The 116,244-nt window shown below is 42.8% G+C and overlaps 2 protein-coding genes across 2 annotated transcripts; both read right to left on the bottom strand.

Moving 5' to 3' along the window:
- Positions 1-2,002: 2,002 nt before the first annotated feature.
- LOC146074741 (hematopoietic lineage cell-specific protein-like) lies at positions 2,003-69,510 on the bottom strand. The gene is made up of 16 exons (XM_083183184.1): positions 69,393-69,510; positions 64,231-64,314; positions 44,162-44,235; positions 42,360-42,489; positions 40,681-40,791; positions 36,642-36,696; positions 35,307-35,362; positions 32,284-32,338; positions 30,698-30,808; positions 27,686-27,741; positions 26,635-26,704; positions 19,618-19,760; positions 13,413-13,523; positions 13,023-13,323; positions 4,840-4,911; positions 2,003-2,909 (listed from the first exon to the last, which is right to left on the bottom strand). Exons 2-16 carry the CDS (start codon positions 64,312-64,314, stop codon positions 2,773-2,775), a joined length of 1,566 nt encoding a protein of 521 aa, XP_083039310.1. The 5' UTR covers positions 69,393-69,510; the 3' UTR covers positions 2,003-2,772.
- A 7,906-nt stretch (positions 69,511-77,416) lies between these two features.
- Positions 77,417-115,952, bottom strand: GOLGB1 (golgin B1). The gene is made up of 16 exons (XM_083183183.1): positions 115,776-115,952; positions 113,539-113,642; positions 111,706-111,873; positions 106,717-106,830; positions 104,003-104,305; positions 103,080-103,190; positions 101,576-102,587; positions 99,588-99,649; positions 92,418-97,534; positions 90,010-91,774; positions 87,221-87,361; positions 86,720-86,851; positions 85,991-86,085; positions 83,039-83,164; positions 81,205-81,298; positions 77,417-78,450 (listed from the first exon to the last, which is right to left on the bottom strand). Exons 2-16 carry the CDS (start codon positions 113,623-113,625, stop codon positions 78,319-78,321), a joined length of 9,459 nt encoding a protein of 3,152 aa, XP_083039309.1. The 5' UTR covers positions 113,626-113,642; positions 115,776-115,952; the 3' UTR covers positions 77,417-78,318.
- Between the last annotated feature and the right edge of the window lie 292 nt (positions 115,953-116,244).

Here is a 116,244-nt window from a genome sequence, read left to right as displayed (position 1 = left end):
TATTATAATGTAATCTGGGGGAGATGCATTGTTTTTGTCTTGGTGCCAGCTCCCCATAGGAGCATATTGTGTCCCTGCCTTTAACGTATGCCATGTAATTTTACACTCTCAAACCATTCACCTCCTCAAAGTTGCGATTTGCATTGCTGAGGTATAGTTACTGCGTGGACAATAAGGGGAGACTTAAGTGGGAGGTTTGCCTCACAGATAGAGATCATTTGAAGCCGGATTGGATTTGTGAGGCAACATTTTTTTTAATTGATGTGTAATTTTTTTTAGCCTTTTTTGAGGTGTGAGGCACTACTTTATAAGCGGGTGATAGTTGTGTACAGGATAATGTGTGGATTGGCTTTGGAGAATTGAGCTGTGCATGAAGGTATGAGGCATTGACATATAAGTGGGGGAAGGGAGTTGGGCAGGGAGGTGTGGGGCACTATGTTATAGGTGGGTGAAGAGATGTGGGCATTGAAGTGTGAGGTACTAGGTTCTAGGAGGGGTAAATGGAGGTTAGCAAGGAGGTGAAAGACACTTGTGTGATGGGAGCTGTGCATGCAGGTGTGAGGCACTATGTTATAGGTGGGTGAAGGCAGGTAGGCAGGGAGGATTTGAGGCACTGGCATATAAGGTTGGCGAAGGGGGGTGGACAGTGAGGTATGACGTACGAGGTGGGCAAAGTGGGCAGGGAGTATATAAGGCAAGGAATATATAATTCAGGATATAAGGCACTACGCATGTCTGCAAAATACATAGTGAGTAAAACTGATTTTATGAAATGTGAAAAAGAAACATAGCAAACATTTATGTTTCAACATTCATCCTCTTAATGCCACCCATACATGGTGCTATATACTGGTGCGATGCAATGCGGGCTCCCACACGCATCACATCACACAGCCTAGAAAGCATGTACTGCTGTATGTTTTGAACTACATTGCATCACAATGTTAACTTAACACTTTACTGCCTCTAATTAAATCCCCCCATATCCCACCTATGAGTGGTCTGCTGGAAGGTCTGTTTGACCTTCTAGCAGATCGGTGGGGATCATCACATTTTTTGTAAAATTCATTGGAGCACATAGGGAAGTAATTCAGGATTGGGACCTTTCCTATCAATGATCCTGTTTAAAACAGGTGATGGCAATCATACATTAAGATGGACGTCCAGGAGCAGAACATTGTGTCTCTCCTGGAGGGGGTCATGTTGGGAGGTATGCAGGCAATGTGCAGCCTTAACAGCCTATTAATTGATCAGGCAATGTAAATGACTTCTACTCTCCATCTAATGTCCTGTCAGATTCATGTTTTACCTTGTTTCTCTGTGAAACGTGATTCACAACTCCAGGCACACACACACACACACACTCACACTCACACACACGTACACATTATCATCTACAGTATATATACTGTATGTCTAGTGTCTGTTCGGCTCTGAAACACTGCCATCTATTGGAAGCAAGTGAAACTACATCTACTAGCTTTGGAAGCATTTGCTTCGATCGGGCTTAATATTATATGTATATACTATTATATACAGGTTGAGTATCCCTTATCCAAATATACATTATCCAAATTATTCCAAAAACCATAGTCTCCAAAATGTACTTTTATTTTTTATTTTGTGCTAAAAACCTACTGGGTACATTTGTAACTGGCACTACTGGGTACATCTGTAACTGGCACTACTGGCTACATCTGCAACTGGCACTACTGGGGAAATAACATGTAACTGGCACTAAATATGTGCAAGGACATGATTGCTTGGCATTCAAATTCAGTATCTGAGATAGGACACAAACTTTGTTTCATTTTTAAAAACCTTGTTTCATGCACAAATAAAATATATTTGTGTGTATTTCATGTGTTTGATGTGTTTATACAACATAAATGCAACATACGTCATTCAAGTATAAAAATATCCCAAACTACGGAATAATCCGTTATCCAAAATTCTTCTGGTCCCGAGCATTTTGGATAAGGGATACTCAACCTGTGTATATATAGACCAGCATATAGTAGGATTTTTTTTAGGAATGAAAGTGGATGTTGTAGATTGGGTTATGTCTACCATATGTAGAGTGCTAGGTGTATTATATAACTAAACGGTCATGAAACATGTGGAATCTTACTAAACAGTTTTGAAAGAACAGCGTTTTATTGAGGAGTATTGCAAATTTACTATTGATTGATTTATATTTCACATACAGAGCTAGCAGTTTGCTTCATTATAAATGCAAAATAATTTAGATTAGAGCTATACATTCATCATCTGATATTGTGGAGAGATTCAGAAAGTGGTAAGAAATCTCCAGGTTTTTTTTAAAGCGGCAATCAATTTCACCTCAAAATCAAAGTGGTCTTGCAGTATAAATGATTGCCGCTTTAAAATAAATTTCTTACCAAATCTCTCATCCTATTAAATTTCCCCCTAAATTTCTATTATGTTCTGAATCTCTCTACATTTGCCGCTGGTGTACATAACAATACCTCACTCTCATGCGCTAAAAGTGTAACAAAGCAATATATTCAAGGAAAAATAGAATACCATACTTCCCAAAATGACGCATTTCAGGAGGGACAGAGTACTCTGTTCCTGTTCTTCCTACTTAATTTGTGATTTCTGTCACCTGTGTCAGACTAGTTATTTGATAAGGAAGGTGTGTATAACACAGGTGATAGCAATTATTATTTGGGAGAAAGGTCCAGGAACAGAGCATTTTGTCCCTCCTGGAATGGGTGATATACTGTACGTAACAGCAAATTCAATGTATCACTGTAAAATCTCCACGTAATTTGCAGGGAAAAGACCCCGTTGACCTCTGCAGGATCCAGTCCACCAACCCTCGTCCAGCTTTTCAATATCAGTGATTAGATCCTGAGGTTCAAATGAGATCTCATCATCTCCACCTGTGAATCACAAACCCCGATAATATGACACAGAAAAATCAATGTTTGACACATACATGTTCTCATTACCAGACACAAATCATTACAAAATATCAGAAACTTAATAATGAAATCATCCTTGCATCCTTTGCGAGTAAAGTGTGGTGTCCACATGGGCAATAGTTTCTGCTGTCAATAAAGAGAATCTTTTTCTGTGGCGGCATCCCAACCGAGGACGGGGATGCCCATAGCCCCCCGTCCTTTCCCTTCCCTCCCCTCACAGCACGAACACCTTGGCGAGTGAGATACTTACCAAGAGATACTCACAAACCCCCTGAGATACTCACAAACACCCTGTGCATACGCACAGGGGGTTTGTAAATGCTCAGGCCCCCCACCATCCAAAATGAACCATAATTCGGACCCGTACTAAGTGGTCTAAATCGCCATTTTGTCTGTTAGTTATAAATGCAGACTGCTCTGAACAGGGAACTATAATTATGACTACAGAGGTGCCCTTTTACATTGAGCGTGTTACGCCATATGACTCGAGACACCCAGTGTGACTGATAAGCTCCTGGACGATTAACCTACAGTATTTTTCTTTAATAGTAACATTGCAAGAGCAGTAAAAAGCTGCACACAGTGTATGAGAGATGCTAGACTGCAACTTTAATTGCACAGGAATCGGTAAAGCACACTTTCAAAGATGGGCAGCAGGGATGGTGTAATGATTAGCATTACTGCCAGAGGCGTAACTACTTTTTTTGCGCCCCCCCCGCCGGACATTTCGGGCGCCCCCCCCCCCCCCCCCGAAATATTAACCCCCTCCTTACCCGTCCCCATTGCTGCCGGTGCTTCTGCCTCTAACCCGACACGCAGATCTGTGTCGGGTGACGGGCGGTCCCCGGCTCCGGCTGCAGTGCTAATATAATAACAGACACTCGGAAAATGGCTGCCCCCATACAGCATTATCTGTATGTCGGGTTAGAGGCAGCGGCGCCGGCGGCAATGGGGTAAGGAGGGGGAGGGCAGGAGTCGGGAGCCGGGACCAGGTGGTAACTATAGTCCCGCAGACCCCCCAGGCGCCCACAGCTGCCTAGCGCCTCCCCGCCACCGCGGGGGCTGCGGGACTATAGTTACGCCACTGATTACTGCCTCACAGCGCTGAGGTCATGGGTTCGAGCCCCACCATGGCCCTAATTGTGGGGTGTTTGTATATTCTCCCCGTACTTGCATGGGTTTACTCCGCGTACTCTGGTTTCCTCCACAATCCCATAATATACTGGTAGGTTAATTGGCTCCCATAAAAATTAACCCTTGAATGTCTGTGTGTGAGTGTACATGTGTTAGGGAATATAGATTGTAAGCTCCACTGGGACTGATGTGAGTGTTCAAATATTCTCTGTAAAGCGCTGTGGGATATGTGTGCGCTATATAAGAAACTGCTAATAAATAAATAAATAAATAAATCTCCCTTCACCGTTTACCGATCATAAGTGATCGGTAGTGAATCTGTGCCTTTATTTAATACAAAAATGATCCATTCCTAAACAACAGGGGTTATTTAGACCTAATCGCTGCTCTGCTTAATTTATTATTACTTGGTACAGTACTGTGTGCATTTCCAACTGAGCTACTATTCAATTAATACTGTGCAATTCCCAGAAGTGTAAAGTAGATTTGCACATGTTCATGTACTACTTGGACAAATAGAAGCATACTGAAAAGCACACATTTTTTTTCTGCTATTAAATTGTCAGAACTCATGGGAACTGACAATTACAGAACCACACATTCTTGTAATCACACAGCCAGAGCCCATAATAACATATCACACAGTGCATTCACACAATATTAGAGATCAGAAATGTACACACAACTTCATAATCAATGTTATACCGATAACCCTGAAATAACACATCATTTCAAGTCACAGTCAATCACTTACCTCCTTCATAGTCATACAAGGCAATAGCAGAAATCGTTGAGGCTCCTGCTTGACTGATATTTTTAGAAGACACTAAAAAAATTGTTGTACAGTAATAGGTTATCTGCTGTCACTTTATGGTTCTAATCACTTACATCAAAACAATCAAAGTAATTGCATTTAGGACAAGAACTGTCAAGAGACCAGTTACTACATCCCATCAGCAGTGCTACAAAAAGGGGCAATTTCCCTACTCAGCAGCTAACCTGGGCCCCAGCCAGGCCCTTCCAACAGGCCTCGGCCCCGGTTATTGTTATCTGCCCCCCTCCCCCCCACCTCTCCCAGCACCCCTGATTGTAAAATATCTAGTGCTTTATATAAATCAAATGACCACAATACCAAGTATTTGGATAAAAACTTATACAGGCGCTATAATGGGCTCTATTTAAATCAGTGGTTGCCAATCCTTTGCTCGAGAGCTACTGATAGCTCGCGGTAGTGATCCGGGTGGCTCGACCACTCTGCAGCTGCCCACCCGTTCCTCCATCGCCTGTCACCGCTTCCCTTCTGAGGGGAGGAGAGCGCATCGCCCTTCTCTCCTTCCCCTCACTTTATCCGTGTGACTGGGCCTCTCAGAGCGCTGGCCATGCCCCCATAGCAGAATAAATGGGGAATGTGGCATGCACAGATTTCCCTTCTCCTCTGCCTCCAGTGTTGGGAGGTATGTATGCGGCATACTGGACATTGCAGTATATGGCATAATGTGTCTAGGGCATTGCGCTATGTGGCATAATGTGTAAAGGGCATTTTTTGATTATTCTGTAGATTTCTTTTTTTTTTTTTTAGTAGCTCTTCAGGTGGTTTATTTTGTCTCGAGGAGCTCACCCCCTCACTATTAAAGGTTGGAGACCACTGGAGATTTAAATAAATGCAATAGAATATTATGAGAGAGACAGCAGGGACAAATGCAAGATTTCCAGAAAGGGTTTTAAAATGTTTCAATTTAGAATGGCTCTGACCTTCAGAAGATTGGCGCTGGAACTTTGATCGATAGGTATGCAGGGACCACTAGCTTGCTACTATTGAATGGGTTTTAAGTTTAGGCACTACTGGGGAGGACTTAAGGTTATACAGCAGGTAGGGGCAGGTTAGGCTGTGGGGAGGGCGGTTAGGTTTAGGTACTTACAAGGGGGGTTAGGCTGTAAAGGGGGGGGGGGGGGTTAGGTTTAGATGGATGTGAAAGCTAGGGTTAGGCACTAGCAGGGAGGGTTAGGGCCGGGCTGTGGAAAGGTAATGGTTGGGCTGCTACAAGGAAGGGATAGGGAGGCGGGGAGAGGATTAGGATGCCATCTGAGCCCCAGTCGGGATGCTTGGGTCAGTTTTATGAACAACGGCATACTCACTGTTGGGAACACTGGCCCTTATTCTGATCGGTGCGGATATTCCCGCATGCGGACGGACCGCCGATGTTGATCGTCTGCGCATGTGCAGAGGTCACTCTGCGCATGTGCAGGCGATTTCGCCGCACGGATTCTTTATACGCCGCACAGGGGGCGTAGAGGGGCGTGAGGGGCTACTTATCCTCATTACCCTATGCATACGCCCCCCGTTTCATGGGCGTTCCCATGCAAACGCGGGGCGTATGCATGGTAATGAGGCCGTGACGCGTGGGTACGGGGCGGGCATCTGACATCGCCGGATGTCAGCTGCCCGCCCCCATACATGTTTTCACACGGACAAGTGTCCGTGTGGTCTTGTGTTGCGGGACCTGGTGGAGCGTGCGGCCCTGCATTCGATGTTCGGCGACCATCGAATGCAGGGGCAGCTCCCAAGACGGAGGAGGCGTATCCCCGTCCAATTTCATGCGGATCGCCACATATCCGCGTACGGACGGCAGGTGGCGATCCGTATGGAAGGCGGGGATTCGCCTGCACGGTTGCGGCCGCATATTCTGATCGGGCCGCACCGATCAGAATAAGGGCCACTGTTATGTATCCCAACAAAACTGCTCTATAAAGGCAGACAAAATTAGAGCTGTTTTTTTGGGGGTGACTTGTATTCAGCAATACAAGTGGGGGGTTTTATCACTGCGCTGGAAATGGGGAAAAAAAGCAGCTCAATAATAAATGGATAAATAGACTTTTGGGGATGAGCGCTAATTACAGTAAAAGGAATAGATGTAAGAGATAAAGAAAAGATCAGAAGTATAGAAAAACACCTGAAAAATTAAAAAATGGTTAAAAATAATGATTACAGCTCCTCTGAGCAAATGTGGATTGTCCGTGGAGTGCGTTAACTATCTGTCCCTACCTCTATTGCCGGGATGGAGCGTGGCGGGTTAGGAGGTCCGTGCGCTGCTGCTGGTGGATGCGCCGCACGTCCTTCCCTTTCCTCCGAGAGCTCCGGTGCCAGGACTGTGTGTGGAGCGTTGGAGAGATGTGCGTGCTCAGGTAGATGGAATTTGCCGCACGCTTCTTCTCAGCTCCCGTCAGTTCGAGCGGTCACCTAGTCACGGCAGTTGTTACTTCAGCTCTGATGTAGCGGAGCTTGTTTCTTGAGGTGGGGAACACACTGGGGGGTCCACGGGTAGCCTCTTCTACGCGTTTCGAGCCTTTAGGCTCTTTTTCAAGAATGGCTAAGTTCTGGTCCAATTACGTTTTTTATTTGGAAAATTTCTCAAAAACTTTATTTGTAAAAACAGGATATGGACAATAAAAATGGTGGGAACCTCATGCACCTTAATTAGGCCAGAGGGTTTTGGAATAAAAATTGGATAAAATGGACAAATTGTCTCAAAAAAGATATAAGGTGTTTATAAAAATAAGAAAAAGAGAGAAAAAGAAAAGGAAGAGAATACATGATTTATATGAAAAATAATGGGCTGTAAATTAAATATTTATAAAAATTATAAAAATGCATTTAACTCGAAGTCGATGTTCATGCCTTGCGGAAGTAAAGTTTTCAGTTCATAGATCCATTTGGTTTCTGTTTGTTTGAGAGACTTGATGTAGTCTCCTCCTCTCCAATGTTGATTGACTTTTTTAATTGTCATGAACTGTAGTCCTGATGGGTCTTTGTTGTGGGTTTGTAAAAAATGATTGGACACACTATGAGTTGTGAGTCCTCGTTTAATATTGTACATATGTTCGGAGATTCTGATTTTTAATTGTCTTTTGGTCTGTCCAATATATTGTAGGCCACACGGGCAGCAAAGAAGATAAATAACTCCCTCTGTTTCGCATGAAATATGTTCTTTTATCTTGTATTCTTTTTTAGTGATGTTTGATGAGAAATTAGTGATGGGTTTGGTTGAAATAATATTTCTGTTTTTACATGCTTTGCAATTTAGGCAGTGGTGGAATCCATTTGTTTGTTTCTTTTTTTGCATGTTTGGTTTTATGAAGCTTGCTACTAGTTCTTGGCGTAGATTTCTTGCTTTCTTGTAAATTATTCTCGATTTTTCCGTTAGAATCGGTCTCAGGTCATCATCCAGTTGCAGTATGTGCCAGTTCTTCTTTAGTATGTTTTCAAATATTTGATGTTCACTGTTGAATTGGGTAATGAAATTGAGGTTATTGTCATTCTTGGGTTTTCTTGTTTGATATTTTATTGTATCTTGGCGATTAAGGTTTTTCACAGACTCTAATTGTTTACGTAGTGTGGTTTCCTTGTATCCTTTTTGTATGAATTTATTTGTGAGTTCTTCAGTTTGTTTCAAAAAGGTTCCTTTATCTGTACAATTTCTGCACAGTCTTCTGTACTGTCCCATTGGTATATTTTTAATCCAGTTCCTGTGGTGGTTACTCTGAACTGGAAGGATATTATTTCCATCAACCGGTTTTGTGTATGTCTTTGTACTGATATTTCCTCCTTTAATTGAAATCTCCAGATCCAGGAATACGATTTTTTCTTTACTCGTGACAGTAGTAAATTGAAGATTAAGTTGGTTTGAGTTCAGGTATTCGCAAAAGTCTTTTAGTTCTTCTTCACTCCCTCCCCACACGAAAATAATATCGTCTATAAATCTCTTACATAGTACTATATTCTTTCGGTGGGTGGTGTTAGGCCATATCCAGTCCTCTTCCCATTTGGAAACAAATAAATTGGCATACGATGGGGCGAAGGGGGTCCCCATCGCAGTGCCGCAGGTCTGAATGTAGAATGTTCCATCGTTCCAGAAATAATTATGTTGTAAGATGAATTCTATCCCTTCAATTATGAAATTGATTTTATTGTTTGGTATTGTGGTTTTTGTAAGGTAATGTAAAGTGTGTTCGCAGCCTTCTTTGTGCCGGATGGAAGTGTACAGAGAGGTAACATCACTTGTACATAAAATATATTCCTCTCTCCATTCAAGGTTTTCTAAAAATTTTAGAATATGTATAGTATCTTTGAGGTAGCTGGGTTGGGTTGAGACTAGGGGTTGAAGGAATGAGTCCAGAAAAACTGAAAAATTTGAAGAGATTGAGTTAATGCCGGAAACAATCGGGTGACCTGGTGGGTGTGTGGAGTTTTTATGTACCTTCGGTAAACAATAAAAAGAGGGGATTTCCGGGTGATTGATTTTAATGAATTTGTGTTCATTTTGATTAATGATTCCCAGTAGGAGGGCTTCATCCAGAATAGCTGTGAGTTTTTCTTGAAATGCGATCGTTGGGTCGCCTGGGAGGGTCTGGTATGTGGATGTGTCTGATAGCAGCCTTGTTATTTCTTTTTCATACATGGTCTTATCTTGAATCACAACTCCTCCTCCTTTGTCGGCTGGTTTGATGACAATAGTTTCATCGTCCCTCAAAGTTTTTAGTGCTTTTCTTTCACCTGATGATAGATTGATTTTTTTATTTGTTTTGTTTGGAATATTGTCAATGTCTTTTTCAACAGATTTCTGAAAAGTTTCTACGTGTGCACTTTTGCAGAAGGTGGGGTTGAAGGTTGATTTAGGTTTGAAAGTGGTAGATTCTTGATTATTTGAAAGTTCTGTTAACGTTTGTGATTTTTTTGCAAAAAAATTTTTTAGGTTTAATTTTCTGATGAATTTATGGGTGTCAATGTATAGATTAAATTTGTCCATCTTTGAGTCTGGCGCAAATTTGAGTCCCTTTTGTAGTAGTGCAGTTTCTTCTTGGCACAGTTCTCTTTTACTGAGGTTGAATATCGTGATTTTGTCTTCAATATTGATTTTTCTTTTTATTTTGGATCCACCAAAATAAAAAAACTTTACTTCCGCAAGGCATGAACATCGACTTCGAGTTAAATGCATTTTTATAATTTTTATAATTATTTAATTTACAGCCCATTATTTTTCATATAAATCATGTATTCTCTTCCTTTTCTTTTTCTCTCTTTTTCTTATTTTTATAAACACCTTATATCTTTTTTGAGACAATTTGTCCATTTTATCCAATTTTTATTCCAAAACCCTCTGGCCTAATTAAGGTGCATGAGGTTCCCACCATTTTTATTGTCCATATCCTGTTTTTACAAATAAAGTTTTTGAGAAATTTTCCAAATAAAAAACGTAATTGGACCAGAACTTAGCCATTCTTGAAAAAGAGCCCAAAGGCTCGAACACGTAGAAGAGGCTACCCGTGGACCCCCCAGTGTGTTCCCCACCTCAAGAAACAAGCTCCGCTACATCAGAGCTGAAGTAACAACTGCCGTGACTAGGAGACCGCTCGAACTGACGGGAGCTGAGAAGAAGCGTGCGGCAATTCCATCTACCTGAGCACGCACATCTCTCCAACGCTCCACACACAGTCCTGGCACCGGAGCTCTCGGAGGAAAGGGAAGGACGTGCGGCGCATCCACCAGCAGCAGCGCACGGACCTCCTAACCCGCCACGCTCCATCCCAGCAATAGAGGTAGGGACAGATAGTTAACGCACTCCACGGACAATCCACATTTGCTCAGAGGAGCTGTAATCATTATTTTTAACCAATTTTTATTTTTCAGGTGTTTTTCTATACTTCTGATCTTTTCTTTATCTCTTACATCTATTCCTTTTATTGTAATTAGCGCTCATCCCCAAAAGTCTATTTGTATTCAGCAATGTTCAAAGTAAATTACAAGTACTCAAATACAGCACATTTGCTGCAAATAAACATAAATAACCTTATTTCTCAAAATAGGTAATGTACTGTACATAATTTTCCCCATAAAATAATAATATTCACAATTGATGCAATAGGATGCACACGCAGCTTCTGCTGATGAAAAGGATATGTGGCATGCCTACAGTATATTCTGTGTATAATTGCAATTGTGCTTGCTTACAAAAGTTTATAGTAAAGTGTTCCTGCAACATTAGGGCCAATCCAGGTTTGCTTGGTAGCTGGGAAGATCGCTGCTTACCGAGTGCCTGAGACGCCACCCGCCTGAACACCCGCCACCCTGCATCCACACATTCCCCTTGTTAACATGTGAGGGGATATCTAATATAAACACATCCCCTTGTATGCCTCCGCTGCAGGAGAAATCATTCGATGGTCGCTGACCATCGAATGATTTCTACTGCCATCACAAATATGTCAGTGGAAACTGATTTGATTTATTTGCGAGCACGCAACACGGGGCGTTCAGCTGACGTCCTGTAATGTCAGCCACCCGACCCAGCAGGCATTGGCCCATAAAACGCTGGGCGTTTCCATGGGCTATCCCCATCCCGGCCCCAATGCTATGCAAGTTGCCAAAGCCATTCGCAAAGGGGAGCTGCATATGCACATAATAGACCATGCACAGACGCGGTCCCCAAAACATCAGGATGGGCCGACCTCGCTAAGTAGCGAGTACACTAGAATCACCCCCATTATTTGGTATGCAGACACAGTCACATACAAAGATATGGGACTCAAGATTGAACTCAATGGATGCAAGTCTTAATTCAGCCTTAACTACTATGTAACCATGTAACTATGTGGCATGCCTATATTATGTGTGTGCTTGTAGCTGCATCTGCATATCAAATTACATTTTTGCATACCAAATTGCATCCGATTCACATGGTGATGCAAATATAATGGAATTACGGGGGAAAGGTGCAAAAATGACATGTACAGTGACATATTTTGAGGGATCAAATATGCATTTTGGATTTTTAAGGTTAGAAATTCTGTAATGTTTATTTGTTTCATATGTGGTGAAATGATGTACTTGTAATTGATTTACATCATTGCTGAATATAACTTATGCAAAAAAAACAGCTCTATTTATGTAACATTTTAGAGCTGTTTTGTGTGAGACTTTCTAACTCTGCTCCCGTTATAACCCTGCTTGCAACTGTTAAATTATATGATGCATTCAAATTAGTTTTGATGCTTCCTGGTCAATAAATCCTGTGAGAAGATGGATCTAATTCGCATTCCGAGCATTAAAGACGCACATCATTACATTGTCACGTTCCGGGAAAAAGCCATAAATTGTGCCTATTTCAGACCTGACTGCAGTTCAAATTTGTTCTCAAAATGGCAAAACCATATGCACTGCAATGTGCAGAGAGAGTTAAGTTTGGTTTATTTTTATTTATTGAGTTATTTTATTTCTGTGCAGGGTAAATACTGGCTGCTTTATTTTTACACTACAATTTAGATTTCAGTTTGACACACACAGGCATGTCAGAAAGAAAGCTGGGAGTGTCTGGGAAAATACTAGGCGTGCCTGAGCTTATTAAAGGAGGGTGTGTGACATCAGCTTCAGGACAGATACTCCGTTTCCATTGCACTGCGGAGTAAGTCTCTAGGTGCTATTCGCTCAGCTGGGTGATCGGGTCTGAATTACCTCCATTGTTTCCAGCCTTTGTAACACTGGATTGTGCTTTAGATGGGCCTGGAGCAGGGGAACGCTTTTATGGTCGTCCCCATGAAAACGCTGGACAGACAGGCAGATGCCTGCTCGGGGCAGGCGGCTGACATCATCAGTGATCTGAGGAGAAAATAAAAGTCAGTTTAGACTGACTTTTATTTCTGAAGGCAGAAGAAATCATTCGATGTTCGGCAACCATCGAATGATATCTCCTGCAAGCCGCCGCATCCGAGTGGAGCGAACACATCTCCTTGCATGGCAGTGAAGGGATTCGGTGCCAGGGGGGTGCTAATGTGCTCCCTAAGCAGCGAACGACCGATGCTTAGCGAGCCAACCTGTATTAGGCCCTATGTACAGTAACTTACTCAAATCTACTTTTTGAATGCCAACATTTTTATTTTCCTCACCTTCTTCTGGCACAATATCCTGTTGAGGTAGTTCTTCATAAAACTCTTCATGGGCTTCATCTGAAGGCTCTATTACAGTCTCATAGTCGTCACTGTCTTCCTCTTGAAATCTTGGAGGGGGATCTGGAATGGCTTCATACATCTCTTCTGTGGCTTGCAGGGAAGTTATGTCTTCATAAGTCTGTTCCTCAGTCTGTTCCTCATCCCACAACTCATTTGGAGGGGGTTCAGTAGTCAACATTATACCAGGGAATTTGGGAGGGACAACAGGAGGTAAGTCATAGTCAGAAACCACTGATATCTAGATGAAATGAAGGCAGTAGAAAATGTGAGTATAACATGAAGATCCCATAGTATAGCAACTCTTGAATTTACAAAAAAAAAACGTACTTCTTCTTCAGTAAGTTTTGTAGACACTGGGAAGACACGGGGACTTGGAGTTGGGACAGGGACAGGGACAGGTTGCTTTTGGTGCTGCTCAAGTTCAGATCTCTGTGGTGCCTACAAAACAAAACAAAAAAAGACATTATATAGTTGGTATATATAGTAATCCCAATTCCCTGATTTGTTTACCTACTCTGCAACTGGTTAATGCTATTGGCAATAGAGCAGATATTGTATATCCCTAAGATACTGTATATACTCTATATATCTTATACCCCAAGATACTGTATATTTAATAAAGTGTAGGTTTCTAGAAGTGGAATTTTTGCCCATAGTAAACAGTCAGTTTCTTTAGATGCATCTATTCTCTCTCCTGTGCTACGTCGTGTTACACATAATGCATGTGCTCCGTGTGAAATGGTACCACCGAGCACCTTTGCATGTCATTTTTTCGCAAAGCAATGTGAATAGGATGCAAAAGCATCTCCTGATGAAAATGGTATGTGGCATGACTATATTCTGTATGTGACTGCTGCTGTATCTATATATGGATTGCTACATTAAAGTGCTTTACTGGAAAACACTGTTGTAGCATATTTTTTTCAATGGTATTTTTATTAGAGGTCAACAGGGGTCACAAATTGGTACAGAAATATTATCAAGATGGCCAAGCATATTCAAGCACATAGTCAGCAAACCAACATGAATATGAAGAAAGAATATACATTATCATTTTATAGATGACCATTAACAAGTTGTGTGCAACACCACAAGACCTGGTTTTAGGATAAATTTTGCTAAACAATAAAACACAATTAAAAGAACTAGAGGTCATGGGGGTAACGGGGTTAGGTGGAGGAGGTGAATGGTGTGGCTAGAACCATTCAGAGAAAAGGGAGGAGAAAAGAGCAGGGAAAGGAAAAGAGAAAAACAGAGATAAGGAAGAAGGAAAGAAAGAAAAGTTTTAGATGAAGGGGGAGATGCCCCCAAAAAAGGATAACCAGGGACTTCACATTTTGTCAAAGGATTTAGAGGAATGTCTGATAATACTTGTAATAAATTCCATTCGATGACCTGTCCAGACCCTGGATATGACAGAGGCAAGGTTGGGTGGAAGGGGCTGTTTCCAATCAGCTGCCAGTTGGCAAGTAGCTTCTGAAAGGATGTGTCTGGTCAGTCTATTCTGGTGGTGTGTAGCCTCAGGTATTGGTAATAATAACAGAAAAAAACAGAGAGAGAGTTGAAGGAGAGAGGAAATTAAATTTCTGACCTCGGACCAGAAACTAGTTAGCCTGGGAAAGAAGGAAAGAACGTTCCCTCCAGCCCGCAACCGCACCAGCATCTGTCCGAGGTCTCAGGGAACATTTTTTAGCTAAACTGGAAGGGACTAAGGGCAGATTTATTAAGCTTGGAGAAGAGATAAACTGGAGATAAAGCGGAGAAAAGGTAAAAGGAGATAAAGCCAATCAACTCCCAACTGTCTTTTTCAAACACAGCTGATTGGATGGTGCGTTATCTCCTTTTACCTTTTCTCCACTTTATCTCCAGTTTATCTCTTCTCCAAGCTTAATAATACCCCTTTTAGACCAAAACGCCGTGTCGCACCCGGCTTTTTGGACCCTGGTTGAAGCCGGGTGTGACCCGGCGTTTAGGGGCATTTACACCGGACGGGCTTAAACGCCCGCACCCCCCTCCCGCCCCTTCCCGGCGCTTGAAGATGACAGCGCGATGTCATCTTCAAGCGTCGATCGATGCCTCCGTACCCGGAACGCTGCTGGGGGCAGCCCAGCACTAAGGTAAGCTGCTAGGCTGCCCCCAGTCCCCGCGCGCACCCCCCGCCATCGGACAGGAGGTGAATGGATGCCGCACACAGGCATCCGTTCACCTCCCTCCCCCGCTGCCGCTGCTGTCTGCAGAGTATAGCAGACAGCAGCGCCGGCTGTCAGTGTCAGACTGACAATCCGTCCAACCTGCGGACGCTGCGGTCCGCAGGTTGGACGTTCCCCATTCATCCCCATTCATGTAAATGGGAGCCGGGTCTTCCGACCCGGCGTTCCCATTTACACCGCCCTCTACCCAGGTCCTAGCCGTGTTCTACCCAGGTCAGGACCTGGGTAGAAGTCCCGTGTAAAGGGACACGGCGTTAGGGATTTACACCGCTGAAGATCCGGGTCTGACCCGCCGCTGACCCGGATTTTTCGGCGGTGTAAAAGGGGTATTAATCTGCCCCTCTGTACCATCTGTAGAGAATCTTATAAGCGTTTTCTTTTATTCTAACACAGATGGAACTAGTAGCTGTTTTTTCTCTAATTTCGGTCCAATCCTCAGAGTCAATTGTCTCACCTAAATTTTGTTCCCAGGCTAGTTCATAGGGGTCACGAGCAGGCTGGGAGGAAAGAGATAGTTCTGAGTAAAGGAAGGAGATGAGGCCAGCAGTGGAAGACTGGTGTAGAGAGAGGGATTCAAATAGTGTTAAAGGGCGGGATGTTAGGCGGGAGCCTACAGTGCTCTGAAAGTTTCTAATCTGTAGGTATTGAAAAACATGTTTTGTGGGAATATTTAGTTTGGCTTGGAGATGGGAAAAAAAGGGGGAACCAGAGATCAGGGGTTAAATTGTTCAGATATCTCACTCCCCCTTTCAACCAAGGTAAAGAAGCTTGTGGTTTCAGACCAGGGGTGACGTCTCTAGAATTAAATAAGGGTATGATTGGTGTTGGGAAGTTGTAGCATTTCTTATGCAGATTCAGCCACAATTGTACACAGAATGCACCATTTCCCCAGTAGTGATTTGTGCTCTTGCATGCAGATGCAGCCGCAGTTGAACACAGAATGCGACATTTTGTGGGGGAGTTGTGCTCACCAGAGCAGAAAGTATTAAAGGAATGGCCGCAGCATGAACGGTGTGTACTTGGGGACACACTGCACCCATTATAAATACACCAGTGTGCCCCCTAGTATTTGCATAAAAAAGAAGCATAATAGTGTACATAGTAAATGCATTATCTTATTTGGACAAAATATAATAATGTAATGAAGAATAAAAAAAGAAATAATAGTTTCATGTGTTGCAGATGTGCCCATACATCTAGCCTCCTACATCTAGCTGCCATGACATATTGTGACCAAGTGTTTTAGGGGAGGGTGTGTGATGTCTGCTCTGGCTCTGATAAATCTGTATTCAGTGTAGCCACCAAGTAAGTCCAGGGCTATGCGGTGCTTGCGATGAGTGGTGACCAGTGAAAAAAATCAATTGCTGGTGAGCATCTCGAATGGATTGGATTGTACATATTCACTCAGCTGCGAATATTTCGCTAGCAGTACACAACTATTTAAACAGCGAGTACATTCAATTTTGCAATGCGGGATTTCTAGCTTTGCGGCAGGCCACTGCAGCGATCAGGTATGAATTAGGCCCACAATAGAGTTGAAAGCTGACAACTGTACACCTACAACTGATCTTGATACCAAAGCTGAGTTACCGTGGCGATGTATGATGTAATCCAGTCACATGTTAAGCCTACTGAGGTGATTAATCTCAACCTGCCTGCATATTACCACTGATACCTATATTTCTAGCTATGTATTATGTATCGCTTTAGCATATATCTCTTTACATCTAACATGTATTTTTATATAATGTCAAATAAGTTTTCTTCACATTGTAAGATGTCATATCATCAGATACAGATGACAACTGAAAGAACTATACCAAGCAGTGACATTAATATCAAAGGCTGTTAATGATATAAGCCAGATGCCATCTATATCATTTTCTATCTTTCTATCTATCTACAGTGCCAGACTGCCCACCAGGGAATGTAGTGGAAGGTGCCCATGGTTAATGGCATGACCAGATCCTAGGGGGTGTGGCCATACACCACAGAGCGATCCAATCACAATTCTCTTGCCGTTTTATACAGGGCGGGTTTTCTTTTTGTCTGGGGATGGCTATCTACTTGCAGTCATCTGCAACTTTGAATATAAGTGATTAGGTCTAAATCTGGTCATTAGCAATATGCTGTAGCAATATGCTGTATTTTAAATGTTATATTCACACAAGAAAACATTAGATCTGTTACCGAACCACTAGCTTTGATTAATAAGAGGGTAAATCTTGGTATAGTTTGTATAGAGAAAAAAAGCATATGCCCTCCTCCAATGTTTGAATTAGTGAATTAGCTATTTGATACACTTTTTTGGCAGCACACTGCAAAATGTTTGGACAGAGCCTGACAGAAGCCTTGAATAAAACTTCCATAGCTCCTTATTGCTTTCTCCAGTTGTATGTTTCACATACAGATGTAGCCGGGCTCATCTTTGCAGGGGATGGCGATTCTAACGCAATCCCCCACCAGCGGCCGGCTACCGCCAAGGGTGCTTGCGTGCCCCGTGGCAACGGAGCTTGGCAGGGGTCCCTGCAGCTTCCCCCGCCTACACCGCTGGTCCCCCTCACCGCCCCGACCTCCTCGCCGCCCCGACCCTCTCCGAACTGGGTAGCGTCTCCCTGAAGCGGAGACGGGCAGGGAGACGCTGCCCAGCCGCCGCGATACTGGGACGCAGGTGCGACGCACACTCGTCCCAGTCTCTATTGCCGGCACTCACCAGTGAAAGGGACCTGGTGAGGGCCGGCCAAGGATGGCAGCGGCTCCATCTGTACCATGTTTTAAATATTTTGCCATAGGCTCTTTTATCGTGTCCTTGCTGTTATAGGTCACTCACATAGGCGCCGAACCTGTGGGTGCTCAAGGGCTTGAGCACCCACATAAATCCATGAGCACCCACGGGCAGCCTGAATCATGCTGCTAGGCCGCGCGTCCGTCCGTCCGTCTGTACGTTTCCTCCTCCCATGGCGATCCGCCCTGGTTCCCTCATATACAGCAGCGCAGCTATGGCGGGAGAGCAGGACTTAAAAAAAAACAAAAAAACGCCAATACAAATGAATGGGAAGCCATTCATTGGCTGAGACTCAGCCAATGAATGGCTATCCATTCATTTGTATGGGCGTTTTTTTTTAAGTCCTGCTTTCCCGCCGCAGCGGCACGGCCGCCTGCATTGCCGGGTGGTTGAGGAGCCGGGGCAGGGTGTCCTGCTGTGCCGGGCGGGTGGGGGGATAAGCTGCTGCTAGATAGACTGAGGACTAGAGCCTAGTGGAAAGGGGGAGTGGTTTGCGCTGTGCTGGACGAGGTCATGCTGTACTGGGCTGGGGGGACGAGGGGAGAACAGCGCATGGAGCCTCCTGTTTGCTTTGAGAGGAGACCGGAACACTGACATGGAAGGTGGGTGCCCACACCATCACTGGGACAGCTGACAGATGTGGACGCACATGCCAGGCTTTCCAGCCCATAGTGGGTGACTGCTGTGAGATTGAGGGTCCGGCCTGGAGAACAAAGTCCTGCTGGCTTCTGAAGCTTCTCTCTGGTGAGCTGGGCTTCATGCAGCAGCAATATTACTATACTGTAATAATAAGTTAAAAAATAATTATTTAGTGTTTTTTTTAGTACAGTATGTGTTTGTCTCAGCTATACAAATGTAATGTTTGCTGCAAATTACTGACTCCCAGGATGCTGACAGCATCCCATATATAACAGGCATTATGGTGTGTGTGTGGCATAATGTGTAATGGGCATTACTGTGTTTAATATAACGTGTAATGGGCATTACAGTGTGTGGCATAACATGTAATAGGCATTATGGCATGTGGTATACTATGTAATGGATGTGCAACGTGTAATCGCCATTATGAAATATTTTGATGTGCGCCTTCGGCACACACTGCCCATGTTATCCCTACTTTAGAAAAAAATTGCGTCCTGGCATAACAAGTAATGGGCATAATGTGTAATGGGCTTCACGGTGTGTGGCATATATGTAATGGGCATTATGGCATGTGGTATACTATGTAATGGGTGTGATGTGTAATCAGCATTATGTTAATTTTTCCTAAAGTGCCCAGGAGGAGATAGTGGGGGCCTTGACAAAGGTCTGGGGGCAGACCGAAACGTTGGCCCCTGGCCCACTGTCATGCACATTGCACTTTATGTTTGTGAACTGCTGAAGATGGATTAAAAAGAAAGAAAAAATATTTATCCATATATGAAGCCTGGTGAGTGTCCTCATTTTCTCTCGTAAGATATATATATATATATATATATATATATATATATATATATTTGTATATATACACAGTACCTCCAGCAATTCCCTGCCTCACCTCTTTTAGTTTTTCCTCTCTTTCCATCTTCTCTCTTTTCTGCCGCCTTGCTCTCTCTTCTTCCGCTTTCAGTCGGTTCTCTTCCTCTGCTGTCTTAGCCATGTTCTCAAAACGAGACCGAAGATTCTGAGCTCCACTTGTCACTGAAACAGGCATGAAATGTATTACTGATAGCAGGTACCAATGTTATTCCCACAACATTAGCCATCCCACCCCCCCATAGAGCTAGCACCACAATACATGTCTCCCACATTAATGCCTGGTTCATTTATTAACATTATTTTATTATTATTTTTACTAATTATTGACTATTTTTGTTTTAGTAACCAGGTCACAGTGACATATCCCATACTTATAATGGAAAATGCAATCTGGGCAAATTTGCCAATTTCTCTTTGATCCATCCTGGTGATACAGCTCAACCATGGGATATAGTAGGGTCAGTAGGAGCCAAGCACATATGCAATGACTTTGAGAGGCAGGCTCCTCCCTCACTGCATCCTGGAAACTACCGTTTCGTTTTAGGTGCCCACCGGAGTGGGTGCGTATGCTGTGGGCTGCTGTCAGCAGCCGTTTTAGAGAGAGTTTAGAGTTTTTTTATTTTACTTTAGCTAGTGCAGGTTTCAGTATAAAGTTTCTGGGGGAAGCTTTTTATACACTGTTTGCAGCGCTGCAGGGGCTGATGGAGGCGCTGCCTGTCAGCTCCCTGTGAGCTGGGTAGAATTCATGCTTTCTACCTGCTCTGCGCTCTGACCCCCAGATTGGAAAGGGGGGTTTCCTGGGCCCTGGGGGACCTGAAGCCGGCCCTCAGTTATTGAGGGGTCTTGGGCGGCAGAACCCCGCTATGGCACCGCCATTTACAAGGGCTTGCCGGTTCATATTCAAATGGAGGACACGCTGGCTACAGGAGCCTGGCTTAGCTAGGCAGTCCCAAGTGATCCCCAGAGGAGGGGGAAGCACTGGGGAACAGAGGACTCAGTGATAGGAGCGGCTGAAGGGGGTAGAGCGTCAATTAGTGTTGTCTCCTCGCTGAAACAGGGACTCTTCCTTGCTGTAGTTTTAGCGCCTTTCTCTTCCACTGCAGAGCTGAACAGGGCTGTGCTTGCTGAGCAAAGAAAACTAAAGTGTGAGTTTCCTCTGGCAGATTCCGCCCGGTGATCGCTGAATCATGTCCAACAGCAGCGGTGCAGATAAATTACTGGGATACTTTATTCTGTATAAACACCTGACATTTTGCACTGTGAGCTGTATTATTATTATTATGGTGGAGAAGTGTGATATTGCTGTTGGTAAAGGGGGGGATGCTGCCATGGTATTAGACTGCAGATTTCGCAGAGTCAGATTAACTAGTGAACAGTTGGGCCAGGGGGATTTGTGCCCCACTTGTGAAGCTGTACCCAGTGGCGCTCCGGTCCAAAGGGCAGAGCAACCAGAGCCTGCGTGGGCAGCTGGTTGGTGAGGGCTCTTAATAGGCAAAAGGTGGATTTATCTGCATCTCTTAGACTGTCTTCCTATTCACAACCCTCCCAGGGTTAACTTCCCCCTCCCCTTGCACAAGGTGTGCATAAGATGTCTGACTATATGGAGCAGTTCCCAAAAGTGCCTGCAGCTGCTTCTGCAAGGCATCCTTTATCTGAGTGTTCTCTCCTCGCTGTAGGATCAGATGAGGAAGAAGGGGAATGTGTTGCTGAGTCTATTTGATGCCAGCAAGAGGTTGTGGACCTCACTGTCCCAGGGGTGGAAGATTTAATTTTGGCAGTGCGCCAGGCTTTAAATTTGGCAGAGGCTGACAAAGTTCAGCAGGAAGGCGTATTTAAAAGGCCAAGGAAGTCTGTGGTTACTTTTCCTACAGTATGTCTGACCTCCTGGTTGAGGCCCGGAAGACCAAGGACAAGAGGGTGGCTATGCCAAAGAGATATGAGGCTTTGTATCCCATGCCGGAGGATCATGTTAAATTTAGTAGATGCACCTGTGGCCCGCCTATACAAGACCACGGCACTCCCAGTCCAAGCCTGAAGATAAGTCCTCCGCATGATGGGTGGCGGACTCCCCATTCTGGGTGGGGGGTCGCCTCCTGCTCTTCCAAGAAGTCTGGTTCGGCTCCACCCAGGATCAATGGGTAAGAACCATTGTATCTCATGATTACAAATTCAACTTGAAGGTAGATCCTCCAAAGCAGTTTATTCCCTCACCAAAGGAAGCGGAGAGGAGAACAGCCCTGTTAGGGGCAGTGTCCTCGCTGGTTCTCAATGGGGTGGTTACTCCAGTTCCGACACAAGAAAGGAAAAAGGGATTTTATTCCTCTCTGTTTCTGGTTCCCAAACCAGACAGGTCCTTCCGACCCATCTTGAACCTGAAATCCCTGAACAAGCATTTGTGGGTAGATCACTTAAAGATGGAATCTCTTTGATCATTCCTGTTCAATATGGAGTCAGGGGAATTTTTGGCGGCAGTAGATATTCAAGATGCCTATCTACACATACCCATTCTGAAGGAACATCAATCTCTCCTGAGATTCTCTGTGGGCTCACAGCATTGGCAGTTTCAGGCTCTACCTTTTGGGCTGGCAACAGCTCCAAGGGTATTTACCAAAGTGATGGCTGTCATGGCAGCGTCCCTCAGATTAAAGGGAATTGTAATTATTCCATATCTCGACGACCTTCTGTTCAAGATGGAGTCGGCTGAATTGTTACAGGAACACATCAAGGTGGCCCTGACGTTTTTTTAGGAGCATGGTTGGATCATAAATTTCAGAAAGTTTCACCTGGTGCCGTCCCAGAGACTGCAGTTTCTGGGCGTGATTTTGTACACTCATCTCCATCGGGTGTTCCTGCCAGAGGAAAAGGCCAGGGCAGTTCAAAGATTGACAGAGCAGATCCTCAAAGAATCTGGTCCATCTGTCTGGATTTGCCTAAAGTTTTTGGGTAAGATGGTGGCCACGTTCGAGACACTGCAGAATGCAAGATTTCATTCCAGGGTGTACCAGTGGAACATTCTGATTTCTTGGTCGGGGAATACTGACACCATGAGGACAGAAAGAATCTCTTTGTCTCAGGAGTCGAGGGAGTCCCTGTTGTGGTGGATGGACATGGACTCTCTGCAGATGGGCAGATCTTTCTTGACTTGGGACTGGCTTTGGGGTTTATGGTCACAGTCGGAAACTCTTCTGCCGATCAATATTTTGGAGCTCAGGGCAGTTCTGAGGGCCCTTTTGCAAGTGGAGTCTGTGTGATACAGGGTTCTCCATTGAGAATTCAGTAAGACAATGCCACAACGGTGGCATACCTGAACCATCAAGGAGGTACTTGCAGCAAGTTGGCAATGCGAAAGACATCTCGGATATTCAATTGGGTGGAGTCCCATGTCCCAGCGTGGTCAGCAGTGTTCATTCTGGGGATCTGGAATGTGAAGGTGGACTTCCTTAAGAAGATTGGAATTGCTGGAAGGGGAGTGGGCTTTACACCCGGAGGTGTTCAAGGATATCACGAGGCGCTGGGGGATTTCGGATGTGGACTTGATGGCCTCTTGACACAACTGTCAAGTCCCCCTGTTTGTTCCTGGGCCAGGAATCCGAGGGCGTGGGCTACGGACGCCATGACAGTGGCTTGGACATTCAGCTTGGCCTACATATTTCCACCTTTACAAAGCTGGCAAGGGTTCTCAAGAAAATTCATCTTAAAGGGTTGCAGGTGATCCTAGTGGCCCCAGACTGGCCCAGGAGGTCCTGGTATTCGGACATTCTCAGATTATCAGTAGCACCTCCATGGCACCTTCCACTTCGGCCAGATCTGCTTCGGTAAGGTCTGTTTCTTCATCAGGACCTACCGCAACTAAATTTGACAGCGTGGCTTTTGAAATCTCCTTGTTAATTTTTTTTCTGATGGAGTAAATCAAACTATGATGAAGGCCAGAAAGGCTGTTTCTTAAAAAAATTACCACAGAGTATGGAAAATATAGATCAGGTGGTGTGAGCGACAAAACGTGCATACGTCTAGATTCAAGCTAGCTAGAGTTCTGCACTTTCTTCAAGATGGGTTTTCTGCAGGATTGAGTCTTCCATCTCTAAAGGTCCAGCTGTCTGCACTTTTATTTAATTTTTTCAGAAAAGGATAGCTTTTTTTACCTGAGGTCCAGTGCTTTCTTCAGGGGGCGGTGCATATTAGACCCCATATTGTCATCCAGTAGCTCCTTGGGACTTGTCCTTGGTGCTATCAGTGTTGGAGAAGCCTTCTTTTGAACCCTAATGTTCAGCGGATCTAAAGTTTTTGTCTTGGAAGCTTACCTTTTTGCTGGCAATAGCTTCAGCCAGGAGAGTGTCGGAATTGGGAGCCTTGTGATATAAGGCTCCTTTCCTAATCTTTCATGAGGATAGAGCTGTTCTGCGAACAGTTCCAAAATTCTTACCAAAAGTGGTCTCTAGTTTCCATTTAAACCAGGAGATTGTGCTTCCAGTGTTTTTCCCTCCTGAGGAGACCAGACATAGGGACAAGTTGATACTTTTGGATGTGGTTCGCGCTTTGCGTGTGTATTTGGACAGAGTGAAGTCTTTTCGGAAGACGGATACCTTGCTGATGCTATATGATGTACATAAGAAAGGGTGGCCGGCCTCTAAGCAGACTATCATGAGATGGTTGAGGTCGGTCATTGCTTATGCCTACACTAAGGTTGGTCGTCCAGTGTAAATGCCCATACCATGAGGTCGTTTGCCTCTTCCTGGACGGTGCGCTATGGGGTTTCAGCAGAGCAGTTGTGCAGGGCTGCCACCTGCTCCTCTGTTCACACATTTACCAAATTTTACAGGTTTCATGAGTTCGTGTCGGAGGATGCTTCATTTGGGCGGGAAGGGATGAGAACTGCAGGCCTGAGCATACTCTCCCAAAGGACCGGCTCTTGAACGTCCCATGGTTGAGCTGTGTCACCAGGATGGATGAAAGAGAAAAGGTGATTTTTGTAAGAACTTACCATTCAAATCCCTTTCTTTGAGTCCATCCTGGTGACACAGCGATCCCTCCCTTTACGCTCAGGTAATGTTATACTGTTTTCTGCTGCATTTCACGAAACCTGGTTAATTATGTTTGATCGTGCATATTAATATGTTCAATGTACTGAGTATTGTATCCTAGTGGGCTTTTGAAGTTGAACTGAAGTTTCCAGGATGCAGTGAGGGAGGAGCCTGCCTCTCTCAAAGTCATAGCATAAGTGCTTGGCTCCTATGGACCCTACTACATCCCATGGTTGACCTGTGTCACCAGGATGGACTCAGAGAAAGGGATTCGAACGTTAAGTTCTTACAAAAATCCCCCCCCCCCACAAAATTCATATTGGCCTCCTCAGGGTCCAGTGATTGGTACTCCAGTGAGGACGGGCTTCTAGACTTCAGTACTCCCTGCTGCTCCTGTGACCCCTGGTATGGTAAAGTGATGCTGCAAGGTGGCAGCTCACTTTAAAGTGCCAGGGGTCAGAGAAGGAGGAATCCCCAATAGTGCCTCGGAGACTTATGGCAAGTAGACTTTCTAGCAAGCTCTGTCCCTGTATGCAATAATTAATACTTCCCTGCCATGTATTCAATTATCGCATTGCAGGTTGGGCCGATATTATCACATTACATTATTAAAGACTCTGAGGATGCAGATAAATCAGCCCCACTCCTAATACTTTATTTCAGTTTAAGAAATGAAGTGTTCAATGCCAACATATGTATTTTTGTTTTTATTATAATTATATTCAAATATACAGTATAGATGCAAGTAATAAAATATATTAATTACAATGTAATGCCAGAAACTAGACAAGAATGTACTGTATGTATCTTACATTTTAGCATGCAAGTACCTGCAACTTGACCTGCAAAGCATCCCTCCCAACTGTCCTGATTTTTGTGACAGGCAGCACTCACCAGGCGCAGCACTCCCAAGCACTCCATGGAGGTCACTTCCCCTCACAGCGCTGCAGGAACAGTCGAGCTGGGGCACCAGGGGCAGTAGAAGCTGCACTTCTAGGAGCTTAATTGACAGGGGCTGCTGTGATTTGACAGCAGCTGGATCTGCTGTCCAATTTCAGCAGCCCCTGTCAATGAAGCACTTCAGTAGTGCCACTTTTACCATTATTTAATTGGCTTTTTTTTATCCCTTTCCCCCGGTGATTCATCCCTTTACACTTACCAGTGGGAAGCACCGCTTATCAGTGCCTCCCAAACTAATTTAAATTTTATAAATTACTACCAAAAACATACAGAAAATACTTATGACACAGAATATGTGTCATAGGTATATTCTTTGTATTATTTGAAACAAAATTACAGGGGAAGCACTGCCTCCCCTGACTGCACGTCCCTGCTCAACGGGGCAGAATGACATGGCCTTAGCAGGGATGGACTAAGGCTGCTGCTGCCAGAGAAAAAGGAAGAGGAGATGCTGCTGTGGTTGTTTGTCATGTTAAGGTGCCCATACACGCTGCGATTTTAGCATGTGTTTTGAACTTTTAAAGTTCAAAACACATCGCATCGGCTTAAATCGTGCAGTGTACCTGCAGGGATACGATGCGCGTCCCCACGGATACAATATTGTAAAGCACAAAAAGTATCTGCAGGCAGTACTTTTTGTGCTTCATTGAATAGCATCGCATCAGTTTTGGAGTACATGTGATGTCCATTAGTAACTATTAACTTTAAAAAAAGAGGCTGAAATCGCATTGCATCACACCCACAAAGTACAATACATTGCATCGCATTGCATCCACTTCAAGTGCCAAAATTGCATGGCAGCTTGAAGTTCAAAACACACAGCACACAAAATCTGTGCGTGTATGGGCACCTTCAGACTTAGTGGTGTGTGTTTGTAAATATGCTGGGTGAGTTAGGGTTAGGCTGTACGTGGGGGTGTAAGCATTAGGCTGCAGGTCGCGTCAGTGTGTTAGATCGCTAACCGCAGGGTGAGGAAGTGCGTCAGTGTGAAAGAGCATGATCATTTAAATTATATATATATATATATATATATATATATATATTTAAAGACTTACTGGCTTCCAGAGGTTGTGTTTTCTCATATGCAGAACTGGGTGATTCAATCTCTCCAAATCCTGCTGCAGACTGTGTGAAAGAATTGAGAGACGGTCACTAGGACAGCATTATCACAGTTATCCCCCAGAGGTTAAGTGTTGTATGTCTTTAAATGTACTGATTTACTGATTTACAAATCCATATCTTTCCAATATCATAACTGTCACTTGTGTAGTTTATACAGTATATTAGTTGTTTATACTTACATAGCGGTTACTATCTTAGCTTTATTTAGAAACCATGGGCTCATTCATTTAGGTATGGATACAAACCCCTTTTTTCCCCCAGTTGTTAAATAAGTGTTTATGTAGGCAAAATTTAGTTGGTAAGACAGCAGCAGCAGTACATATACCCCTACTTCTGCAGAGTGCACAGTAAAGGTCCATACACAATTGGCAATTTTCACCCATTTGAGCGATTTTTCCCCGGGGTGGACAGCTTTCCATAGCGAGATTTTAGGGAAAGCCAACCACTGCCTCGCTCATCTGCTGGCAATACCAGTAGATGAGCGGCCGGGTCAGCGGTGATGCGTGAGCACACACCAGCGTTCACCGGTGATCGCTGCCCCATACACACTGGGTGGCTTTAAAGCTGAAAGCCGTTCAAACGAGTAAACAGAGCTGCTTTCAGCTGAAAGTCACCCACTGTATATGGCCTTTACTTATCATATTTCGGCAGTAGGGGTGATGTAAAGTCTAGAATTACTGTACAGCCTCAGAGCACTGAGGTCAAGTCCCTAACTGTGTGGAGTTTGTGCTTGCATGGGTGTCCTCCCACAATCCCACAATATACTGGTGCACTAGGTTAATTGTCTCCCAATAAATATTAACCTTATTGTGTGCATGTGCATGTGTTTAGGGCAGACTAGATGGGCCAAGTGGTTCGCATCTGACATCACAATATGTAAGATCTATGTTATAGAAACATAAAAATTTGACAGCAGACACATTTTCTCTACACAGTGTCACTTTCTGTAATAATATTTACTGTATAGCTAGCTGCCACACTTACCTTGTCCACGCGGTCAGTCTGTACACCATAACGCCCACCAAACCCTTTGGCATAATCTGCATTAGTAAAAAAACTAAGAAAGTTAAACTGATCATGGTGGCCAGTGTAGCATAAAAACACATATGTTAGTCATATGTGGTTTTTGGAAGATATACAGTACTAGTTTAATTGAACTTCATTAATCATTAAACAGCATATGATTCCATAATAGACAAATACAATTAAATCAGACAAAAAAAGCATTAGTATGACGATCAGCTAATCCATAAAAGTACAGTAATCCTAGCCTACAGTATGCAACAGAAGATACATTATAAAACCCCAGTGATGTCAGAAGAGATATGGCACTTACTCCATGGGTCGCAACAGCTGTATCATGTCCAACATGGCCATTTACAGGTATAGACAAATTGGACAATAAGCCTGTCATTTGACTCGTGTGTGTGTGTGTCCACATTTGGCTGGGCACACTCCTACACTAACGGGAATCATGGCATCAGGGCGATTAACTTATACATTAACTGATGTAATGAACGAGCAGTGGGTTACACATAACATCTTTTGGTTGTACATGGCTTTAAAGTATGCATTCAATTGCTGTGTTATACTCCTATTACTGAGTCATTCCATTGCTGTTCAGTCAGTCCAGGTCAATATTCAATGTGTGTGGCTTAATTGCTCTATATCATGTTAAGCAACAATGTTTAAGTATAATTATATTATATTGTGTGTGTGGCCAACATTAAGTATTTTACAGAACACTACACTATAGAATGGTAATGACTCAAGGGAAGAAACCTTGGAAAGGGATAAGCGAAGAAGCTGCCCATGCAACCAATCATCTATAAAATGACAGTTAGAAGCTGATGGTTGCTATGGACTACATTCTCCACTTTATCGTTCTCCAGTATTTCATCTGTCCTTACTGTAAAATTTTGGATAGTTGTCCCCAACACCCTTGGTACGACTCCCACAGAAATGAGAGAATCCTGGGTCAGAATTGTGGGGGTGGAGTTAAAATGATGTGAATCACAGTAATTGTTGCCTTGCTCTCTTCCTGGAGGACTCGATATACATGGGATTTGCTGTCATAGGACCTAATACCATGGACACCCTGCCCTGCCCCTTAAAGCCCCCAGCTGCTTCTCCCCTGCCAGGGAAGAGCATTAAAATATCAGCAAGTATGACTGAGAAGGATCCAGGTGTGTCTTTGTTATTGGGGCAAAGCAGGCGGTGGCTACTAACAGGGAACCCCAGGGCTCCAAAGTGGACTTGGTTGACTCTGCTCTTCTCATATTAGAAAATAATATGCGTCTCTTTTATAGGTTAGATGGAGGCACACCAATAAAGTGCCACCTCTTCAAACAAAAAAGTATTATTGAACTGCAATACTGTCCACATGTGACTAGACTGATAAGTCAGAGAATGTTATGAGCTACATTAATATTATATATTCCAAGTTCCAAGAAATCATTACTAAAATAAACTTATTCTAGAAATAGAAAAACATGTAAAAATACCTATGATTACATGGCATTGTTATCATGCCATGTAATAATAATAATAATAATAATAATAATAAGCTGGTGTGTCCAGTTTCCTCTGGGCAATGGTTTACTATTTGGAACAATTTTCCCTTTGGAAACTGAATTTCAGAACATGCCTGCTTAGTGGTCACCGGTCACATTCCCAAGTGCATATGGCCGGGTACATTGTAAATGGCAGGAGGATGTTTGACCACATAACTCTGAAACGAAGCCTCCATTTACAACTGCAATATATTTCTGGAAAGCTATGGACCTTTAGTGGATTCAGATATATGATGTGCCCTGTTCAGACAACAGCATCACAGAAATATGTCACTTATAAAAATCATCCTTCTGCTATTAAAATTTGGATAATAATAATAATAATAATAAAATATGAATCTACCTTTACAAAATGTACACTTTAGTTTTAAAATAAGAGCAATTGTCAAATAGGGATGTCAGTGATATATTGTATAGTACAGTAATTACAATGGGTGTTTTGGTGGTACAGGATTGAATCAAATTATTTATGATGAAACTGATATGTAAAACCAGTGCTAGTGGATGCCAATCATAACAGTGTGTACAATCAGAAACAGCACCCCGTAAATACAGTAAATCTAAGGATAACCTGTACAAACAATAAACTTATTTTAATATTTTTTTCTCCAAATTTATCAATAAAAAACTTGAATCTGTGAAAACATGCTGATACTCTATGGATATAGTATGTTTCTGTAACTTTGAAGTGTAAAGTAGTGTATTGATCTATGGAGGTTATTCAGATATGATCGCAAATGTGCAATTTTGCAGAGCCCTGTTATGAGATAGTTGCCACACAGAGAGGGTGAATGCAAATGACAAATGAAAATTTCGTAAAACAGTGGCCGGCTGCAAATCCATATTTAAAGGTGCCCATACACTAGTAAGATTTATCTTCAGATCTGGCTGGTTGGAACAAAAACATGGTTATGGATGAGTGACAGTTTGTCAGTTTTCCAGCATTTCCAAGCAAATGGTCAACTGTCATTTGCTCTCATCAATAACCATGTTTTTGTTCCAACCAGCCAGATCCGAAGATAAATCTGCGTGTGTATGGCCACCTTAACTCACTCACAATTAAATGATTTTCCCAGGCAATGCAAATGACTGACCCTTCCACAACTCTGCGGCCGAATCAGGCTGATCCAGGCCAGAGCTGTCACACACCTTCCCTAAAAAAAATGCCTGTGCACGCCTGCGTTTTTCCAGATATTCCCAAAAAAGTCCAGTTACCACCCCAAAATGCCAAATTCCTGTCAGTCAAGTTGCGACAGGATTGCTATTAGAGCGGTCACTGATTTTTTTTCGCTCTTTGACCTCGCACATTTATATTATGACATTATGTTATGTTCAGACATGTGATAATTGATTGCCATGCCAATGCGCACAGCAGCGATCTGGTCTGAACCAGGCCCTGTCATTGGTTAGGGAGATCTGCTACCTGTCTGTGACTGGTGTTTCTGTATTTCCTCCTTATGGCTCCAGCTGTGAGCAGCTTTATCTTGACGATCTGTCTGTACCCCAAATTTGCCTCCGAATCCTTGTGAATAATCTATAGAGCCAGAAATGAGAAGGTGAAACAAAAAACAATTGGTAGGAATGTATAATTAAATGATAGCATTCCTGTCTGCCAATTGCACAGGGTGTGTCAACAGTGACCACATGGATATTCATCCTGACTGCCCTGATGATATATTGACTTGATTAACTCCATCCCTGGAGTTCTAGTGGTCTTTTGGCTTATCCCAGCAGCAGTCATGTGAATATCAGTCCTGGCAGAGGCATATGACGCGCTGTGTTCTGGTGAGCATCTCTCCCCTTATACCTAACCTAAGTCCCTAACCATACCCCTAGTGCAGGGCTGGGCAACACCGGCCCTCCAGATGTTAGTGAACTACACATCCCAGGATGCTTTGCATTAGTTTTGCTATGTGGCCATGCTGAAACTGATGCAAGGCATACTGGGATATGTAATTCATCAACATCTGGAGGGCCGGTGTTGCCCAGCCCTGCCCTAGTGCCTAACCCTAACCTGAACCTTTGTCCACATCCTAACCCTTTCTCTCCTGATGGTGCCTAACCATACCTATCTTCATTCTTAGAATGTCAACATTTCACATGGCAACATTTCAGTTGTTGGCATTGTGAACCTTTTGAAAGTTTGAAGCATGTTGACATTCTGAATGTTGACTGGGTCACTAGTATTGACTAAGCCAAAATGTTGTACAACTCACCATATACTATAAAGAAATGCTGTGGCTTCTGTGAGGTAAGAGAAGGCAGCACTCCTGAGAGAGAAACGAGAGATGGAGAAAGAATAGGGGGAGAGAGGTGGGAGAGGGATGACAGAGAGAGATAGATGGACTTGGGGACAGAAAGGAAATGGGTGTGGATTATTAGAGAGACTGTCTAGATATACAATCAATAGGTCAACCAATATTAGTCCAGAGTCAAAAGGTTGACACAGGCAAAAGGTCGACATGAATTGGTACTGATGTCGACCTAAAGTTTGTGTAACCCCTGCTTCGCTCACCATGCTTCAGCCTGGTACCTCGCTTCACTCGGCACACTACCATTCTCAATTGCAAAAAACTCATGTTGAACTTTTCATGTGTCAACCTGTTTCATGTTGACCATAGCTTGTGTCGATCCTTTTGTCAATGTTGACATATTGCATGTCAATATCGATCTAGTGCATGTCAACATTTTGTCTGCGTCGACCCATTCCTTGTAAACCTTTTGGTATCCACCAATTGACTGTCTATCTAGACACTGTAGATCTATCAACCGGAACCAAGAGGAAACAGGAGGACAAGGAGAGAAAAGAAAGAGAAAGAATATAGAATACAGGGAGGTGTAGAAAGAAATGGGGGTCAGAGAAAGAATACAGGGAGGTGGGAGAGAGAAAGGATGGTGGAGGAAATGAAAACCTTGTGCGATATCATAAACCCAGTCAAGGATGGGTCAAAGATATTGACTTTATAATGATTAAAACTTATTGTACTCAGTATGGATGGTACAACTTACCCTGCTGTGATGAGTGTTGCTCTACTTGAGCCTTATATTCAAATCCCACTGCAGACTGAAAAACACAGCAACACAAACAGAGACATGTTGTTAGAGGCTGATTCCTTATAAGTAACAAGGAAAAGCCAAGTGACACACTGTACTTTTAAATTCTACTTTTTATCAAAGTAACAGTAGAGGCTGATTCTGCGTCATATGCAAAGTGGCTGTAGTTGCGGACAGGTGCGGGAGTAAAATTTACTACCATCTGCTAATGCAATTTTCCATTCTACTGATTCGGGGGGTGCCTGCAGACCACTGACATTAAGCTGGCCACCACATTCTTCATCATTAGGATGAACCCTATGCTATATAATATAGATACATCAGAAATTGGCTTCAATTCAGGGTTGCCCCCCCCCCCCCCCCCCCCCCACCTGGAATATGGCCGGTTTCTAAGGGACCCCGCCCCATTTCCCCATGTCCTAGAAATGGAAATATTAGCCCCAAATTCCTTTTAGAGGTCCTGGTCTTAAATATTTGTTTCTAGGAAGTTAGTCCTAGACTGTAACATAATGGGGGTTATTCTGATTCACTCAGAAAGGCACATCGACGAAACCATATGCACTGCAGGTGGGGCTGATGTAACATGTGCAGAGAGAATTAGATTTGGGTGGGGTTTGTACTTCACACTAATATCTATATTGCAGCGTAAAAATAAAGCAACCAGTATTTACCCTGCACAGAAACAATACAACACTCAAATCTAACTCTCTGCACATGTTACATCAGCGCCACCTGCAGTGCATATGGTTCTGGCCATTAGAGAGTGATTGTGCCTTTCCGATTGAATCAGAATAACCCCCAATAGAATAACCCCCATGGCTGTCGTTTAACAAGGACCCTCCCTCATCAGAAGATGTAGTGCGAGTGAGGGGGTAATTAACGATGCACAGGAGCGCACATTGTTAATGATATTCAGTGTACACACCAGGCGATATAGTAAAAGATATTGATCAGAAGGGTCCTTCTGAACTAGATGGCCTAGTATGTATGGGGCTTTATTACATAGGACCTGATTAATGTGAGTAGATAATTCATGGTTTTGGACAGGAAGAAATGTCGCTGTGTGGTGCAACTCTAGAAGATTTATTAAAATATAACCTTTATTCGTATTTGGTTAAAAGTATAGCGAAATAAAAAGACACAAAACATAGAAGACATACATATTTAAAAAAAAAGGATATAAGTTATCCTTACAACGTGGGGCCCCACACTCCTCATTGACAATTTACACTTTAATTGGAGTACATACACTGTCTAGAGGGTATATTAAGTATTAGTTATAAATATGTGGCGGATAGTAAACTAATAGATCCCAGCTGAGTTCAAACTGGATCACCCCAATTATTAGGGAAAGAGCGGTGCAACTCCAACCAAGTTATCAAGGTAGGTATAACACCCTTCAGTTAAGGTATACAGCGTATTAGCAGCGTGAGAATACAATTCAAATAGCCGGTGCTTGTATATGGGGGCACCGGCAGCCGCTCAGTATGCGGTGCTGACACGCTGACTATGCGTATCAATAGCAGCACTGATCCCGCAGTCCCTGGAGTACGGCGTGCTCAATTGTGACACTCCGTCTCACAATCTGCAGGACTGGGTAACAGATCTGATACGCTAAAGTAGGTAGGAGTGCGCCCTCAGCCAACGGGCTGTACGTTCACAAGACCGCTCGGTACCACAATTTTAAACTAGACAGATCAAAATTTTTGTACATTTCAATGGGGATGGGGGAGTGGGGGAAGCCCACGAAGTGTATGGTCAGCGTACGCTTCGCTAATGAGCTTCGTCAGGACCAACCTGTCAGGATCTACTTGTGAGTAGATAACCTCCACCCTGACAGAATGAAAACATGCTTTGTGTAAATTTGCGAGTAAATTTGCGAGTAAATTTGCAATGGATCGCTAACAGGCATCCAATCAGAAATCCATACATCATTGACGGACCATCAAAAGGTTTTTGCAGTCTGTGCAAATGTGAGTAGTTCTGACCAGTGGCGGCTTCAGAGATGTGGCTGCAGCATAGTCCATAGGGTAGACACACCATCTGCCAGTGTGAATGCTGCCAAACATCATCCGCTATTTGAATTTTGAACTATGCTGCAGCCCCACCTCAAGAGCTGCCACTGACTATGACCCTTACACTAATCTGCAGCTGAGACAGACTGAACCAGCACTGATGTCACAGACCCTCCTTTAAAACACTTGGGCATGCCTGATTTTTTTCGGACACATCCGAGAAATAGCAGGTGTTTATCCCCAAATGCCGGCTTCCTGTCAGTCAAGCTCAGTCCGCTTTGTACTTACAAGCCATATGCATTTTATTTTGCCAAATACATCTGCATATTCTCTAATTAGCGATCAATTCTGAATCAGGCCCATAGTACTCATATATTCCAGGCTTGCAACCGTCCCGGAAATGGCTGGGAGGCTCCCAAAAATCGGGTCCGCCTCCAGGCCCCCTGGGAAGTTGGGCAAGTCTCCCATTTGCTGGCCAGAGACCTCGCAGCCCCCCTTCCCCACTGATTCAATAACTGCAAATCGGTGGTCCTCAGAGAGGGGGCGTGGTTAGAATGATGCAGTTGCAGAATTCTGTCCCCTCTCTGTGGCCCGCGACTCACGGAGAATATTCACCTATACTGAATTTTACATGATAAACAGTTAGATGCCTCCAGAAATGTTTTATTTCTAATGTGTTGCCTTAAACTTTAGTTGCTAAATGTATGGACAAATTACCAAAATGACAGTCACTTTTTGAAGTAATACTACAATATGTAGTATAATATTTACATTGCATATCTCCTATGTGAAGTTTACTTTACTTATCTTTTAATATTCCTATGTGACATTTACTTTATTGATTGATACCTTTTTTTCTTATTTACTAATAATTCAGTACCCCACAGCTGTCCTCTCTATCACTGACTAATAACATTACTCATCCGCCCGCCCTAACTGTCAATAATTCAGGACTGTGATCACCTTGTCCACACGTTCTGTCTGAACCCCGTATCGTCCTCCAAATCCTTTGGAATAGTCTGTGTGGAGAAAGAAAGAATTACAGGTGTAAGTAATTCTTGTCTTAAACTTATTTAGTTTCTTTCTGGGTGATTTGGCATTCTTTCATTTGCGCAGTGCAAAGTAAACTGCACAATAGCTACAGACCTACAGCCTACAAATAGATGACAATTACCAACAATATATTGGGTATAGATTATTGGTCAACAGGCAGTTGGTTGACATGGTCTAGGTCGACATTGGCAAAATGTCGACATGGAAATTGTCAACACAGAAGGTCAATACTTTTAACCCCTTACCGCCGCAGCCTGTTTTTGCCTTCCTGACAGAGCCCTTTTTTTCAAATCTGACATGTATCACTTAAGTGGGGATAACTTTTTTTTGTTTTTACTTATCCCAGTGATTTTGAGATTGTTTTCTCGTGACACATTGTACTTCAAGTTAGTGGTAAATTTTGATCGATACAGTCTTTTTTTTTTTGTGAAAAATACCAAAATGTTGTAAAAAAATTGAACATTTTGCAATTTGCAAAATGTTAAATTTTGTGCTTGTGAGACAAATAATCATACCACTCAAAATAGTTAATAACTAACATAGACCATATGTATACTTTATGTTTTAATCATTATTTCAACCTCCTTTTATTTTTTTTGGACACTAGGGGGCAGCAAAGTCAAATTTATACACATAACTCATAAAACGCTGCAATTGGCTGTTCACATTTGAACAGCCAATCGCAACGATCGCCGATGGGGGGGGGGCATCGCTGCCCCCCCTGGGCAATGAGGGATGATGTCTGCTGTCAGGGACAGCAGACATCGTCCCTCTGTCACCGCGTCTATAGACGCGGTGACAGTTTAATGGCATGACGTACATTTATGCCATGTGTCGGGAAGTACATCCCGACCATGACGTAAATGTACGTCAAATGTCGGGAAGGGGTTAATACTGTTTATGTCCACAGTTGTTGACATGGAGATGCATAAGCATGCTCGGTCAGTTGCCTAGGAATCAGCTTAAACCATTTCACACTGTTTAGCCCATCCTCTTACTTCTGTAAAACTAGCCAAATAAAGTTTTGAAGTGGCTTCATAGTGTTAAATGGATTATGTTGCTTCCCGGATGGAGCTGCAAGGTGCCTGATGCACTCAGCACTGGAGATCCTCTGGGTATTGATCCAGCACATATATTACATACATGATAACATATACTGTATATGTGCTTACCAATCCCCCCTGCACTTCATGGTCGGTGCTGCAGCCACCACTGGTAGACACACTGTACACGTCCTTTACTCACCTTGCTGAGAGGAATGTTGCTGTATCTGAGCCTTATAATCAAACCCAACTGCAGACTAAAAAGAAACATCAGACGTCTCATATACAAATAATATTAACAGTATTAGTAATAATTACTAAAGCAATATTAGTAATAATAATAATAGTTGTCTAAACAAACTGACGTGCGGCTTTACACATAGACGTTTAGCAATTGTCGCTGACACAGTTTGTATCTTTGGGCTAGATGTACTGTAATAGGGTGTGATTTCTAAAAAAGGGTCACTTTTAATGCTATACTTGCACATGTAACAAGCTGCGAGAACATGCCAACTCGAATTTAACTCACATTTCCACTACTCGCAGGGTACAATCATGCACTCAGATGTTTCCCTGTTTAAAATATACAACTTGCAAAGTGTAATAGAATTAGAGTTGTAAAATTGCTCAGAAAGAACTCATTTTAAAAATACATAGACTTGCTTCCGATAGGTGAGTTTGACAGAAGCATGCACAGATCAGCGAGATCCTGCACATTTCTGACTGTAGATGTTCTGAAAGAGTTAAAAGACAGAAAATGTCACACACACACCCACTCCCCCGCCCACACACCCATGCACACACACATGCACAAGCATAACCAGCCCCAGCCATACTTGCCTACTTTTAAAAACTAGTTTCAGAGAGATTATAGTTGGTAGTAGAATTTTGTACAGCGCCCCATTGAGGGGGCGTGTCATGCTCCACCCAAAGGGCGTGTCTAGTTCCATGTATGGAGAGATTGTGAACGTGGTACCTAGAAGCGTGGGTGTGTACTGCTACATCTGAAAGGCACGTCATAAAATGACATGTAGATGAGCCCCAAAGCAGTTAGTAAGAGCTACTATACTTACTAAAGTGCTGGTAAATGGTGCTGGGGATTCAATGTAAATGTATCCATCTCATTCCTTTTTTCCCCCAAAATGTAACAGAGTAATGTGGGCTAGGTGAAATGAGGGAGATTGCTAGACTAATGACGGAGAGAGGGAGATTGCTGCTATTTCAGGGAGTCTCCTGCAGAATGCAGGAGGGTAGGCAACTATGGCCCCAGCTCTTTTTAGCCAGTCCTGGGGCCAGATGCACACTAAGCATCAAAAGTGATAAATTGAAGAGTGATAAACAACCAGTCAATCATCTCGTACTTGTCATGTCCCAGACTGTGTTTGAAAAATGTCAGGTAGGAGCTGATTGGCTGGCTGTTTTTCACTCTCCATTTTATCACTTTGAAGTTTAGTGCATCTGGCCCATGGTTCATAAAATATTTATTTTACAGGGGAGCTATGTGATCCAGCAGACCCTTAATTCCCCGCATGCTGGTACTTTAGTTTCTCTAAGTACATGGCATGCGAGGGCAGCAAGGCAGGTGGGGGACAGGTCGGCCGCAACGGGGGGCTGCAGGGACCCCCTTCCCGCTGGTGGGTGGCATGCAGTGGAGTCTGGCAGTGGAGGATCAGGTCGGTAGTGCTGGTGGGCAGGGGGTCCCTGCAGCATATGTAAGATCAGCGGCGGGGTCCCAGTGGCGAATGGGAACTACTAGTTGCCATCCGCTGCAGAGACCCCGCCACTGACTTCACATATGCTGCAGGGACCCCTGCCTGCCAGCGCTATCCGACACTATGCTGCCAGACCCCGCTGCATGCCACCCACCAGCAGGCAGGGGGTCCCTGCAACTATTATCAGGGAGGAGAAAGAGGGATGGCGAGGAGACAGGCACAGAAGCTGTGTTGGTCCCGCTCATGCATATGTAATGAGCAGGACCAAGCGCAGTGAAAATCTAATGAGCGGGTCCCCGCCCCTTTGCTGACATCATGAAAAAAATATATATTTATGTGCTGCATGTTTTTTTAATAAAAATAGCAAGATCCTTCAAATAATAACAAAAAATGATTTTTGGACACCAAAAAAATGAATAGAAAACATTTATTTTAAAAGAACACATTACAGTTCACCAAAAAAAGATGTCCAATGCAAAATGGAGAAATTAAGCGAAAATCATGCTGAAAGCAGTTCTCCATCCTAGCATTGAATACACTCTCGGCGAATTAGAATCAAAACCCCATTGAGATACACCTAGGGTGACCAACCGTCCCGGTTTGCCCGGGACAGTCCTGAGTTTCACCTCATAAATCCCGCGTCCCGGGCAAACCCATCCCGGGACGCGGAAAGTCCCGTTTTAAGCCCCGTTTTATCAAAATAAAATTGTTGGTGTTACTTAGTGACGTGACGCCCGGGGGCCGGGCAGCTCACTGCTCAGCCTCTATCCGGCCGCCGCACAGCATTAGACTTGGAGTGTGGGAGGGGATTGGAAGCTGTTACACCGGCGCCGCCTCCCCATTATTGGTTAGTTCGGCCGCCGCGTGACCGCGTCCCCTACCACTCTCCCAGTAATGCTGTGCAGCCAGCCAGTGCCAACCAGGGAGAGTGCGGCCGTTACTGACCTGCTGCTGCTGCGTGACTGAAGGCGCCGGGCGGTGACCCGGCGACGGCTGCTGGAGCGAGGCTGGAGCCTGAGACTGTCTGTCAGTCAGTCTGCTCTGCCGCGCGACGGTATCTGTCTGCTCTGCTGAATGTGCCCGTGGCTCCCTGTCCCTGCCTGTGTGCGGCCGGGTGAGTCACTCTGACTCTGTGAGAGTCAGTCAAGAATGATAAATCTTTAAAAGTTCTGTAACTGTTCTATATTCTTTCTCATCCCTCCCATTCCCGGCCAGGCCTACCCCCTATTATACTGACTAAGGGCTAATAGGCTATGCTGAAAGTTTTTGCACTGGTCTGGAGTCTGACCCTTAGTATAGGGCAAGGCCTGGGATTGGGAATGGAAATCCCATTATATAATATATAATGCTGCCCCCTAACCCCCGTCTTTCCTGGGGGTGGGGGGGGAGGGGAGGGTTGTCGAGCCCGTGACCCCCTGTCCCGGGTTGGCCCTTTGGAAAGTTGGTCACCCTAGATACACCAGCGACTTGCATGAGTATGAAACGGAGAACTGGTCTGCGAACAGTGAACATTGAATACAGCAAATAACATTTTCGGAGAAAAAAAATCAGTTGATCAGCTGAAAAACAGCCCAGTTCACAAAAAAAAAAAAAAAAGCGGTGAATCAAGAGCATTGAATACTGGCCTTAGTCTACAAATAGGACAGGGCAGGTAAAAGTAAGCAGTTATAGCTCCATACATTTACTCAGAACCATGAAACCATTAAACTGTTTAAAAAAGGCATCAAATAAATATTTTTTTGATGTGAGTGCTTTTAAGATACAACTTGTATCTTAAAAGATCTCACATCAAAAAAATATTTATTTGATGCCTTTTCTAAACAGTTTAATGGTTTCATGGTTCTGAGTAAATGTATGGAGCTATAACTGCAAGTAAAACATCTGTTCCATATAATAAACTGTACTGTATGTGTTTTATATTCTATCTATACCAGTGATGGCTAACATTGACACTCCAGCTGTTGTTGAACTACACATCCCAGCATGCTCTGCTACAGTTTTGCTATTTGGCCATGCTAAAAATTATGTAGGGCTTGCTGGGATGTGTAGTTCAACAACAGCTGGAGTGTCAAGGTTAGCCATCACTGATAAGTGCCTTGGTGATTGATGCATCAAAAATTGAAACAAATTGAGAAATGGACCAATGGAGAAGTTTACTATTGCAACCAATCAGCTTTGACCTAGCATTTATAAAGTACATTCTATAAAATGATTGGTAGAAGGTGTTGTTAGGTTTGCAAAGCATCTTTTTCTCTATTATTTACCAAGGTAATTCTACATTACTGTATAAGACTTGATTTAGACCTGCCCATGGTACAAAATACATAAAGACAGTTTTGAATAATACGCTTAGTAATAACCAATTTAGCTTTGAGCATACACTATCACTTGTGTTGTCTCTGTGGCATTTTTTTTGCCAGGACTGCTAAATAGTCTTAGTCTGGCAATAATAATAATAATGCCATATTTTCTCTTCTGAAGCCCTTTTTTTGGACTTATCTGTATTGTAGTCATCCCACTGCAACTCACCTTATCACACCTCTCCTTCTGCACTCCATATTTGCCCCCGAATCCTTTAGCTGCATCTGTCTGTGAAGAATGCTTTTCCACCTCTGACCTGTAGTCATGCCCCAGAGCACTCTGACAAATAAATAAATGAGAAGGAGCATTGAACAATTAGTGAGGAATTCAATAAATCCCTGTACATTTTACTTAAATAAAAATGTCCATTATCATATTTTGTTTTTGCCCACTTTGTTTTTATCAGGCAATTCTATTGCATCCCATTTTTCTTGTTGCAAACTGTCCCCACTATTGTGCAAAAACACACAGGACCTGGGTTAAGTCCCAAGATCCATGTGTTTTTGTAATCGTGGCCACAAACAAATGGCACTTATCGTGATTTTTTTTCTCTTACCTCCAGGCATGTGAAACAAAGTTCTCAATAGTGCTGGATATTGCGGGTAATTGAATTACCCCATTACTCTGCAATATATGTACATCCATAAACCAAACAGATTATTCTACATTAATCAGCTGTTTCCTATGGGTCTATTTACTAAGCCTAGGACGGAGATAAAGTACCAACCAACCAGTTCCTAGCAGTAATTTTTCATCACAGCCTGTAGGAGCAGTTTGGCTGGTACTTTATCTCTCTGTGTCCAAAACTTAGAAAATAGAGCCCTATATGTCTTTGGTTGAGATAAATCACCTGCTCCCAGACTGTGTAACTCATTATAACATTATAACCTTTGAAATAGTTGGGGTGGGGCTCAAAAGAGTGGGATTTCAAATAATGTTTGGAGAGAGCAATAAGTGGATTCTGTTCAGTAGTGAAAGTCAGCATGGCTACACATACTGTAGCATATCCATTGACTTTTCAAAGACATGGACATTGTGGGATTAATCATAATTCTTGCCCTTGACTACAGTGTATATATCATGTCATTTTCCATGGTTCAATCTGTCAGATATATATAAAGTCTGTAAGTCAGCAGAATGAAATATGAAGACACTTTGTTAAGTGCTCTATCTACCTTTTCCCTTGATGATCTCTGATCCCTTACGTTCTATTAATCCACTGTTATTTTTGAAGCTTCCTATATAGTAGAGTTTTTTTCCTATGGGCTACTAGGCTGTACAAATTTGACTTCCTATGGCAAGTACTACTACAAACAGCCTCAGGGGAGATGAGTTCTCCCTCTGGGACTGACAGTCCCGGCTGTAATAAGCAGAAAATGTGTTTCCAGTAGAAAACCACTCCCTGACTTATTGTCTTCCCTACCCAGCTTGTATGGGCTGCAGCCAATGCAGTCCATAGTTGCGGCAGCCCCACTCCTACACGCAAAATCAAACTGGTTTTGCAGTGTAAATGATTGCTACTTTAAAAAAACTGGAGATTTCTTACCAAATCTCTCACTTTCTGAATCTCTCATCCTATTAAATTTCCCCCAGTATGTTGTTTAAAAATTACATGCGATATGTATGCATTGCGGAAGGTGAGTCATGATTTTTCTGGGGGAGTGTGTAAATTTTCACTCGTGATCCATCCATTGTATGGTAAAACCATTGGTGCAATCGCACATAGCCTAGCAGGGCATAACCTTACAGAGACCTGTGCGTACACATTGTATCAATTACGGAAGAGGACAAATTTGTACACGCGTTACTCATATTTATTATATATACTGTACAGTATATTAACTTACCTTATCCATCCTGTCTTTCTCTGTTCCAAATTGTCCGCCATAACCGTAAGATGCTTTCGGACTATCTTGTAACTCTTTCTTCTTTAGTTGCTCATGCTCTTTAGACACACTGCTTCTCAACTTATTTATACTTGTGAAGAGAAGCAACAATAAGTGAAGAACATTTTACATTGACATTTATATATACGACTATATATTTGATGTATATTTTGTATAATGTTATTTAACCCATTAATATATTTAATCATTTGTTTTTGAATGTCCATTCCTGAGATAATAGTTTGATGTACAGTTAAATGTTTAATATTCTACAAACACTTAGAGGTATATTTAATAAAGATTGATTTTAAATCGATGGAGAGCCATCTAAATCTATGTATTTCGAGGGCTAACACACAGATCTACTGTTTTTTTTGTTTTTTTTTGTGTGTGCAGGGGAGCACCCAGCGTTTTTATGGGGACGGTTATTGCATTGGGATTAAGATGCATTTTGGCAACAAAAAAAAAAGCATTAGCAGAGCTGCACGAGACCTGGCTGCTTACTTACATCAGGCATCTTGTGTGGCATGGAGTATTGAGGCTAGGGACCTTATTCTGGTTTGTATGCAGCTAGTCTGCGGTCACACGGGGACCGACGTTTCTTTAGTGTGCATTTCTGTACATGTGCATACGCAGGGTGCGTGCACCCACAGCGAACATCATGTTCATTGGGTGCACGCAGCCAACATAGCGGGCAGGGGGCGTTAGAGGGGGGATGGGGTGCCGGCCAGCCTCATTACCATCCCAGCATGCATGCATATGTAATTGACTTGAAAGTCACTTTTATATGCGTGCACCTTCCACATCTTTCGATGGTCATGACCATCAAAAGATGTGGGTGTTCCCCGCAGCATGCAAATGTTTATCAACCATTTGCAGCCTGTGCATGGGCACACGCTGCGAGGGGGGTCGGGTGGGGTTTGGTGGACTCGCAAGGCTCCGAATTCACAGCCTTGCGAATCAACCAGAATAACCCCCTAGACTTATGAGGACACATCTGTATGATCTGGTTAATTTGTGAGTGTTGAGAATTTAAAAAAACGGTACTTGTTTCCTAGTACGGCACCAGCGATTTTTATCTTAAGCATCGGGACCAAAAAAATCGCGTCCATCGCATCGCATGCAACCAAATCGCGTGTGATGCGATCAACGCGATGTTTACATTGGAATAAATGTAAAATGGTGGCAAGCGCAGCGAGCCACCAAGCCTGAAGCGTGGCGAGCGCAGCGTGCCCCGCGAGGGGATGCGCATTACTTCACAGGTATTACGCGTCCCCTCGCCATGCTTCGGGTTTGGTGGCTCGCTACATTCGCCACACTATATAAAGTCAACTCCATGCCGACGTGGATAGTGGGGTATGAAAAGGTCGGAGGACGCGTACCACCGCCCCTCGCGGGTTCACTGCGCTCGCCACGCTTCTGGTTGGCGTCAATAGTGCGGTGGCGTTAACAATGGGGGCATACAATGAAAAATGGGGTCTGGGGGCCATTTAACATTGTACCCTATGTAAAATTGCATTGATTGTGTCCATCGCATCGCATGCCATTATAATAGCATGCGATGGACGCGATCAACGCGATTTTCTCTTTGCCGGCAATAAAGGCTGGTAATTGACAGAAAATCGCGTCCATCACGTTGATCGCATACCTTAAGTACCTTAACTTAAGGTATGCAATTAACCCCGACGGGCGCCGTGCTAGGAAACAAGTACCAAAAAACCTTCTTTAACAGAACAATGTGTACATACAGGTATATGACTCACTCTATGTGCTGTGGACGGCCAGATCCTTGAATGGTTTTTGCCCCCCATCGCTGTTCCTCTTCTGAGATGTCATTCTAAGAGAGAGACACATTATAATCAAAAAAATAAAAATGCTTGTGGCAACTACAGATTATATATATATATATATATATATATATATATATATATATATATATATATATATATATAGCATTATATCTACCTTGTTGTATTCAGGTATAATGGCCAAATGATAAGAGAAACTTTGTCAGGAGCCAATTTGTGATGACTAGATGACCTGGACAGAGCATCTCCAAAATACCTTGTGGGTGTTACCGGTATGCAGTGCTTATTATCTACCAAAAGTTGTCCAAGGAAGACCAACAGGTAAACTGATGACCGGATCATTGCTCAATGATGCACTTCGGAAATAAAGGCTAGTCCCAACGGCTAACTAGAAATCTTGCCCCACCCTGCCCAAAAAGTTTCTGGTGCCCCTCCCACCCCCCAAATCCCAATACATTAAGTATATTTTTGATTACCTGCATGCTCGTTGCCAGGGATTACATGTTCATTGCCAGGGGTTGCAAGCTCACAGCATGCCAGCACTCCTGGAATCCACATTTCCAGATAGTGCTGTAGTCGCTGCGCTCCCCTGACAGATGGTAGAGGTGAAGTATGACCTCTAGCATTTGTCTCCAACAAGGTGATGCCCATTTTTACAATGATGTTTTGGCAGATTCCAAGCAGACAACCAGACTCCATTGAATCTGCCGTGATCCTGCACCCCCATGCCGCAGGCTCCCCTGCCACTGCTATGGCTGCAGTGCCTTGCTAAGCCACTGGCTAGTCCATTGGGGCCGATCCCACAGAATAACTACTGCAGCACAATATGCTAAAAAGTTTTTGCTGGCTATGATAGAAAAATATGTAGGCGTTGATAGAGGATTTACGCACAGTATGGAAAAAGAGGTATTTATACTATATATATATATATATTAGGGCGGAGTGAAAAAACTGAAATTGAGAAATTCAAAATCGGCTAGTGTGGAAAAGTTGTGACTTGACTTGAATAAGAAACGTGCAAAAGCATTTTGATCTGAGTCAACATCTTCTGTTCTGGCAAGAGGCCTGAAGTTTCACATTTTTGGTGAAAATTACGAAAACTATGAAGATGCTCCGATCTAGTTAAAATTATGTCAGGATGTCTTAGAGTGGTTCATTAATATACTTTAGCATAGTAAAAGAGAGTACGAGCTTGTCCTAGTGCAAAGTGACTGACTGGCGGGAGAAAAAATCCCTAATAATTGACCCATTTTCATGGTCACAATTGTGAATATTGTGTGTTTTCTCCTGAACGTGTTTATAATAGAAGCACAAATACTCTAAATGGAATTTCGGTGACACTGTGTGAAATATAACACTGCATAATAGCCCTTAATCAGACCTGATCGCAGTACAAATTTGTTCTCAAAATGGGCAAAACAAATGCTGCATTGCAGGTGGGGCAGATGTAACTTGCTGAGAGAGTTAAATTTGGGTGGGGTGTGTTGAAACTGAAATCTAAATTACAGTGTAAAAATAATGCAGCCGGTATTTACCTTGCACAGAAACAAAATAACTCACACAAATCTAAAGGTGGCCATACATCTACAGATCGATTGTCAGATCTGGCTAGTTGGAACAAACAGCTGGTAATATCTGAATGACAGTTTTTCAGCATTTCAAAGCAAATGGTCAACTGTCATTTGCTCTCATCTTTTACCAGGATTTTGTTCCAACCAGACAGATCGGACAATAAATCTGTAGATGTATGGCCACCTTAAATCTCTCTGCACATGTTACATCTGCCCCACCTGCAGTCCAGCATTTTTTTGCCCATTTTGAGAACAAATTTGTACTGCGATCAGGTCTGATTAAGGGCCATTATGCAGTGTTATATTTCACACAGTGTCACTGAAATACATGAAATTGGATTTATGCTGCTCTCTTTGCAGTGCATATACAAAGATAGACAATCCTGTGTATATAAATAAGAAATAACTGTTGCAGTCTGTTATTGAAAAACAGTAACTGTTACAATAAGTATTACAAGTAACAGTGTAAACTGTCTAATGTATCATTTTACATATCACTTCTGTTTATTGACAGAAAAACAGTGTTGCATCCCCTATACTGGGAACATGATTGGGCTGCATTACAGCATATAATTATGCCAAAGATAAACCAATATATTAACTGTTAAATACGTTGAAGTGTATTATGATGTAATAAATTGTAAGCTTGCAGCAGGGCCCTCTAACCCCCAAGTCTGTATGTCATTACCCAGTTTGTTTTATCACTGTCTACTATGGTAAAGCGCAACGGAATCTGCTGAACTATATAAGAAACTGTAAATAAATAAATAAACAAATACATCTAATGTTTAGGGGAAAAAAAAACAAGAACATCGATTCAAAAAATAACAGGTTAATCATTCTATGAGTGGTGTCCAGCAGTACATATATGCCAATCACTGTGTTCATTTCTAGGCAGCAGGGCCGTCTTAACAGCAGTGTGGGCACCTGGGCAAAGCAATGCACTGGGGCCCTTACCCATTCTCCCCTCCTAGGGGTGGGGGGTGGTATCAGCAGCAGCTTTGATGTCCCACGGGTGGCAGGGGGTGCTCTATCTTCCATTCAACATGTAGGACCTGGAGCAGTAACTTCTGCTAATTACTCCTTTACTGCACAGGTGGTGGGAGGGTGAACACTAACGTGTGGAAGGGGGCACTGAGCTGTATGAAGGGTCCCTTGTAAATGACTTCCAGTTAGGTAGGGGGTGTTTTATACACAGGGGACGGTTGGATAATGGAGTGGGCTTAATATTCGTCATTTTCCGGTGGAAGGGCAGCTTGTTTGACTGCAGATATCGCCATTATCTGGAAATAGATTTCTTAGCCTAGTATAAAAACCTAGAGTCCCAACTTTCAGGAGGTGCTGGGAACTTGGGTATCAGAGATCAGGAGCCAGAGCAATCCATTGACAAAAATATAAAACTGTACACCAGACGTTTAGAGCTGGAGCAGGGACCGGCTGCTTGAAGGCTGATATCTCTGGTTCTGGGCATGAAAGAGACAAGTCGCTAGTGTCAGAGAGAACCTGAGAAATATGACTGGAAATTGTAATTAACAGGTCGGATGTGGACTGCTGCTTTGAAGTTGGATATCTGCAGTTCCCCAGGGCCGATTTTCAAAATTCTGGTATCCCTGGAAAAAGGGGATCCTCAGCTATCAACATAGAGCCCTTATACGCCTGGGGCCCCTGGGCAAGTGCCCATTAAGCCCATACAAAAAGACGGCCCTGCTAGGCAGGATTGATCAGCAATACTTATTACAGCATAATGCACTTTAATGTATTTAACTGTTAATATATTGGCATATCTTTGGCATAATTATATGCTGTAATGCAGCTGCAGGTGGGGCAGATGTAACATGTGCAGAGGGAGTTAATGTGGCCATACATCTACAGATTTATTGTCCGATCTGTCTGTTTGGAACAAAATACTGGTAATGGATGAGAGCACTTTGCTTTGAAATGCTGGAAAACTGCCAAAAACTGTCATTCAGATATTACCAGGTATTTGTTCCAACCAGCCAGATCTGACAATCGATCTGTAGATGTATGGCCACCTTTAGATTTGTGTTGAGTTATTTTGTTTCTGTGCAGGGTAAATACCTGCTGCATTATTTTTACACTGCAATTTAGATTTCAGTTTCAACACACCCCACCCAAATTTAACTCTCTCAGCACGTTGCATCTGCCCCACCTGCAATGCAGCATTTGTTTTGCCCATTTTGAGAACAAATTTGTACTGCGATCAGGTCTGATTAAGGGCTATTATGCAGTGTTATATTTCACACAGTGTCAATGAAATTCCATTTAGAGTATTTGTGCTTCTATTATAAACACGTTCAGGAGAAAACACACAATATTCACAATTGTGACAAATGAAAATGGGTCAATTATTAGGGATTTTTTCTCCTGCCAGTCAGTCACTTTGCACTAGGACAAGCTCGTACTGTTTTTTACTATGCTAAAGTATATTAATGAACCACTCTAAGACATCCTGACATAATTATAACTAGATTGGAGCATCTTCATAGGTTTCGTCATTTTCACCTAAAAAGTGAAACTTTAGGCCTCTTGCCAGAACAGAAGATGTTGACTCAGATCAAAATGCTTTTGCACGTTTCTTATTCAGGTCAAGTCACAACTTTCCCACACTAGCCGATTTTGAATTTCTCAATTTCAGTTTTTTCACTCCGCCCTAATATATATATATATATATATATATATATATATATATATATATATATATATATATATATATATATATATATATATATATATATATATATATATATATATATATATACACATAATCAGGGCTATTTTTGTGCAGGCTCCAGCAGGAACTGTGACCCTTATTCTAGTTCACTCTTTCTGACAAAATATTTCTTAGATGGACAAAACCATGTGCACTGCAGGTGTGGCAGGTATAAAACCCCACCCAAATCTAATTATCTCTGCACAAGTAACACCTGCCTCACCCGCAGTGCACATGGTTTTGTCCATCTGAGGAATATTTTGTCAGAAAGAGTGAACTAGAATAAGGGCCACAGTTCCTGCTGGAGCCTGCACAAAAATAGCCCTGCACATAATAACAATACTGAGATATATCAAGGTCTCATACATTCAATATAGCACTTAGTCTTGGTGCTCCCCAGCATCAGCTAATGCAGCAAATACAGTATGCACCGGGAGAGTGCACAGAGAAAGAGCAGATTCCTTTGTGAAAGCACTGTTAATTTTCATAGCATAGTGAGAAAACAATTCAAAATGTAAAATTCTAGATATTGCAGCAAACATATTTAACCTTCATAACGAAATACATTAACACAATCCAAATAGGGTCAATATTCCTGTTGTGAACTTCAAATAGACAGGTTTGTTTAATCAGGGTGATAATATAAAATGGCACATATATAATTAGGGATGTGTGAGTTTGGATTGGGGAATCCGGACACCCCCAATCAGAACTCGCGCTCCAAACTCATTTGGGAATTCCCTCTCAGACTCGCCATCAGATCTTGCAAGATCTGGACCTGTCCAGTCCAGTGATAGTGCTGTCTTGTCCAGTAACTCCAGTAGTGCAGTATAGTCCAGTCCAGGGATAGTGGTGTCTGCTGCACTAGTCCAATCCAGTGAAAGTGCTGTATAGTCCAGTCCAGCGCCATTGATACTGCTGTATAGTCCAGTCCCGTGCCATTGATACTGCTGTATAGTCTAGTCCAGTGCCATTGATACTGCTGTATAGTCCAGTCCAGTGCCATTGATAATTTGATACTGCTGTATAGTCCAGTCCAGTGCCATTGATACTGCTGTATAGTCCAGTGCCATTAATACTGCTGTATAGTCCAGTCCATTGAAAGTGCTGTATAGTCCAGTCCAGTGATACTGTGTGTATAGTCCAGTCCAGTGAAAAAGCTGTATATTCCAGTCCAGTGATACTGTGGGTATAGTCCAGTCCAGTGATATTGCTGCATAAGTCCAGTCCAGTGGCACTGCCATTCAAGGCCATTGGTACGGCTGAAGAACTCCAGTAATACTGCCATTAAAGTCCAGTGATACTGCTACATAAGTCCAGTCCAGTGATATTGCTGCATAAGTCCAGTCCAGTGGTACTGACGTTAAAGTCCATGGGTACTGCTGCATAAGTATAATAATACTGCCGTTAAGTCCAGTCCAGCTTTTTGGCCTAAAAAAAACCTATGGCCCTTATTCTGATCGGTGCGGCCGGATCCGAATATGTGGCCAGGACCGTGCGTGCGAAACCCCGCCTTCCATACGGATCGCCAACTTCGTCCGTACGCGGTAAGAAGCTGGGCGAACGGACCGCACGTGTATTTTTCACGGAATACGCCTCCTCCATCTCAGGGAACCTCCCCCATCATTCGATGGTCGCAGACCATCGAATGCAGGACCGAGTGGTCCACCAGCTCCCGCAACCTCAGACCACACGGACATTTTTCCGTGCAAAAGCAGGGATCTGGGCGGGCAGCTGACATCCGGCGATGTCATATGTCCGCCCCCTACACGTGCGTCACGGCCGCATTACCATACGTACGCCCAGCGTTTGCATGGGAACGCCCATGAAACGCGGGGCGTATGCATATGGTAATGAGCCCAAATAGCCCTTCACGCCCCTCTCCACCCCCTGTTCGTAGTGTTCACATTTCATGCGGGATTTGGCCGTACGCCCCGCTCGCACATGCGCAGAGACGCCTCTGCACATGCGCAGACACAAAACATCGGCGGCACGAACGCACGCGGATATTACCGCACCAACCAGAATAAGGGCCATTGTGAGGTATTCAGGATAGACTGGAAATGAGTGGAAATGCTGCGATTTTAGCGATTTTTATGTTAAAAAAAATACAGATCCAAAACGATGAAATATGAAACGTGAAACACTGAAGGGTGGTGTTTTGAAACAGATCCAGATCCAAAACACTGCTGAAGATACAGACCCAAAACACATTTCACAAAACACTAAAAGTGGCCGGTGCACATCTGTATCACCCCAGAAAGACATACTGGGACTGTTTTTTGGAAGCAATGTATAGGAATGTGTATGTATATCTGTTGTTTTGTTATGAAAAACAACCATGTGCTTTATTTATTCTGTTGCCTCATTTCAGGGACACTCTGGGAACTGCGGTGGTTAACTTCTTCTCTCATGTGTCCACATGTATAGCATGCACTTCCTAGTGCACTGATTGGCACAGGAAGCTGGCTACACATGCACAGGATGAGGTGAGGAGTCTTTGGAAAGTGAAAGTTAAGAGAGGACTGAGTAGGAATGGCCATCACTGCCATTGCCATACCATTACATTGATGGCATTTCATCATCATGTTCTTGTCTTGACTAGTGGCAGCAGCTTCAGCACTTGGAGGAAGTGGTTCTTGTACTATTGGAGCCTCCATATTTTGGTTCTTCATTATCTTTCTGGAGTACAGCCACACACCAGCAGAGACACAGAAAAATGTAAAAGGATTATTATTTACGTCAGTAACCCTTATTGTAAAAAAAATAATAATTATATTTTGCAGCACTGATTATTTTGCAGCACCGGTGTGCACACAGGTGAGGTGAGACTTGTAGTACCCTCTCCCAGCTAACAGTCACAAAGCAGCAGACACAGAAAAATTGAAAAGGATGTTAAGGAATTTATTTAAGTCAGTAACCCTTATTGTCCAAAAAAATTAGATTGATTATTTTGCAGCACCGGTGTGCACACAGGTGAGGTGAAACTTGTAGTACCCTCTCCCAGCTAACAGTCACAAAGCAGCAGACACAGAAAAATTGAAAAGGATTATTAAGAAGTCAGTAACCCCTTTATTATTGTAAAATAAAAATGATATTTAGCAATTTGCACCAAGGTGTGGCCTGCACAGGTGAGGTAAGACTTGTAGTACCCTCTCCTGGCTTACACACACACAGCAGCAGACACAGACAAAATGTAAAGGATTATTAATAAGTCAGTATTATTTATTAACCCCTTTTCTAAAATTAAAATGATATTTTGCAATTTATTTTGCACTGATGTGTGGCCTGCAGAGACTTGTAGTACCCTGTTCCAGCTTAGTCACACAGCAGCAGACACAGAAAAATGTAAAAGGATTTTTATTAAGGAATTTGGTGGTAGGGACTGGGAGTGGGACTGGACACTGGAGGACAGGTAAATCAATTTATATGAGGTTGTTATGTTCACTGTAGGAAAACAGGAAACCGGAAGGGCAACCCAAGGAGGAGATAGAGGGCAGCCGAGAGCAAGGGATTCCACTGGGATATTCTGGAGAACTGGAGTTGGACACTGATGGAGGATCTTCTTGACATCTTCTGGGTTGTCACCCAGTTAAACCCACAGAGCACACCAGCGAGCCTTCTTGCCTATAACAGCCTTGTTCCCTTAAGGCTGGACGCCTCTACCGGTACTAGTATGCTGCCAGGACTTATGTCGACGGGTGGCAGTGTAGGTTTAACCCAGGAGGATTGGTGCAACCTACCGGTGGGAGGAGCAGGGAGAGGACTACACTGGGGGCCTTATTCTGATCGGAGCGGCCAAACGTGCGTACGTTCACAATTACCGCACGCTAGCCGTACGCGGCCGTTAGGGTTAGGTCCACCCACAAATCAGCCGCTTACGTACGGGCAGAAATACCGTAGAAGGGGAGTGGTGTACAAATGAGCGTACGGCAACGTACGCGGCCGGCCCAGCCCTTACACTCCGACAACTGGCGTACGACTGAGCGTACGGCGCCGTCTACGGCCGTCTTTCCTCCGTCTCCCCACCGCCTTCTTGCGGCGATCTGAGCGTACGCCAGCTTGCACGGACGGGTCCCTATTGTTTTCAATGGAAAACTCAGCTTATGTCACCGCTCGTGAGAGTGAGCGTACGTCCGTGCACGCTGGCATACCCTTCACATATATGGACCTGCAAATCTTGCCTCTCAACTACTAATCTGACAATTGATTAATTAATCTATTTGTTATTCACTTATTGTTTTCTATTAACTCAATTGTCTACCTTAATAAAGACCTAATAAAACTACATTTTAAACCACATTACATGTATATTTGTTATGTTCTAATGTGGCATTTTAATCACTATCTATGTGTCCCCATATTGCTGTTACTTTTAAATCAAGTTATGTTGGTGTTTCTGTATATGTACTAAATTATGTCCATAATTAGTTTGTCCAAAATGTGTAACATGTATACCTACCCTGATGTTATGTGTGATGTTTTAATCGAAAAACATTAAACATTCATGCATTTTCACTATGTGTTATTTTACTCAAAAACACACACATTTACACATCAATCATTACCCCTCACCTCAAATTACTAATATAACTTACATTACACATCTGTATGTACCTACCCTTACAAGCCCTCTAACATATTTATTATTAAAAACACAGGCAATTTATAATACAATATAAACTTTTATTTATTACAAACATAATAAGGGGGGGGGGGGGGGATAAAAAAAAATTAAATGCGGGCCTCCAGTAGGCCAAAAAGAAGTTGAAAATAAAAAAGGGTCAGGAAGATCTCCCGAATAAGGGCTGCCACCTCCTCCTGCTGCTGTTCAGTGTCTGTAGTGAAGGGATAAAAAAAAAAATTAATATATAACATAAACAAATGTTTGTTGTATTTGTACATAATAAAAAGTTGTGAGTTATGTGTGAAGGGCACATACATTTTTAAACTACATTGAAGATGGGTCTGCTGTAAACACAGTACTAAAAAAAAATATGTTAACACACACATACTGTACATAGTAAATAACATTAATTCAATTACTCCTTCATCAATGAATGTATGCTGTATCCCAATTGGTACTTTGTTTTTGGGGGACTGTCCTCTAACCTCACAATTAGCCTGTGCTATTTAAGGGTTATGACATTGTTGTGGCTTAAGCACTCCTTACTATTTTAAATTTAGGACATTGCTGTACAAATTATAGGCCTACAGCTATGTTTGTAAAGCATGCATCCGCATGGCCTCACACACTATTACCAAAACAATCTCTACATTTAAGTTGCACCAGTGGCAGATTAAGCCTTTGGGGGGCCCGGGGTACTTTAGAGCGGGGGGCCCCCTTGCACTTGTCATTACTGGCCGCACACTGCATGGCCGAATATTATACTGTCAAAACATAGAGTAAAGGCAGAATAAACTTGGTCAATGGTTACCTGCAGGGGATATATATATATATATATATATATATATATATATATATATAGACAGGGGGTTGGCGGCACTCGGAATAATAATAGACACCATATATATATATATATATACACACACCACATGAAAAGCCTGTGTTTGTCCCTCTGCCCCTTACTCTGGAGGAGACCTCACAGTCCTAGTGCTGCCTCTGATTAAAAACCCTCCTATGACTAAGCTGCTGCTGCTGTTCTCCATGGACCTGAGAAGTATGTAATGAGCTCCACCAATCAGAGCTCAGCACAAACTTCTCAGCCTCTGTCCTCTGGTGCAAAGTGTCATGGGACTTAGTCAACTCCCAGAAATGCACTGCACACTTGTGCAATCAGTGTGCCTTGCCTCCCGATGCTCAGCACCATAAATCATTGTCACATTGGCAGATAGGTGAAGCTGCAGCACTACCCCACCCATGCACAAAACATTTAGCAAAAAAAAAAAAAAACATAACTTAAACATTGTCTTTTTAAAAAAAAAAAATGACAACCACAGGGGGCCCCTAGCTAGAGGGGGTCCCAGGGGCACTGACCCCTTGCGCCTCCATTATAATCTGGCCCTGTGTTGCACATCATGCTGGGAACTGGAGTTACCCAACACCTGGAGCCACATAACTACCACACCACTAATGTCGGATATCTCATTGGATGTACTGTTATGTCAATTATTCAAGGGGTGAGGCATGGCCACACTCAAAAAAACCACCAAGGGGACCCTTGTTCCTGGAGAAGGACAGGACACACCTCATGGTCGCCCTGCAGTGATATGTTGCAACTAATGTTGATGTTGGATACACATATGTGGTTGTTGTGATTGTTTATGTGTAGAAATGTGTAGGTCAACATTAGACACATTATTTACTTACGGCTACTTGAGCCATCCTGGGCGCCGCTGGTTGGCTGTGGAGTGGTTGGGGAAGGCAGGAGCAAGGAGGATGGTCCTGGTCTTTGGCCCGAGGTACTGGGTGTTACTGGGGAGTGGAGAGGTTTGGGGGTGGGTGGTGGAGAGGTGTAGGGGGGTTGGAAATGGGGTGGGGAGGGGGGGGGGTGGGGGTTGTGGAGGGGGTGTGGGTTGTGGAGGGGGGGGGGGGGTTGTGGAGGGGGGGGGGTTGTGGAGGGGGTGGGGGTTGTGGAGGGGGTGGGGGATGGGGAAATTGTGTGGGTGAAAACTGCACCCTGGGTCTCCTCTTCTTCCTCCTCCTCTTCTTCCTCCTCCTCTTCTTCCTCCTCCTCCTCTTCCTCCTCCTCCTCTTCCTCCTCCTCTTTCTTCTCCTCCTCCTCCTCCTCCTCCTCCTCCTCTTCCTCCTCCTCCTCTTCTTCCTCCTCCTCTTCCTCCTCCTCCTCGGCTGCCTGGTCCCGGGCTGCCTGGTCCCGGGCTGCCTGCTCCCGGGCTTCAATGCGTGCCCTTGCCCGTGCTGAAATGTTCATGTTGATGGCATAGAAATCGAAGATTGGGTTTCATAAAAAAGGGGGAAAGAAAAATTCACATTAGTCATGCTCATAACCTTCAAAATTATCATTGCTGTGAAATTTCAGACATTTATCATGCAAACTATTTGATATCCTACACCCAAAAACTGATCAACTACTTAAACCCCCCCTATACACCCCCATATACACCCCCTATACACCCATATACACCCCCATATACACCCATATACACCCCCTATACACCCCCATATACACCCCCTATACACCCATATACACCCCCATATACCCCCCATATACACCCCCATATACACCCATATACACCCCCTATACACCCATATACACCCCCATATACACCCATATACACCCCCATATACACCCATATACACCCCCTATACACCCCCATATACACCCATATACACCCCCATATACACCCATATATACACCCATATACACCCCCATATACACCCCCTATACACCCCCATATACACCCATATACACCCCCATATACACCCCATATACACCCCCATACTCAGGAACATATTTATAAAAAGTACACCAAACATTGCTAAAAAACGCTGACATACTAGTAATCAAAACTTACATCGGGCAATATGGCGGCGAAGGCTGCTGAGTAGAACCGGCTGCCGCCGGCGCAGGTCGGACCAGCGCCGCTCAACCTGGCCCAGGCTTCTGCGGACGCCGGTTGTGGAAAATATCAGGCGGCGGGCAGCATTATACGCCCGCCGCTTGTCCGCATTTGATACATATGGGCCCCTGGGCCCCAGGTGACGATCCATCACTTCCACCAGGGCCAAAAGCTCAGATGTAGAAAAGGGCCTGGCTCTTGTAGAAGTCATATTGGCAATGGCGCAGTTATTAATTGCAGGTACATATATCACTTTTGGTGCTTGCTGATTGGTCGAAAAAATTGTTTGTTTGGTATTAACTTTATTAATCCCTCTTATATTAACAAACTGGATGCGAATAGAAACTTACGCGGACCGTTCCGATATACACACCACAACCAACAGCATGCATTCAATGAAGAGAGAAGTACTGTATTTACAGTGTGCGGAAAATAATACACGCACCCCGTCTACTCCTAACTACGCTGCTTAAAGGGGGCTCAATACACCAATTGCCATGAAGAGAAGTACTGTATATATAGTAAGCGGAAATTAATACACGCAACCGTCTACTTATAACTACGCTGCTTAAAGGGGGCACGATACAGCGATATGCATGGGGAGGAGTACTGTATATACAGTAGGCGGAAAATGATACACGCAACCCTCTACTTATAACTACGCTGCCTAAAGGGCCACAATGCAACATGTTGCTGTATGACAATTTCATACACATTACATATGTAAGGAAAGCATTATAACGTGATGTTTTGAAATGTGACTCACAAAGCATACACGAACTCCAACAGATACCAGCTGACAACACTCATCATTGGAATGACAGGTGCACACATTTCACGATGTAGCCCACAATGCTCCACAACCTGTGTAGATACATATACGGTTGATTGATCAGGTGCATTGAGACCTGCGTAATTTAAGCGGCAATTATCGGCGGGAAATATCGGCGTAAATTTGCATCTACCTTGCGGGGAAAAATATACGCCCCCTTGTTCGTGGCGGGAGATTAACATATAAATATTCAGTCAGATGCAGCCCACAATTGCTGCAAACATGTCTGACTCTGACGATTCAGCAGCAGAGGACGCTCTGCAGAGAGCACAAGCCGAATCCATGCTTCAAGCATTACAGAAGAGGGAAGAGGAGCGGAGAAGGAGGGCCCAAGAGAGGAGTCGCCTGCAAGATCAAGCGGGCCCCTCAGTAACAGGCCCTGGTGAACCTCCACCAGCTCCACAAGGGCCAAGCAGCCAGCCAGAACAAGAGGTTGCATCTCTCCAAACAGGTGTGACCCAGCAGGTGCATGGTGAGAGAGCTGGGGCCACCAGAAAACGTGCTGCAACATCTAGGGTGATGACTGAGCAGGATACCACCACCAGAAGGAGAAACCCTGCATTTGTAGAGGCCGAAATGCGAATTCTCGTGCCCAGGGCACGCGAATGGATTGAATTGGCAACCAGGAAGCCAGGTGCCAGTGCAAGGAGAAACCTTTGGGACAAGATCACAGAGGAAGTGAACCAGGTGTCACCAGTGGTCAGAACTTGGGACGCGGTGAAGAAAAGGTTAGTGTGTTTGTCAGGGCAATTTGTTCAGCAGTCTCCAGCAGGAACTGAGGCCCTTATTCTAGTTCACTCTTTCTGGCCAAATATTTCTTAGATGGACAAAACCATGTGCACTGCAGGTGAGGCAGGTGTTACTTGTGCAGAGATAATCAGATTTGGGTGGGGTTTTACACCTGCCTCACCTGCAGTGCACATGGTTTTGTCCATCAAAGAAATATTTGGCCACACATGGCACAAAAGATCACCCACACTAGGAAATGTCACGTAGCTAGGGGTACCACCTAGTCCCTTTAATTCCGGACACATATTAATTACACAGGTTCTGTGGCTGGCTGACTTCAAGACTCCACTTCACCTAATTTTAAACTGCCACAGAACCTGTGTAAGTAACATGTGTCCAGAATTAAAGGGACTAGGTGGTAACCCTACACGTAGCACAGTGGTGCACATATCTCATGGTGATATTTGTATTTTTAAACTTGTAGGTGGACTGACTTCAAAAGTGCCCTGAAGAGGAAGATGACTGACCGGTACAACCACAGCATGTCCACCGGGAGCGGTCCTATGCCTGACCATTTGGAGTTTACCCCCCTGGAGCTGGACTCCTGTGACGTCATCGATGTGGGGGAGATCAGGGGGATCTCCAATATGGACAGTGAGCTCCCGGTGGAGGTCTTTGCTGCTGCTTTTGATGGTAAGTCACAGTAATGCATTGTATTTAGAAAGATATTTTTTATTGCGTATGTGATGGTGACATTGTTTTCAATTCTTATCCTAGCAGAAGCAGAAAGTCAGGATGTACCGGCAGCATCGGCCTCTGCAGAGCCACAGGTGGAGCAGGTGGTCCAGCCTCCACCAAGACGTCGCCCCCAGCCCCAGCCTCAGGAGACATTGAGTGAGAGCCTGTTGGTGACGCTGGACAGGATCGAGCAGCAAGGGGTGGATGCTGCGATCCGTCAGCAGCAGGTGGCAGATTTTCTGGCGGAGTGGAAGGCCACAAACCAGCTGCAGGTTGAGGCGTTGAACCGCATTAATGAAACTCTGGCGGCTGGCATGCTAAGCATTGGCCAACACCTCAGCCGCCAGAATGAACTTATTGCGGAGCAGCTGTCCACCGCCAGGTCCCTAAGGGACAATCCCCCATCTGCTGCCCCACCCCAAGCTGCTCCCCAACCTTCCACCTCGGCTGACCCTCCTGTGGCGACTAGGGGAAGACGCCGAAAGCCAGCTGACCCAAAGGCCCCTGTCCCCAAGGCCCCATCTAAAAGGGGCAAAAAAGGGCCCAAATGAGACCTGGGTCACTTCCTCTGTGGTTGGAGGCCAAAGGTTTAAATTGCACTGGACATCCGCCTACTGAGTTGCCCATCCATCCATTTGCGTGCCATGGGCATGAAAGTTCGTATTTTGACCTCTACAAATGCAGGTTTTTTTTTTTGGTGGTGTGTATCTTGCTTAGTAGTCACCCTGGTTGTTGCAGTACGTATTCTGGTGTCCCCATTTCTTTCACCATTGCATTTGCAGGGTAACACATGTTTGGAGATATGCAACCTCTTGTTCTGGCTGTTTTATTATTTGTGTGTCTATTTTATTTGTTTTTTTTTTATTTCTCACATTAAAGTGTCAAGCTGTGATGCTGAACAGCAAATAAATTTATTTTACAAATTAAATCTAAATTGTGGTATGTGTCATTTCTTGTGTGAAACAAATACTAGATTTATGTGTACTTACTGACCAGGGTATTTTTGAACATTTGTTGAAGTGTGGTGGAAGTTTCCCATGTGTAACCCTCTCCATGGCCATTCCCATGTTCCTATCCAACTTTTCCCTGCTAATAAGTTTGTGTCAGCACATGTGCAGAGCAACTTAATAGGTGAGAAAGCAGTTTGTGTGCAGGTGAGGTAGCTCCTACAGTAGTAGGTAAAAGCAGGTCCAGAACAATGCTTTCCTCATGGAGTGGGTGAGGCAGACAAACAAGGGTGAAAAGGTACATTTGTGTAGGAATTCATATGTGTCCTCCCTAAAAAAAGATGTGTGAATGGGCCAAACATGATAAATTAGCTTGTGAACAAACATGCATAACTTTTAAAATATATATGATTTGACAGTGTCATAAGCAGATGTAGGAATCCTTTGTTAGAGAGATGAGAGTGCAATAATGTGATTGGTGGCATCTTACATCCAGAGTGTAGTGAAATCCAAATCATAGCAGATGAGATAGTGGTACAGGTCATAATTTGGGGTACTATACAAAGATTGTGTGGAAAATAGTGGTCATGGGCTTCAAACATTGCTGAAACATCCTTTGTAGGTGTTAGATGTGGTTTATGTTATTGTATCCTAAATACAAAACCTATGTTAGTATTAGAGTGAACACGTTGACACATGTCGACTTGTGTAGATTGAGTGTGCTACTGCGTAAAGTCTATGAAAGCAGGTAGTGAATGTGTCTGTTTATCAAATACCTACCTTAGCGTATAAAAAGATTCTTACCTTAAATTAAACAAACCTTTAAATGTGGAGAAGTATAGAAACATAAGCTTCCAATGTGTTTGCGTGCTGCATGTGTGGCTTGCAGGCAGTGAAATCATGGTTTGGAGTTAATAGACTGCAGCATTGCTTATTACATTCAGGTGTATGTGTTTAAGTACTAATCAGCGTTAATTAGCCAACTCAGGCGCACGCTGGCAAGCGGTATCTGTAGGAGTGGTTTTAGCTGGCGGTTGGCGGCCGCCTGTTTGGTGTCCGAAACGAACGGTGCCTTAGTCGATCGTGCGGTAGTAGCACCGCTCATTTCTGGTGCACGCCCCCGTGTACGCCCATATTTACGCCCATTTTCCCTCATTATTTCGGCCGCTCCCATCAACACGCCCCTATGCCGCCCCATTACCCGTACGCTCGCGTACAGGTTTTTTCGCACGTTGAGACAACGGCCGTAAGCGTTGTGGAGTGTTCGCGCCGGCGCATTAGCGTATTTGCACATGCGCAGATCGTGAAAAACCCCGGGACGTACGCGTACGGCCCGGACGCTCCAAGCAGAATAAGGCCCTGAGACACTAACCTAAGAGGCACTAACCTAAGAGGCACTAACAGACAGGGTGTGTGAACACGTGGTGACTACAGGGACTAAGGCAACATGCAATGATTCAGGAAACTGAGAGAAAAACTACCTGAACTGTAAGGAGTGCTGGACAAGTGGATACAAAAAATGTACATACAGTATAGAAAGTAAATAACACACACAGGTTAATACCTGTAATGGCCCTTTAACTGAAGGCCCAAGAAAGTACTTCCCCAAGCAGGGGAGAGTAAACTACAGCAAAGGACCCTGGCACACTAACTATACACAAATCCTCAGACTACTAATGAATTCACCATACAATAGAAGAGGATAATGGATGGGGGTACTTGCGTATTGTAGTGAGAGCCAGGGGCGGATTTAGGGAGGATGGCGCCCCTAGGCACAACAATAATGTTTACTAAGTAGGACAGTTTATAGCGGCAGTATCTGCATGTCCTATCCATTTACACTCTATTTAAGATGGAATATAGTACAGTACAGTGGATATTTTGCAGTTATTGGTACATTTTGGGCTGACAGTACTATCACAGGCATCCAAGTGCCGCCCCCAAACATGTGCCGCCCCTAGGCCGGTGCCTCACGTGCCTAATGGGAAATTCGGCTCTGGTGAGAGCGTACTTGACTTGGGAACAACGGACTGCAAATCACTTTTCAGCAGCAGGACAGGATACCAATGCAGAGCTTGCAAGAGAGCACTCCTGCACAAGACTATAACCGGCGTCTGTGCTGCCTCACAGAAAGAACTATAAAGAAGGCTGCAGGCTCCCAAAATTGGGGTCCACCTCCAGGCCCCCAGGAAAGTGAGCAAGTCTCCCGCATTCACCCCAGCCTCCCACAATCCCCCCTTGGCGCCGGGGGTCAGCAGGGACCCAATGGCATAAATCACGTCATCGTGGCCCTGCCCCCCTTGTAATACCGGCTGTGATCGCAAACGTCCACGCCCCCACACAAGGCTCACACGTTAAACCCACCATTCTTTTATGAGTTTAAGACTGTAGTCAAAAATACTTTTCTTCTAGGGGGGTAGGGGGGGGGGAGGGGTTTGCCTCCCCCTGTATCTGTCCCTGCACTGTACACACTGCCATTGGCGGTGGGGCAAGCAGGAGAGTGAAGTGCAGCACCAGGTCTCCTTCCCTGCAGCAGCACCTTGTTTATTGTCAGCGCTTCCCGCAGACCCCGCCAGCATTGGCTCCCCCGAGCCACCACAGGGTCTGTGGCACCGTAGTTATGCCACTGGTTTAAACCGTGAATTTTTAAAACCAGGACCAGGCTCTTTGAGCCAGGGGCTGGTATTTGCCAGCTGGGGGAACCCCACACCATTTATTTTATTATTATTATTTTTTCTATGTTTTACACACTGAAGCCTGCACAGATCTGACTGATCCATGCAAGCTGCCGATTCGTATTTGCATTTGCCTGCCATATTCACGGCTGCCAAATACTAATACGAATACAAAAAAAATATATAGCTGTTTATGCCATTGGGAAATACAAATCCTGTAAATACGGCAGATTACTAAATTTGCCCTATTCACGAATTGTATTTTTCCGAAAATACGGCCGATGCCGGTCGTATGCAGTCAAACCCGGCATTGGCCATATTTCCATATCTTAGTAAATATGCCCCGCTGTACGTTCAGGAAGGATCAAACTGTAGGATCAAACTGTAACACAATGACAAGTGGCCGACTGGCTGAGCCGCTTGTCATTGTGGCACAGCAGTCCTGACCTGTGCCGCCAGTGAGGAGAGCTTCGTTCATCGCTGGGGAAGCCGAGATTTCCTCCTGTGATGTGAGATGCTGGGCGGCTTGCGGGGCAGAGCCAAAGTGCCAGTCAAAACTGGTGTACTGCTTTGATGGACACTCGTGCATTGGCTCCGCCTCCCCACACTGTGCAGCATCTGACTTCACAGGAGATCCTGGACTGCTGCCCCCGGCTAACAAATCTCTCCTCAGAGGCACTGCATAAGAGATTATATAAGGTAATTTAATTGCGCCCTCTTGGGGGGTGGGGTGTGTCATGGCTCTCAGCCAACCAGTGGTTTCCCATTGATTTCAATTGGACGTTTGAATTCTCTAGCCGCTGCCTCTTCCCCACTGCTCCACTGGTCCTCTGCTCAGGCCTCTCTCTACTGTAGCAGCTGACATTCTACCTCCAACCCTGTACTGCTGACCCCATGACACCCCCTGTATCCAGCCCTCAATATATCCAACCTGCTCTATATCACACACTGTATCTAGCCACACTGTATGCAACCAACACATTAGCCAGACTGTACTGTCGACAACGTTGTCTCCCCTGAACTGAGGACACCACCTCCAACCCTGTACTGCCGACATCACCGACACCCTCTGTCACATTAAATTTATTGTTGGTGTATGCGACCCATACTGTGTCTAACCCGCAATATATCCAATCTGCTCTATATCTCGCACTGTATCTGATGCACTATATCCAGCCCGCACTGTATCTGACCAACGTTATATCCCGCACTGTATCCAACCTGCTCTATATCCATCCTGCATTGCATCCAGCCTTCACTGTATCCAACCAACACTGTATCCATCCCATATTGTATCCAGCATCGTTGTCATGGTATCCAACCCACCATATATCTATGTCACACAACGTATCCAACCCACACTATTCAACTCATGCTGTATCCATCCCACATTGTATCCAGCATCATTGTCATGGTATCCAACCCACCATATATCTATGTCACACCACGTATCCAACCCACACTATCCAACTCATGCTGTATCCATCCCACATTGTATCCAACCTGTTCTATATTGCGCACTGTATCCTCCCACACTGTATCAATCCTGCATTGTATCCGACCTGCTCTATATCCCGCACTGTATCAAACTCACACTATATCCACCCCACACTGTATCCAATACACACTATTTCCCACACTGTATACAACTCGCTTTATATCTCAACTGCACTGTATCCCAAACTATATCTAATCTGCACTGTATCCAAATTACACTGTATCCATCCCACATTGTATCCGGCAAGCAAGGTATCCAACCTATGCTATATCCCATATTGTATCCTACTTGCTGTATCCATCCCTCATTGTATCCACCCTGGACTATATCCTGCAATGTATAAACCACACACTGTATCCATCCTGCATTGTATCCAGCCCACACTGTATCCAACCTGCTTTATATCCCACACTGTATCTAAACCACACTGTATCCCGAACTATATCTAACCTGCACTGTATCCAACTCTCATGATATCCCACACTGTATCCAATTCACTTTGTATCCTGCACTGTATCCAACCCGCTCTGTATCCCACATTGTATCCAACCCCCACTGTAACCTTCATGTGCACTGTCCCTTTGTTCAATTATGGACACACATACACACACACAAGCTTATTCTTGCACAGTGCACCAAAATGTCTATTTACGGCACTGATTGCAGGACCAAAGCTGATTTATCAATGCACCTCGCCTGTTTCACTTCATAAATGTTCTATATTATAGCTATATATCTATATACTGTAATCTAGGACTCACCACAAAGTCTGGATCAGTTTCCCAGTCATCACTTGCTGCATTTTCAGTCACAGACACATTGTGACCCACAGCTGCTTTCCACATCTAATGTAAAAATAAATTGTAATGGTTTTGTTATAGTGGGCTCAGATGGGTGAATGTTGTACTACTGGCATCATTGAACTGTGCAAATGTTAAATATGTATATGACAGCAATCATTCTATTGGTCAATTTTGGCCAGTATACATTGGGAAATGCTTATCATGTTATATTTGCGTTACGAATAAGGGCTGTATGGCACTAACAATTTTCTTTTAAGAACACCTTCCAAGAATACAATTTAGTGTACTATTCATTATTGGATGGCTCCAATGATTAAGCATCAAACTTATTACGAGTTGCAGTGGGGAACACTTATCACTGGAAAAGCAGCTGTCACTGCGATCAGTACAAGCACACCACTGATTTACCAGCTCCTGTTGGTCCAGCAAATCTGTTAATCTGGATCAGGTGCTGGGGAAGAAGTTAGTTAGGATGGGGTGGGGGTGGAAGTAAGTCTGGGGTGGGAGTAAGTCTGGGGAGGGAGTACGTCTGGGGAGGGAGAAAGGGAGGGCTTTATTGAGGCAGCAGAAAGGATCAATGAGACAGCAGAAGGGTTTAGTGATTCTGCAGGGGGTGAGGGGTCTTGCTGTGGGAGGTTTAAGCACTGTAGGAAGGGTGTTAGGCTATGGGTGAACTGCAGGGTAGGAGTAGGCTGTGGGCAGGTGATACTACCAATAATCTCGCACAGTCATGGAACCAAATGTGCCGAATTATCAGTGGTGTACCTGTAATACTTCTACTTCAGTAGCAGCAAAAATTACCAACCTCACTGTATTCTGCATTGCACAAGCTCACGCAGGCAAACAGCCAATGGTTTCACATTGAGGAGGCATGGAGGGATCTGTTCACATCCCCAAACTTTTTCCCATCTGAAAATGGCATTTGTGCTCACCAATGAGTTATCTTAATATAAAGCAGCACTATAGTGTCACAGCACCGCCGCCATGACGCCTACCCATCCGGGTGGTTTGGGGCTCCTTCCTGCCTATGCATCCGTTCATCCATTCTCAGCACAGTGGCTGGCAGTCCATGTCCGTCTCACACTGTTTGGAAGTAGGTCACGGCTAGTTCCCATTTTCTGAATGTAATTTGGACCACATAATCGATGGAATCGATTCCATGTCGCAGTAGCAGCAGCAAAGTCAATGGAACAATAATTTCTTTATCCACGTCACCACCTATTCCTTCTAGTAATGGGTGGTGAACAAAGCTGTCCCGGCTAAGATGGTATGTCCCATTAGCCAGAACATTCACTCAAGATGATATATACTCTTTGGCAGTATGGGTGCCATCATGACCCCCAGTGTCACACGACCGTTGAATCACCATTCTGATCTGGCCAATCGTATTGCTGCTAAGGATTTTTAAACATTGGTCCCAGAATTCCTAGACACCAGAGCAACGCTTTTTGCAGTCTGACTGTGTGCAAATGTCCTGAGCTTCCTTCCAGCAATTCCAGCATTTGGTTCATCTACCGATTCCCTGGTTCCAATATATTCAGCAGGTCTTCAGTCATCCTGTCCAGTTCGTGTAGTAACTCTCTGGTTCCAGTGTATTCTTCAGTTCTTCCAACATCCAATCCACTACATCAGATAATACTCTGCTTCTGAGCCTTCTTCAATTTGCACCACATTCCAGATTCTGGTATCCTACTATCAGAACTAGCATAGAGGACCCAGGCAGGGAGCTGCAACCTGCACCTTGGGTGCTGCAGAAGTTCTTACCTCTTGCAGGGGTTCCTGGGGAAGACTCCACGCCCTTGTTCTGGGTCACGTCAACCTCTATTGCTGGTTTATGTTTCCTACAGTGCATGCATAAGCAACACATCAGACCTGGCTTTCCATTATCAATAGATTGTGCCTGTGTAGTAGGGCCATATGCATGGGCAGTCCATTGATAATCGCCGGCATACAAATTCCCAGCCATGCAATCAGGCCTGAATTAGGCCCATATGTCCCATTGATAATAATGGGGACTGCGATATGCAGCTATAATTTCCATTATGTAGGAGATTTCTGTAAGATTTTCCTGTGTCCTTTTACAGCATAGTGTCAATTCATAAAATTATGCAGAAACTGCATTTCTATATGACAATTAAAGCTTGATAAATATATGACTGTATAGGGAGTATATGATATGGAAAGGGGGAAATACAACCAAAGCCAGTCACACAATACACACAAAATCAGCCATGGCCCTACCAAACCCCTTCCTGACAACACAGCTATTTGTGTACAGTTTCCAATGTGTAAGGGGATGGCATAAAAAAACAGATTGTTCTTCCACCTATTAACTGTGGCAGGGTTTGCCAAACTCTGTCCTCAAGGAATCCTAATGGTCCAGGTTTTAAGGATATCCATGCTTGTACACAGATGGTATAATCAAACTGACTGCAGTACTTATTAAGGCACCTGTACTTGAGCACATATAGCCATACAACCTGGACTGTCAAGGTGCCTTGAGGACAAATTTCGGGAACCACTAAATTATGGGCAGGACTTCCCATTGGGAATAAGTCAATGTAATTATGAGGAGAATGCATTAAATGGTGGCAAATTTCTTATTTCAGACAGCTCAATGTCAAATCTACAAGGAGACAATATAGCAAACTGCCATGAATGGACACCTGAAGTTTGCAAGGCGCCGGCATCCTGATAGCATTTAGGATGCTGGCGCCGGAATTGCATGTAAAAGTACTCCCGGGGAACGGCCGGGGGAGTTCAAAGGAATGGATGTCAAACACAAGTGATTTCCTGAAATCAGGTCAAATTGCACTAGAGTATTGGGGCCTCTAACCTAGATATGTGCAAAAAAGTGTTGGGCGCAATGGGGCTGCTAGGGCATGAAAGTAGTGGAAATAGCTTGGCGCAGTCCTGTGGGTGCTGTCGGTGGTTCTCCATCCACAGAGCATCTATGCTGTGGGTCAGGCACCACTGGTACTGCCCTAGTTACAGCCCTGCTCCATACTTAGCTGCAACATGCTTATTTCACTTCTAGCTGTACAGCGCCTGCTGCAGGAGGAAGTGGCAGCTCTGCTACTTATTTAGCAGGAAATGGCTATGAGTAGATTTCGTCAAACTGGGAGGAACTCAGTCAAAAAGAAACTGTAATCAATATATGTGTTTCTTTTCCTTACCTACTGTACATTATGCACTATGAATACAAGAATATATACATTGCCTTAGATTAGGCATACTTCCCAACATGACCCTCTCCAGAGGGACACAAGCTCTGTTTCTGGACTTCCCTCTTAATTCATGATTACCACCACCTGTGGTGAAACACCTTTCTTATCAATTAAGTTGTTTAAAACAGATGAAGGTAATTATACATTAAGGGGAAAGTCCAGAAACAGAGCACTGTGTCACTCCTGGAGAGAATCATGTTGGGAGGTATGGATTAGGAGATATATGTACTAGCCTTGGAGAGAAATAAAGTACTAGCCAACCAGCTCAACCTATCATTTTCAAACACAGCAGTTAGGCACTGAGTGGTTATTACTTTACCTCTCTCCAAGGCTTAGTACATAGACCCCTGATATTAATAACATGTTCATAAAAATCATCTACAAAAGGTGTGATGACTATTTAATACTTAAGTTGGGTATACATTAGACGATATTGCAAATGATTGAACTTTTGGACAAACGATATAGTGCATACACACTGAGTGATTTCACAAATGAGATCATATTGGCCACACCCAGGAGTTATCTGTTGTTGATGATTCCTCAGATTGAGCTCCATGTACAGAAGACATCGCTAACGACCCGCGGGACTGCGCATCGTTAATGATATAGTACGTACACACTGGACGATACACAGGAAAATGTAGTTATGATACCTCGTTATCATGCATATCACTTGAAATATTGTCTAATGCTGGGGTAGCCAACTCCTGTCCTCGAGAGCTACCAACAGTTAATGTTTTCCAGATCTCCTCATAGAATCACAAGTGATGTAATTAGCTCCACCTGTGGATCTTTTTAAATGTGTCAGTGAGTAATGAGTGCACCTGTGCAGCAGCTAGGTTGTCTGGAAAATGTGAACTGTTAGTAGCTCTCAAGGACTGGAGTTGGCTACCACTGGTCTAATGTGTACGCACCTTTAGCATCTCATGTATTATACTGTATTGTTTAGAAAGTCCCCAATGAGTCTATTGAAAGCGCGCTGAACTCAGAGAAAAATATTTATTACTTTTTAGTTAAATACTACAGTTAATTGTTTTCCTGTGCCCTGAGCACTGTCTTTCGGCACTGGTTTCTATATCCTGATCATGCAGAAAACATGGACTGCAAAGACTGTATTTGAAGACAAAAAATACCAAGGAAATATCAGTTAATATTCCCATCCTTTTCGTTTCTAAAGTGACAACATATTCCACAGTGTTTTATCAATGGGCACAGTACATACAAATATGAAGCACAGAAGGAAATATTCAAAAGGGTGTTTTGAATTGTGTGCTGAGGAAGATTAGGAATCATATGCAGTGTCCAGGTAAATTTCAGGGAGAGGCACCAGTGTCATTGATTTTCTCCAGCTTATATATTTTTTTTGTCGTTTTTTTTATTTCTTATTCCAACCGCATAGTATTTGTCCTGATGTTCTGTATAGAGGTAATTGTTTTATCCCTATTCTTTGTGTTAATATTTAGCAATGGTGTGTATTTACTATTACAATTAAATTGTTTTGTGGTTATGCAAGGTTTGGGACTGCAGTCCTCTCAGTTCACCGAAGTTATTGGATAAACCTGGGGTAGCCAACCCTAGTCCTCGAGAAAACAGTGCATGTTTTGCAGGTCTCCTCACAGAATCACAAGTGAGCTAATTAGCTCCATCTGTGTATCTTTTTAAATGTGTCAGTGATTAATGAGTGCAGCTGTGCAGCAGCTAGGTTGTCTGGAAAATGTGAACTGTTGGTAGCTCTCGTAGGCTAGGGTTGGCTACCACTGGGCTAAACTGTATAATGTGCTTCTGTATAACTGCCAGCATCAATGTGCCTCATACTATTATATTTCAATCTAACACAAGAAAGGACCATTAGTTTACAGAAGAAAAAAGGACCAATACCGTCTGTCTTACCGTTTATGTATTCTTTCTTTTCGCCTAGCGTCTTTATATAAGGATGCGTATTTTCTATGCAGCTCCGATGCTTCTTCTTATGCTATGTACGGTAGGTGGCTGACTGTTCCCTTTCTGCTGATTTCCTGATGTCACAGTTCCGTTCTTTCATTTAATAAAAGCTTTGCTTCCTCTTCTGTGGTTTCTGTCACTGTCCTAAATGAACATATATCTCTTCCCCCAATAAGCCTGTTGCATATCACACACAAACACTTCTAAATAACTCACTATAATAAAGGACATACAAAAGTATATAGAAATAAGAAGGAACGTGTTTAGTCAAACTCTATGAAAAAATCCCAGGCTGCGGGGTCCAGTCGATATGTCTATAGTAATTAGGTCGACAGATGAAAAAGGTCAAGCTTTAGCTTGACATTGACAAAAGATTGACACAAGCAAAAGGTTGACATAGTAAAAGGACGACATGAGTTTTTAATTTTATTTTTTAAACCAACTTGTTCTTACTTTATGATCCAAGTCGGCATAGAGTAACTGTTAGATTATAATAGTGTCCGAAGCATGGCAAGCGCGGTACACTGATATGGTGTCCATGTCGGTAGATTTCAACATATACACGAAAAAACCTGAAAGTCTCATATCAACCTAATTCCCCATACACACGGTTCGATTTGGTGTATTTATCTGTACATTTTTTCTTATATAAGCAAAATCGAATCGGAATCAATGGACATCAACGGGTTTTCAGCCGCATTCGATGCAGATTCGATCCTGATGCGCGGGCCCTGCAACATCGAAATCAAAGCGAAAAATAGACTGTGCAGGCAAGACTATATTCTATAGTACAGTTCTGTACTATACACCGCTTAAGGCCTATCGATCCTTTCCAGCAAGGGTTGTTAAATGTGTCAGTCCAGGGGTGAGCAAAGCTTGCTGTATAATTCTTGGGGTCAACCAAGTGTGTCATATAATTTCTGGGGTGCTGCTAAATCAGCAGTATAGTTCCTGGGGAGCTGCCCTTTTTTATTAAAAGAATAAAAACGTTTTACTCTTTTTATTTACTGCAGGATTGCTGTCATGTGCCGTATACTTCCAGGTGTGCCACATCAGTCAGGTGTTACTATCTGTGCAGTGTAATTCCATGTGTGCCGCCATGTATGCTGTATCAGGTCAGGGGTGCCGCCATCTGTGCCGAATAATTCCAGGCGGAAGTCCAGTCTGCCGTGTACGAATGGTGTAATGGTTAGCATTACTGCATCACAGCGCTGAGGTCATGGGTTCCATTCCCACCATGACCCTAACTGTGCGGAGTTTGTATATTCTCCCCATGTTTGCGTGGGTTTCCTGAGGGGACTCCGGTTTCCTCCCACAATCCAAAAATATACTAGTAGGTTAATTGGCTCCCAACAAAATTAACCCTATAATGTCTGAGTGTGCGTGTACATGTGGTAGGGAATATAGATTGTAAGCTCCACTGGGGCAGGGACTGATGTAAATGTTCAACTATACTCTGTAAAGCGCTGCAGAATCTGTATGCGCTAAGAAAATGTTAATAAATAAATTATTCCTGGGGTGCTGCTAAGTGTGCCATATCAGTGCACGGGTGATGTACCACGTGTCCCGTATCAGTCCAGGGGTAATGCTAAATGTGCAGTATCAGTCCAGTGGTGAAGCTGCTGTGCCGTATCAGTCCTGAGGACCGAGTTTGAGCACCACTGGTCTAGTGTATAGCAAGCAGGTTGCAATTCTAATATATTCCTTGTGGTTTCTTTATACTGTAATCAGATAGAACTATAAAAGTATATTTTCTGCAATTATTAGATCGTCATTGATTTGTTGTATATCTGTTCATATAAAAGGCGTCAGCCATTGTTATTACCAAACGGTACACTCAGCTTAGGACGGCCAAGCCCAAATTGACTTTTCGTTAGATAGCTGGATGTGGTCATTAGATTGATATGGTGAAAAAGTCAGCACAAGCTAAAGACCGACATGTAGTTTTTCAAGATTTTTTTTTAAAAATCCGACTTGTTCACACTTTACCATCCCAATGGGCATAAAGGTATGGTTTCCTACCTGACCCTCTCCTTCAGGGAGAAAATGCTCTGTTCCTGTGCTTACCTGGTGATGTCTGATTGCCAGCACCTGTGGGGAGCTAGGTCATTGATAAGAAAGGTGTTTCACCACAGGTGATGGCAATCACATACATTACCAGGGAAGTCCAGGGACAGAGCATTTTCTCCCTGAAGGAGAGGGTCAAGTAGGCAACCATGCATAAAGGGAGAATAAAATAGTGTGCGCCCTTAGCATGGCGAAGGATCGCAGTACACATGTACATGTCGATCTGTGTCAACAGAGACCAAAAAAAAGTGAAAAAACAAATTGACCCTTTTCCATGTTGACATTTCTTATGTGTTCACCTTTTGACTGTCGACTAATAGTGGTCAACTTTTTGACTGTCGACCTAACAACCCGTACCATAGCTAGCAGGCTACCTTATTAACTATTTTGGATAACAATTAAGTTTTTGTACCTCTGATGTAGTTTATGAAAAGTGGCCAATTGTCCACAGATGTGGGACATTAGGTCGACCAAACTAAAGACGACATGCATTAAGTCGACACATGAAAAAGGTCAACATGGCTTTAGGTGGACAGGGTCATTAGGTCTACACAAGCATTAGGTTGACATTAGGAAGGTCGACAGTCAAAAGATTGACATGGGTTTTTCACTTTTTTTATCCTGAATGTCGACCCAGTCGTCATGGACACCGAAAAAGTGCACTGTGTCCCCTTGATGGCTCGCTACGCTTTCAATGCTTCAGGTTCGGTGCCTCAATAAGCTTGGCACACGATTATATTCTCCCTCCATGTGCTAAAGGATCGTAGGGCATGAAATACCACCTGTCGACATATGTCAGTTAAGGAAAAAAAGTGAAAAATCCATGTCGACCTTTTGACTGTTGACCTTCCCAATGTCAACCTAATGCTTGTGTTGCCCTAATGACCCTGTCGACCTAAACCCATGTCAACATTTTTCATGTGTCGACCTCTAGTGAGTTATCCAAAGACCTCCAGTGACTACCCGAGTGAGTTATCCAAAGACCAAGATCATGCTGTGAATTTGCAGGACAAAAATATTTTTGATTAGGAGTATTCATTTTATTACATTGCAGTGCCCAAACCACAATCAACTCTAGATGTAAATTTATCATAAAAGTACAACAAAAATGTACACAAAGCTACCATGCACTATTACCAGGGCCAATTTAACCAATGGCCAGGCCCTTAAGATTTTGGGATCACTACGGCACGTAAATGTTTCACCCTACTGCAGCTGTTGCTATTCACACATCGGGCCTGATTCTGGTTCACTCACAAAAGCAAACTATTTCTTTAATGGACAAAACCATGTACACTGCAGGGGAGGGGGGGGGGGGGGGGCAGATGTAACATGTGCAGAGAGAGTTGGATTTGGGTGGGGTTTGTACTTCAAACTGATATCTATATTGCCTCCTACTTTAATTAAGCATTTATAAGACGGTTCTCATATATTTTAAAACATTTTGAGTATGTTAGCATTTGATTAATGCACAGGTGAATCAATTGAACAATTAGCAGTCTGCTATAAAACTGAGCACTGAGCTCCCATTCAATACTTGCTCTTGATGAAGCCGGACGAATAAGTGCCGGGAAAACGCGTTGAGCCCACCAATCCATCCACTGACACTCCACCTCCAATTGTGTGACCTGTCCACGTCCCACTGATGTGCCTGCAATTTCTGGACTCCATCTTTTGGGATATGCCTTATTCCTAATTGTTCCAGCCACAAGAGGAAACGTCTAAACGGGAACCTTGAGCCCTTGATATCATAGGGTATTTCTGGACTTTCGTGTCACCCCATATCTGGATCAAACAATCACCAGATGGGATCATTTGATGGTAATATAACAAACCATTTGTCAGTCTTATCCAATTTCAATACACACCTTGCCACATTCTATGCAATCAGTGCTCAATATGGCACCAGAACTCTGTATGTTCAGTTTTTAAAGATATATTATTGTGATATTTTGTGTCATTTGTTTCTATGAATTTTTAGTAATTAAAACACTTTATTTATTTTTTGCGAACCATATTGGCTAAATCATTGGAACAGCCTGTGCTGGCATTTATTTCTGTTTGTTTTTCATAGATATTAGGGCCTGACAACACTATGCCAGCAGCAGTTGATAGCGCACCACCACTTCCAATTTTTTTCAAAACATGGGACATGTTGGAATTTGCAAAGATGTAATGCTCGCACTATAATGGTGGCGTTGTCAAATATCACAAATTCCCAGGAGAGTCTAGGAGGGGTAAGCCAGTGGGCGATTACGTCCCTGAATTTCTTAAAGGAGAGTCTCAGCGGTGTGCCTCTTAAGGAAACCAGTGATACAGAGCGTAGCCTGCCTAGGAATGAGTTGGACTTTGTGAGATGCTACTACTGGTACCGCAGCTATTGTTGCTGCGTAAGGCAATACATATACCCAGTAGTCATTAGTTTGTCCTGTTCCACTTGTCCGCATAGTTCTTATGGCCTCAGTAATTTGCTTTGCAACAGGGTAACCGCTGTCATACTTCCTCACAAAGGTCTGTTGGACAGTCAATTGCTTAGCCAAAGTAGTAGAAGTGGTCTTCCTTACTGGTAAGACGGTCAACACAACAACAGCAGCAGCAGAAGGCGTAGCACTCAAGGATCCTCTGGAGGAATCCCGGTTTGGAGAGTAGTCAGTCATGCCAGTAAGATGGACTGCAGGACTACTTCTTATCCAGATCAAGGAGGAAATGGACAATGAGGGAGTTCATGGTGTGGATTGTAGGTGCTTGGATACAACAGGAAAAACTGGACTGCTTACGCTCTTAGCCAAAGTTTCTAAACTTAAAAATGACATGATGAATGCGCTGTAGATGATGTATAAGGGAGGATGTTCCTAGGTGGTTATCATCCTTACCCCAAGTTACGCTTTTACAAAGTCTACATGTGGTGAGACAGTTGTTGTCTGGATTTGGATAGAAATAATTCCAGACCGAAGAGTTGGATATTTTGGTCTTTTGCCCAGGCATGACAATGGGCTTTTTTTTAAATCCCACAGCCAACATCTGTCTCCACAGGTGCCTGATTCCCAAAAAATTACATCAACATCAGAAACCTCATAGTCAACGTCCTTCTCCGCACCAGATACACGAAATAGCCTTCTCATCCTGGTGTACATACTTAATCTCAAATTATTTATTTATAGTTTCTTATATAAATCGCAGCAGATTCCGTTGCACTTTTCAATTGTAGACAGTGATAAAACAAACAGTAACATCAGACAGACTATGAGGAAGGAGGGCCCTGCTGCAAGATTACAATCTATAAGGGCATAGGAGGGAAACACAAGGACAGGCATCAGTAATAGCATAGCAGTCCCACCAAGTTGCCAGTCCTGAAGAAAAGCTATATGATACATTAGTGCCTCAGAGGGTTATGCGTGTGGAACTTAAATATGATAGGCTTGCCTGAAGAGGTGAATTTTTAGGGAATGCTTGAAAGTTTGGAGGCTAGTGGAGAGTCTTATTGTGTGTGGAAGGGAATTCCATAGGATGGGAGCAGCCCAATGAAAGTCCTGTAATAGTGAATGGGAGCTAGTGATCTGTGCATAGCGGAGTGGTTAAGTTGGGAGATATTTTGTGATAAGTAAAGAGATATAAGCTGGTGCAGTATGGTTAATAGTTTTACATGTGAGTCGAATTCTTTTATATTGAATACGGTAAAATATAGACAACCAATGGAGAGACTGGCAGAGTGGATCAGCAGACGATGAGTGGCTTGCTAGGAAGATCAGCCTAGCAGCAGCATTTAGAATGGATTGCAGTGGCGAGAGTTTGTTCTTGGCAAGTAAGGAGACTATTGCAATAATCAATGCAGGATACAATGAGTCATGGATAAGATAAATTGCTCAATGTCAGCAAATGGACTGTCGGTGCTCCTCTCAGCACTAGCAGAGGGCGTGCAAATGGTGGAAGAAGCCTCCTCCTTTTCTTGTACAGTGTTGGGAAGGTTAGACCTAGATATCGCAACCGCGGAGACACTTGGCCTCTACTTAGGGATTTGTGATATCTGTGCTTTAACAGTTTTTTACATTTTCGAAAGGGAGGAGGGTTTCAATCTTCATGAGAAGCTGAACCACCAGATATGAACATAGGCCAAAGCCTTAGCCTTTCCTTACCACTTAGTGTTGAAAATGGCATACGGTATTGCCAATTTTGAGTCTCTTGTTAAAGGAGTTTCCGTTTTCTTTTTTTTAGTAGTGTATAGCCCCGTACACACGGGGGAGATATATCGCCGGTGCTTACTCCCATCGTGGGCAATATGGTCGCTTAGCGACCATATTTCCCGCGATATTACACAAAATCGCCCCCGTGTGTACACAGCTTTAGATTTATTTTTTTCAGGCCCTCTATTACATTGGGCATCAGCCACTAGCAGATGACGTTGATGGACTTATATTGTCAATGTCATGACTAGTGGCAGCAGCTTCAGCACTAGGAAGTGGATACTGAACTTTAAATTGTGTGTTCTCCTCAATTTCTGTATCAACACGCACCACCGCTGCACTTATATGGCAGCACTCCTGGATTTATATACAGCACTCGTAACAGCTCCAGGACAGTGCGCAAGAGCAGCAGCTCATTTCCATCTACAGTAGCTGGACCGTTGCAGGGCTTCATTAACTACTAGCAATATAACATATCTGCAATGGTTATATTTTCCCTTCCTATTCAAGGATTATACTGTATGTATCTGTTCTAAATAAGATACTCATTCCACTCAATTTCATTAAAAAATATAGAATTTTTATTTATAATTAAAATCTGGACCAACGATACCATATTATTCAAATGTAATTAAATGTAATTCTATATCAATGTCCAAAAGAGAGGGAGAAGATTCAATATCCCAAAGATAACAGGACAGTGCGCACATAAACATACACTCTGCCATTGTACAAATGTGCTCTATACATTAAGGAATGGTAGGAAAGCTGTACAGTGAGAATTATAAAGGGTTTATGGACCAGAGAACCGATTGCAAAGCACTTCAATCAAGTAAGTGGATAGAGGACAGTTTATGTGCACGCATAACACTGAATGATTAAGTGTCAAATCAATATAACAATTAATGAAATATTAGATACACAATTTATACAGTATTTAAAGAGGAGACACTTTTTAACTTTGTATATAAAGAAACATGGCAAGCATGAATACTGTATACACACTGTACACATAGATAAGATTATACATATGCACATTAGGTTAAATATACGTAGACTGACATATGGAAATATTGCAACAACATGATTATGGTTCCAGATCATAAATACATCAAAATAAATGATATGTTTCAGATATGAACAGTTTTGGTTAAAGCCCACAAAGATCTGCTGCTTAAATTACAGAAAGAGGGTGCCCATTCAGTAAAACAAATAGCCAAGTATTCATGCCAGTAGCTTGGATAACGCTCGGTGTCTGTAGGTTTAAAACGATCACCTGGAATACCATCAGAACCTTCTAGGCAGTCTAAGCAATTAGCAATGACAAACGCCATATTGGTCCGATTCACAAACAATAGTCACATCCAGGCAACCAGGCCCGCCATCAGGAATTTTGGGGCCCAGGACTCATTTCCAGTGCGGGCCCCGCCCCCCCCCCCTCTTCACTTGACTAACTGTAATCCGGCTCCTGCTCCCCCATCTCCTCTTCCACTGAGCTGCAACCCAGAGGTCTCTGAGCGCAAGCTTCTTCAACTCAGGATGCCTGTGACCAATTAAAATGCAGCACCAGCTGGTGAGCAAATCAGAGCTCACATACCAGCAGCCACTCTGATTGGCTCAGAAGCCGATGCAGCATTTTAATTGCCCGCTGGCATCCTGGGTTGAATATGCCTGCGCTCTAGGACTTGCTTTGTGCAGCGCAGCGGAGGCAGTCGGGGGGGGGGGTTTGCGGTGGGCAAAACGAGCTGCCCGGGCCTGGGACAGCTTTACCCACAGTACCCCCCTATTGGCGGTCCTGCAGGCAACATGGTACTATCCAGTAAGTTACTCGATGCTGCTCGTTATTCTGACCATTTCATTGATGAACAAATATAATTGGTTATTAGAGATGTGCCTGATGCAGAAATACCGCAACTCTTGTGCATACATTTGCATAAAGTAATCCCTATGTATTTTCTCAAATGTACATGTAAATGGATTGAAATGCTGGATTGCCTCCATTAATAATAAATAAAGTAATTTGCAGTCCTTTCAGAAGATAAAAAAAAATGGAATTGGTTATATTTTACGAAGAGACAGTTACTACACACTTCATTTACAAAAGGCGCAAATCATTTTTCTACTCCCATCTAGTGCAATTGTACTGCACAACCGTTGCAGGGTGAAGGACCACAAATGGCCCCGGAGGGTTATAGAGCAATTGTGAGGTGCCAAGGGGTATAACATCAGACTCTGAAGTTGAGTGAAAGGCAACAAAGGTGACTTGGAGCAGATGTTACATTTCACCTGGATTCCAAGGAGTTGTTGTGAGAAAACATCCCAAGGTTACGGCCTTACTGAGAGGTAGCAATATTATTGCAAGCTGTAAATGTCTTGGAAACTTCCATTGGTTATACTCAACACACACTTCAGCAACTGATGAGCTGTATCCCTGAGCCAGTGTTACAATGTCACACCATGGCTTCAGTGTTGTCACAACACAGGATACATTAAGAAAGAAGAAATACAAAAATAATTTCTTGGCACAAGCTGTGAGCTTATATCTAATCCCGATTAAATGCAGCATGCATGTGGTAATGTCACCCCTCAGCTCCCAGGTGGTATTTGTGAGGCAAGGTATAGGTTTCTCAGAGATGTCCTGTAAAGCACAGCAATAGTAGCACGTGGATGATCAGGACATATATAGAAGTAAGCAGAGGGGTCTTGGTACGAGAGCAGAAGAGAAGTCGTAGTAATCTTCGCAGCGATGAACCTCGGGCCTGTAAACAAACATAGCCAGGGCAATAAGTATGGTACAGTTATATTGGCCAATGGCAGAGTTTAAAGCGAGAAATAAAACAACTGGTACTTGTTACCTAGAACGGCGCCGACGATTTTGATCCTAGGCATCGCAAGGAAAAAAAAAATCGCGTCGGTCGCATCGCATGCGATTTTTTTGGCCGCATGCGATGCGACCAACGCGATTTTCTTTCCTTGCGATGCCTAAAAAAATCGCATGCGATGCGACCGACGCGATTACCGCGATTTTACATAGGGAACAATGTAAAATGGCCCAATTGACCCGATTTCACATAGGGAACAATGTTAAATGGCCCACAGACCCCAAATAGCCACCCTGAAGTGTGAAATGGCCCCCCCAATTGTTAACGCCACCCCACGATCAACGTCAACCCGAAGCGTGGTGAGCGGCGGCGGTACGCGTCCTCCAACCTTTTCATACCCCCACTATCCACGTCGGCGTGGAGTTGAGAATAGAAAGTGTGGCGAGCCCGAAGCATGGCGAGCGCCACGGATACCTTCACAGGTATACGTGTCCCCTCGTGGGCTTCACAGGTATCCGCGTCCGCTCGCCACGCTTCGGGCTCGCCACACTTTCTATTCTCAACTCCACGCCGACGTGGATAGTGGGGGTATGAAAAGGTCAGAGGACGCGTACCGCCGCCGCTCACCACGCTTCGGGTTGACGTTGATCGTGGGGTGGCGTTAACAATTGGGGGGGCCATTTCACACTTCAGGGTGGCTATTTGGGGTCTGTGGGTCATTTAACATTGTTCCCTATGTAAAATCGGGTCAATTGGGCCATTTAACATTGTTCCCTATGTAAATCGCGGTAATTGCGTCGGTCGCATCGCATGCGTTTTTTTGGCCGCATGCGATGCGACGCGACCGACGCGATTTACCTTTTACCATTCATTTCTATGTGAAATCGCGGGCATCGCATCGGTCGCATCGCATGCCATTATAATGGCATGCGATGTACATGCGATGCCCGCGATGGGCGTCGTTCTAGGTAACAAGTACCAAACAACTTTGCAGAATAAAAAGTAAGCAGTAGACTGAGTTGGGTAATATCAGGGGGGATGCTAACAAATTAAAAAGTAATCCAATATAGGCAGGGTCAGATTTAGGGATCAGGCCATCCCTAGGCACAAATATTAACCCCCCCCCCCCCCCCACTGAGTCCGTGTGGGCAGGGGCACCTTATGCAGTGGCAGAGCAGCTCTCAGCTGCGGAAATTGTCTCCCTGCTTGCCTGCCACAGTAGGAGTGCAGGGTTGGAGAGAGCAGCCGCCACTGCCCAGCCCGCACTCATCTGCTGCAGCCTGACCCGGCGAGCAAAGCCCGGGATTACCAGGCTACACACAGCCCGCTCTCCCCGCCTATATTCAGGGCCGGAGAAATCCGGCCCTGAATACAAGATGGCAATATTATATTAAACTTTGCATTTTGTCATGGATTAAGTCTCTGCTGCTCCTCATTGGCTACATGCTTCATCGGCTGTGACATCTCTGCTTCCAGCTTTAGACGTTAGATACCTCAAGCACAGACACAGGGCGATATAATATTAGCCCTGATAAAAAATGTTTCCGATGTTTTACCAAATGTTTTTCTCACATGTCCCAATGAGGCCAACAGTGATGATGATGATTTGAAACTTTGGGGCAGATGTATTAAGCTTTAACAAGAGATAAATGCAAGGGTGATAAGGAGAGATAAATGTCCAGCCAATCAGCTCCTTACTGACTTTTTTCAAACACAGCCTGTAACATGGCAGTTATTGGCTGGATGATTGGCTGGATGTTTATCTCTCCTTATCACCCTTGCATTTATCTCTTGTTAAAGCTTAAAGGCCCCCATACACTATCTGATTTCGGCACTTTAGGTCGATAACCGGGTGAAAATCGTCCCAAAATCGCAGGTGTGTGATATCTGATCCAATCCACGGTCCCGTGCGCATCAGACCAGATCAGGAGGTCGGACGGTTAGCACATAAGATCACGTCCGACCTCCCTGTATGCATATGCCTGCCCACCTGACAGGCATATGCTCTCAGCCAATCAGAGAACGGCCAGTCATTTGACAGGTATTTTAAAAATCTAATACCCGCCACTGCACTGTCCGGGACAGCACTGTGCTGATCACACCGCCCGGCCAGGTCAGCACTCACCGGTGCCGCCAGCTAAGCGCTCAGGGACCCACTGCCCTCCATACTGCTCCCCCTGATGAGGATCACCGCCGGCCCCCTGCCCCTCACTGCCCGCCCCTTGCTCCCCCTGATGAGGATCACGGCCGGCCCCCTGCCCCTCACTGCCCGCCCCTTGCTCCCCCTGATGAGGATCACCGCCCGCCCCCCCCCCCCGACATGTGATAAATCGCAAGCGATTTATCACATGTAAAATTTGGCTCATCAATTGCCAAATTGTATGTGAGCCTCCCAGGGAGCTGCCGGGCAGCTCACAGGAGAATTGGGTCCGACTTGTCCTAAGGACAAGTCGGCCTAATGTATGGGGGCCTTAATACATCTGCCCCTTTATTAGCTAAACCAAGTGATGAACAGACAGAAAATACAATCGGTTTCCTAAAACTGTGCAATAAAAAAAAATCATAGTTATTGGAAGTAGGTAAATATAAAGTTAGAAGTGGAAACAAATTTGGATCATTCATTAGTTTAGAAAAAAAGGAGAATAAAGAGTACAATGGTAGACAGGTACAGATAATGATTCTATTATTCACCTTAGGGCTTGCAGTGTCATGTGGTTCCATTAGTAATGACAGCTCATGTGGCACAACAGGGTCTTGAGATGCCGACCAATCATGTGATGTCACCCTAAATACAAAATAACAATGTAAAAGTTATTTATTAACAGTTTCTTATATAGCGCACACATATATTACGCATCGCTTTACAGAAAGAATAGTTGAACATTCACATCAGTCCCTGCCCCAGTGGAGCTTACAATCTATATTCCCTACCACATATATACACACACACAGACATTCTAGGGTTAATTTGTTGGGAGCCAATTAGGATGATCACAGGGGAAAGGGGAGGGGGAAGAATTCTTTTGCACAGGTCGGTACTCACTGTACCCAGGAATGGCCCCAAAATTTTTATTATGGTGTATTTATACGTAATTATAGTGCTGGGGGTGCTGCCAAAGACAATGATATAGTACAGCAAATGATATTGTACAAGAGACAATCCTTTCTCTTTCCAGTTCTTTGTTGGGAGCCAATTAGCCTACCAGTATATTTTTAGATTGCAGAGGAAACCCACACAAGCACGGGGAGAATATACAAACTCTGCATAGTTAGAGCCATGGTGGAAAATCAAACCCATTACCTCAGTGCTGTGAGGCAGTAATGCTAATCATTACACCATCCGTACTGCCCATAATGACCTGTGTGTCAGAACACTGTACTATGCCTCACATATGCGGCTGTTGACAATCACTAGTCTATTGCTTTTCAATTTGTGTATTGTTGAAAACTAAAGGTGCATTGAAAATTGTAAAACCATCTTTATGTGCTTTTGTAAAAATAATAATATTGAAGCAGTGGCTTGATCATTAAGCATTTGTTGGAGCTCATTTCACCATCTAATATTTAATTTTAATATACATATTTTCTCCTGTCATAGGCTTTTCAGATGTATGAACTATAAAGGACTAGTTAGACACTTTTCAGATAATTCTTTCTAGATAAAATATTGCTTAGTTCTATACTTGTTCGACCTTTACGGTCTCTCATTTGCCTGTTTTCCCCTTTAGTGTTCCCTCTAAATTTTTTCCAAGCATTGAGCTGGAATTCCAGGATACACAATTACAAGTAATAGGATTATAGGATACTATAAATATTGCCGTTATCAATGCTTTTACGATTATTTCCGTCTTTCTGTATGATTTCCTGCTTTTTCAATGCATTTACCATGATTTGCTGGCTTTTTCATTGCAATTACGATGATTTCTAGTCTTTTTTTAATACATTTTACATAGTTTTCAATAGGTTTACTATATTTCTGGCTTTTAACCTTCCCCAGCACACCCAATCACCGTGGGAATCCCACAGCACATAGATTACATTCATGTTTATATGTGCTAAGTGGTGCCCTCCCCCTACACTACATGGGTGGTGCTGCTGCTTGATACTATACATTAAAGAAATAAAAATATAATCTATAATATCTTTATAATCATTCAACCTGTTGCAAATTCCAGTACGCTTATGCTGTGCAAAATGGATTGAACAATCTTCTTGACAAAGTGCACTGAAGTCTTCCTTCAGTATGATTATTTTAAGTAACTGCTTATAAAATTACTGCATATATTTGCAGCATGGACAGTACAATGTTTTTCCAACAAAAATGGTGTTATACAGTAATTATGAGTGGCGAAAGTGCAGCCCAAAATATATACTCCCAAAAATTCACTTTAGAATTTTGCACCTTTGAAGTGTTCTCCCTCAATTTACATTCTTCTCAGTACAATGTTTTTCGCTTGCATTGAGGTTTCAATCTCTTCCCTTCTCCTGGGGTCTCAATCACATTCTTAATGATTTTGTACTGTACCTCTTCAGGTTTTCCTCCATTTCCTGGATCCTGTAATCTGCTTTCTGGCGTTCCTCCCTCAGCTGTTGCTCTAGAACTGCCCTCACTTGTTCTTGCTCTGTATTCTGTTGCTTTAACTCCAGATATCTATGGTTAAAACAGCAAAACAGATTAAAAAAGATAAACATTCTAATTACAGAGTATAAATCACTGTTAATTCTATTGTTCCTCAATATTTTTTATCTTTATGTATATGATACAAAAAGGCATATGCAGCATTAAAATATTAAGCATCAGTACATAGGATAACTATTAACATAATTCTAGAACTGAAGAAAGGGTTGCGTTGCGAGGAATGAGGAAAGGTAGGGTAGAGCAAATCGCTATGGCTAATAAAAGCAAGTAGTAGTAAGGAGCTGGAGGTAAACTAACACTCAATGAAACTGTACCTGACATATGGGCATACAGTCAGCAAGTTGCTAGTGGGAAACAAACTATGTATCTAGACAATTAAGGGCCTTGGGGGGGGGGGGGGGGGGGTACATTATGAAAGGCATGTTTGCAAGTACTTTTGTATAAAACAGTGACATATTTCATGCTTAGTTATAGCAATGCTGTTTATTTGTGTATATGTTTTATATAGAAACATGGAATTAGTCGGCAGATCAGAACCACATCACCCCCTCTATAGTCTGCCCATGTACACGCACAATTACACTCTAGGGTTGATTTTTGTTAGGAGCCATTTAATCATTCAATATATTTTGTGAGGAAACCAGAGAACATGGCGTAAACCCACGCAAGCACAGGGAGAGTACACAAACTGCGCACAGTTCGGGCCATGGTGGGAATCAAACCCATGACCTCAGTACTGCGAGCCAGTAATGTGAACCATTAAACCATCCGCACTACCCAGTTCTGGATTGCCCTCCCTGATTGGCCAAATAGCCCCTCTTGGTTTGTCCTGCCAAAGAAAAACCCACCACTGAAGAGGTTAATATTAAATATTTTTTTTAATTAGGGATTTGAGATGTCCTGCTCAGATTCACACGTATTTAAACCATTTGCTGGAATATCTTGGAGGTACTCGAAAACCCTGTGGTGCTCCTGGCCACCTGGAAAAACAAGTTGCATTGTGCTGCCCATTTACCAAGTGAAAGTGGGCGGTCTGGGTGATAGATGACACAATTGCGGCATAGTGCCCCTGGACCCCCTTTGACAATGCTGGTAATAGCAGCTTTTGCAGTGAAGGGGCAGCAACTGCATCGTCACACCCACTGGCCTGCCCTCTTTCCCACATATTCTCCATTTAGCCAACCAGGCAGCCATGAAGTTGGCACAAATGATTTAAACTGTAGGTTAAGGTGCCCATACACTAGTAAGATTTATCTTCAGATCTGGCTGGTTGGAACAAAAACATGGTTATGGATGAGAGACAGTTTCAGTTTTCCAGCATTTCCAAGCAAATGGTCAACTGTCATTCGCTCTCATCCATAACCATGTTTTTGCTCCAACCAGCCAGATCTAAAGATAAATATGCGTGTGTATGGCCAGTTGTGAATCCATGTGACTAGAGAGGCAGAATGACGGAGTGACAGGGGAGTATGCGTAGGCATAGTACTATTAGCAGCACACTCATGTGCACCTGTACAGTATATCTTTTGATAGAGGCCAGGTGGAAAAACAACGCTTAATTCTGTCGTCCAATGTTAGGGGTTTGCGCATGAGTTTCATGCTTGACAGGGTGTTTTCTCTATGATTGGAGGGGAGGGAGGTGTACCTCTGCGAATGCAGGCCTGTCAATGGTTGCTTGGGGTGAGCGGCTGACGCTACATGACATCAACCCCCATCCTGAATTCGTCGGAAAGTGTACGCTACAAAGTCAGGATAACATTTCTAAACGAACAGTGAAAAATCATTCGATGTTGAGTGACCATTGAATGATTTGTCTCCCGTTCGGCCGCATGCGAGTGGATGTGCATGCGAACGCAGCCGCTCGAATTCTAGTGAGCAGATTCGGCCAACAGAGAGGGGAGGGTGGGCATATGGCGGGGTGCCGTCTCGGTATCGGCTCGCTAGGCTGCGTATATTCATTCCCAAAGTCCAGGAACACACTCCTGACGTATTATTGGATATATCTCTAGATGTGTAGAGTTCTGCATGAGGGTGAAAATATGCTAACCAACTCTAATAGCCCCAAAACACCAAAGGTCTACATTATAGCCAAACCATGGCTGCACAGATGTGGAGTTTGTATGTTCTCTCTGTTAGAATGGGGGGTTTTCTTGGTGCTGCAGGTTCTCCCAAATATCTAAAAGCAAACTGGTAGGTTATATGGCTTCTGTCAATAACTAACCTTAGTTTATACATGTTTATGTGGGAGATTGCAGAGTATTGATTCTAGGGACTAGTGTAAATGGCTACATATTTTCTGAATAGTGCTCTACAATATAAATAAAACAAACACCTATAGTGTTTAGAGCTACATTCAGATCTATCTATACACAAATGCATTGGTCAGATGGAAAGAACTGCTGCATGTAGCAGATTGGGGCTAGTGGAAGGAACTTTAGGGAAATATTTTCATATGTGACAATGCAGCAGCTTTAGAAAAGCATTTATACTACACACACACACACACGTCAGCTGATGCAAAGAAGGTTAAGGGCAGTATCCAATTAGCGAATGGACTCGCTGGTGGCTATGCTATTAGCCCTGATAGCCGGCACTTATCGGTGATTATGCTTTGTGTGCCTTGGGATGTTTTTCTCCCCCCCCCCCCCCCCCCCCCCAAAAAAAAAAACCCGAAACAAAACAGGCTTTAATTGGATATTCCAATAATGACCATCGGTGAAAAATTAGCCTGTTTTTTTGTTTTTTTTTCTCAGGAGGAAAATTATTGTGGCCACTGGAATGTATCCATAAGTAGTGGATATCGTTTTTTTAGCATTGATCATTTTATAAATAGCCCACCTTTGTTCCAGTTCCATCAGTTGTTGATCTGCCTTTGTTTGGGGCTCTTTCTTCTCCTGTGGTGCTCCAGGTGCTGTATCAATTGGTAATGTCTCCTAAAGAACGGTTAACAAAGCAATGTTTAATGGTATCACATTTATTTTCTAGTGGAATATAGCACAGATCACATTACAGCCATGAGTCATAATAAAAATAATTATACTCGATTTATAAGTGTACAGCGACCCTTATAATAACAGATCCATCTAATAAGACTGTACGTGTGGCTTTATTTAATTGAATGGTGAGTAGTAGGGAGTTTCTCTTGTAAGCTGGTATTAGTAACTGTGTGCGTAGAGCAAAAGTACACAACTGATCTATTAAATAGTGCCCAGGCAGCTCCCATTAGGGAATACAAATCTTTGCCAACAGTAAAACCCACCCCATACACTACTGCAAGGTATCGCATGCAAAACCCCACCAACTGCGATACACCGTATTTGTCCCTTTTGCATATGATGTATCATATGCAATGCCATTGACTGCCATAGATGCTGACAAATCCTTGTGGCAGCCATCAGATTGGATCTGGAGGTAAAACACATATGAAGGGCCATTTCATATACGTTTATGGGCACCTCAAGACATTTCCCTGCTCCCAAACAGCTTATTTTTCCCTCTCATTCCAACTGCATTATAGTGATTCCATGGCAGACTGGATTGCTGCTGTAACGTTGTGGCCTTTCTTACCAAATTCTTTTGTTGCATTTCTTGTAGTTGTTGTTCAAAAGAGGAACAGCGGCTGATGGCATCTCTGAGGTTCTGATTGCTGCCACGCAGCTGCACAGACAGAGCATTTTTCTCCTCAAATATCTGAGAGAGCTGCAGAGATAAATTGGGAACTAATGAAATATAATAGTGGATATATAAATATTAAATGTCACACAGTATAAACTCGTTATCAAAATATCACAGCCTTTCATACAACTTACAGCAAACTTATTACCTTTGTTGGCCTTTCTTTATAAATGTACACAGAGAGCAAATCTTTCTTAAAAACATTACTATACCCTCAATCTCCACAATGGTTTACTACTATAAATTATTGCCCAACTTAACTATAAGGGCCATAATTACATAAAATACTGTACTATGTATGCATCAAAACCATGGAATGGGCATTCTTATATCTCATCTGGGAAAAGCCACAAGTAAATGCACTTAGAAATACACAGGAATGTCACTGCTGACCTTGGCATTGAGCTGCTGGATCCGAAGTTCTTTATGGTGCACTTGTGTAAGAGTATCACGGAGCTGAGTATTTAGGTTCTGCACTTCCGCCTGGGAGCTCTGCAACTCTTCCAATATACTGCTGGAACCATCATTGGAGAGCTGAAAGAGAACGTGTGCTCAACTGCTGTGATCTGCTCAACGTGCTATAGATCTACACAAACTATTCCATAGCATGGGGGACTAAAACATTAGTCTGGAATTAAACTCAAACAGACATTCATAAACATTATCCCCACTACTGCCAGGGAGAGACAGTTATATTATTATTTATACATGCAGGAACCGAACCCAAGGAATAAGGGCATGGTAACCATCAGCGAATGCACTGAGCCAAGACAGCCACTGAGGCAGGTAATGATCACCTACAGTGATATAGTTATGCTCAGTGAATTTAATTGGCTGTTGACATTCCAGACGCTGAAGCAGCATTCGTGAAAGCAAATATTTTAATTATGTTGATGTTCATAGTGAAGATCCAAGGGAATTTATAAAGCAACCTGCAGCCCAAGTCTGCCTTCCATGTGGAAGGCAGACGGAAAATTGCACGGCCTTTACGGTATGTTTATATTGCTAGTTACTGTGCATGATCTGTATTCAACAATCCTCTAGCCCAGCACTCATCTGTAAACTATATTATCAGTGTGTCTCTGCCACCACACCTGTATACTGCATTTAACATAAAGTAGTTCTTGCACCATATTACTATACTATATTGTACAGTATCAGACACCTCACTCATGTGTAATGGTGAAAAGCGACATCTGGTGGACAAACATAAGCATTACACTCGCTGGCAACTCCATATGCCGCACTAAACCACAATGGGACACGTTGCAGAAAATTATGCTACCCTGTGACCAGGCACAATGCACCAAGTGTATCAGCCTATGCACCATAGGGAGGATAAGTACTATATCTAAACACATGGGATCATTTTAATGCTCCACTATTTGTGAATAAAATACCTCCAGTGATATACGGATATGAGAATCAGCCAGAATATGATACAATTAAGCTGGGTGCACACTAAACGACATGCAAATAATACAAGCGATACAAACGATGCAGTATATCTCACAATTACCCTTGAACTCCCTAAAACTCCTGGACAAACTACTATATATTGTGTGTACTCACTGTGCAATCATCCAAAACATGTCATGGGGTCGTTTTTAAGAAAGCACATATGACTGTATGGTCCACAATAGGAGAGCAGCTATAAACCAAGTATCCCAGTAGAAGACAGAGACTGGTGTAGGGAAAAGCAAACAAAACTAAAAAGGTGGAGGGCAAAGGAGTATAGTGACAATACAGGTGTCTTCTAGTGATCATTGTATATCACCATATTGTCCACAACATCTGCAAGTACTGTAGGGATCACATGAGATGCAACAGTCAATGATGCAGATGTACTAAGCCTTAAGCCTTTCAGAGGCCTGTAACATGAAAGTGAGGAGCTGATTGGCTGGTACCTCATCTCTATCCACTGTATTGCTCTCCATGGCTTAATACATCGCCTCACCTATCTCTTTAAAATATTGTTTCTCAAGGAATACACAGAAAGGCTACAAGGGGTTACATATAATCTGGAATAATTGCAAATGTAAACTCTACAGAGCAATGGCTTAGCAGCACAGTTATTGGAGGACTGCCACACCAAGGTTTGTGTGTGTGCACACCTTAGTTGGGGCTGGGTAGTACAGGGTGGGGCTTATAGGGGAGGTTTGTTTTGGTTGTTTGAGGGGGAGGTTTATTTTGACTTATACTAATGTTGGACAGAATAACTTAGCTACTATAGTTATTATTGGCATATTACTTTATACTGCAAACCACGTCATTTTAAGCGTAAACATTTCTTTGTTTTCTCTGTGATGCTCTCACAAACCTTACCCGAGTAGGCGCCCTCGGATATCTACATATCCTGTATTACTCTAAAGAAATGCGATTGTATAGCACATTCTGCTTCAATTCTCCCCTTATAATCGTCACCACACTGTATATGCCTAACTTTGTGATTTTGTCTGTTATACTTACCACCTATGCTATATATGTGTGTGTGTGTGTGTGTGTGTGTGTGTGTGTGTGTGTGTGTGTGTGTGTGTGTGTGGGGGGGGGGGGGGGTTGTTTGTTATGTAAAAATTTATAAAAATTATTGAATAAAAAAAAAAGTGTGTGTGTGTGTGTGTGTGTGTGTGTGTGTGTGTGTGTGTGTGTGTGTGTGTGTGTGTGTGTGTGTGTGTGTGTGTGTGTGTGTGTGTGTGTGTGTGTGTGTGTGTGTGCGACCTGCACCAGAGACAAATGATGATGAGTGCTGGGGACTAGGTGGTCCTGTGGCTGTTTGGGGATGGAAATGGATGTGAACTGATCTGAAACACAGTAAGAAACAACAAGAGGGGAACCAAATACTCAATAAAAAAATATAAATAAAAAAAAGGAGAGGAAGGTAACACCAATGTCCGCAACTCCCTGTGTCTGATGTGACTTGTAATACTCACCCTGCAATGAAAAGGGGTTAAACTAGTTGTAGAAGGAGATTTTTTCCTAAAGATTCCTGCTTGTTTGTCCCCATATGGCTGATGGATATGTAATATTAAGTTTAAAAACAAAAGGGCACAGTCTATAAAAGGAAGAGCTGCATGACACCTCATCGGATTTCCGATCAGTGTGTAATAGAATATACAAGGTAATACACAATTTTTTATAAACAAATTTAAAAACCATGACGTTGTGACTGCTAGTTACTGTACCTTATCGCTTTGGTATGAGTTCTGCAAAGTTCTTTCCACTTCCCTGCGTGGAACCTTAAAGTTGTCCTGCAGGCTGCCCATGCTTGTGGACACATTTTGAAGCTCTTGCTGTGACACTTGAAGATCAGAGGCCTTTCTGTTTATTTCCTCTTCCTGCGATTGTAAACTCAAAGTAAGCTCTTTTACTCGCATTTCTATCTTGTGCTGCTGTTCCCTGCTCTCTGACAGCATGACTTTGAGGCTATCCCTTTCTGTCCGTAATGTACTAAGCTCCACATTCAGGGCAGACACTTCCTTGAGCTGCTCCTGTAATCTTTGAATTTCTTCCTGAGCCAAGTCATGACTGTCCTGCAAAGATCTCATGGACCCTCCAAAGGCCTGAAGCTGGGCTTTCAGAGTGGAGTTCTCTTCTCCTGCATTTAGCAGTCGCTGCTCTGCTTCCATTAGGTCCCTTGCAAGCTCTGCTACCCTTTCTTCAGCTGTCTCAGCCTCATTGCGTAATATCCCAGTATCATGCTGTATGCTCCTCATCTTCTTGTTCATTTCATCTTCTGCACTCTGCACTTGCTGTTTGGCCTCTACTTGAATTCGGGAGGTTTCTTCTTTAACTTGTGTCAATTCCTTTTGTATCTGTGAAAGCTCATCTTTCAGCATTTGCATTGCTTGTTCCTCCTGTCCAAGCCGGTGCGCTTGAGCCTCATTCTCAGTTTGTAGTTGAGATACACAGAGCTTCAGGCTGTCAACCTCCACCTGCAGTCCCTCTCTTGCTTTCTTGGTTTCCTCTAGCTCCTGCTGCAGGATCTCTCTTTGACCTTTCTCATGATTTAGCAGCTGCTCTTGGTTAATTTGCTCTTGGCTTAACCTTTCAATCTCCTGTATCTTTTCTCCCAGGAGCTGTTTCAGTTGTGAGTCTTTCAATGAGATGAGCTCTTTCAAGTCCTCCCGGTATCGAGTCAACTGAGCATTCAATTTAGCATTCTGTGCATTTAAGTCATCAGTGCGGCTATGAAGGAATCTCAACTCCTCACGTAATTTGTTGCTCTCCAATGCTGCCTCCTGTATTAACCCATCCTTAGCAAGAATTGCATCAAGATGTCGCTGCTCCAGCTGTTGGTAGTCACTCAACACACATTCTCTCTCTTCCTGCAGGGAGCACATGGATTTTGTGAAGGCATCTAGCTGAGCTTTGCTTTTATCAGCCTCTTCCTTGGTGGCTTTGAACATAGTTTTTAATTTGTCCATCTTCTCTTGCAGCGTTCTTCTTTCCTGCTCAGCCTCTTCAAGTCTCTCTTTTAGTGCCTTGAACTCAACAGCATGTAGATCATGCAGTTGCCCAACTGCTGTACTCACAGCTTCATCACGAGCACTTAGTAACTGCACCACATCTTGCTCTTTCTGCTCCAACTCTAAGTGCAGCTGGTCTACAAGAGTTTTGGAAGCCTGCAAGTCACTTTGGATCTGCTCATTAAGCAATTTCCATTCTTGGACCTCCGCCTCTAATCTTTTTATGGCTGCCAGCATATTCTCCCTTTCAGATTTGAACTCATTCAGTTCTTTCTTTGAAGCTTCAAGAAGGTCAAGCCTATAATTTGCTTCCTCACTGCGCAGTTTCAGCTCCTCCTGGGAGGCACTATGCATATTCTGCTCTTTCTCCAGACAGGATGAAAGTATAGCTTTCTCTTCCAATAGGGAATCTCGCACTTTAACAAGAACCTCCATCTCACTCTTCCCTGTTGCAATCAGTTCCTTATTCTCTGATTGAAGTCTGGTAATAAAAAAGGACGTTATTAGAATCAAATGACCAGAAGACGGAGAAGTTTATGTTTTTTTTTTTGTTTAAATTCTGCCCCTGAATACGTAGTCTCCCGTATCATTTGGATTTCGGCAAATGTAACAAAAGGTTACAGAATGTCAGCTACAAGGGAACATTTGCAGGGCTCAAAGGTAGAATGGTACAGGGAGAGGCTGCAACAACATGGATAAGGAGGGGAGATGCACACTTAAAAAGAGGTCCAGAAGCTAACAATGTAAACAAATTAAATTAAATAGATCTTTAGCCTATTAAAAAGGTATGTTAAAAACCATTCTGTGGACTCAAACACTTACATGACCTATGACTGGATGGTTTAATGCAAAATTTCTATATAGATTACACTTTGTTTTCATGTTTTAAATGCAACTTTTGAAAGCCTGACTATAACCCTCTTATGTAAATAAATGGTATCTACAAATTTATCGTTGAAGGGAGGAGCCCAAAATGTATATGAATACTTTTCTTGCCAATAGTTACTATTGCCATTAGTATTGGAAACTTTGTTTACATGTACAGTATCACTGTAAGAGGGAAGCAATATATATTATACAACATCTATACATATTGTTGGATTGTGTGTATTTGGCATGCTTACCTGGTTACTTCAATTTTTAATTCTTCAATTTGCGATGTGATGTTCAGCATCTCATTTTTAAGGTTCATGCATTCTTTTTCCTTATCACCGATCTCAACGTCCTTTTTCTGCATAGTGTCAGATAATTTCTCGCTCCACTTTTTGGACTCTTCAATAACACGGTCTCTGTCATTTTGTAGAGAGCACATGCTACGAGTGAAGGCTGCCAACTTAGCTATATTCTGATTTAAGTTTCCCTGTAGATCCTTCAGTTCCTGGTTCTTTTCATCCAAAGAGCTCTGCAAGTTGGCAATAGTTCCCTCAAGTTTTTCTTTTTCTCCTTGAAGCAAAAGTATCTTCTCCTGGAAATTCTCCATTTGCTTCAGATGTTTGTCACTCTCCTGCTCAAGTCTCTTTTCCATATCCTCATCTTTCTTTTTCAACATTAATGTTGCATTGTCAGTTACTGCACGCATTTCATCCTTCAGTTTTTTGTTTTCAGCCAAGACTCTTGCAGCCTCACTCTGCGTGTCATCAAGCAGCACACGAAGGGATGCTAGATCAGCCTGTGCTTTCTCTGTATTTGCCATGGCTTTAGCTACCCTATCATTAGAGGCCACTTTTTCTTTCTCACACTCATTGTTCACAAATTCTAGGGCTTTAATAGCTCTTTCCAACCCACTAATAGTCTCTTGGTACTGGATACAATCTTTCTGTAGATGTCGGACCTCTTGCTGCTTCTCTTTGAGTAACTCTTGAAGCTCCTTAGATTGGGTTTTCCTACCCTTTTCACCCTGATGCACAGATTTCAACTTCTCCAGGTATTCTTTCTGTACTTCTGAAAGTACTTCCGCTTTTTGCCTTTCAAGCTGCCGCCTTTCCTCCTCCAAGTGGAGATGAACGAGTTCTAGCTCTTGCTGCAAACTGTCATTTTTTATCTGCAAGTCAATGGCATCTTGCTGGAAGTTCCCAATGCTTCCATTAAGCTCTGCCATCTGATTCATCAACCGCTCTTCCAGTTCATCCTTCTCCAGCTCAAGCTCTAGTTTTAGTCGGTTTTCTTTTGCCAGGTCTTTTACAACTACTTGGTATTTTGTTTCCAAATCTGCAATTTCTTTCTCCATTTTCTGAACCTCAACTTGAGTACTTGCCAGTTGAGTCTCCAACCTTAGTTTATCCTCCTTAAAAGCACAGATTTCTTCATTCATACTTTCAATTTCATGTTCTTTTATCTTTGTACTTTTTTCTAGTTTTAGGATACATTCTTCAAGCTGTGCAATTTTTTCTTGTTTTTCTGTCTGCTGTTTTCCTTCATTCTCTGGGACAAGCTGTAGAGCAGTCTGACTTTCGCTATTTAGCTCTTCATTTTCTTTGGGTGGTGGACAATCTACCTCAACAGCTTCATGTTTTCCGATCACTTCCTTTTGGACTTCTGATCTATGCTCTTCCTGGATCTTCTGCAGATCCAACTCAGCATTTTTTAATTGGAGCTTTAACATTTTAATTTCTTGAGCTAGATCATTTTTTTCAGACTTGACTACTTCTAGCTGCAATAAGAGATTATTATTTTCTGAGTGGACCTTCTCTGACTCCTCTTTCAGCGGGACACTTTCTACCTGAGCTGAACCATACATTTGTTCCTTGTTTGTTTGCTGCAATTCTCCCCGTAATCTGTCATTTTCTTCTTCCAACTCAAGTATCTTTTGCTGCTTTGATTTAGCGAACTTCCTCATCTTTTCCTTCATACCTTCATTCTCTTGTTCTGCCTCTTCCAGCTGCTTCTCCACCTCTTTCTTTTCAGCTTCCGCACTTTTCATCAAACTAAAGATATCTTGTTTCTCCTTTCTCACCGTTTCTACAGCACGCTTCATCCTATCTGTTTCATTGCTCACATTCTCATAGGACTGCAGTAGTGTCTCATACTCTTTCTGCAAGTCAGACAGTTTTTCCTTCCACTCCGATGTCTGTGAGTTTTGTGATATTCCCAAATATTCCAACTCTTTCCTTAATTCCTCTTTTTCTTGTGTGATACCCGCCAAAGCTAGTTTCAAACTTTCACATGAAGCTTCCAAATTCTGGTTTTCCAATAAGCATTTGTCAACTTCCATAATTAACTTGTCACGTTCTTCTTTATGGGTAGATAATGAGTTTACTAAGGTGTCTCTTTCAGTACTCAGTTGGGTTATTGAACCCTCTGCTATTTGAAGTCTGTGTGACAATTCCTCCTTCTGATTCTTCAGATAATCCAACTGACTTTTCAATGCCTTACTTTCCTTTAGTGCTTCTTTTCGGGAGATCAGTGCAGCTTGAAGCTTTCTCTGAAGTAACTGCTTGCCTTGTGATTCTTCTACATCTTGATCATGCTTCTGCTGTACTTCAAGAACTTGTACTTCAAGCTTTCTATGTTGTTCCTCGTATTCTTTAGCTTGATACTCTAGCTGAGTTTTCAGAGACAAGATTACTTCCTCTTTTTCTACCAATAATCTATTAACATTCTGGAGAGCTACATTTTGCTCTTCCAAATGCTGCTGAAGATGTCCAACCTCCTCAGTCTTACTAGATAACTCATCTTTTATATTTCCTTTTGTAACGTCTTGTAGAGAAGTAATTTCTGCTTTGCTCCCTTCCAGCTCTATTTTCAGAGTACAAGCTTGTGCTTCTAAATCCTGACATTTTTCTCTCTCATGATTTAATTGTCCAGTCAGATCATCCACTGTATCTTGTAGGTGCGAAACCTCTTTCAAACATTCATTAAGTTTCTCTTCTAGCTGCAAGGCTGTTAACTCCAGTTCATTTCTCTGGATTTGAAAAAGCTCTAACTGCGTCTGGTAGCTTTTCAAGGTCATATCTGAAGGCGACTTGTCAACAATAGAGTCTTCCACATCTGCAGGCGAAAACTCTACCCAGTCCTTTCCCCAATGTGATTCTTCCATGTTATCACCATTTAGTCCTTCTGATATTTTAGGCATAGCATCTTCTGGCTTTCCTGATTGATGGTGTTGCTCAGTCTGTATCCCTCTCTCTTCAAGAAGTCTCATGTGATCGTGAGGTGACATTTGCTTTTTCTCTAATGTGTTGTACCTTTCTTGCAAGATATTAAATTCTTCTTTCTGCTGTTTAAGCTGCTCACGATGATGACGATCTTTCTCTTGAGCTTTTTTAATAGTGTCCCTGCGAGAGTTCACTGCCTCTTGAATTTTCTTCTGTAGGTTTTCTTTGTCATGCTCAAGGTCAGTTATTCTGTTCTCAAGTTGAAGTTTTGTATCAACTTGATCCTTATCATTCATGCCCATAGGATCTGACTTTTCAGATTCTGCTGCCAAATTTTGTATATGCTCTTTGTTTAATGACTCAATCTGTTTTGACTTGTCACTTAGCTCTACTGTTAATTCTTCAATCAAAGTTTGAAGCTGCTCTTTAACTGCAGTTTTTTCAGCTAGTTCACTAAGGATATTTTCCAATGCAGATTCCTTTTCAGCCAGTTGGCTTTTCAGTACCTCTTCTTGAATGTTTTGCTCAAATACCTCTTGGCCAATGGATTTATCTTCATCAGCACTTCCAACCAAGCACTCGTTTTCAAGTTCAGCTGTATTTGTTACCATGCCTTGCTCCAGTATGGATACTTTCTTTGTCAGTTCCTTTCTGCTGACTAGTGCTGCCTGTAATTTTCTCTTCAGCTGCTCAATCTCTTTCCTGTAAGACTCTAGCTCTTTCTCATTTAAACCAGAGTCAATGTCAATTTGTTGTGGTCCATTTTTGAAGGATTGCAGCTGATGCTCTAATGCACTCTTCTCTCCCTGCAAACAATCAACGGCTTCCAAGCTACTCTGATGTTTCTCTGCCAAAAGTTGTAACTGCTGAATAAAGTCATGGCTCTGGGATTCTAGCTGGGTCTGAAGCTCCTGGTGTTCCTTCTGTTTCTGCAGGATTTCAAGTTTTTGATCTTGTAGTTGGATTTGCAACATTTCTTGCTCTTCCTGAACAGATTTAACAATTTCTTGGCTTTGCACATAATTGGAAGTTACAATTTGTAACTGACTATTCAGCTCACTAAGCTCTCTTTGAACAGACTCCAACATTTCTTGAAGTTGAGATTTCTCTTTACTTATATTTTCTAATTGTAGACGAATTTCTACATTTTCACTATTTAATTTCTCGAGTGATTCTTCCAACGTTCCACTTTGATTTTGGATGGCTGAACTCAACTGTTCTTTTAGAGCCTTGATCTCTTTCCCCATGGAATGTTTTTCTTCATTTAGTAGAACCACCTTATCAGATAGGCTGTGGCTAATCTCTGCGACCTGATGATCCTTTTCGGCTAGACTTTGCTGTAGGCTTACCACCTCTGTCGTTTTCTGAGAAAGTAGCTCTTGAAGCGAGACCGTTTGAAGCTCATTATTAGCAAGTGCCTCCGATAGCCTCTCCTCTTTGCTTTGACTTACGTCAAGCATTTCCTTTAGGCTTTTGATGTGTCTTTCCTGATCTTCCAACTGGGTATCCTGTAGTTTTGAAACCGCATTTTGCTCAGATAGTACCAAATTCAGATTATCCAAATCTTTTTGCAGAGCACCAATTTTTGAGTCTTTACACTTTGACTCATTCTCCAAACTATTTACTTGTTCTAAAAGTATATTCTGACTTTCATAGTTGGTAAACTGTTGCTTTTCTATCTCTGCTAAATCACTTCTGTTCGGAGGCACCTCATCCACAGGAGCCTGGTCTTTTTCCAGAGTCTGAAGCTTTAGGGCTATCGCCTCTTTCTCAGAGGTTACAGCCTCTAGTTGATTTTGAAGAACGGTAACCAATTCTTTCATAGATAGGACTTCAGACTCTCCATGTATCTCAACATTGTCCTTGTTCAATGTCATTAAAGTAGCATTCATTTTGATATCAGAAGTGTCATGATCCTGGATTGTGTGAACAGGCTCTTCTAGTGTTTTCTCAAAGGGTGTATATTGGTTTGGAGCACCTTCCACAGAAAGTTGTCCTTTTAGCTTGTTAACTTCTTCTTGTGTATCAATTAAATCCATCATGAGGAAAGACAGTTGTTTTTCCTTTACTTCTTCCACAGCAAAATCAAGAACAATTTCCTGAGACAGCGTATGTGTTTGCTCTTCAAGTAGCGTGGACTGCAGTGTCTAAAAGAGAACAAGTTTGCAATCATTGGGATGAAAAAAAAATATTTTGTAATAATGCAGAAAATCAAAAACCATCTACAAAAAGCAGAAAAGCAGTGACTTATATAAATAAAATAAATCACTGTGTGCTCTTCTCATTTGTCATCGTGACCAAAAATATTTACTACCGTGTAGCTATCTTTAGGTATTCAGTACATGCCTTTATGCATGAGGCCAACAAGCACTGAAAATGTAGCATGAAAGGGAAATAAATAGACTAAATAATTATTCACAAATCAGCTATTTAAGCTATCACACTGTATGCAGTGGTTTCAACAAGTGCTTAAAATGCTTAAGGCAGCAATGCCTCAAAGGATATATAGCAAATTACGCTACAATTCGCGAATTTAAACACTATTCTTTTTTTAAAATCAGTATTACCTAAGCAGAAAGAAAAATACTGCAGTTGCATTTAGAGTGCTAGAGCAGCACCTGCTGGCCATTAGATGGGTTAAACTTTTACACAGCCAGTGTTTTGGGACACAATTATAGTCACGGTGATACAGTATAGAAAAACAGAAGCTAAATAAACAGTATGCATATAATATGTGAAAAATATTTGATGCTGCACTTACATTTTCAGATTTTTATGATATTTTTCACAATCATTTAAACAAGTGTGCCAAGCAAAGGTGTAACTACCATAGGTGCAATGTGTGCAGCTGCTATGGGGACCATCTTTACTGTCTAAGTAATATGTTTTACATACATTCAATACCATCAGTCACTAAATAAGGGGCCCTTACAAACTTTTGCTATAGGGCCTACAAATATCTAGTTACGCTCCTGGTGCCATGCAAAAATAATAGGCATATTACACAATGGAACCATATTAAAATGGTAGGTAGCAGCGGAAGTATAGACAAGACACGGTCTTGTTTTTTACTCAAGTGAACGACATTCCATAGATCAATGTGTCACATGGGAATACTGTGTTTGGATAATTTGCATATAATGGTAAAATGTATTATTTTGCTGATCCTCCTCTAAATGCCTATTATATGAGCAGGTATTTGATACAAATGCCATTTCATATCTCTTAGGAGGGTATTGAGTCTGGGATCCCAACAGCCAGAACCCCAGCAGTTTTAGATGGATCTGACAGTAACTCGACAGTCAGAATTCAATGTTCTGAGTGTTGGAAAGTCCGTAAATTGTCAGAAACTGTCGCAGTTCGTCAGAAAAAGGCTGTGAATTTGACAATTTGCTTCCATTTCCGATAAAACAGATCAGACTTTAAAAAAGATGTATCTGACAGCCATCAATATGGTCATTAACGGCAGCATTAAATGTTGGGATATAGCTGAACAGATTTATTACCCCCCTTAATCTTTATATATGCCATCCCTCTATTACTAGCCGTGCACGTCTATATTTAACACTAGATGACATGCCCATTTAGAGTAAAGAACTTAAATCAGCAGTGATGAAGGGGTGTTATTATCATGCCCTACACTTTAAATGAGATTTTAGAAAATATAGATATTGTTAATGAACCCAACACATATTTTAGCTTTTTTTTTTTACCTAAAATCAAACTATCATTGATGTATTTAGTTTTGCCATAAAAACCCCCTCTTAACAAGTCCCAACCCTTTCTTACTACCTCTCACAGACCAGTTAGAGAAGCCATGTTTTCCCCACTGACAGACTACTCCTATAGTGGCAGCTACAAGTTTCCCCAGCTGTGTGGCTGCGATAATACTTTATCGCTGTACCTTTTTTGTTACTGCATCCACCATCTGGCCTACGCACTGGAGAAAGGATTTGGTACAGTCCTTGGGGGAGCACCTTACACAGATGCAAATATTGGCTTTACACATAGTTTCATTAAATGACTGCAGAAATAGGGTCCTTATTCTGGTTGATTTGCGAGTCCCCCAAACGCCTCCTGCTGCCCGCACGGTTGCCTGATTTAGAATAACCCCCTAAGTCTCTTTATGGATCACTAGAAGTCTACATAAGAGAGACGTTACAAATACAGCTAAAGGTTTCTAGGGCAATCCTTTCTCACCTGCTGACCATCCACCGATTCCTGGCACTGCTCTGTAGATAATGGGATAGGAGAGTCTTCCCCTGAAGAAGAAAACATACCATATCATATGACATAACAATAAAACAAAAGCGTTCTAGCTATTTGTGGGGTACATGAAGCCTGCACAGTTAAAATCTAAATGTATTTGCGCCCCTTACATTGCATCATGGTTTGTTCAAGTAAGTTACTTTGTTGATTTTTTTTAAAATCAGAATCAGGCCCTATGTGCACAAATGTGCTGTCATCAATAGCAACTTGATAAAAATGGAAAAAACAGATACTAAGATATCTGAATAGGGCGCCTGTATTATAACTGCCTTGTCAAGCTGCAACAATAAGAAGGGGTGTCAAAACCTTATAGGTAAAATAATATATAAAACAAAGATAGTTGCGCTACACAGTAAGGTCAGGTTGTGCAATAATTGGCTAAATAGCCTAAAAGTAAACGAAAACTAAAAAAAAAAAAAATATGTGTGAATAGCTGCAATGAGTTGTGCGCATTTATATAGGGTTTTTCATAGTCACCTCATTTCCTTGTGTGTCCCATTCTTTTTGGGCCCAAAAAGGTGTAATTTGTCCCGATGTTGGGTATTGTGTAATGTCCCTCCAAGATACTTCCTCCAATCAGTGTAGGGGGGTGGCATTTCTGGGCTGGGCGGCAGCGCGTCACTGGGGGCGTCGGTGCTCAGCAGCACAGAGCCAGTCCCCGTACTGCCGCCAGCGTCGGTGATCAGCAGCACAGAGCCGGTCCCCATACTGACGCCGGCGTTGGTGCTCGTCAACACAGAGCCAGTAACCATACTGACCCCGGTGCCGGTGCTCTGCTCAGCGGTACTCAATACTGATGCCGGGAGGAGGCAGCACTTGGAGCTGACAGTGCTGCCTTCTCCATACTGTAAACGGGACACGGGTCGCTCGACCCAGGCACCCGTTCACACTGCACTTGACACGGGTCAGAGTCGTGTTCAACCCTGGTCACTACCAGGGTTGGACTCCCGTGTTGCTCAACCCGTGATGGCCCTTTCAGACCGCACCTCGACCCGAGTTGGGGCCGCAAGAACACGGCAATAACACGGGTCTAGAGTGCGGTCTGAAAGCGGTATTAGAGAGGTGGCATGTATGGATCCTGCAATCCGGGACAACACAAGTGGGTTTGACTGCCACTGCAGTTTAAAAGAGGCACTTGGAGACGCAGACAAGGAGAAGTAAGTTGTGGCAGCGATTCTGGTGTACCAATAACCAACGCGTTTCGCTGCTCATGCAGCTTTTTCCAAGGCAACTTGAACCCATGACTTCAGATAATTCATCTTTGCGGAGGAATGCCAACTCCCACACTTTGACTGGAGGAAGTATCTTGGAGGGACATTACACAATACCCAACATTGGGACGAATTACACCTTTTTGGGCCAAAAAACATTGGAACACACAAGGAGATGAGGTGACTGAAAAACCCTATATAAAAATGCACACAACTCATTGCAACTATTCTTTTTATATTAATTATATATAATTGTTTTTTATGTTGTTGTTTATTTTTAGGCTGTTTAGCCAATATTTTTAAAAAGTGTTAAGCAATAAATGTTATTTTTCTTAATTATTGCATAACCTGGATTTACTGTGTAGCGCAACTACCTTTGTTTATATAATAGTAACTTAATGCCGACTTTGGGCCTCATTCAGATTTGGTCACTAATGCAGCCTGGCTAGGTCAGCCTAATGTGGGTTAGTGAAAAAACGGGGGTATACAGATGATCGGTCGACAGGTATAAAAGGTTTTGGGGTTTTACATGATTTATGATTATGAATAGCAACCTGAAGCGAACACAGCGGTAGAGGAGTAAGCCACCTTGCACAAAGTGTGGCAAGAAAAGTAAGCCCAGAAAGGAACACACATCCTATAAGCATGAAAGGCCTAATGTTCCACATTACACAGGTTAAGCAGAAATGGCTGTAATGAGCATCTCACCTGCGATATCTTTATCTTGTGTTTTACAGTTTGCAAATGACACCTGATGTAGTTCATCACCTAGAAGGGCATTATTTTGAAGATCTATTTCTTTTATAAGATCCCTTCCATCTTCATCAGCCCCTTCATCGTTCATGCTCGCTCCACCTATCACTGGATCCTCTTGTGCAAACTCTACATGAGGGTCACTCTTCTGCTCAGCCTGTTCTCCCTGTAGCTCTGGCTGCAAGTTATCCAACTCAATCTGAGCTTGTCTTATTCTCTCCAACTCATCTAGAGACTTCTTCCCTTTTTCTAGCTCATCTTTCACACGATCAAACTCAGTAAGAGATTCCTTCACTCTTTGCAGCTCTTCTCTCAATCTTAACAACTCTTCTTGTCTTTCTTTTGCCTTTTCCAGCTCCTTTTTTATACTTTCAAATTCAACAGTCCCTTCATCCAAATCATTTTTGGCTTGGTGGACATCTTGTTGACTTCCGCTCTCATTTTCCACCTGTCCCTCTTCGGGTCTTTTCAATCTCTCCAGCTCAACTTTCAACTGTTCTTGTATCGCTTTCTCTTGCTCTAGCTCAGCTTTCACATTCTTCAATTCCTCCTGAGTTTTATTCTCAGTTTCCAATTCTGATCTCAACCTTTCTATCTCTGCCTGGGCTCCTTTTTCCAACTGTGCTCGGACTTCCTCCAAATCTTGCTTTGCTCTTACGTCCAACGTCCTTGCTTCTTCTATCTGCTTCTTAGAGTCTCTCTCTCTTTCCAGCTCATTTCTAAGCAGCTCCAGGTCATCCTGAGATTGTTTATATATTTCTAGTTCTGCTTTCAGGTTCTCTAACTCCTTGTTGGCCTGTTTCTCTTTATTGAGTTCTTCTTGTAACCGATGGCACACAATATCCTTCTCGTTCAGGGATTCTTTGTACAATTCTTTGACTTGAGAACTTTCTTTCTGTTCAGCAACTAGAGATTCTCTCAGAGACAGCAGTTCCTGCTCCATTTCCCGAAACTGCTCAGACAGAACCTAAAAATAATATAGAGAGATGGAGCCTCTATGTTTAAAATGGAGTAACATACTGCATAACAATGAAAACATATTCAAAGGTTGAAATAAAAGATGGAATTTCATGTTTGCAAATGGTTGCTGCTAAATACTCTCAGGTAAGCACCTACACCGGTTGAATAAAGGTCAAAATATAGTGGCTATAGCGCTACCCTTGTAGGGTTGAATTCAACACATGAACAAATTTCCATGTAGTCATCACTGAACCTACCAACAAGTATTAAAAGGTCCTATGCAGTACAGTAGGCCAGGAGCAATCAAACAATGTCTTTGAAGTATTTAGATAACATAATGATGCAGATTAAGGGGGTATTCAATGTAGGGTCACGACTGTCGGGCTGGCCCGCCAGCTGTGACCCTGTCCTGTTCTCTGTCTGCTCGACTGAGATTTTGCAGGCGGGATTCAAAAATGTATGTGCCAAGGGGAAAAATAATGCCAGTGCCACTACTTGCCTGCTTCTGAAGTTCAGCGCTCTGTAACTCCTGCTCCAACATCTCCAGCACCTGATTACGAGAGCTCAGGCCTTCACTCTGCTCCTCCAGCTTTCTCTGCAGTTGACGGATCTAATGAAGACAATACGACAGATCAATCAATAACTTTATTAAACCCTTTGAGTCCTAACATCTGTGAGAGATGTTCAAAATATCCGCTAAAAATACCTGCGTAGCTCACATTTGTTATATAAATTCAAATAAAAATGTGGAATTTTTTTTTACCCATTTAAAAAAAGGTAAAAATGACAGGTCATTATGATGAAAAAAAAATGTTTGCTTGGCAATTTTCACTCCTATTTTTTTTTTTTTATTATTATTATTTCACTCCTATTTTAATCAATTCACTTGGCACTGAAAGGATTAACAGCATAGCACAGATATTTAAAAAAAACACACAAAAAGGTTTCATTTAGAGTATCATTCAAATGGTAGATATTTAATTGCTAACAAAGCGCCACTTGTAACCTGTTCATCACTCTGCTGTTCCTGGAATGTTGCTTTTAGGAGCAGAAAATTATTGTTGCAAAAAAATCTGGATCCTTATTTTTATTACTTTAGGATGGTGTATTACACACAAAGCCCTACACAATGGAAAATGTGCTGTGCTATGTGCTATCTTTGTGACTGCAGGCAGGAATTATAATGCAACACCAATCTGTACGAATTTTCAAAGCATCGAAGTACATGGGCCAGATGTAATGACACCTGATTTAATAAAAAATAAAATAAAAAAGACGACAAAACCATGCCTTGTAAATAATTGCCCCTTTAAAAAAAATGTAATGAGTTCAGCCAGGATGTCACACAGCAGCCAAACTCAGGCGTCATTACATCCCGCCCCATATTAAGAAGTATTTGTATTATATTGCAACCATTCTTACATCAAGTTCCAGTTTCTCCTGATGTTTCCTAGCAGCATCGCCACTTTCTTGGAGAGATCTTGTGAGTTCATTAACACTTTCTTGACTCTCATGAAGTTTCACAGTCAGGGTGGCAATAGTTTCTTGACCCTGAGAGAGTTGGTTTGTGAGTACACTGATGTTCGTGTGACTGTCATGGAGTTGTCTTGTGAGCTCATTAATGTTATCCTGAAGTATAGAAGTAGTCTCCACATTGCTCTGTATACTCTGCGGGATTTCTCTGGGCCCCTCATTGCATGTATCGCCAGCTAGGTCTTGGCTAACCTGCATGGAAAAAAAAATGAAGACTTGAGCAATGACCAAACAATAATGCAGTCTGCACCATACCATGCAATAATGGACAATTATTATTAACATTAAATAATATGGTTTCACAATATTCAGCAATACAGTGTGGAAATATAGCATATAGCACAAATCCGTAAACTGCAAAAAAGAGGCAGAGTAAAGATGCACTAAAGTAATTAGCATGTAATTAAGCATACCAATGAAACGCATGAAAGATAACGTAACAAGGGTCAAGAAAAAAACAGGTAAGAGCCATGAAGCATGGGGGGGGGGGGATAAAGTTACAACAGACAACCGATGCTATGTTGCAGTAAGTGTGTCCACAAAAAGAACATAACCCATTGTAACAATCAGATTAAAATCAATATGATTATAAGACATGCGGTAGGAGAACTTAAAGATGGCATGCAAATTCATCTTTCAACTGCATTAACAGGCCCCAAAAAAGCCAGTGGTGACCCAGCCACACTACTCAGAGCTGCAGGATTTTGTCCTGGTGGCCAACAACATACTGTAGGACCAGACCAACTATCGGCGGAACTACTATCAGTGCAGCCGATGCATTGCACCAGGGTCCACAGCCAAAGCCGTGGACATTACATTTAAATTCCAGCCGAGATTCTTAAGTAATGGGATTACAGAGGCTGGGGATGAGAGGCAGCGGACAAGCACTCAACACAGGACCCAGATTATAAACAGAGCAGATGGGGATGGATTTACTCATATACCTGGGGGCTCCATTCTCTGCACTCTCCCCACCCAGGCTGCTGCATGCTGAACTGCCTGTGACAGAAGCTCCAACACTATAAAGATGGTGGCTGAGGGCTGAATACATTGGGGTACTCACTGGTAAATTACTGGTTCCTTGCACTTCACAGTGTATTTGTGTATGCCGCTGTGTGTGCACGCTAGTTTGCCCTCCCCTGCCCATTGCAATGACAGCCAGCACCCTGGCAGTGCAAGAGTCACCTAGCTGCCCAGAGACCTACATCCCTTGCTTCATTTCCCCAATGTACCCCCCCCCCCAAAAAAAAATGCTGCTTGTCATTTGTTTCTGTATCAATGTTACTTTATGCAAGGCCATAGTGAGGATGTGCCAATCCTTTTGGTGGGGGGCCCTACTTAGTTGCACTGTGGCTTCCACAAGGTTTAATCTGAACTGGTCAGCAGCCAGTCCCTGGTTTACAGCCCCTCCTTCCATTTGATCAATCTAAAGAATGACTTCATGGAAATCTGCACAAAATATTACAAGAGTACCCTGTGGGCAGCAGTCCTAAGGAGGAATCTCACGCCATGGCTTACTAGACAATGTGAGCCGCAAATACGAGGAGTCGGATGGTAATTATTAACTGCCCTGAATCAGTCATAATATCTCCAGGTCTATATAGGAATGGACAGTATCAGTGCAGCATTTTAAATGATCAGTGTGGTGTACTCCGATACCATCTAGTAAACACAATGGATTTAGGTTTTTATTTGCTCTTAAAATATTGGTCTAGTAAATGTTATACAGTCAAATATGTGTGTGTTAAATAGCTTACCAAGGTACCTGCATCAGCGCCGCCATTCCGTCCTCTCCACGGAGTCCGAAACCTCCTTCCGGCTCAGCTGTCCGGAAGTGATGCGGCGCCCTCTCAGAGGACGTCATGTGGCCGCTTCAGCAGTCTGCCTGTCACCTATGTCTGCCAGCAGGACTGGACTGGCCATCTGGTCGACTTGAGCAGCAGCATGCTGCTGTAGAGGGGGCATGTGAGTGAGATACTGGGTGCATTTGGGGCACACAGGGGGTCATGTGGGGGAAGAGACTGTTGTGAAGTGAGCACAGCCATGAGCACTCATTGCTAAAACGTGCTAACCGCTGTTTGTCTTTAGTATGGGAAGGTGCAAGGTGGGTTGCCGGGGGCCTAAAGCATATATTTGCACCTGGGCCTACGATTCTCTAATTCCGTAGGACTGTGGTGAGTGACCATCCTAAAGCAGAGAAACCAGAAGCTATCACCAGGATCAGTAGAATAAGGTAACTGATGATTGATGAGAACACAGGACACATAGGCAGCAATTCAATTGTTTGAGAACATTAGCTCCTACCTTTGTTTTGAGTGACCAGTCACTTATTGTGGATTTCTGCATGCTAACTACTGAGGTGTAAGCAGAAAGCCACAAAAAGTAGGCTTGGGGCTGTATGTGAGTGCAGTGCCTGCAAAGAAGCTCTGCATGGTGCAACCAGAAGGGCTTTTTAATGCAAAAGAAGGCTAAATGTATGTGGACACATCTGTAGCTCCCAGAATCTTTGAAGATAATTCTCTCAAATGTCCCTATAGAACTTATTATTAAAATGATTCATTTTGTCAGAATAAGCTGGAAATCTATAATTGGCAGTCATTTACCTGATTAGCCACTGTTCTCTTCAGTTCCTCAATCTGTTTGTTTAACGTTGTCACCTTAGCCTTTGCTTGAAGTTTCAATTTGGTAAATTTTGCATCTGAAGCTTCTCTTTCCGCCTGAGACACAGAGACAAATTGTAACATAACCAATAGTAATTTAAGACACTAGTCTACATAGCCTGGGCTCTGTCCTTATTTGTATTATTATTATTATAAATAAACATTCACAAAGCACTAGAATATTCCACATCACTTTACAACTGGAAAAACACAGCAATAATGACATGTTGTTATAACATGAAGAGAAAAATATCAGTTCTAGTCATGATGTTAGTCGACAAGCATAATGGTCCACCAAGGGTGTAGTGGGTCACACAATAATGTGAAGAGAAAAAGAATAAAAATACAGTTTTGTGTGACCAGAGCACTGGTGTAGTAATAAAATAAACCATATCAGGTATGTAAGGAAGGAAGGAGGCTTGGTCATGTTATAAGCATGTCTACATAGGTGTGATTTTACGGAACACTTAAAAGTTTGTAGATATGGGAGGAGTTTTGTTGTACAAGGGATGGATCCAACATTGTAGTTGCAGCATGGTGGGGATACTCTGAGACAAGTGAACATGTGCCATATATACTCGAGTATAAGCCTACTTTTTCAGAAAAAATTTTATGCTGAAAAGGCCCCCCTCGGCCTATACTCGAGTGAGGGTCCCACTTGAGTCAATAAGTTTTACCAGGTTTTTTTGTTGTAAAATTAGGTGCCTCGGCTTATATTCAGGTCGACTTATACTCGAGTATATACGGTATGTTAGGGCAGTTCTGGAACTACCTTTGAATGTTAGTAAAAGTATTTCACACTGAATTCTGTAAATCACAGGCAACCAGTGTAACAAACAGAGTAATAAGGCAAACAACTGCATTCACAATGCATTGTAAAAGTGAAAGTCTAGTATGGGTAAGACTAGTTAGAGTGGGAATTATTAGTGTAAGAAGTAAAGCTTTTTCAATGACTTGTGCAAGATGTATGTTCTGAAGAGGTATCATAGATGGACATAACAAGGTATAGAGACAAATTGGATGTAGAGTCCCAGTTCTGACAGAAGTATGACTCCTGGGTAACAAGCTTGAGAGTTTGGTGTTCATTGTCATGTTGAAAACAAACAGAGTAATCAGCCCTATAGAATTAGATGTCATCTAATAATGACCCACCTTAGTCATTGCAGTCTCTGTGGAGAGCTGGGAAGGAAAGCCTAATGGATAGTCTAATCGGTGTGTGAGAAAATAAGGTTGGGGGGCACGGAGAAACAGGACAATTATCAAATAGAGAAATTGGGTCAGAACTTTTACCTCTGTACCAGTGGAGAGGGAGAGATTGCAATTGTTAGAAAAGATACAGAGGACACCGAATGACTTACATGTGAGGGGATGGGGTAGAGAAGAGAGGTTGTAAAATAAGAGAGTAGGGACTTTACCTTCATCTGTAATGTCATATTTGTCAGAGAACGTTAGAACGAAATTGAGCAGTGTGATACTCAGGAAAAAAATGGTACAACTTTGTCAGATATTGCTAATCTCGTCCTTCAAATAGAAGGCATGATCTTAAGCAACAATTATAGTTCAAGGACTTGTGTAGGAAGCTTCAGCAGAGATTTAAATGTGTTCACTAGAACAGTTATCTGGATGAGTTTTTAAAAAAAAAAAATTGTACTTTTTCATGAATTACTATACATGTGGATCATGCTTGTGAATGGTAAATTATGCAGCGCACATTAGTAGTGGAACAAGGTACTTGGACCAAAGCAATACAAGGGGGTCCACGTCTTCAGGTGTCAACACAAAAAACGTTGGCCTTTTTCTGTATCGACTTTGTGCATGTCAACCTTATGATCTATGCCAGAGAACTTTGGGTTTAAAAGCTTAAGTAGAGATAACAGATTGAAAGAAAAGAAAGAAAACAACAGTGCTATACACACTATTCAACATATATGCAGCTTATACTGCACTTTAAAGTGTACACTTTGTATACACGTAGCAGAAGTAGCCATTTTGAATTCATGAATAATACTATGGGCAGTATTCAATGAGAAAAATTCTCCGTGTTTTATGGCGAGTTTGTGCTTTTCTCGCCTTGGAAGGAGAGTTTTGCTCTCAAAAAGCGAGCAACCCTATTCAACGTGCACTTCTCGACGCCTTTCTAAGTGATTTTCGTCTTGTCTCTCTGTGTAGCAATTCTCCATCTTTTCATGGAGAAGTGGAATATGAACTTTTACAATAAAAGGTTTTTTGTTTTAATTTTGGTGTCAAAAAAATCAGGAATTTTAATCTGTGAAAGGGCATGCTATCTTTATTCATGTGCTTATAGCACATGAATATATATTTAATAAAAAAATAATAAAAAAATAATATATATATATATATATGGAATGAGAAGGGGTTGTGACCCTTTCCTGCGCTTGTAGGTGAGCAGCACTACTCTAAGACCCCGCCGCTAATGGGAGTCTGATGTAAAGGATGAAAAAGAGAAGGTGTAGAGGTGCGCTCTGAAAGTGGTTTCACCAGTCCACAAATTGTAAAAGTAAATACAAAATATTTATTTAACACAATAAAATAATTTAAAATACATTTGTTTGTAATCGTTTTACAGAAATTTTCGGTGGATCATTGTAGTCCAATACAAGATTTCGACCATAGGTGCAGATTGATCATAAGAGAAACCCTACGCGTTTCGTCCCCTAGGGACTTCTTCAGGGGTAGTTTACCAAGATCAATGGACTTTTTACACCTTGATTAGGTACAGATATATTGGGAACACACTCTTGGGTGTGTGCTTGGGGTAGTGTGGTCACCGCTGTTGCTCTAACAACCCCGTGATGCTCCACTTAATGTATAGTGTAACGATTTCAAAACAGGGGGCGCAATATAACACCTCTCCAACTGATGCCTTTTTCAGCTCTGCAATCGGTTCCGAATCAATGTGAAGATGTCACGGTCAGCGTGGGGAGATATATATATATATTTTTTTACACAGAGCAGCCAGCAGGTGGGCCGGGAGCCGAGCCGCTCATTAGATATTCATATTTCATATATTCACTGCACCCGATCATTACATATGCACGATCGGGTGCAGTGAATACCCGGCCCCCTGTTGGCTCTCCGGGGGGGCAGCCTGTGCTGCCTGGCTCCCGGGGAGCCCACCTCCCCCCCACATACGTTCTGGGGCAGGCAGGGAGACTTCCATCTCGCTGCCTGCCACCGTCCTCAGGCTCCCTGCGGCGTCACCTCATACGCCGTTTTGGCTGATACTTGCCGCGAGGGGTGGCGAGTATCAGTCACATTGAATACTATCTAAAGTGCCGTGGCGGAGACTCTCCATGCACGGAGAATATTTTCATTGAATACGGCCCTATGCCTCATTTTGTGTTCATCTAAATAGAGGTCGAAGTTTTGTGAATTGTAACCCCATTTGTCTCTTTTTAAAATACGTATCACTAGAAGCATTATGCTTCACATTTTTGGGGAAGAAGAATGTCTGTTGGGATAGAAAAAGAAAGTTAATTGTTTTTATAGGTTTTAGTTAATTTCAGGAAGGCTACTCTAAATTATGACAACGAATATTGTCTGCATAAAAGTCTTCAAACCCCAAGCACTTTTTATATATTGAAAACCTATAACAATACAATCACTTGTTAAATCAGCAGACTTCAAAACACAAACAAAGAAAACCAAGTTCTCCAGGATGTGCAAACACTGTTAAAAGGATCTGGCCAAACAAAGGAAAGAAAACAATGGGCCTGATTCTGGTTCACTCGCAAAAGCAAACTCCTTTACTGTTAAAGGTTACATCTGCCCCACCTGCAGTGCACATGGTTTTGTCCATTAAAGGAGTTTGCTTTTGCGAGTGAACCAGAATCAGGTCCAAGGGACAATACATCTAAATAAAGCTACAATCAACATGGCAACATATATGTAGAAATCTTTATAATTTGTGAGGTTCTGAGTGCAAATACAATATGTAACACACTTTATAAATTAAAAGTAGTTAGTGACTTTGTCAAGAATCTGCTGTACTCAATTATTTGAAAAATCATATTTGCATGATTCTTCCCATGTTTAAACTTCTTTCTGGTATTGGGAAACTAAATACCTACGTTTTATTCAATCATTAACATGGCTATAGGGACCAAGCTTCTGAAAATAAAGGAACACATCTAATCTATGTCCCATTACCATATACCACCAGGGTACACACAAAATAAATATACTGTGGCCAGCCTAAATTCCTGGATGCATACATTTTGGACTATATTAAATAAGACAAGGCATATGAGATCAGCTTTACATTTGTGTGTTTTTAATTCACCTCACGTTTCTGTCTCTCCCTTATATAGATTTAACCTCTAATATATGTGTCAGTACGGAGCACCAACAGGTCCCGCTGTACATGCTCCTTACCTAGGCATAATATTATTGGATGCATTAGACTTCCCCTTCCCCCTTCACAACTCCCTCAGACTACTTGATCATAGGATAGCTGAAGTTGCCAGCAGAAGTGGCAGGCAGCTCTGCATAGACATCATGCTTGCTCAGGATCGGTCTCTTACATTAAGGCCGGATATGGCTGGCTCAATACCTGAAGCATCCAGGCAGCCAACAATTAGGCATGTAGCCACGCCTTCTTCAACCAAACCGCCACTTCCTCCCAACACTTGCTCCAGAGGGTTCTACATATAAAATAACAGTGTCTCCGACAGGTGAGGTTGGGGGTGGCAGCCTTCCCTAGAAGGTGGTACCCTTGGCACATACCTAGTGGGAAATCCACCACTGCACCTTATAGAATGAACCAACTAGGTGTAACTTATATAGACAAGAGAAACAAAGAAAACTGAATGCATAAAAAAAAAAAGTACTAAAATAACTCAGGTTTTGTGTAGATTAAAAACGCCCTTGAAGACAAATTTACTAAACAGTCCATGAGCTGTACAAGTGCACCTTAAACTGTGTTTCCCTTTGCTGAAGCTCTGTGTCTTTCTGAGAGATCTCTGCATCCTTGTGCTGGATCAGCTCCTTCAGCTGTATCACCAATCGCTCATAATGAGCCAATGTTTCCATCTGGTCATCCGATATTGCCTCCACTGTCCTAGATTCTGGCACAGGGTCCTGAACACACACAAAAAAAATAATTAACTGTTCAGTGGCATCCACGAGTGTCTGTGCCCAATTCGACATATCAGGATGCCTGGAGATTCAGATTACTTCATTTTTAAATATGAAAACATGCTCCTAAAAATATTTATAACATTATGTTTTTCAGATAATATGTTGGAATTGAAGATTTCATTTTGTAACAAGGTGACTGAAACAGTAAAATAACAGACCTGGCCCAAAAGTGGGAAATCACAAGCAGGAACCATAAAGATAAGTGTACTTTCTGTATGTGAATTATACAGACACCTTTACAGCACTGTGCTGAAAAGGTGCACTAAGGAGGAGTGCAAACACTTCCTTATGGAAGTATGCTGAACAGCCTAGTAACATTGCACGAGTATATAAATATATCACACACATATAATAAAAAGGCACTCTGAAGTCTAAATAGTCAATGATGCCTTGGTGCATTACTGCAACAAACCCTCCAGAAACACATACTGGTCATTGGAAAAGCCAAGAGAAGAAGCTGCAGAGTTCCAAAAATTGATTTCACAAAAATTATGTGTATTTTTCTAAGTTTCTAGACTGTGTCTGGAGATATATGTATATGCACAACACATGCACACTATTCTACATTTTGGACTATGCTAAATTAAGATTGAAATATAGTCGGTCCTGTGATGATCCTTTATCCAAATATCCCTTATCCAAATTATTTTAAAATCATAGTTTCCAGAATGTATTTTTTTATTGATGTTGTGTAAATATGAACAAGAAAGTGATCGCTTAGCATTCAAATCAGTGTCTGAGATTGTACACAAGCTTTGATTTAGGTTTTGAAACCTTGCTTCATGTGCAAATAAAATATATATTGCACTCTCCTCCATGTTATAGCAATAATTTCACATTCTATATTCTGCAGTCTTTATTTATACATGAATTGGTGCTGAAGACTCTCCTTTTCCATTCTCTGTTGATGGGCAAATGGTCAAAAGCAGTTCCTTACTCTATGTCAAATGCATTTGCTTTCATCACTATTGTGTATCTTTATTCAAAGATTCCTGAAACCTCCTACTTTGATGTAAATGCCCCCTACCACACGGGTGATTGATGCTTCGATAGTGGGGATCCTGACAGTCAGTATCCAGACATCGGGATTCCGACTGCCGGTGCTCCGACAGGGGGAATCCCAACTCACAGAAGCTGTTTTCCCTTGTGGGGGTCCACGACCCCCATAGAGGGAGAATAGATCCAGTGGCGAGTGTAGCGAGCCACTGGGCCCACAGCCTGGCGAGCACAGCAAGCCAGCAAGAGGCTTCTTTGCACTCACCCCCTGTCAGGATACTGACTGTCGGGATCCCTACTGTAGGAGCCCCATACCACACCCCACACATTCAACCAGAACAAATTGCTTTATGTTACTATTTTAATCACTCTGGGTAACATTGGTTCATTCCACGGGTAATAGCAAGGGGCTAGTGCACCCTCCTAATGACAATTCAAAGTGTGAAACGTCACAAATCTTACATGTGATAGAATATAAAGCATAATTATTTCAGACTGTTTATCTGAATTGATTTAGAGGCATATACCCCCAAACAAGAGTTCTTTTCTCCTGGCACAGTATGTGTTCATATGCAGTTCAAACTACATGATTTTTGACAGTTTACTTACAGATTCCACTGTGCTTTCAGATCCTTCTCCATCTCCAGAAAGCTCATGAAGGACTGTATTAGCGAGATCAGAGAAACGGCTGAACATTCCGAGCAGGATCCAGACTGAAAGACAATGAGTAGAATTCTTATTGATGTGCTTTCAGACAAAGTGTTTTTTGTTTTTTTAAATAATTGAATTTACCACATAACACTAATTAAACACCAGCTTCTAGTCGGTTTGAATTTGTGGAAGGTCATAACAGTTTGGACAAGGTGCAACCCAAGTATAGGGCCAGAAGGGACACTATTATACAGTATCTATTTTCTTAATTACTAGTAAACTAGAGTTGTAGGACAGATCTCATGTGTACAGCAAAGCAATGAGCACAATAACATTTGTTGAAATGACATCCAACATAGAAAAAGCCAGATATATGGTGGGATGTAATGAAGTTCAAGTTCGGCAGCCGCGCAGAATGCCCCATGCCAAGTATGTCGGACATCCTGCATGGCCACTGATTTCTGTTTTCATTTCATCCCGCCCATGACATCTGATTAGACATTTATTTATTAACAGTTTCCTATATAGCGCACACATATTCCGCAGCGCTGTACAGGGAATATTTGAACATTCACATCAGTCCCTGCCCCAGTGGAGCTTACAGTCTATATTCCCTACCACATGTACACGCACACACAGACATTCTAGGGTTAGTTTTGTTGGGAGCAAAATTAACCTACCTGTATATTTTTGTATTGTGGGAGGAAACCGGAGTGCCCGGAGGAAACCCACGCAAGTACGGTGAGAATATACAAACTCCGCACATGTTCCATGATTAATGGTTGAGAACACACAGAAAGGTGCAATGTCTACAGTAATGAAAATCACATGGAGTAATTATCAAGTTCTGGGTTAACTGGAAGAAACCGGGATAGCAACATTATGCTAGTAGGTAATGGGTTGACAGCACTATATCTATCAGAGTGAGGGCAGCACCAGGTATCGGGGCACACATGTAGTAGGATGGGCAGTGTCATGAAATTGGCTAACAGAGCTAAGGAAATAGAGAGGATTATGGGGAGGGAGGAACATATCATGGAGTAAAGAAAGGAATGGGCAGTGTCAGAGCCTGCTCTGAGGTAGTTACGGTAACAGGGTAGGCATTGCCATATTTACGTGTTATGGAGGTGAAATGGAAGCGCTACAGCGTCCTGGGGTAATGAAGGCAACACGGGTGAGAAACCATCATTGACAAGTATTCATTTTGGTTAAGCACGATATTCCAGCAGTTGGGCTCACGACAGAAAACCAACAGCATAATCTAGCCACATCCGGGTAAGTATTTAAAACCTACCATTAATCCACACCCACTCATCCTACAGACTAATGGTTCCCTCCCACAGCGTAATGATAACCTCCCCCACAACCTAAGCCCTCTACTGACTAGTGGGATCTGTCGGAACTCTGTCCATTGGAATCTCTTTGCAAGTTTAATGACTGTCGGGATCCCAACTGCCAAGACTTTGACTGCTTCCCATTCATGGAGCATCACAATACAAATCATCTAAAGAGAAACCTGGTAATGTATGACGATAGATAATTGGTAATAAATGCTAGACAATGGACATATTTGGGTCATTTAATTGTTTTCGCTGCGCAATCTCCTGTCTAACGTGACAGGAAATTGTGGAGTGAAATTATTTGATCTAATTAGTGCCAGGTTCATCCGCGTAAAGAAGCTAAACACTACTAAACTAACTGGCGCAACAGGAAAAGTCCAGTTTGAGTGCCTAAAAAGGGAGCTTTTTAGCTTAATTTTACTAAAAAGGGCATTGAAGAGAACAGTGATATCACCACAACCTTTTGCAAAAGTAAGGGTGGCAGTGCCATGATGTTTTGATGTGGGCGAGGTAACAGGAGTGGCAGTGCATGTTTTGGGTTTGGTGGGGAGTTTGTGGTAACAGTATGGCAGTGGCGTTTTCGGTTTGGTTAGTAGAAGTGACAGTAGTGGCACTGCTATAGATTTGGTTAAGTGGAGTGGCAATGCCATTATGTTTTGGCGAGTAAGGGAAACAAGTCAGTGCTTAACTTCCAGTAATAGATACAAAAAAGATATACTGTATACTGTCATGGTTGTGCCATGTATGGTTAGAGGCTCCTGACTATAACCTCCAGGGTGAGAATGGATAACACCACCTCAGAGCTCAGCATTAATCACATCTAATCATATGTGACAGCCACATTCCCATCTTTACCTTCCTCCGGACAACAGAACGCGTCGCCGTCTCCGTCCGCCTTTATATATTACAGGTAATAACAATAATATCACTCCAGCCTTGATCGGTGTCTCTCCGTGCCTCTTCTTGTTTACTGCTCCGCCTCCAGCCACATCAGCAGCAGCAGAGTACTTCCGGACTAACACAGAACCCGTCCTGTCCTTGCACAGTTTCCACCAATCAGCGACGCCGTCCACAGACAAGTGGACGAAGCATGTGATAGCAGGCCGCCAGTCGAAACGGCAGACTGAGAGGCCCGCCCCGTTGTCACATGCGCCTCCAATCAGAGGACACGGACGTCGCTAATACAGTGACATTCCAACAGCACAGTAAGAAAAAGAGAACCAATCATATGTTAGGATGAGTATGTGCCAATAACGTACAGGGGTGTGTTTTATATATAAATCCAATGACATCCCAGATTAGGAAGGATGCGTGCAGTTATTCC

This window comes from Crinia signifera, chromosome 4 (assembly GCF_055691185.1).
Source record: "Crinia signifera chromosome 4, ASM5569118v1, whole genome shotgun sequence".
NCBI lineage: Eukaryota > Metazoa > Chordata > Amphibia > Anura > Myobatrachidae > Crinia > Crinia signifera.
The sequence above is the reverse complement of the archived record's forward strand: the minus strand, read 5'-3'. Positions and strand labels throughout refer to the sequence as shown.

What these genes read in the sequence shown, in the direction of transcription:
- LOC146074741 (XM_083183184.1), bottom strand. Translation starts at nt 64,314, where the DNA reads ATGTGGAAAGCAGCTGTGGGTCACAATGTGTCTGTGACTGAAAATGCA. An exon ending in GAGAGGAAAAACTAAAAGAG is followed by an intron (nt 13,524 to 19,617) that starts GTGAGGCAGGGA and finishes TTTGTTTTGTAG; the next exon opens with GCACCACAGAGATCTGAACT. An exon ending in GGATATTGTGCCAGAAGAAG is followed by an intron (nt 4,912 to 13,022) that starts GTGAGGAAAATA and finishes CAATTTTTTTAG; the next exon opens with TGTCTTCTAAAAATATCAGT.
- GOLGB1 (XM_083183183.1), bottom strand. Translation starts at nt 113,625, where the DNA reads ATGTTCAGCCGTTTCTCTGATCTCGCTAATACAGTCCTTCATGAGCTT. An exon ending in AGGAGAAACTGGAACTTGAT is followed by an intron (nt 103,191 to 104,002) that starts GTAAGAATGGTT and finishes TGTCTTCATTAG; the next exon opens with ATCCGTCAACTGCAGAGAAA. An exon ending in ACTCATACCAAAGCGATAAG is followed by an intron (nt 87,362 to 90,009) that starts GTACAGTAACTA and finishes GTTCTCTTTCAG; the next exon opens with CTCTCCAATGATGGTTCCAG.